This window comes from Camellia sinensis, chromosome 13 (genome assembly GCF_055761805.1).
Source record: "Camellia sinensis isolate YWXY chromosome 13, ASM5576180v1, whole genome shotgun sequence".
Classification (NCBI taxonomy): domain Eukaryota; kingdom Viridiplantae; phylum Streptophyta; class Magnoliopsida; order Ericales; family Theaceae; genus Camellia; species Camellia sinensis.
The window spans coordinates 35,401,989-35,546,167 of NC_138973.1; the positions used below are offsets into that span (position 1 = coordinate 35,401,989).

At 41.7% G+C, this 144,179-nt stretch overlaps 1 protein-coding gene across 1 annotated transcript; it reads left to right on the forward strand.

The window, feature by feature from the left end:
* The first annotated feature begins 43,504 nt into the window (after window positions 1-43,504).
* On the forward strand, window positions 43,505-44,380 carry LOC145805300 (disease resistance protein Pik-2-like). Its single transcript, XM_082900416.1, has 2 exons — window positions 43,505-43,760; window positions 43,914-44,380. The coding sequence occupies exons 1-2, from the start codon at window positions 43,505-43,507 to the stop codon at window positions 44,378-44,380; spliced, it is 723 nt and encodes a 240-aa protein (XP_082756542.1).
* The last annotated feature ends 99,799 nt before the right edge of the window (window positions 44,381-144,179 follow it).

The following is a 144,179-nucleotide window of genomic DNA, read 5'->3' on the forward strand; positions in this document are numbered from 1 at the left end:
GCCTAATAATCTCAGATTTTGTTACCTATAATATTAAAATAGGTGGGGGAATGTTAGCAGATATTTTAATATTATAATGTGTTATAGATTATATTATGTGATTGGGCTCCAAATAACTTGTTAATCCTTTCTTTTCCTCCAAGAAAACTTGCCCACCAAGTTTCCAAGACATGTCTTCCATGACAAGTCTTCTTCTCAAGTCTTCCAAGGAAATTGCTCACCAATTTCCTCTCCTATTCTTATCCACTTAGTGTCTTCTCCTCCTCCAAGCCACTTGCCTAACAAGTTTCATCTCCTATAAATTGATCTAACTTCTTATCTTGGAAGAGAGAAGTAGTTTTTATTGCTTTATTATGTTTTGTGTAAGATTATCAGGCAAATAAAAAAAGGTGTATGTGATAAAGCTTTGGGTTCAACCAATTGTGTAGTATTGGTGAACCATACAACTTAGTCGGGCTGTTGTATCCTAGGGGGGACAAGTCAAGGTTTTTTCTGCTGCACTGGTGTGAGGCTTTGCCTAACCGCAGAGGACTTGAATCTCCTTAAAAAGAGTGATTTTCCCGCGCCTCAGCCCTTACAATAGTTATTGTAATTTTTATTGTTTGTATTTTCCAGTGTTTTATTTGTAATTATCACCAACACATATCACTCAACCTCAGTTGAGTTTTGAGCATTACAAATTCCCAGTTTTGAAACTCAATTCAGATCACCATTTCCTAATTATCCCTTCAAACACAAACCTTACAACTGCTAACAAACACTCATAATAAGAAAATGGCTGAATCTGTGGTGCTCCGTCTACTAGCCAACCTTGCACCCTTCTTTCAGGGAGAGGTGAATTTTGTAAGTTGATCTTAACAATGGCAATGGATTGGAGTTCCTGTGAGGGTGTTTATCACACAGGAATATACAATCCAGAAGAGACAAATAATGCAAGAAATTCAAGTATAGGGAACCACTGTTCTGGGCATATATTTATAGTTCAGATGGTGACTTTTGATCAATGGTTACAACCATTTAAATTGCATTATCAAACCCAACGGTCACCATGCACTACAAAAAATTAAGGTTTTAGACACCAAAATTTAGGGACAAAATTATTTTTTAGGGACCAAATAATTTTGTTACGAAAGGTGTCGTTACGATATTTTTAGTAACAATAATTGGACATTAGTGATGAATTATTATCCTTTTGGGACCAAATTTTTTGTCTCAAAAACTAAATCATTTTGAGACCAAATTATTGTCCCTAAAAGTCTATTTATTAGTGACATTTTCAAAATTTTGTCTCTAAAAGCCTTATTTTTTACTTTTCGGGACAACCTTTTAGCGACTATCCTCATGACGATAAAAATTGGTCCCTAAATGTCTTTTGCAACAAATTTTTCACTTTTAGAGACCAAAACATTTAGTCTCACTACAACATTTTCTTAATTTAGTGACATTTGAAAGTGTCACAAAACTATTTATTTAATGACATTTTTTAGTCTTGTAACATTTTGAACAAGTGCCATTTGTATCCGTGCCACGGTAGATACTTGCAAGTGCCACTGCACCATCATGGCTAAAAACTTTCAATGACATTTTGATGTCATGGTAGATATTATTTGTGGCACTATCAAGCGCCATTAAAAAAAGAGTTAGTGACATTTATAAGTGTCATTACACCATCAAAACTAAAACCTTTCAGTGACACTTTAATGTCAAGGTAGGCACTATTCGTGACGATAATTCGTTGTAGAACAATTTGATCCGCTCTGGCGGAGACTCGAACCACCAACCTCCCGCACCATAAACCTTATACAACACACTCTTCCCACTACACCTCCATAGCACCACATGATTATATATGCAACATATATTATTTATATAGTACATACATCCATATTAATATAAAAGTATATGTATAAACATAATTATTTTATTAAACATAATTTATGTAAAATAAACTATTTACTAGCAAAATAAAAAAAGACCACTTTTGGTGACTGAAAATATTTTTTAGTCGCCAATTCTATACTTTTGGCTACTAATTGTTTTTTAGTTGCTAAAAAACTTAACTTTTGCCGACCAAAATCGGATTTGGTTGCCGAAGATGCACTTTTAGCTACCAAAATTTTGGTCGCCAAAAAATTTAATTCCCGCGTTAGGATTTTAGTTCTCACGCGCTAAAAATGACCACTTTTGGCGACTAAACTTATTTTTTAGTCGCCAATTGTAGACTTTTGGCTACTAAAATTTTTTTAGTCACCGAAAAGCTTTACTTTTGGCTACTAAAATTTTTTTAGTCTGTAAAACCCATATAATTAGCAACCAAACTTATTTTTAGTCGCCAATTGTAGACTTTTGGCTACTAAATTTTTTTAGTCGCCAAAAAGTTTTACTTTGGGCTACTAAAAATTTTGTAGTCATTAAAACCCATATAATCAGTGACCAAACTTAGTTTTAATCGCCAATTGTAGACTTTTGGCTACTAATGTTGTTTTGGTCGCTGAAAGCTATACTTTCAGCGACCAAATTTTTTTTGGTCAAGAAATTTAGTCGCCGAATGTACTTTTTCCTATAGTGTATATTGAGTTTAATTTATTTATTTTTAATCATTTACTGCATTTTAAAAATTTCAAAAATATATTGGCATTTTTTATTTTTTTCAAAAATGCCATTATAAGCTTGGAAAGTTTTTGACTTAGTGGCATTTCTCAAAATGCTATAAAATATTTGTTTATGACACTTTTCACCTAAGTGCCATAAAAAGTAATTTGCACCTATCTAGTGTCCTGACATTTTTAAAAAAATGCCATTGCTACTAAAGTTTAGTGGCATCTATTGGTAAATGTCACGAACATAATTTTGTATTATTATTTTATAAAATGTCATAAAATTGATGTGACATTTCTTTATTGAAATGTCACTAGAGCCTTATATGTTTGTGGTTTTGTGGCATTTTTTTAAAACATTTAATGCCAATTTTTATTTTTGTGGCATTTTCTAAAAACATGCCACTAGTGTAGTATCACTAAAGTGTAAATTTGTTGTAGTGAAATGACACTTTCTTTAATTGAAATGCCACTAGAGCCTTGTATGTTTGTGGCTCTATGACATTTTTCTAAAAAATGCCACCAAATATTCTTTTTGTGACATTTTTTAAGAACATGCCACTAGTATGGTGTCACTAAAATGTGTTTTTGTTGTAGTGTCTCTAAAACTCTTATATGTTGTAGTGATATTTCCAAACATTGTGACTGTTCATTTCAAATTCAAACTTCCAGTTTTGTTTCTTCATGTGGGAAGGTATGAATCACCATCTATAGAAAATGTTTGGATGAAATGAGTCACACCGAATTATGGTATGATCACATTTATTCCATCATATCACTACAACAAAATTGAATATTTATAGCTTGCAATGCATGTCATAAAAACTCTTCCACGGCATGCACACAAATACCGTTATATGACATGCCATGGAAAGTTGAGCGTCATTTACAGCATGCAGGTAAAGTTGTAAAAAGTAACAAATTAAGCATTAATGACATACTTCGTGTGTCGTACATAATTTTTTATGACATTTTTGTTATACAATAAATTATCATACTTTCCATGTCATAATTTTGAATGTCGTACAAGGTTATTTTTAATATATTTATTGCATACTTTGTATGCCGTATATAATATTTTACGGCATTTTCTTGCATGTCATAAATCATCACACTTTTCACGGCATAGTTTTGTATGTCGTAGAAGGTCATTTTAAATATATTTATGACATACTTTGTATGCCGTATATAATCTTTTACGACATTTTCTTGCATGTCATAAATTATTACATTTTTCATGACATAATTTTGTATGCCGTAGAAGATTATTTTTAATATAATATATATATACATGAATATAACCTTGCCTAACAGTATATAGACAGTAGCTTCTAAAATGCAACCTGTTAACAAACCAAGCAGAAACAACAACTATGAAGTAAGCAAAAAAATCTAATATCCACCAAACAACTTGTATACTAACTTTCATTATCAACTTCTATCATATCAAGCTGATAACAACCTCAAACATACAAACTAAGAAAAGTATCCAAATCATAAGATTCACTAATCTCTAAAATACAACTTTAAACATCCAAAAAGTATAACTACAAATCGTAAATCAATTAGTCTAATATTTAGTCCAAAAGAATGAATTGACTAGGCCATGCAACTGTACTTCCTATTGCTTCTTGAAGATCATGCATTTCATAAGTAGAATGAAAAAATGGTACGTTGACTGTTACGTGGTTCACCCATACTTTCCAACACGTAGGTCCAAGAGTCACATGATGCACCTTTGACTTGGGATCCCTTGATGCAATTTGGCCTTTTGCAACCACCAAATTTGTCCCCCTCCCAATGCAACAACTTGTATTTGACATTCTCTAAGCTCGACACACTGTTACTTTGATCCTACAAAAATTAAGAGTATATAAGTATACAGCATAACATTCATCCCATTTACCAAGTATTCGAGGAAACAAAGTTACCACGACATCTCCAAGAGGGGTCATATTTATGGTATACCTAACAAAGGAAATCTAAATAAGTAGCACCAGCGTTAATGGAAAACCGTAATAGCCTTCCGATTTATGTTTTTGAATGCTCGTTCTGAAACATAGTGCACTTTCATTCCAAAATAGTAAATTTAGCGATCCAAAAAGGCTATAATGCTTTTAGACATGGTTTTACATGATAATTTGAAGTATCTTAAAGTATCTTAAATTCATACAGAGCAATCTAACAAGTCTAACCCTATAGTATCACATTTTAAAGAATGTGGCACATCACATTCACATTTATGTTCCACATATTGGAATGATATGCATTCTAGTTAATATAGAGAAGCACAATGCAACCAATATAATCATCCTATGGAAATTATTTCCATAAGAATTCTTTTAAATCAATATCATCGTCATTTTCACAATTAGCCAAGCATGGAAACTAAACCATAGAATTTGTTAAAGGGATTACAATCCAATACCTCATTTGTATCTCTTAAGCTAAGGAGTTCCAATCTTTCTGCCGGCCTCCGGTTTGATAAAGTAGCTAGCTGCAATCAAGCATAGATCAACAATGAGACTATAAAAACCACATTCAGGTCCTAGACAGAATGAATTGTGAATATGGATACCCAAAAACTGTAGCTTTCAGGATCCCCTATTGTGGGCATCATCGATTCCACTTTATGGAGTTCCACAAGTCTACTTCTATATGCACGCATATTCATCATGAAACATAAGTGTTGCATTACGGAAAGGAGAGGTGAAAGTATCATTGTGCTTGTAAAATTGGAAATGAACATGTCCAAGAAAAGAGATTTCCATTCGTTATCTGTGCTCTTCGTAGTAGATTAAAATTTAGTCTGGGGAAGTAAGTGGCTTCAAACTACATGAACCATATTTGTGCTTTTCATAGTAGATTAAAAGGGACGAGAACTTCTCTGAATTTTTTTTTGAAGAAAAATGCACCCAAATTAACACCAATTATAAATAATAATAAAATCATGTTCTAGCTTCGAACATAAATAAAATAACATAAAAATGTAATTAACTAAAATAAACGGGTAGAGTGTGCTAATGTCTATCAATCTATATGGTGGCATGGCATGGCATGTGTCTATAGTGTTTCACTTACGGAATATATCCTTCCTCACATGAAAGTTTTAACCAAGGATGGTTCATGTGTCTCCAATCCAGGTTGGTTCATGTGTCTCCAGGTACTTGCTAAATTGATGACACTTAAACTGAAGTGTGCTGGATGGGGTTGTGTCGGAATCTAAAATGCTTCTCTAGAAAAGACAAATTTTTGATGTAGGTTTGGTGGAAAATGAGTATAGACTTGGAATTGAGAAGTGGGGTCCTTGAAGTGGTGTAAACTTGACGTGGAAAATGCTTACAAATTATGATTGTGTGAACCGTAATTTTTTGTTATATGTGACAAAGAGCATGAGATTTGGAGCTAAATAGAGAAGGTAGATTCAGTTTTCTCTCTACAATAAGGAGATCTTTAGCAAACCTATGTAATTTTTTGTTATATGTGACAGAGAGAATGAGATTTGGAGTTAAATGGAGAAGGAAGATTCAATTTTGTCTCTCTACAATAAGGAGTTCTTTAGCAAACCTATAGGGGATAAAGACAAGGAATCTTGTCCCCTCTTTTGTACATTTTGATTAAGGAGGCCTCGTGAACGGTTTAATTACATGACACGTGGGCTTCATCAACCAAGGGAAAGAAAAGCACAAAAGGCGCATCTAAAATCCCAGCTTGGCTTTTGATGTATACACTCTCCTTTGCTCGATTCTGTAAGCTTTACTCTAGTATGATTAAGGTATACTAGAGCAAGGCTCAAAGTCCAATATTTCTGAGGGACATAAAAGATACAATGATAAATATGGTATACTAGAGCCAGGCTTAATGACGTTAATGTCGGTAACAATTCATGGTATGATTATCATGGTGATGCATTTCTGCTAGAAGAAGCAAAGCTAGTGGGCATCAAAAAGCCCAAAAGACAACTGATTGGGTGGTTAGTCGAAGGAGGTCCTAGGCTGAAAGCAGTTTCCGTGGTGGGAATGGGAGGCTTAAGCAAAACAACACTGGTTAAAAAGGTCTACGATGATGCAACGGTGAAGAAACATTTTAACAGCATGCTTAGTTCACTGTTTTCGAGTCATTCAGGGTTGAGGATCTCCTGAAGGACATGATTCAACAACTCTTTAAAGAAATCATGCAACCAGTCCCTGTTGGAGTTGAAACTTTGAGCATCAACATGTTGAAATATCTGGTTAATAATTTTCTACAACAAAAAAGGTATGTGGTTGTTTTCGATGATGTTTGGAGTGTAAAAGATTGGGTGGCTATCAAACACATGTTGCCTAACAAAAATTGTGGTAGCTGTGTCATTCTCAAAACTCATTTCACCAATATAGCTTGTACCTGTTGCGAAGAAAATGATGGTAATGTTTATACCTTGATGCCGTTGTCCCTAGAGGAGTCTTGGACGCTGTTTTGCCACAAGACTTTTCGAGGGGACTTATGCCCTCCACACTTGAAGGAAATCTCTCTTTAAATCTTAAAAAGATGCAAGGGATTGCTACTGGCAATTGTAGCAATATGTGGTGTTTTGGCTACAAAAGACAGGAGCAGAACAAACAAATGGGAAATGCTTTATCGCAGCCTTGGTGCTGAATTAGAGGGCAATGGCAAACTAGAGATTATGAAAAAAGTGCTCTTTCTCTCTCAGTTACAATGATTTGCCTTTTTATCTAAAGATTTGTTTCTTGTACTTGAGCATTTTCCCGGAGGATCAACAGATATGGTGCAGATAAGTAATTTGACTTTGGACAGCAGAAGGATTTGTGAATGCTGTTGAGGGGAAGACAATAGAAGAAGTTCTAAATGGCTACCTCAATGAGCTATTCAATAGGAGCTTGATTCTAGTGGCATAGAGATATCCAAATGGAATGCCTCATAATTTCCACATCCATGATCTTATGTGTGAAATTATTGTTTCAAAGGCGAGAGAGCAAAACATTGTAACAATAATTTGCAGACAGGGCTCAAGGTGGCCAGAGAAGGTTCGTCGCCCAATGATTCGAAGCACCTCGGATAATGTAGAATATAGCGAGCGTTCTTCTCAACTTCATTCTCTGTTTGTCTGTGGGGGCGATGGATGCAGTGCTAATTATATCCTTGCATGAGTGGTTTAGACATGGTTCGAGGCTGCTAAATGTGTTAGATTTGGAAGGTACTCCATTAGAGACTATACCATATGAAGTTCTTAAACTAATCCATCTCAGGTACCTTGGCTTGAGGTATACAAAAGTGAAGATGGTCCCAAAGTTGATTGGGAAGCTTGAGAACTTGGAGACTTTAGATCTAAGAGGAACCTATGTCACTGAGTTGCCTGATGAAATCCGACATCTTTAGAAATTGTGCAATCTCATATCATATCATTTGAAGTCAAGAATCATTTATTCTGATATTGGAGATAGGAGTGGCTTTAAAGCTCTATCTCAGATAGGAAGCTTGCAATCCCTACAAATGTTGTGGATGATAGAAGCAGACCAAAGAAGTGAATGTGAGGTTAGTATAGTCAAAAAGCTGGGGAGGCTAACCCAACTAAGGGAGTTAGGCATTGGGGATTTAAGAAGAGAAGATAGGGTGACTTTGTGCTCTTTCGTTGAGAAGCTCAGCAATCTTTACATATTTGATGTAATTTCAACAAAAGAGGATGAGATCCTTGATTTGCAATCCCCATCTCCAATTCCTTGATTTCTTCGGGAGTTACACTTGATTGGACGTTTGGAGAAATTTCTGCTATGGATACCTTTTCTCCATGGCTTTGTCTGTTTACGTTTAGGGTGTAGCAAGTTAAGGGATGATCATTTGCGATCCTTACAAGAATTACCCAATTTGGGTGAGCTTATACTTGATTAGGCATATGAAGGCGGGGTATTGTATTTCAAGGCAGGAGGGTTTCAGAGGCTTAAATTGTTACGTCATTATAGATTAAAAGGATTGAGATGGGTAAGAGTGGAGGACGGAGCAATGCCCCACCTTGAAACTCTAATGATCAGAAATAGTGAATTGATAGAGGAAGTCCCCTCAGGCATCGAACATCTAACCCACCTCCAAACCTTTGAGCTTGGTGATATGTCTGAGAAATTGATTTCTAAGTTAAATCGAGAAGTACAAGATGGGGATTATTAGAAAATAACACACATTTCTCAAGTTAGAATTTGGTACTTAGAACCTGGTCAAAGTAAAGTTTCTATGAAGAGAAAGAAAGAGAAAGTAAAAGTGCTCTCTCTAGATTGGATCAGTATCATAGTAATTAACCACCTTTTTCTCTTTTTTTTTTTCATTTTTATTACATATTCTAACGATATTTTTTTTCTTTTTCTTGATGTAGATGATAGTTGGTAAGAGTAATTGATTGCACTTTATTTTTACTGATTTAGCTTCAATTTGTTTGTAGTGGCGATTCTATTTTTTTATTTTTTTTAAAGATAGACATTCAAAAATTTAAATTTTATAAATCTAATAATTTAGACTTTTCAAATCACAAAAAACAAAAAAAAAAAAAATCGAATTAATTGATATAATTGTTTCAAAAATTAAAATGTGGATACAAAAACTTTAATCTAAATATATATTTTGTGTTTATCACTAGTATGATAAAATGAGACATTTTTTTCTTGTAAAGTCTAATTTCTTCTCTCAAAAAAAAAAAAAAAAAAAAAAAGGAAGTCTAATTTCTTCCTAGTTAATTTGTGCAACATAAGTTATAAAATCAAAATTTTGATTGGTCAATAAATTGGGAACAAAAATAGGCATAAGATTTGACATAAGAAATAAAATCCATATAAAGAATAGGATTAATTACATTCTTCACCTCTCTATGTTGATCCAAATTTTACGTTAGTCTTTATAATTTTAATTTGAATAGTTTAGTCCTTATACTTTAAGTCTAGTTTCAGTTTGGTTCTTCTGTCAACATTTTTGTTAATTTTATCTACGTGTACACCTTAGAAAATTAACAAGTGTCTAAAAATTGTTATTTTTAATCTCCAATTTAGACGGAAGAGCTAAACTAAAACCTTGGAAAATTAACAAGTGTCCAAAATTGTTAATTTATTTTGTTTATGTGTACACTTTAGAAAATTAACAAGTATCTCAAAATTGTTATTTTAATCTCTAATTTAGATGGAAGAACCGAAGAAAAACCTTAAAATATTGACAAATGTCTCAAAATTATTAATTTTAACATCCAACTTAGACGGTTAAAGTGTATGGAACAAATTGTGCAAATTGAAATTATAGGTACTAAAGTGAAATTTAAATCAAACTATAGGGGTGAAAAGTGTAATTAACCTTATATTTTATATTGAATTATTGTTTAAAAATTTATATATACTAGAGAGAATAAACAAAAACAAAAGAAGAATCTGTATATATAAACTTAAACCATATATATATATTAGTATAAATTACACTTTTCGCTTTTTATATTTAGTTATTCTCACTTTGGTCCTTGGAGTTTGATTTTTCCCACTTTGGCCCTTCATATTTCAAGGTTTTCTCAATTTACTCCTAAAGCTAATTTCTGTTCAAAACTAGATATAAAATATCACGTTAATTGCCACATAACATAAAAATATGCTATTATATTAATATTTGAGTTTGTGTGAGAGGTGAGTTTTCTATAATAAAATATTTTTATATTCCGTGATATATCATTTTTTTTTGGACATAAGTTGGTTTTTAGAGTAAATTAGAAAAAAATTAAAACATAAGGAGTCAAAGTGAAAAAAAAAAAAAAATTTAAGGGTCAAAATGAAAAAATAATCAAACATAAAGGGGGCAAAGTGTAATTTACTTATATGTTAAGAGCATAAATGACCATATTTTCTTACTATATTTTATTTATATTCTCATCTGTCAACACTATATTAGTAAGAAAAATTATTCATCCCCCTAATTTTGCCCCTCCAATTCTACCTTCAATGATAAGGAATTAGGGGGTTAAAAATGAGAGAGGGGAGTGTGAGACCACTCCACATGAATTTTAGCCACATCATTAAAGGATGAAATTGGAAAACCTCAATTAAGAGATGTAAGGCCATCTTAACCAAATCCATCACCAAATTCAAATTTGCTAAAAAAGTACACTTTTTTGGTCTCCAATGGTTTCATCAAACTTGCATCAAATTGAGAACATCCCAAATATTTCACCAAACTGAGGATGTCTTGTACCTTTCAGCAATTTACTGTACATAGCCGTTGAGTGTGGACCCACCGAACGACCGGCCGAACGTCCGGCCGGATGGCCCATCGGATGACCACATCAACGCATAATTTGTGAAAAATTTACATTGATTGGTCGACCCCCGGATGACCACCTCTGCTGTAACGCCCTGAAATAATTCAACATAACCCAACCACACCTACGAATATTCATTCAATGTTGACAATAATTCCCCTATCATCACATGATTAAATAGCAAGATAAGACAAAGGTTTCACATGCGATTTATACGTTCATTAGTAAGTAAACCTATGAATCTATAGCATGTAAAACGTATAATCTCAAAATAAATAAAATGCCCTTATGGGCTACAACTTCCGAGGCTTAAGCCTGGTTACACAAAAGTGGTCTCTCAGACCCATACAAAAATAGCCCTTGGCTTTACAAAAATCACAACAAAACAAAGTATTACTCTTTACAACATTTCCATGCCTTCAATTCGGTGGGATCACTACATCTTTACCTGTACCAAAACCCATTGGGGTGAGCATAAAGCCCAGTAGGGAAACCTAAACAAAGTATATACATTTATGCAAGATTTCCAACATTTAATGTGAATGCAAATGTTATGCCATGCCCTTTCAAGATTATCTCATGTCATGCTTTTCTTGAAAATCACTAAGTTTTCAATAAACATTTTACAATCTCATCAATTTCCCAACTTCAATTATTTTAAAACCATATGGGGCGGTAAATATGACACTGGTAATCCCTGGGCTGGTGTCTGCAAGTAGACTCTACAAGTACTACCAAATTGTCATTTTTACCGGTATTAACCGGAAGGTTCGACACCTATTCGCGCGGGTTTCTGGTCTTTCACCATGGACACTCAGACCAACTTATCAAATCACACCCCCTATCCGGACTTACCACCGTATTTACCCCACAAACATTTCCATTAGTTCTCATTACAACATAAATCTTCTCAAAATGAACATTATGAAAATGTGCAATAATGATAATAAACCAAATGAGAATGCGGTGCAATAATTAATATCTCATAACATTTCTCCATTTCAAACATCTCTACAAAAATGCCAACATTCACATTTCCCATTTCTTCTCTTAAAAGTTCCTTCACAAGATAATCATGTGTCATCAACACATGGCTACAATTTCACATTTCACAAGTCTCAACAATCTAGTCTCTCCAAGACCACATAAGGTGTTTTCAAACATTAACCTTCAATGTTAAAATTCTCAAAGTTCATAGTGCATAAAAATTGCCATTTCACAACTATATGTCCTCATATCATTTACAATAGTTCTAACACACATTCCTCATTTCTAATATAAATCATTTTAGTAATCATTTTGTAAAAACAATATCATGAAATCTACACATAATCATTCTTATATCACAAGAGAATAAGATTCACTCTATAACTCAAACAATGTTCATCTCTTTTATAAAATCCCTTCATACACCTCAATCTCAACTTATTGTGCCCAAAACTTCAAAAAGAATCATTAAATGAACACAAGATAGAGTTTATTTTACAAAATCATCAATTTCTTGAGCCATCAAAACCTTTTTTTGAAATAGCTAGGGGGGCTCACAAAAATCAACTCAAAACTCACATAAATATATATATAACTCAAAGGAAACCCTACCTCAAGGATTGATGAAGAAAAGAGAGATGAAACCCTAGCTTTGATAGGACGCTCTTCAATCTTCCACCACACCAAGAGGAGCTCTAGTTTGATCTTCAAGAGTAGAGAGAGATGATGAGGATCTTCACTCAAGATTAGCAAGAATCAAAGTGTTTTAGGGCTTTGGTGAATGTTTCTAGAGAGAAGGAGGGGAGAAATGAGGTTTAGAGTGAGAGAAAATGCTCAAAATGTGATATGGGTTCGGCCAAAAGACATAAAAAAAACAGAGTTTCGGATGCCCAGGCTGCCACACGTGTGGCGCCCCTCCCCGCACATGCGGAGCGCCCCTTCCCGCACGTGCGGCCTTCATCCCTGCATGTGCGGGCCCTCTCCCGCACGTCCTTCCGCACATGCCTTTTAGGCAGTGTGCAAACCCCTGATGCTCCACTCTCACTGCACGTGTGGCCCCACCCCACACGTGTGGCCTAGAGCCCCCGCATGTGCGGCCCCTAGCCAGCAGCCCATAATTTTTTTCCGACTCGACTCTCGGACACTCCGGACTAGACCCTACACCCTCCGGAACTAGTGAAATCCAACACCAACAAAACAAGAATAATAGTTTTCAATAGAGAACGTCCTCCGAACGTTTCGAACCCAATGAGAACAAATGAGGATGAAACCAAAAAGAAGGAAAAGAAAGGGAGAAAGAGAGACCCGGTCATCACATCTGCATCTTTGTTTGACCTGCCTTTTTTGTTGGCTCAAAAATCATGATTTTGGGCAACCTCCAATGAGGCACTTTGATTTAAAGAGGACTTTCACGAACAATAGAAACTAGATTCTCCAATACAGAAAAGTAATTTGATCAATACGTATATGCAAATCAAATAATCTACTTAGCAAATCCAAAAGAAAGCCTTGTTTGATCAATACATATATGCAAGTTAGATAATCCAAGGGTTGCCTGGAGCTTGATACAGGAGCTATGCCTCCAGAACTTCTCAATGTCATTACAGAAGCCAAGGAAGTAGAAACAGTGGAGAAAGCTAAAAGGGCTACAAAAGAAGATAGGGTGGAGAGTTTTGGAAAAGCTAAGGAGACTTGCATTTGGAGAAGAGTGGCAAAAGCACTGACTAAGAAGGGATGATTGAAGGTTTGAAAAATGTCCACATAAAAGCAATGTCAAGCAATGCAAAGGAGTATGAGGAAGAAGAGATTTTGAAGGATACCAATGAAGGCTGAAGCCAAGGAATCAGCAAAGGGTAAGAGATGGTGAAAAAAAATAAAAAATAATGAAGCCAAGGAATAAGCAATGCTGGTTTGTGTTGAGTAATCACTAGTTCCAATTTTCTTTCAATCTCCAATGGTAGGGTAGAATAGAATTAGAAATCTGAGAATTCCACAGTTGCCGATCGACCGGCCGGACGTCCCCTAATTGACCTATATTTTGATGATAGCTACAAATTCACCGTTGGAGTGGCTGATACTAGATAGAGGAATTTGTGCCTTTTTTACTTTGATTTGATGAAATATTTGGTAAGTCGTTGGAGATGCCCTAACACTGCTCATATTAGTTAAACTAATATGATATTTACAAATAAAGTAATAAAAAAATTATTATAAGATAAAATGGTAACCATACCATTATTGTTTTAAGAATTCTTGGGTTATGGATTGAATGTTCAATGGAGTAGAGTGGAGTGGGTGTTCAACAAAGCCAACTTTGGTAGGAAAGTCGGCACTACCGTTGCTTTGGGACTCCAAAAAAAATGATTAGAACAAAGGGCCCCCAAAATTAATTCATTTAGTATATTCTTAAATTTGTTAGTTTTTCTAGTTTTTATAAGTGATTAAAGTTGATCTTTTTGACGAAAAATTACTGTATTCAATGTCACGCCCCCAAACCGCCCCTAGTAGTTTGGTGCCGTGATGGCCAGTAATCCGAGATTACCGAAGGCCGACTTACAAAATCACACACAATCAGAGTATAAAATATGGGGCTTACAAGTGCGGAAGCGATATGTATATATACAGAATCTAATAGTCCATGAGAGCCGTGCTTAAGTCTAATGAAATGACATACATCTTATTAAGGTCTTACAACTTACATACAAGAAGGAAATGAAATACAAAACACATCTTGACTAAAAGGCTTCTCAAGCCGACATATACAAGTACAAATGGAAAATAAGCCGAGAAGCATGATCTTCAAGATGGTACAAAAATGCTAATCCAAAACATGTCAGCAAAGCACCCAAAACACATCGGCAATCACGTCTAGGCCTCAATGCCTTCTGGTTCACCACCTACATATATATAGAGAGGGTGAGCTTGGATACTCAGTGAATGATATTAGAAATAAAGGTTTTGCATGATTGATATCCAAGATTTCTTTCAAAACAATACATAGCATACTTTACAATCAAGGGGAAATCAAGTTCATTGCCGGCCTTTCAAGTTCCTTGGATGTTATTACATCTACATATTACAAGTGCGATGACATATCAAGACAAGAGTGCAGTTGCATTATAGTCCCTTGCAGCTAAGGACTTTCAAGACAAGAGTGCAGTTGCATTATAGTCCCCTGCAGCTAAGGACTTTCAAGACAAGAGTGCAGTTGCATTATAGTCCCCTGCAGCTAAGGACTTTCAAGACAAGAGTGCAGTTGCATTATAGTCCCCTGCAGCTAAGGACTTTCAAGACATGTCATCAAAACAAGATAGCGTTTAATAAACAAGTAGGGATAGTCATTCATGCCAGATCAAGTACTTTTCAAAACAAGGCAAGGCGAGATTTTATGAAAGCAAGTGTAACATAGCTTTATTAAAAATACCACTCACATAGTTTCTTCACACGTCGGGGTCGAGACAAGCCCAAGTCCTACAAACACATGGCAAAGCCTATTGAATGCACTTTCAAACAAGTTTCGTATGTACACAAATGGTTTTCGGAAAACATGCTGGGCACCAACCAAATCTAGGCCGAGGTTCCACACCTCCTCGCCGAGGTGTGTTCCCGAGGGCCTCATGCAAGGAAAAGAGGTCGGGAAACTCTGGGTATCCCTCTGCTGATGAACGTGAAGAACATGAGTGTGAAAACATGAAAAATATGGATGTTCAATCATAATCTGCCATCACAAATCTGGGGTTTTCGTGCTATGAGTTTGAAAACATGGACCTGGGTACCCGTACTTGGAATTCTTGCGGAAACAAACACAAAAACATGATTCTTTATGCAAGCTTTCGGATCAAAACAAGACTTTTCTTGAAGAACACATGGATGTCATTTTCTCTTTCTAAAATCGAGCTTCAAAACGATGCATGGCTTACAAATCATATCCGATCATGTAATGCAACAACATGAACATAAAGAACATCATGAGCAGATCAAGAATCTAACCTTAGAACGCGGATCTAACGGTCGGATCTCTAGGGATCAAGCTTGAAGATCTACTTCCTCACTCTAAAACTCTTTCTTCCTCCTAGAGCTTCTCTCTCTACAAGACAAGGTTATGACACCAAATGATAGTTTTCTATACCCGGTTTTGGGGTTAACTCTCTGCTGGGACACGTGGCGGCGACTGGTTGGGTTCTTCCTGAAAAGGTGGCTGACAGGCCAGACAAAGCATGATGGAAGGGTGTCCAACAAGCAAAGCGGTATGGGCTCTCTGACGGGCTATGACATCGGCTAACAACAAGGCGTATCTAACAAGCTATACGGAGTGGCACTCCGGCAAGGGGTGACATCGGCTAACAAAGGACCTCGGCAACTAAGGTGGCAATGACCTCGGCTAGGAAGGACAACACTTGACTAAGCTGTGCCACATCTTGGCCTAGATGCGCCACACCTCGGCCTATGTCATACCTCTCCAGGACGAGATCACTTGGGTGCAAGGTAACATCTCGGCTAATGTGGTCAAGGCAAGGACGGAGGTCGACAAGGGGTTTCAAGATACTACTACTAGACTAAGGATGACCTCGGCTTGGAATAACATCGGCTCGCATAACTCAGGCAAGGCGTAACCTAAGTTTCACATCAAGGGAGGAACAAGACAAGCATACTACACTTAGACAAATCACAAGGCTTCAAAACAAGACATGGATCACCTAAGCTCAACGAAACGAATCACAATATACACATGCAAGCTAAACAAGTCATAATCACACAGATGCTCATGAACATGATGAGAACATAAAATGTGGGTTCCTACAGTCTACCCTCCTTAAAGAAGTTTGGTCCCCAAACTTAAGTTCCTTGTCCTACGAATAACTCCGGGTAACGAATTTTCATCTCCTCTTCCTTTTCCCAGGTGGCCTCCTCGCCATAATGCTTCTCCCATTCGATTTTCACCATTGGTATCGACTTGCTTCTCAATTGTCTCACTTGTCTGTCGATAATTCTCGTCGGCTTCTCTTCGTAGCCCAAGTCTTCATTAACTACAACTCCGGAGTAATCTATTACATGTAGTGGGTCTCGGATATATTTTCTCAGCATTGAAACATGGAACACACTGTGGACTTGGCTCAAATCTGGCGGCAAAGCGAGTCTGTAAGCAACGGTGTTAACTTTCTCAAGAATTTCAAACGGCCCAATATATCGGGGTGCAAGTTTACCCTTCTTCCCAAATCTCGAAACTCCTGTCATCGGCGAGACCTTCAAAAACACATGATCCCCAATTTCAAATTCTAACTCCCTCCTTCTTTGGTCGGCATAACACTTCTGTCGACTCTGTGCAGTTTTAATCCTCTGTTGAATGAGTTTGATCTTTTCAGTTGTCACCTGAATCAACTCGGGGCCAATTAGAGCTTTGTCTCCTACTTCAGTCCAACATATCGGTGATCTGCACTCCCTTCCATACAAAGCTTCATACGGCGCCATGCCTATGCTGGCTTGATAACTGTTGTTGTACGCGAACTCTACTAATGGCAAATGCGATTCCCAACTTCCCCGGAAATCCAACACGCACAGTCTGAGCATGTCTTCGAGTGTCTGAATCGTCCTTTCTGTTTGTCCGTCGGTCTGGGGGTGAAAGGCTGTGCTAAATCTCAACTCTGTTCCCAAGGCTCCTTGTAGGCTCTGCCAAAATCTAGAAACGAACTTCGGATCTCGGTCTGACACAATGGACATCGGCACACCATGAAGCCTAACGATCTCATTCATGTATAATTCGGCAAGTCGGTCGGCATTGAATGTAGTCTTGACAGGTAGAAAGTGAGCTGACTTAGTAAACCTGTCGACTATAACCCAGATGGAATCCATACCTCTCTGCGTCCTCGGCAAACCCACTACGAAATCCATGGAGATGTGCTCCCATTTCCACTCAAGAATTGACAAGGGTTGAAGAAGTCCTGCCGGTCTCTGGTGTTCTGCCTTCACTTGCTGGCAATACAGACACTGAAATACAAACTCGGCTATCTCTCTTTTCATGTTTGGCCACCAAAAGGTCCGCTTTACGTCCTGATACATCTTGGTGCTCCCTGGATGAATGGCAAACTTGGAACTATGGGCCTCTTGTAAAATTTTCCTTTTTAACTCCGGTACGTCGGCCACGCACAATCTTCCTTCAAACTTAAGCACTTGATTCTCCATAGTGTATCCCGGCCTCGGCTTGGTGACGAATTCATCAATTACCTTCTTGAGGAATTTATCCTCCCTCTGTCTGGTCTTCACTTCCCCAATAATGGTCGGTTCCACCGAAACCGCTGTCAAGCACGCCAAACTTCCAACTAACTTCCTGCTCAATGCGTCGGCTACGGAATTTGCCTTACCTGGGTGATACTGAATCTGTATGTCATAATCCTTCAGTAGTTCGAGCCATTTTCTCTGCCTCATATTTAACTCTTTCTGAGTGAACAGGTACTTCAGACTCTTGTGGTCGGTGAAAACTTGGCAAGATGTTCCATACAAGTAATGGCGCCATATCTTCAAAGCAAAAACCACGGCAGCTAGTTCCAGATCATGGGTGGGATAATTCTTTTCATTGGGCTTCAACTGACGAGACGCGTACGCTATGACTTTACCTTCTTGCATTAACACGCAACCCAAACCTTTATGTGAAGCATCACTGTAAATCTGAAATTCCTCATTAGCCGATGGTAGTACCAGAACTGGTGCTGTGACTAACCTCGTCTTCAGCTCCTGAAAAGCCGATTCTCTTTCATTGGTCCATTCATAAGCTGCTCCTTTCTTGGTTAGTTGTGTCAATGGCACTGCAATCCTCGAGAAATCCTTCACAAACTTTCTGTAATAACCTGCCAAACCCAGAAAACTACGAACCTCGGACACGTTGGTCGGCGTCGGCCAATTCACAATGGCTTCAATCTTACTGGGGTCAACTGATATACCGTCCTCATTAATCACATGCCCTAGAAATGAAATGCTGGAAAGCCAAAACTCGCATTTACTTAGCTTGGCGTACAACTTCTTATCTCTCAAGGTCTGCAGGGCAAGTCTCAGATGATTCTCGTGCTTGCTCGTACTCCCGGAATAGATCAATATGTCGTCGATAAAAATAATGACAAACTCATCTAGGTACGGCTTAAAGACTCTGTTCATCAAGTCCATGAATGCTGCCGGGGCATTGGTTACTCCGAAGGGCATTACCAAAAATTCGTAGTGGCCATATCTCGTCCGAAAAGCAGTTTTCTCGACGTCCTCGGCTTTAACCTTCAACTGGTGGTAGCCTGACCTAAGGTCAATCTTGGAAAAGACTCGTGCTCCTCGTAGTTGATCAAGCAAATCGTCAATTCTAGGCAATGGGTACTTGTTCTTGATGGTCACCTTATTAAGTTCTCTGTAGTCAATGCAAAGACGAAGCGTGCCATCCTTTTTCTTAACAAATAGCACGGGCGCTCCCCACGGTGAAGTGCTCGGCCTAACAAATCCTTTGTCCAACAATTCTTGTAACTGCGATTTCAGTTCTCTAAGTTCGGCTGGGGCCATTCTGTAGGGTGTTTTGGAGATGGGTTGTGTTCCTGACAAGATGTCCACAGTAAACTCTATTTCCCTATCGACAAGGTGGCCAGGCAACTCATTCGGAAAGACATTGGGGAATTCCTCAACAACGGGTATGTCGGCTAACTCAACATTTCCATTCAATTCACTTAGTATACTGCATAAATAACCCTTACATCCTTTTTGGATCAACTTGTAGGCATTCATGGATGAGATTAAGTAAGGTGGGGGTACTACTCCTTTACCTTGGAAAATGACCTCAGCTTGACTTGGGGTCTCCAACGTGACGCTCTTAGTAACACAATTAATGGATGCATGATTCGCTACTAACCAATCCATCCCCAATATGACATCGAAATGGGTCATGCTCAAAGGCATCAAATCGACTAACAACTCTACACCCTCAATCATAACAACACACGCCCTATAAATGGATGCAACAATCATATTCCTCCCAGATGGAGTAGACACAAATAATACATAATCAAGGGGTGCTAATTCTCTATTCAACTTCTCGGCGAATATAGTGGACACAAATGAATGCGTAGAACCCGAATCAATCAATACGTATGCATCTTGAGAACAAATTGAAAGGGTACCTGACACTACTGCCTCGGCATTCTGGGCGTCTCCGGGTACCAATGCAAAAACTCTGCCTTGTCTTGCCTGTGTTCTCCCGACGTTGTTGTTCTGTGCAGAGCCCGAGGTGCTTCCATCCCTCTTTCCATTGTCAGTCCCTACCTTCGGGCAGTCCTTCACACGATGACCTATCTCGCCGCACTCATAGCAAGCTCCTGTTGCCCAACGACAAACCCCGAAATGTAGCTTTCCACAACTCGCGCACATCGGTTTGGCGTTGCCTTCCTGATTTGAGTTGCTGGAACTGTCTGTGCTCATTCTCTTCTTGGCATTGAACGGAACTCGGCGATTATCATAATTCTGTCTCTTCCTCTGACCCTCACTTGAACTCTGGTATCGGTTTAAATTAGCTTCAGCCAGGATGGCCTTGTCCAGTACTCCAGCGTATGTCGGCATATTGAGCATATTGACCCTGTCTTGTATCGGTCCACGTAACCCACTTTCGAACTTTCTCGCTTTTCGGTATTCGTCGTCAACCATATGAGGCGCATATCTCGCTAGTTCAGTAAAGGCACGATCGTATTCTGCGACTGTCTGGTTCCCTTGCATCAGATTCTGAAACTCCGTGGTCTTTCGGTCTCGGACGCTGAGGGGGAAATGCTTGTTGTAGAACAACTCCAAAAATTTTGCCCAAGTCAAACCCGGATTGCTTTCTCGGACCATCATCCACCACCTGCGGGCGTCGTCGTCTAACGTGAACGCTGCCAGAGATACCTTCTGAGCGTCTGTACTGGGGAAAATTTCAAACAGCTTCTCCATTTCTAAAACCCACGCCTCGGCTTTCATTGGTTCTATGCCTCCTTGAAATCTCGGCGGTTTCATTTTCTTGAACTCTCTGATTAGGGTTATCGTGTCGTTCCCATACAAAGCCTGTTGTAGAGGCACTTGTGGCACTGGAGGGGGTGGAGCTGTATAACGGCCATTGGTCTGCTCGGCCTGTGTAGAGGTGGTACCAGTATCCTGTGGCCTCGGTTGTCTCAGTTCACGAACCAAGCCTTCGACTAACCTTTCCAGTCTCTCCAACCTATCCTCGGAATGATCTCGGCTAACTGGAGGTCTACCTCTCCTCATGGTGCTGGGGTGTGGAGGATGTGTCACTTAGAACAAAATGAACAAGTGAACGTGCATGCAAGAGAGTATGATCATGCTGATGTAACAAAATGTTCATGCCAAGACGATGCACACCTTGTCAAGTAGCAAGCAACATGATGCAATCCTAACATCATTCTAAGGAAAATCCTATGCTCTTTAGGACTCGAAGTGTGTGAATAACGTACTATAAGGATCTTGTGCTCTGATACCATTCTGTCACGCCCCCAAACCGCCCCTAGTAGTTTGGTGCCGTGATGGCCAGTAATCCGAGATTACCGAAGGCCGACTTACAAAATCACACACAATCAGAGTATAAAATATGGGGCTTACAAGTGCGGAAGCGATATGTATATATACAGAATCTAATAGTCCATGAGAGCCGTGCTTAAGTCCAATGAAATGACATACATCTTATTAAGGTCTTACAACTTACATACAAGAAGGAAATGAAATACAAAACACATCTTGACCAAAAGGCTTCTCAAGCCGACATATACAAGTACAAATGGAAAATAAGCCGAGAAGCATGATCTTCAAGATGGTACAAAAATGCTAATCCAAAACATGTCGGCAAAGCACCCAAAACACATCGGCAATCACGTCTAGGCCTCAATGCCTTCTGGTTCACCACCTACATATATATAGAGAGGGTGAGCTTGGATACTCAGTGAATGATATTAGAAATAAAGGTTTTGCATGATTGATATCCAAGATTTCTTTCAAAACAATACATAGCATACTTTACAATCAAGGGGAAATCAAGTTCATTGCCGGCCTTTCAAGTTCCTTGGATGTTATTACATCTACATATTACAAGTGCGATGACATATCAAGACAAGAGTGCAGTTGCATTATAGTCCCCTGCAGCTAAGGACTTTCAAGACAAGAGTGCAGTTGCATTATAGTCCCCTGCAGCTAAGGACTTTCAAGACAAGAGTGCAGTTGCATTATAGTCCCCTGCAGCTAAGGACTTTCAAGACATGTCATCAAAACAAGATAGCGTTTAATAAACAAGTAGGGATAGTCATTCATGCCAGATCAAGTACTTTTCAAAACAAGGCAAGGCGAGATTTTATGAAAGCAAGTGTAACATAGCTTTATTAAAAATACCACTCACATAGTTTCTTCACACGTCGGGGTCGAGACAAGCCCAAGTCCTACAAACACATGGCAAAGCCTATTGAATGCACTTTCAAACAAGTTTCGTATGTACACAAATGGTTTTCGGAAAACATGCTGGGCACCAACCAGATCTAGGCCGAGGTTCCACACCTCCTCGCCGAGGTGTGTTCCCGAGGGCCTCATGCAAGGAAAAGAGGTCGGGAAACTCTGGGTATCCCTCTGCTGATGAACGTGAAGAACATGAGTGTGAAAACATAAAAAATATGGATGTTCAATCATAATCTGTCATCACAAATCTGGGGTTTTCGTGCCATGAGTTTGAAAACATGGACCTGGGTACCCGTACTTGGAATTCTTGCGGAAACAAACACAAAAACATGATTCTTTATGCAAGCTTTCGGATCAAAACAAGACTTTTCTTGAAGAACACATGGATGTCATTTTCTCTTTCTAAAATCGAGCTTCAAAACGATGCATGGCTTACAAATCATATCCGATCATGTAATGCAACAACATGAACATAAAGAACATCATGAGCAGATCAAGAATCTAACCTTAGAACGCGGATCTAACGGTCGGATCTCTAGGGATCAAGCTTGAAGATCTACTTCCTCACTCTAAAACTCTTTCTTCCTCCTAGAGCTTCTCTCTCTACAAGACAAGGTTATGACACCAAATGATAGTTTTCTATACCCGGTTTTGGGGTTAACTCTCTGCTGGGACACGTGGCGGCGACTGGTTGGGTTCTTCCTGAAAAGGTGGCTGACAGGCCAAACAAAGCATGATGGAAGGGTGTCCAACAAGCAAAGCGGTATGGGCTCTCTGACGGGCTATGACATCGGCTAACAACAAGGCGTATCTAACAAGCTATACAGAGTGGCACTCCGGCAAGGGGTGACATCGGCTAACAAAGGACCTCGGCAACTAAGGTGGCAATGACCTCGGCTAGGAAGGACAACACTTGACTAAGCTGTGCCACATCTTGGCCTAGATGCGCCACACCTCGGCCTATGTCATACCTCTCCAGGACGAGATCACTTGGGTGCAAGGTAACATCTCGGCTAATGTGGTCAAGGCAAGGACGGAGGTCGACAAGGGGTTTCAAGATACTACTACTAGACTAAGGATGACCTCGGCTTGGAATAACATCGGCTAGCATAACTCAGGCAAGGCGTAACCTAAGTTTCACATCAAGGGAGGAACAAGACAAGCATACTACACTTAGACAAATCACAAGGCTTCAAAACAAGACATGGATCACCTAAGCTCAACGAAACGAATCACAATATACACATGCAAGCTAAACAAGTCATAATCACACAGATGCTCATGAACATGATGAGAACATAAAATGTGGGTTCCTACATTCAAATAATCTCTATTTTTTTTTTCTTTAAGAAAATAGCCTTATAAGCAAATTTATAGAGGTGCCAAAAAAACTTGAGTCAATTTTTCTTATGCTAAATAGCTATTAAAAAAAAGTTACAAAAATAAAAAATACCAAATAAAATAATTTTTTATTTTTAACCAGTAAACTGATATTTTTTTTTTTTTTTGCTAACTCTCAAAGATGTCTTATATCAAAACAAAATTGTTTTGGTCTTAAATTTTTTGTGATGGCATGAAGAATCAATTTTAGAAAGAACAAAAAAAAAAAATATATATATATATATATATTGAGGATAACAGTAATACCATCTTACATGAATAACAAATGGAATTATGACTATTATATCCAATATTTACCGAAGTTTTAAAACAACTTGGTCTTAAATTATTTCCAAGGTAAATTTGATTTCAGCATTTAGTTGTGTTAATTTGAAGAGACAAAAGAAAAAACCATTTTTCTCCTTTGTTTTCCTATATCTCCACAAATTTCTTTCAAATTCTTAGTTCAAACACAACCTTAAGCATCAACAATTAACGCATTACAGTTGTTTCAGTGGATGAAGACTTAGATGATCACAATCATGAGCTAAATTCGAACCCAACAACCTTCTCACTCATGCTATGAGATGTATATAATGTTCTTAGATGTATTTAAAAGGAAGTAGTTTTTCTCTAGTTTGACATTGCACTGGAAAGGTTCAATTCGGTTCACTGTGAATCTATCTCAAACCCATCCTAATGATTCAAATCGTTCATCTTATAGAGCCCGTCGAACACATTATTCATACTAAAAATCAAAGGTGGGCTTAAGATAGGCTCACAGTAGACTGGATTGGACCTCTCCAATCTGATGAATGATTGGAGAGAAGTTGATTTTAAAAAAAAAATTAGTAGTGTCAACAACGAATTTATTCTAGAGACAACTTAACTTTTAAGACTTACCAAAAAATCTAAAAATAAAAAAGGACAAAATTCAATTTACCCTCTTGTGGTTTTAGTTTGGAGCAGTTTACTCCTTCATGATTCAAATATAGACATATCGCCCCCTTATAGTTTTGGACTAAATTGCAGTCTAACGTCTGTTATCGTTAGTAGTCAAAAAACTATTTTACCCTTCCACAAAAATAGCCATTTTTCATTTTTATCTCTTCTATTATACACCTAATTTTAATTTAATTGTTGATTGGGTGGCTAGTCGAAGAAGATCCTTGGCTAAAAATAGTTTCCATGGTGGGAATGGAAGGCTTAGGCAAAACAACCCTTGTGAAACAAGTCTACGATGATGCAATGGGGAATAATCATTTTAACAGCCAGTGATGCTAGGTAGCCCTAATTTTTGTGGCTCAATTGATGTGGTTTGATGATATGGAAAATTATTATTATTATTATTATTTAAGGATACTAAACTTAGTCGTTCTTGATAATATATGATTTCTTGAGATATTTTATCAACTCTTTTTCTTAAAAATTCTATATCTTTAGCAGTACCAGTATTTAGTAGATTTTGTAAAAATTTATGACGTTGGTGATAGTTTGCTATTAATATTATTACTTGATTACGATCTAGCAGCATGTCTTGGATATAAAAATGGTGATAAAAACTCATAAAAAAAGGAAAAACTATAGATGTTTTGATTTTAGGACCACTATGCTTCCAAAATAAGAATAGTATCTAAAGATTTTGACTACTACCTGAATGTAGTCGGTGTAATGCCCCGAAAATAATCTATCAAGATGAAATACATTAACTAACACTCACTATATAAATATAACCAAAACCTTCAACCTTTACATCATTAATCACCGGTTTCATACGAAAAGTTCCACATGCGAATTATACATTCAAGGATGTTGAATACCTCAATCTATAGCATGTAGAGCGTCAAGTTTCAAAATAAATAAAATGCCCTCATGGGCTACAACTTCCAAGGTTTAAGCCCGATTACACAAAAGTGGCCTCTCGGAACCATACAAGAATAGCCCTTGGCTAGTAGTTAAATCACAACAAAATAGAGCTATGTACACTTCACAAATTATCCTCGCCCTCAACTTGGCGGGATCACCACATCTTTTCCTGCACCAAAATCCCATAGGGGTATAGGGGTGAGCATAAAGCCCAGTAGAGAATTCTTACAAAGTATATACAGTTATGCAAACTCTTAAATGTAAATGCAAATGCAAATGCAAATGTCATGCTATGCCAATTTAAAGAAAATTTCATTTCATGTTCTTCTTGAAAAGCACCATGTTTCATTAACAGTTTGCAATCTCAACAATTTTCAAAACTTCCAATTTTAATCAATAGGGGTGGTAAATACGACACAGGTAATCCGTAGGTCAGTGTCTGCAAGTAGGCTCAACAAGCACTACCAATAACCCTACTTTACCGGTTGCTAACCGGAAGGGAAGTGGTACCTCCTCTGCGCGTGTTTTCGGTCTTTCACCCCGGACACTTAGGCCAACTTATCAAATTCACCTACACCTCCTAACCGGACTTACCTACGTATTTAACCCATAACATTAAAATAGTTCTCATTCAAAATATTTGGTTCTCAGTGTAACGTTTTCCCAACTCAATTCAAGATGCACAATAATAGTGATAATAATAATAAATCGAATGAGCATATAATGTAATAACTAATGCATTATAACATTTCTCCATTTCCCTCCATTTAATCTTGTTTCACAAACAACCATGTACACAACCAAGCTATCAACACATAGCAATGTGTTCTCATTATGCAAAATTTATAACAATTTAGTCCCTTCAAGACTATATATAATGTTTCCAAACATCAATTTCCAAGATTTCCATTTCTCATGATCCATGGTACACAACAACTTGCCATCTCACAACCATACATGTTCATGCATTTAACAATAGTTTTTAAAACAAATTCTCCATTCTCATATATCAATAAGATTGCCATTTTACAAAACACATCATGATATCTACACTAACTCATTCTCTTAACACAAGAAAAGAAAGAGATCCATAGGCATCTCCATATTTTCCAAAATCCCCAATTTCTAGGGCTTTTCATCAAAGCCAAACATTTCCCATTTTCCTTGGTGAAGCCCTACTGAAATCATCTTTCTTAAGTTTAATAAAAAGGAAAATTCTCATGAATTAGCAAGGGTTGAGATTTAAACCCTCTTTTAAAACTCTCTACATTTTTTGATCTCAAAATAAAAATCAACATAAGAACTTCAAGAAAACTTTAAAATCAACATCAATATGGCAAAACATGTATATATAACTCAAGAAATCCCTACCTCAAGGTTTGATGAAGAAATGAAGATGAAACCCTAGATTCAAGATAGAAGATTCTTCAATTTCCACTACACCAAGAGGAGCCCTAGCTTTGATCTTCAAGATTAGAGAGAGAGGATGACTCTAGGCTCAAAGGATCACAAGAAATCAAAGATTTTGAGTGCTAGATGAGGGTTTTTAGAGAGAAGGAAGAGTAAAAATGTTTTTAGAGAGAGAGAGAGAAGTTGAAAACAATGAGATACATTCAGCCCTAAAAGATAAAAAAAAATAGAGTTTTCGGGCTGCCCAGCGTCCCACACGTTCGGCCCTCAGCCCTGCATGTGCGGCCTTCCCTTGCCACACCTCCTCTAGCACCTACATATATTGTAGTGTGCAGCCCCAGACCTCCTCTGAATTCCGCACGTGCGGCCTTACTTCCCACACATGCGACCCCTCTCCCGCACGTGCGGCCCTTGGTTTCCAGCCCAGAATATTCCCCGCTCCATTCAGGCAACTTGGACCGAACCTGGCACCCTCCGGAACAAGTGGAAATCAACACCAAAGAAGGAAGAACAAGAATTTCGATGAAAAAACTTTTGAGCGCAACAACCTAGACGATTAACAAGGCTTCAAGTGAGACCCGACACACTAACGTGACAAATCCGAGGTTAAACAAAGGAAAAGAGACGGATGGCACACTAGGTTGTCACAGTCGGCGTAGGGCTCTAGCATTGGCAATCTTCCAGTTTATAGAGGTAGCAACCCTCAACCATTCCTTCCTTAGATCAGGCTCAGTACAGATCTATTTCATTTCCTTTCTCAGATTATAACTTCAAAACCTGCTTTTTTGGTTATGCAGGAGATCTAAGATTAATAACTTAACATACAGTAATAACACACTCTCTTCCAGAAATGAAAAACTTTTTTATTTATTGAACAAAGATTTACAAGGAAAGGGGTGTCTGTAGACTGTTGGATTGCTCGAGTATTGTTTGCTCTAAAAAGGCCTGAGAACTAGACTTCTTTCTTAGTTTCAAGTATACTCTAAGTAATCTGTCCCCTTTTTCTCTCCCCCAAGGCCTTTATATAGGCACCTTATGGACTTCAAAGTTTAGATTTCAACTAGATTTATAAACATAAAATATTTTATATTTTATATTTTATTGTTACTAGAAGACAAACAAGAGACAAACAAGCAGCTGGTGTGGCCACATGCTGATTTATTTAAGAACAAGAGACACCTGGTGGTGTAGTCACATGGAAGTGTAGTCTTAGCCCATGGTTTTGTCAAACTGCCCATGGTTTTGTCAATCCATTGCATTGTCTAGATTCCACACCCCTTATCATCCATGATATTACTAAGATCATAGTTCTCATCATAGTCTTCAAACAACTCATCCTATCCTTCCAGATCTTGTTCCATCAGATATTTCTCCAAAATTTAACATCCTTTTTCAGATAAATATGTCTCTGATTCTACCTGTTCCAAATAATCATATACTAATTCATAAGGCAATCTTGGAACAATTAATTTTTCTGCCAAGGACGGTGTTACTGCAAATGTAGTCCTCTCATAATGAACTAGTTTGAATCCAACTCTTGCTGATTTTGTAGTTTCGTGAGATATTAGGAAAAATTCTCTTGCCCTTGCTATTGTTGGATCTAATAGAAAAGGTTCGTCTCAATCTTTGAACAAATCACATTTGTAGGGGATCACGTCTTTCTTGTCTTTGACTTTTATTAGATAATGAGCTGCACTTAGATGTTCATCCTTTACTTCTGTTTTGGCAGTTGCAAATATGATGGGTGCCATGCTTGGAAATTCTTCAAAGACTTTATAAATTCTTCTGAGCATGAATTGTTGGAATTTGGTGAGCTGAGTGAACATAGTACTCTATGGGTGAGGTGGAACGTCAAATGTATTGATTATCCCTAATTTCCACATTTGAACCAAAGGATCTTTTAGGCTGATAACCTTGTCTGGATCGAATGAAACTTTTAACATTCTATAACTATACAAGGCGGTCTATTCGTTGAAGTAGCACCGTTGAGTTCCCAGATAGGTGACACATTCTTCATACCATTTCAGAAATGTCACACCCCGAATTTTAATTACTCGAAAACATTACCAAGAGCCTGAAATTTAGGTCCATTTTTTTTTTATTAAAAATATCTATTACCCTTGAGTAATAGAAACATAATAGTAAATGTTCTCTCTCATGATGAGTACAACAATAATGATAATACATGCCAAGCTCCCGCTACGGGGTTACAAATAAATGATTACAAACATCATAACACAATGAGATTACACATAAGAGACACATGAACTTCCTAATCCTTCAACCAATTAATCCGAAATCTCTTCCTGTAAAAAAAATGAAATAACAAGGGGTGAGCACAATTGCCCAGTAGGAATCTCATAGTTCTAAAACAATAACCATCCTATAGATAGAAATGATCATGCATGCAGGGTGATACCATATAGTAGGTAATGTTTTGTAATTTCAAAATATCATACGTAGAGCACCTTTTTCTCAAAATTTATTTGAACATTTAAGGAAAACCTTTAACCATCAAAAACTATCCTTTTTATCTAAAAACCAAAAATCCTTTTTGGAAACAAACATGTTTCAGGAACCACATCATTTTATATTTATTAACACATTCCAAAATATTCCTCTTTTTATTCCCATTCTCTCATTTTCTAGTTACATTTATTATAACGTCATAACCTAAAGTTCAAGTTCCCTTAATACTTCAAAACATCCCACATACGTGCTATTCCCACCAATCTATTCATATTTGTTGTAACTCCTTAATACAAAAATCCAAATCTCTTTTATAGTCAATAATTGTTATCCTATACTCAACTCCTACTTATCTAACAACTACATCACATCCACACTTGCATTATCAACTATAATTCAACATATCACAACTACATCATATCCACATGTGCGTTATCAATCATAATTCAACATATCCCAAGGATAATAGATCCTTTTAATTCAATTTCTCAATTAATCATAAAACAAAACTTTTAATTTTTCCTTATAGATACAAACAACCCGGTGAGTTCTTTATCACCAATCCCTTATCCAATTACCATTTCATTATCCATTCTTTTTAAATAATTTCTATATATATTTCCATTCCATACCAATTTACACATCAAATAGTAATTTCACAACTTCATCACAAGTCACATATATCGTCACTGACCTCAACACACTTCACAACACATTCCACTTTTTGCCGGCTTGATACGGCGGGATAGCGGGCACCCAATTCATAGCACATTCCACCTTTTGCCGGCTATTATGCGGCGGGAAGTGAACTCCCAAAAATCATTTTCTCAAAAACCATATCTTTTTCTGAATACCATTTTCAACTTCTTAAAACCATCCCCCACATTTGCCGGTTATTATACGGCAGGACATGGGCACCCAAAACATTTTCGAAAACCATCCGTTTTTCCACTTTTGCCGGCTACAATACAGCAGGACTGTGTGGACCCAAAAATCATTTTTTCACTTTCGCCGACTACAATACGGCAGGACTGTGTGGACACCCAAAAATAATTTTTCCACTTTCGCCGACTACAATACGGCAGGACAGTGTGAACACCCAAAAACAATTTTCCCACATTCGTCCAGCGATAAGCCTAGATAGGGCAATTGGGCATCTTGAATTCAAACCACCCCCACATTTACCGACTATTATACGGACGATTGTGGGCACCGAAAAACTATTTTTTAAAATTTTTAAAACAATACCCCACATTTACCGGCTATGATACGGACGGTCGTGGGCACCGAAAAACCATTTTTCAACTCCCCGCACGGGTACCAACCACAACATAACCCAACACAACTCAATGCAACTCAACCGAACACAACTCAATTCCATACAACACAACTCAACCAACTTAACACCACATAACCCAATACAATTCACATAACACACTACAAGATTCAACACAACCATTTCAACACAAAGCTCATATCATCGATACCATTAGTAATTTCTTTTCCCCCAAGTTTGGTTCACATTATAACATAATTTAAAACATTAACATTAAGGGTTCAATTGCAACTTTTACATAAATTTGCAAATTCTTTAAAATTTCAATTGAACTTGTACATGTGTAATTTAACACTTCAATTTCATGATTCTACTATCAATTGAAGCAAAACCATTAACCATCTTCATGAGCCAAACTAGAGTTTTTAAGAGAAGTTAAAACTTTTTACAGAACACATTTTATTCCAACCCTTCTATTACTTTTACACCCAAACTCATGACCCAAGATCTTAACCCAACAAGTTAACCCAACTCCCTTCAAACCCTAACCCCCAATCTCATGATTCATCACAATATGCATAAAAATATAAACTTTTGTGTTTATATATAGAAAATACCATAATTCTATCCATAAACGAAGGTATTGAAACAGAACTAGAAACCCCTACCTCTTGAAGCCAAGAGATGACGACCCAAAAATCAATGGCGACGAAACCACGAACCAATCGGACCAAAAGGAAGCCCTCGACGAGATCTACACTCTTTCTCAAAGGACCTTGGTGAAAAGATCACTCCATATGAGTAGATCTAGAGATTTAAGTGAAAAAAGTTTGAGTTTTAGAGAGAGAGAAGAGAACTCACAGTTTGAGAGAGAGGAAAGAGGAGAAAAAGTGAAATGAAATATGTTTAGAGCCTATTTATAGTAGTAGAGAAGTAGCCCTAAGGTCAATAAAATAATAGGCCCAAAACCCCTCAAAAGTAGGGCCCAAACCAACCCAAAAAGCTGAAAATTACACACAGGGGTCGACCCTTCGGGCAGAGGTGTCGACCCTCCAGGAAGAAAAGCAATTTGTGCAACATGCAAGGTGTCGACCCTTAGACAGGAAGGGTTGACCCTATTTTCCAGCAACCAATGCACAGATTTTGCAATATACAAGGGTCGACCCTTCCCAGACTGGTGTCGACCCTTGTGGACAGCAACAAGAGGCAGGTGTCGACACCACGAAGGCTGGTGTTGACCTTATATTCCAGCAAGACTTCCAGAAACTTCACCAATAGATAAGGGTCGACCCTTAGGAAGGCTGGTGTCAACCCCATAATAGAATTTCTAAGTTCCCAAACAACTTTTTGACAAGAACAAGCGCAAACAAACAAACCCAAAGAGTTTAAATCGGATCATATTCCTCCAAAACCAACATTCAACAACTCCAAAGACTCCCAAAAATTAAAATAAGGGAATTAAATTCACTCTCCAATGGATTAAAGGATGCGGGTGTTACAAGAAACAACTTAATAAACATACATCTTTTTATTTTATCTTGGATGTCATCGGGGAGTTGAAGAAACGAATATAATACTTCTAATCTTAAAAAGGTTTTTGCTACTAAATGGGTTGTTCTAATAAGCTCGTTCATAGGATGGCTCTTTCCTGCAACCGACATTTTTCTAATAATTCGAGCACTGTCTTGTGTCACCAAGTCTAGTGTCACGCCCCAAATTTTAACTACTCGGAAACATTACCAAGGCCTTTAAATTAGGTCCATTTTTTTTTTCCAAACATCCATTACCCTTGAGTAATAGAAATACAATGATACATGTTCTCTTTCTCTCTCAATGAACTTGTGTCACCAAGTCTAGTGTCACGCCCCAAATTTTAGCTACTCGGAAACATTACCAAGGCCTTTAAATTAGGTCCATTTTTTTTCCCCAAACATCCATTACCCTTGAGTAATAGAAATACAATGATACATGTTCTCTTTCTCTCTCAATGAATACTACAATGATAACATTACATGTCAATCTCTTACTGAGAAGCTACGAATAAATAAAAATACAAATACAAGATCCATTATATCTACAATGAAATTACATACAAAAGAAAGATGGACTTCTTAATTCTTCAATCACAGAAGCCACACTTTCTTCATGTAAAAAGATGAAAAACAATAGGGGTGAGCACGAATGCCCAGTAGGAATCTCTTAGTTCCAAATCAATAACTAACACACAGATAGAGATGATCATGCATGCAGGGTGATATCATATAGTAGGGTGACATTTTTATAATTTCAAAATATCATAAGTAAGTGCCTTTTTCTCAAAAACTATTTAAACACTCTTTTTAAGAAAAACCCTCATCCATTAAAATCATCCCAAAACTTTAGAAATCCTTAGATCCTTATGAAACAAGCATATTTAAGAAACAACATCATTTAAAAATTATTAACCAATTCTCAAGACATTTATCATTTAATTTCCATTTTTAATGTTCCTCTTTTTCTTTCATTCTTCTTTTCTTCTCATTATATTTAATTAAACTCCATCACTTCAAGTTCAGTTTCCCTTTTTAATTTATTAACGATTCTCCTGTATTCAATTTACACCGTTAATTACACTCTAAAATTTCATTTCAAGAAGACACAAGATTGATAAACCCCTTTCAATTCAATCTCTTGTTTATTTACAGAACAACACTCACAATTTACCCTTATTGTCACAACTAATTCATTATATTCACCATCACCAATCCATAATCCCCTACTCATTTTTGGGTTCCATACATTACAAACAATGTCTATGTACATTTCCTCTTCATATCAATATACACATTAATTTACAATTTCACAGATTCATCACAAGTCACAAATAACATCATCAACTTAACACATATATCAACACAATCCATCTTTTGCCGACTTACTACGGCGGGATAGCGGGCACCCAATCCATAACACTTTTCACCTTTTGCCGGCTACTATATGGTGGGAAGTGAACTCCCAAAAACCTTTTTCTCAAAAGCCATTTTCTTCCAAAAACCATATTTTTCCAAAACCATTTTTTAACTTTTGAAAACCATCCCCACATTTGCCGGCTACTATACGGCGGGATGTGGGCACCCAAAACATTTTCGAAAATCATCCATTTTTCTACTTTTGCCGGCTACAATACGGTAGGACTGTGTGGACACCCAAAAATCATTTTCCACTTTTGCCGGCTACTATACGGCGGGATTATGTGGACACCCAAAAATCATTTTTCCACTTTCATCCAGCGATAAGCCTAGACAGGGCATTTGGGCACCTTTAATCCAAAATCACCCCCACATTTGCCGGCTACTATACGGCGGGATGTGGGCCCCCAAAAACCTTTTTCTCAATTTTTAAAACCATTTTTCCACTCCCTGCACGGGTACCAACACAACACCACCCAACACAACTCAACCCAAACTCCACACACCCAACACCACACAACTCAAAATCAACACAACCCAACACAACTCAATCCAAACTCGATACACCCAACACAACTCAACTCAAAACAATTCACATGATTCAAACACAATTCATCATAGTTCAATACCATTCAATTCAACACAACTTAATTCAACATAAGTCAACACAACTTAATTCAACAATACTATTTACAATTCAACATAATTCAAGATAAATTCTTGAATCCCATTTCAACATTTCATAACCAAGTTTATGTCATCCATATCATTAATAAATTATTTTTCCAATCGTCCTTTCACATTATAGCATGATTTACAATGTCCATAATAAGAATTCAATCGCTAATATTTAACATAATTTTGAAACATCTCCAAAATCCAATTAAACTTGTACATATATAATTCAACCTACCAATTTGATGATTCTACTTTCAATTTGGGCAAAATCATTATTTATCATCATGAATCAATTTCGGGTTTCAAGAAAATCAAGAATTTCAAGAAAATTCAAACTTCTTAAATCACTACTTTTTATCCCAATTTTCCCATTGATTACACACCTAAGGTTCATAATCCATCATCTTAACCCAACAATTGTACCCCCAACATTTCAAACCCTAAACCCCAAATCTCATGTTGGACACTATATGCTCAAAAATATAGATTTTGTATTTATATAGTCAGAATACCACAAATCCATCCATTAATGCAAGTATTGAAAGGGAACTAGGACCCCTACCTCAAGAATCAAGCAAAGGAGCAAAGCTTTGAGAAGAATCCTTCGTAATCCCGAATTCCAATCGGTTGAAAATGTTGAGCTACAAGCCTTTTTCACGTTTTTGCAAGGGATCTTGGCCAATCCTTAGGGAAATGAAAGGTTTTTGAGGTCTAAAACCTAGGGTTTTCGGACCTTGGGTGAGAGGAAGGAGGAAGGAAATGAAAAATGCAAAGAATGATCTAGAAATGAGATTTTAAACTTGCTGAATTTGTGCAGTTAGCTCGAGCGTATCTTTCCACGCTCGAGCGTACCTGCTTCCAGCACAGATATGAAAACTTCAAACGGATATAACTCTCTCATCGGGACTCCGTTTTAGGTTGTTCTTGTGTCCAAAGTGAAGCCCCGGAAACAAGCTTTTTAATGGTTCTAGCCTCACATTCAAATTCAAAGTGTGGAAGGAGAAAAGGGAAAAAGAGTGACGGCTGATCGTAGGCAAATTATTCAAATTAAAGTTTTTGGTCAAATCTTACTTTACCATTATGTTACCACCTCAATCAATACCCCAAAATAAAATAAGGAGGTTCCAAATACACTAATAAAATGTCAAGGGCAATCTCACTTTCCATGCTCGAGCGGCCCACCTGCAACACGCGAGATACTGGGGGCATCAATTCTACGTTCTAACGCCAACTCCCCCGCTCGAGTGGAGGGAGAAATTCTGAATTGTTACATCTAGCATTTCTTGAGTTTCTACCATGAGTGTTTCATTCTCTAGCAGTGTAAGTCTTGTGGATGTGGATGCCATCTGCAAGTTCTCGAGTTAGAGTATCTGCTAAACTATTTTTATTACCATTAATATGTTCTATATCAAAAGTAAATTGTTTTAAGCAGAGTTTCCATCGTAAAAGCCTCCATTGCGCTTGCATGTTAGATAAATTTTTATTTATGAACCTAGTAGGCCTTTGCAATCAGTTCTTATTAAAAACGATTTTGGTTCAAAAAATATTAAAAAAATTTCTATTTCTTTTACAATGGCTAATAATTCTCTTTCCATGGTGGAATAATTACACTCAGCATTATTAAAACTTTAACTACAATATCTACATAATTGATTTTTTATTTATTTATTTTTGAAACTGCGCTGTAGCGATTGTTAATTGTATTAGTTTCTAGTACTAGCTCATCATTTTCATTAGGAAGAGTTATGTTAGGTAAATATTTACAATTTCTTTTAAGAATTTTACTAAAGTGGAGTCGGCCAAGTTCCAAGTCCAACTCTCATCATTTTTTAGTTTCTTTTGTAAAGGTTTTTTTATTTTGGCTAAGTCTTTTATAAAATCTGAGGTATATGTTAAGCATCCTAAAAATCTTTCTAATTATTTTCTATCCATGATTTTATCAGAAAATTTATCAATTTTTTCGAGAACATGACTTTGCATTTTTATTGTTCCTTCTTTGATTTCAAGTCCTAAAAATTATATTTCTTTTTGTGCATACACGCATTTCTTTTCACCTAATACTATTCCATGTTTTTCACATTTTTCTGTTCTTATTTTGATATTTGTTCTATGTTGTTCTATGGATTTGGAAAAAAATTAAAATATCATCTATATATATAAGACAAATATTATTCAATTCTTTAAAGATGTTATCCATTCTTTGAAATATTTGAGGTGCATTTTTTAACCCGAATAGCATTACAAGCCATTCATAATGTCCTTGTGGTGCACTAAAGGCTATTAGTGAAATGCTACCATCATCCATTTTTATTTGTCAGTATCCATTTTTGCAGCCCATTTTGGAGAATTAGAAGGCGTCTTGTATTCTGTTAGAAAGAACTTGCTTTTTGGAATAAAATAACCATCTCTTTTAGTGTTATCATTTAATTTTTTGTAATTTATTACCATTCTAGCCTTTTCTCTTTTAATTTTAGCATGATTTCTGACCATAAATGCTGGACTACTATGTGGACTTTTACTATCTCTAATTAATCCTTTTAATTTGAGATATTATATTTCTTTTCTGAATTCCTCTCTATCATTATAAGTATATACCATTTGTTTTACTCTAATTATTTTATTAGGATTGATCAAGTCTATTTCAGCTATACTTTTATCTTTATGCCATAATTTTAACGGATTTTCACTATATAATTTTTTACATCTTTCTTGCTGCTCTTTTTGAATTTCTTCTTGAATACTAATTTCTTTAATAGAGATTACCTCCTCACTACGCTTGCTGAGTACGAAGTCAATATTGTGATGTGTAACAACCGCTTTTAGTTTTAAGACTTCAATTGGTTTATTGTTATTTGTAAATATAACAGTGTAATGTTTAAGTACAAGGGTTGTATAATCTTTGAAAATTATTGCCTATAATTACATCATGCGATGGTTGATCGGTTGCCCAAAGTTTAGAAATGATAAAGGTAACTGAATTAATTTTGATAACTAAATTTTCTATAGCATCAGTATGTATTATCGTACTATTGTTAGCTATTCGAACTATTAATAGTGGATTTTGCTTTTTCCACATATATTCAAGAAAGAGTTTCCTTTTTCCAAAACATACTGAGCATCCACTATCTAAGTAAGTACATAGTTTGTAGGTATTAAATACTTCTATGTGTATTTTTATTGATATATGTATGTATATACTATTAACATTAGTGTATGATAATGACATTTTATTTTCTTCATTCTTTTTGCTATACCGTTTGACAAATGTATCGTATTCTTTTTGTGCGTCTTCTTCATCGTCTTTTGTCCATGCCATAAGATTCTCCTTATCTTAATATACTGGCACACTGGTAGTTCTATATCCTATTATTCTTTTGCTAACTGAACTCCTTCCAGATTGTATACTAGAATTATCTATAGAGTGTCTTCCTGACGATATGCTTACGTTATCCATTTTATCATTATTTTCTATTGTGCTTGGAGTTTATATTTTAATATTTTCAGTATTATCGATTTTAATTATATATTTTTCTTTTTGTAATATTTTTAGAATTATTGAAACTTGCTATACATCAATTATCTAACTTGATCTCATTAGGATTTATTCTTTTAGGTGTAATTCTATCTATTGGTATTTCATTGGTAGGTTCAAATTTACCTGCTTCTATAATTTTATGCTACATTTTAGGATCTATGGTATTATCTAACTTGTATATTATTTTCCAAAATATCCTTAATGGATAGGTGGTTTCATGCATGTCGATTCGTACGATTTTTATTTTTAGAGTTAAAAATTTATTTATAAATCCATCTTTTAAGCTAATATAATATTTTGGTCTGCAATTAAAACCTAATGGTCCTCCACATAGATTATTTTTTATTCCATCGATTATAGATCTTCCAAAATTTCGTTGTCTAATATCACATAAAAATGCATATATATGTATATTTTGTCCTTTGTCAAGTAACGGTGTTATTTGTATTTGTACACTCTCTATATGCATATATTTATATTTATATTTATTATTCTTTAATATAGTTTCATAATTTATTAAATTTATTTCTCCTATCATATTCACAATCCTTAGTTTCAATATCTCCTTCCATCCTTTCACATATATATTTACTTTTTAATTTGCATATTGATTTGTGATATATTTCGTCTTTTCGTATTATTGGTAATATCCAATCTTTTTCTAGAGAATTTTCTATGACAAATTGTTCTCCTCTCAAATTTTCTATACTTATTTCTCCTGTCATCATAAAATTTAACTCTTCCTTGGTGTCTCTATAGTCTTCGTCTTCTATTTCTATTTCCTCTTCAATTAATTCTATTATTCCTTTATTATTTCCTAAAGCTAATTCTAAAGCTTCTTCTTTTTCTAATTCCACATAATCCAGACTTCCTAAGGCTTCTATTATTTTATTATTCTTTTTATTTCTGCATTAATTAGCCAAGTGGCCTATTTCTCCACATGCCCAACATTTATAGGTCTTTTTTCCTTCTAGACAATAATTATTTTTTCTAAAAAATCTTCTTCTTTTGTTGAAATTATAGGGTTTTTTTTATAATATTTTTTTTATATTTTTCTCCTCTTTGCTTATTAAAAATTTTTCTTTTATAAAATGTTTTCTTTTTTTTATTGTATGTTTTTCTTCTTGAAAGCTCACATCCCCATGAATTAGATGTTCGCCAACAATGTAAGTATTGTTTTTTTATTTTTCTTCTTTGCTTAATTTTCATGCATTTCTGCCCTACCCATTCTCTTAAATATTTAATTCTATGACCCAATGTGTCACTTGTAGCCTCTCCTAACTCTTTTAACCATTTTTCATATTTTTCTTCTATATTAACATTTATAGGATATGGCAATTTATGAAAAAACATGGTTAAATGAATTTTATTTCTACCTATTTGATAATAATAATAATAGGAGTATTCACATATATAATTTTCTATATATTCCATATTAGATATTTCTATGTTACCTAATTTCCTGATCCATTCTCTTTTTCTTTCATCTTCATCCCACTCTTTTCCTACAAATTCTTCTTCAATATTTTTTACAAATAAGTTTAACATACCTTCTGGGGTAATTTATGCTGTTAATTTTTCTTTGTCACTTTCTCTTAGGTTGTCATACCATTTTGCTACTATACCTGTAAAGCTATGTTCAATATAATTTAGAAAACTTTGCACACTCAAACTGCTGCTATGGATATTTAAGACATGATGCATGCCTCTCTTTTATTGTTTTATTACCTTACTTGTATTTGTAGCACAATCAATATCTAATAAATACCCTATATTACTTATTGGTTTTAATGGTACCTCCCTTAAGAATAATTTCTTCATAGGGGTGAAATCAGCACAATTGGATGTTCCTCTAGCAGAAGACCCTCTATTTAGATAATTATAATGTCTCATTCTTCTTCTATACTCATAATTTTTGGTATCATTTTCTAGTTGTTGTCGAGTAAAATTTCTAAAATCTAAATGATTTGGATTAGGTAGGGCAGATGAGCTGCTTCCTGCTTCTTTTACTATTGCCATATCAATATCATTAACATTGTTTGTTTCTTCTTCTAAGACATTATCTTTTTCTATGTCTTCAAACTTTTCGGGTACATTATTTTCTTTTTCTTTTTTTGCATCATTATTTCCCATCATTTGTCTTAATTCTTCAAGGGGAATGTGTTCCATTTCTCCCAAACTAATTAATCCTAATTGTTTATAGATATCTTCTTCTGATTCTATTCTTTCATTATTTATTTCCTCCATTATTTCTTCATCTACCATATCAATAGTTTAGTTATTTGTAATATTATCTTGTATTTTATTTCATTATCATTTTTTTTCAACCATTTCTTCTAACTGTTTTAAGCTATGGTTACTTAACTCCATTATCATTTTGTTTTGTAGATGAGATTAGTTCAAAAGGTTCCTTCGGATTATTTCCTTTATATGGATAGGGATATAGGTCCTTTTTTTTCTTCAAAAAATGCTACTTGTTTTTCCGAATTTTGTACAAAATGTCTAATTTTGTTTATTATTTCTAATTGATTAGTTCTAAATTTTTTGTTAATTTCTTTTGATAGTCTAATTAAGGTATTATTTTGTTCTATTATTATTTGTAAAGAAGTATTATTATCTAAACTATCAGATTCTACTTCTTCACTATATTTATGCAAGAGTTATTGGCAAGGCTAAGTGTAACGCCCTCAAAATAATAACATTAAACCCATCAATATAGACATGCATGGATATATAAAAGTTCCACATTCTGCTATTCATCAGAGTTCCATTATCCAAAGGATTACATGTTAACGACAAAAGCAAATGCCCTAAAGGCTTACAGCTTTCCAAGTTAACACTTGGTTACAACAAAAGAGTACTAACTCATTTACACATTAAGCCCTTGGCTTGAATATACATGTAATACATCAAAAAACTAAATAACAAAAGTCTGCCCGCCTCTAGCCTCCCAAGCTATGTCCTTGGAAGTGGCATGCTACCTGTACCTGAAAATGATATTCCCATATAGGGTGAGCCACAACCCAGTAGAGATATGCTAAATACAGTATGAGCAATGACTAAGACATTAGCAATTGATAAATGTTCAATTTTCATAAACCAATTCATAATCCATTTCCATTTCTTATCAATTTCACAGTTTCCATCAATGGCTCAGAACCTGGCCAACCACTTATATGAGACAAAGACTCATATTAAACATTTTCCATTTTACAATAGATAAACGCACATGTTATATCAATATTTCAACAGATAAGCATACAAGCTGTATCCACATTTCAACAGATATGCATATTAGCTATATCAACACTTCCCATGACAAGCATATGAGCTGTATCAACACTTCCAATGACAAGCATATGAGCTGTATCAACACAATATCTGACAAGCATATGAGCTGTATCAGTGGAGTCCATCCCCTATCTCCTCCCAAACAACATCCGGTTTAGAGGTCCATCCCCTATCTTCCCCTAAACCGTGGAGTACATCCCCTATCTCCTCCCACACACACAATGCATATATACACAAAGGTCATATACACAATCAATCAATGCATAACATTAATGTATTCTATCAACCGTCATACTCTATGACATATCAAATTGATTAGTTTTAGTTTGCCTAATCATCATGCATTGTCTACAACAATCAACACTACCCTCCACCGGTAGCCCAAGCAATTATTTCTAAACAGATAATAAAAGCTCCAACAGATAAAATATCAATGTTTTCAAAAGTGGGCGATTAACAAATCCAACTCCACTATTCTACCATATAATGAGTCAATTTCATTATTTCCAACTCAATTCCAAATATCAACATTTTTCCCAAATTATTTATACCAATTAATTTACACAACGAATTAGGGCTTTCTCCCCCATTTTCCAATATTGACCCAATGGTCCATATATCAACAATCAACATCAATACCGCTATTTTGAAACCCAAAATACTCATTTTAGAATCAAAATAATAAAACCCTCTTTGACATTTTGATACCCTAAGTCCCAAAATTTCCCAACTTCAACACTTAATCAAAATCACCAAAATTCTATGTTAAAGACCATAAAAGTGAGTAGGAATCCCTACCTCAATTTCGGAGCCCAAGAGGAGAAGATGTAGAAAACTAAAATGCTCCAAACTCCAAGATTCACGGATCAAAACAAAGCCCTCGACGATCAACACAACTTTTACAAAGGGCAAAGGGAAGGAAAGTACTCTAACTAAATCAAACCCTAGAGAGAATGGAGTTTCTAGAGAGAGAGGCTCTCAAAATATCTTTTTAGAAAGTAGGAGAGAGAGAGGAAGTGTAGAAAGTGATTCAAAAATGCCTAGCTGCCCTCTATTATACGACATTCTCGCTCGAGCAGAAAACACAACGCTCGAGCGTCAAGAACAAAAATCTGGACACGCTCGAGCGCAATAAGGCCCGCTCGAGCGCCAAGACACAAGAATAAAGCACTCCTGCTCGAGCGCGAAAACCAGTCCGCTCGAGCGTAGATTTCCCCCTCCCAGAACTTATACCCAGGAAGTACTACCCGCTCGAGCGCTAACAAACCCGCTCGAGCGCCACCGCTCGAGCTTAAACAAACCCGCTCGAGCGTAAAAATCACATCTGCAAAAGTTTTGCAGGAACACGAAATACTGGAGGTATGCAATCCCCGCTCGAGCGCAAGAAGACCCGCTCGAGCGGACCGTCTAAAAACTGAACAACAAGGAGTTGAAACCAAGGCCTAACCAACCTGTAACAACCCTCCTCAAAACATCCTAAAACTCAATCAAGTGGAATTAAAGGACGACAACAAGATAGATACCACTACCAACTTCACGGAACCGAATCCGGAATACAACAGAACAGTAAAGGGACAACCGGGATCGCTATACTAAGAAACCAAGCTCTGATACCAATTTCTTTTGCGAATTTGCGACGGATCTAATTTAATGTTAATTCATGTAACAGTTTTTGTTGATAATCTACACTTTTCTATTCTAATGATATTCTATTTTTAATACTATTAGTTCTTTAACCATAATTTATTATAGATTGTCCTGAGGCAATAGCCAAAAGAGAATTTAATCTGTTTAACTCACTTTCTAATTCAGAAATATAATCTAAACTATCTTTTATTTCAGCTCTAAGTGTTGTAATTAAACGCATATAAATACCAATTTTAAGTTTATGAAATTATAAGGCTTCATTTCGAAAGAAGGGTTGGGTTGAGTTTGGGGCTATTTTAGCCACAAAAAGATAAAATAAGTTTTTTAGCTTAATAAACACAACATCACATCCAACTCATAATCATTACATTCTTTCTCTCACAAAAAGTCAAAAAAGCCAAAAAGGCCTTCCCAAACGAGACTTTTTAGCCTTAGGCTAAAAAAGCCAAAAAGCCTAAAAAACTTCCCAAATGAATCTTATATATTTTGTAACTTTTTCAAAACTTGGGGGTCAATTTATAATAGTGAAAACTTCTAGTTGATGAAGATTGATGACGTGGATTGTCTGCTAAGGTGTGAGACTCCACCTGTGTACGGGCTTAATTCGGGTAAGAAGTTTCTAGCTACAAGGATTTTTCATTTAACTGCCATGCTTAGCTCATTGTTTCTGAGTCAATCAAGGTTGAGGACCTCCTGAAGGACATGATTCAACAACTCTACAGTGAAATCATGCAACCAGTCCCTTTTGGAGTTGAAACTATGAGCATCAACAAGCTGAAATGCCTGGTTAAAGATTTTCTGCAACAAAGGAGATACATGGTAGTTTCTGATGACGTATGGAATGTTAACGCTTGGGATTCTATCAAATATGTACTGGCTGACAACAATAGTGGCAGTCGTGTCATTCTCACAACTCGTTTTGCACATATTGCCTCTACTTATTGTGAAGAAACTGAAGGTAATGTCTATAACTTGATGCCCTTGTCCCCAAAGGAGTCTAGGACACTGTTTTACAACAAAACTTTTCGAGAGAACTTATGCCCTCCATACTTGAAGGAAATTTCTCTTTGAATCTTAAAAAGATGCGAGGGATTTCCACTTGCAATTGTAGCGATAAGTGGTGTTTTAGTTACAAAGGATTTGAGCAGAATAGATGAATGGGAAATGCTCTATCGCAACTTTGGTACTCAATTCAAGGGCAATGACAAACTAGAGAGAATGAAAAAAGCACTCTCTCTCAGTTACAATGCTCTGCCTTATCATCTGAAGATTTGTCCTTTGTACTTGAGCATTTTCCCTGAGGATCAACAGATACTATGCAATAGACTAATTCAACTTTGGACAGCAAAAGGATTTGTGAATGCTACTAACGGAAAGACAATAGAAGAAGTTGCAGAGGATTACCTCAATGAGTTATTCAATAGGAGCCTGGTTCAAGTGACACAGAGAGGTTTCAATGGAAAGCCTTATAGTTTCCATATTCACGACCTGATGCGTGAAATTATTCTTTCAAAGCTGATAAAGGAAAACATCATGACAAGGCCTCAAGGTGGCCGGAGAAAGTTCACTGCCTATTGATCGAAAGCACATCGGAAAATATAGGATATAACGATCGTTTTTCCCGACTTCGTTCTCTATTTGTGTTGGGGCCAGTGGATCCATTGCCTAATGCATCCTTGGGTGAGTTGTTTAGACGTGGTTCAAGACTAATAAAGGTGTTGGAGGCCACTTGATACCCTCAGCTATAGCGATCCCAGTTTTTCCTCTTTCTTTTTTTTTATTTCTAGACTCGGTTCCGTGGTTGATGGTTGTTGTCTGTGTTGCATTTCCATCCTTTAACTCTTAGTAAGTGAGTTTAGAAATGCTTTGGGCAGAGTTGTTATGGGTTGGTTGAGCTTTGGTCCCAGTCCTCATTGCCTAGATTTTTGGCTGTCCGCTCGAGTGGGTACTTTTGTGCTCGAGCGGAGTTTGCACACATCCAGTATATGTGCCTCTGCAAAAGTACTGCAGGGTTGTTTTTCACGCTCGAGCATATTTCTTCACGCTCGAACGGGTCGCGCTCGAGTGGGCCTCATTGCGCTCGAGCGGGTGTTCTGTGTCTGTGAAAGTACTGGAGGCGGTGAATCTACGCTCGAGTGGACCTTCTTTCACGCTTGAGCGGGTGTGTTTTGCAGTTGTGTCTTGATGCTCGAGCGGGTCCAGTTTTTGTGCTTGACGCTCGAGCGTCCTATTTTCTGCTTGAGCGGACCTGTTTGTATATCACTTCGGGACATCACCTTTTTGGATCACTTTTTGATTTCCCTTCTCTCTCTTACTTTTTCAAAACTCCATTGGAGAGTCTCTCTCTCTATAATACCAACTTCTCTCTAAGGTTTGATCTAGTAGGAGTGATCCCCTATCCTTGGGCCTTTGTACAAAGTGTTGATCTCGTTGTGGGCTACGTTTTGATCCAAAAATATTGAGGTTTGGAGCACATCGAAATCCTTCATCTTCTCCCTTTGAGCTCCGAGTTTGAGGTAGGGATTTCCTTGTTCTTTTACAATGCTTCATCTATAGATAGACATGTGGTAGTTTTGTATTACGTGGAAATTATATCCTTGTTGGGTTTGTTTGAAAATCATGGAGGTGAACCTAGGGTTGGTTGTTGAAAATGGGTTTGTTATCACGTATAGTGATTTGGACTAATTGGGGTGTAAATTAGTATATTAATGTTGATTGAAGAAAAAGCCCAAATTTTACTATTATGAATTAATTTGCATAATTGATTTGGAAAATTTTGAGAAGAACGGTATTGGTTTTATGAAATGAAAATGGGGTTTTGGAATTGGAAAATCCTAGAAGTCGATCTTGGAAATGGGAAGTGAAGTGTCAACTCTATGTGAGTTTTAGAAAATGAATATGAGAATTGAATTGCTGTATCTTGAGTGTTGAATACGCACTTTTGGGAAATTGTTGTTGGATTTAAGATCTCATGAGAGTTGAGTCTTTATAATAGATGTACTAAAATCATGCATCTAGAGGTTTTGTCCTTGGTCATCGGTGGAGGATGACATGGTTGTGTTGAATTATCGTGTATGCATTACACCTGTGTTGATTGATCGTTGTATGTAATGAAGTGCTTTTGTACATTATATATATATATATATATATAAATTGTCAGGGCGGAGAAAAGTGATTTCATATATTTTTAACACATTGATTATGGATCTTGATAGTTCTTGTGCATGTATTGCACTTATTGGTTAGACCTTAATATGTTGAGTTGGTTGATGTTATATACCGAGCTTATAATGAGGGGTACCATTACCTTCCAGCTAGCGCCTGGAGAATGTGGATGGGTTACCATTACCTTCTAGCTAGTGCCTGGAGAATGTGGACGGGGTACCATTACCTTCCAGCTTGTGTCTGGAGAATGTGGCTAGTCATTTGTCGGGAGACGTATCCTTGGCTTACTGTGCTTATATCTGGTAGAGCAGAGTTTTATTGTTAATACTTCATGTATCTGAGTAGTTTCGGTTGTGATGGTTATAGTTTTGAAAGGCCGAGTTGCCTCATTTGATAATTATATACATGTTGATGATTTGTTGTCTCCTTTTATTAAAGGCATGCATGAATAGATATGAATGTTTTGGGAGCAAACCAAAATGCCATTTTGAGATTTTGGAAAGTGTGAAGGAAACCGAGTATTTTGAAAATATGTTTTGAGAAAAAGCACATCTGCTGTAAGTATAGAAAATGGGAGGAAAGTAATGGGCTCAGTGAAATTGTTTTTCCTAAGAAGTTGTTATTGTTATGAAAATTTGGGAACCGGGGTTAATGAAAGGAAAAGAAAGATGTATTGTCACACCCTCAAAATTTAACCCATTACATATTAATGACATGCATTATTTAAAGAAGACAATTTATTAATTCACTCATCAGAGCATTACTAAATAAAGCATTACATGTAACATTGAATAAAATGCCATACAGGCTTACATCTTTCCAAGCCAACACTTGGATACAAAACAATATGAGTTCTAACTCAAAACAAGAAAAGCCCTAGGCTTGAATGTTTACATGTACTAATGATTAAAGACAATTAACTAAAGGTAGTCTTCTTCAATCCAACAGCCATACCCTCCCAAGCTAAGTCCTTGGAGGTAGTTTATCACCTGAACCTGAAAATGATGTTCCCATAAAGGGTGAGCCACAGCCCAGTAGAAATATACTAAACCACATATAAGCAATGAATAAAGCAATAGCATTCAACAGATGGTTAACCAAAATAATCAATTACTTCATTTTATAGTCCCATGACACTATTGCCAAAGATACGTTTTACTTTCCAATCTTATCAACATGGCTCAGAACCTGGCCAAACTTATAACAGTGAATCACATATATCATATTCACATCCTTCCAATATCAACAAACAAATGAGACTCAAGCTCAAATCAAACACTTCATACTTCCAGATTGATACACATTTTAGTGCTGTATCAATAAAACACTTCTATATAAATAAGCACACATAAAAGTGATGCTAATGGAGTCCATCCCCTATCTCCTCCCAAACAAAATCCGGTTTAGAGGTCCATCCCCTATCTTCCCCTAAACCGTGGAGTACATCCCCTATCTCCTCCCACACACAAAACAACATATGCAAATGCAATGCTCATTCAATACACATATTTTCTGTATCAATGCCATAGTCAAAATTAATGACTTAACCAATGTGATTAGTTTCAGTTATTCCTAATCCACATGCAATGTCTACAACAATCACGACTATCCTCCACCGATAGCCCAAAACAGTTATTTCTAAACGGAAAATAACTATGTCAACAATTCAATAGACAAATGATTCCAATTACCCAATTATGCTATTTAACCAATGAATTCCCCATTTCCATAAATTTAACTATCTTTTCCCAATTCCATGAATTACTTATACAAATTAATTCAATAAAACAACTAGGGTTTTTCCCAAAATTTACCAAAGTGTCCCCAACATATCAAATTACCAAGGCTTAGAACAAAACCTATAAAATGGAGTAGGAAATCCCTACCTTGAAGAAAACAACACAAATGGTGAAGACCAAGATGAGTGCCCAAATACCAAAGTGCTCCAAATTGCCAAATGTTCAGATTAAATGAAAGCCCTCGACTCCCTCTATCTTTTTAATGAAGGATCTAGGGTAGAAACACACCCTAAGTGGATCAAATCTAAGAAAGAAGGTGAGTAGGGAGAGAGAGAAGTCGGACCTAGGGTTTAGAACCAAAAAGAATAAGAAAAGACTGATCAAAACCCGCTGCTGCGTATATAAACTGGACAGGCTCGCTCGAGCGAAGACTTGGTCGCTCGAGCGACCAGACACAGAGAAACTACGCTCGAGCCAAGGAAGCCTTGCTCGAGCCAACAACTCAAACGCTCGCTCGAGCGAAAGAAAGCTCGATCGAGCGAAGAACTCAAACCCTCAGGTCTGCAACAAGACACACGCTCGAGCGAAGGAACCATTGCTCGAGCGAAGGACGAACTAACTCGCTCGAGCGAAGAAAAACTCGCTCGAGCCAAGAATGCACAGCTACAGGTCCAAATCAAACACAACCTCTCGCTCGAGCGAACAACTCCTCGCTCGAGCGAAGAACCAAAAACCTGGACAGCAACACTAGGTTTCTAAACCCAACCAACCTGAAACAAACCTGCCCAACACATCCTATAATTCCAAATGAGAAAATAAGGGACAACAACAACAATTATACAATGACAGAATCTACGGAACCTAAGTCCGGATACAATAATCAAGTGGGAAAAGACCGGGGTTGCTATAACCTCCCCCCCTTCAAAGAATTTCGTCCTCGAAATTAAGCATAAGTTTTTGAAAACAGATTTTTTTTTTTTCCATTCATTAGTAAACATCTTGACCCAAAATTGATCATTTCATCTCTTTATCAAGAGGCATCTCATATTAAATATATAACACAACATATATCTCAACCTGTATCATTATTATGCATTGTTCCTGTCAATGTTAACAATCCCCATATCATATTCAATTGCATGATATATATAACACACTCAGCAATGTAATCAACATATGCAATGCTATACTAAACTTCTATAATGAAGCAAGTTCCAAGATACACCCATTTACCAAAACATACTCAACGTTTTACAACTTAAGACATATGTAAAACTCTTAAGTTCAACAATATTACAAAATCTAAATACAAGATTACAAATGAATAAACATGTCCGGGTGTTTTTCGCGGACTTCCAATTCACGCTCCCAAGTGGCTTCCTCCACTCCATGATGTTTCCACAAAACTTTTACCAAATGGATGGTCTTGCCTCGCAAAACTTGATCCCGCCTATCCAATACTCGAACCGGTCTCTCCTCATATGAGACATCCTTATCAACCACTAAATCGGTCCAATCCAACACATGTGATGGATCCGGCTCATACTTCCGAAGCACGCTCACATGAAACACGTCATGTACTCCGGACAACTGCGGCGGCAAAGCTAAACGATAAACAGCCTCGCCAATCCTCTCAAGGATCTCAAACGGACCAATAAACCGAGGGGACAACTTCCCACTCTTCCCAAACCTCATCAAACCCCGTCTAGGTGATATCTTCAGAAAGACATGATCACCCTCAGCAAACACCAAGGGTCTCCTCCTACGGTCGGCATAAGATTTCTGACGACTCTGTGCTGTAACAAGCCTCTTACGGATAAGCTCAACTTTCTCCGTCGTTTCCCTCACCAACTCCGGACCCAACAGAGGTGCATCACCCACCTCAGCCCAACAAACAGGAGATCTACACGGTCGGCCATACAAGGCCTCAAATGGTGCCATACCGATACTAGACTGGAAACTATTATTGTAGGCAAACTCCACCAACGGCAAGTGCCTCTCCCATGACCCACTAAAGTCTAGAACACAACCCCGAAGCATATCCTCAAGGATCTGAATAGTACGCTCGGACTGTCCGTCAGTCTGAGGATGATAAGCCGTGCTAAAGGTCAACTTAGTGCCTAAGGCACTCTGCAAACTCTGCCACAACCTGGCAGTAAAACGAGGATCTCTATCTGAGACGATCATCACTGGGACCCCATGTAACCTCACTATGTCCCGAATGTACAAGTCGGCAAGATGATTTACCGAATCTCTCACGCGCATAGAAATGAAGTGCGCCGACTTAGTCAACCGGTCTACAATCACCCAAATAGCATCACTACCCCGCTGAGTCCTCGGAAGACCTACAACGAAGTCCATAGTGACATGCTCCCACTTCCACTCGGCAATAGGCAAGGGTTGCAACAAACCCGCTGGCCTCTGATGCTCGGCCTTCACTTGCTGACAAGTAAGGCACTTAGATACGAAAGCTGCCACATCTCTCTTCATACCCCGCCACCAAAACTGGCGACCCAAATCCCGATACATCTTAGTGCCTCCAGGATGCACCGCAAGGCGTGAATGGTGGAACTCTCAGAGTACTTCCTCTCGGCAAGACTCCGGCACAAACAGACGGTCTCGGTATCTCACACTGAGGTCGGGATACACCGTCAAACCTTTCTCAACCTTTCCACCGGAAATCTTCTCACGGAGAGATTCTACCTCAAGGTCACCTCTCTGAGCCTCTAACACTCGAGTCACAAGCGTAGGCTGAACAACAACAGAAAACAAGACCGCAGCCTCTACGGATTTGCCTAGAAATAAATCAAACTCCCCAAGTGCACCCAACATCTCCCACTCTCGGATGGCTATACTAGCTATGTCACCAACAGGTTTCCTGCTAAGGGCATCGGCCACCACATTGGCCTTTCCCGGATGATAATGCAACTCAAAGTCATAATCCTCTATGAACTCCATCCACCTCCTCTGCCTCAAGTTCAAGTCTTTCTGTGTAAACAAATACTTCAAACTCTTATGATCCGAGAACACCTCGAATTTCTCACCATAAAGATAATGCCTCCAAATCTTCAAGGCAAATATCACAGCTGCTAACTCTAGATCATGTGTAAGATAATTCTGCTCGTGAATTTTCAACTGACGTGAGCCATAGGCAACTACTTTCTCCTCTTGCATTAACACACAACCAGACCCTCTCGTGAGGCGTCACAATAGACTGTATAACCCAATCCTCTCTCTGGAATAATCAATACTGGAGCGGTAGTCAGTCTAACTTTCAACTCCTGAAACGACTTTTCACAAGTCTCACTCCATACAAATTTGACTCCCTTCCGAGTCAGTCTAGTCAACGGTGATGCTAATCTGGAGAAATCTTTCACAAACCGTCGGTAATACCCAGCTAATCCCAGAAAACTGTGGATCTCAAATACACTCTTAGGCTGTGCCCAATCCTGCACTGCCTCCACCTTAGATGTATCAACAGACACTCCTTCACCGAATACGACATGGCCTAAGAACTTGACCTCTTCTAGCCAAAACTCACACTTTCCAAACTTAGCATAAAGCTTATGGGCTCTAAGTAACTCAAGCACCACTCTCAAGTGTTCCTTGTGCTTCTCCTCAGAAGGTGAATAGATAAGGATGTCGTCCACAAAAACGACTACAAACCGATCCAAGAATTCCCGGAAGATCCGGTTCATCAAGTCCATAAAGACTGCCAGTGCATTGGTAAGTCCAAATGGCATCACCAGAAACTCATAATGGCCATACCGTGTTCGGAATGCCGTCTTCGGAATATCCTCCTCTCTGACCCTCAACTGGTGGTAACCTGATCTTAAGTCTATCTTAGAGAAACAACGGGAACCCTTCAACTGGTCAAACAGATCATCTATACGAGGCATAGGGTACTTATTCTTAACCGTAGCCCGGTTTAACTTCCGATAGTCTATACAAAGTCTCAAAGCGCCACCTTTCTTTTTAATAAAGAGGGCTGGTGCTCCCCATGGCGAAACACTAGGACGTATAAAACCCTTGTCTAGCAACTCCTGGAGCTGAATCTTCAACTCAACTAACTCGGCTGGGGCAAAACGGTAAGGTGCCATAGAAATCGGCGCCGTGCCGGGCACCAGGTCAATAGAGAACTCAATCTCTCGATGCGGTGGCAAACCAACAAGATCCTCGGGAAAAACGTCCGAGTACTCACAAACCACCCTTGGCAACACAATATGAGTCTCAGCATCCTCACTAATCGACAGGTTAGCAAGTAGACCACTAAGCTCACTCCGTCCTCGTGGAACATACCCCGGTGGCAACACATCACCAACCTGGTCCCCCAAAAAATGAAAAAACTCTCCGCTCACGGTACAACAAGTGACCCTCTGGCGGTAGCAATCAATAACTGCCCGGTATGACGATAACCAGTCCATACCCAAAATAACATCGAAACCCCTCATAGGCATAACTACAAAGGAAAATGGGATTCTATGATAATCAACCTCTATATCACAGCCCCTAACGCCTTGTTTCAAAATCAATTCACCCCCAAGAGGTGACACTACACAAATAGGAGATGCTAGCTGTGCTAACTCCAACTCCAAAACAGATGCAAATGCAGCAGACACAAAGGAATGAGATGCACCCGTATCAATCAAAACATTAGCAACCGAGTTGCAAAACAAGAAGGTACCTCTCACAACTGATGGTGCTGGCACAAGATCCTGCGCGGTAACAGCATACACGCGCCCAGACGACCTCTGATCAACTTGCTCAACCCTAGGAGCATAAGATTGCTGCACCGACTGAGACGATGAAGCCCCTCCCTGATTGGCCTTCGAGGCCTGACCCGACTGAGCTGGCTGCTGACCCTGAATCTGCCTCAAACCAGATGCACCAGGTGTGCCACCCAACTGCGGGCAATACCTCTTCATATGCCCTGGCTGACCACACTGATAACACGAGAGTGGCTGACCTCTACCCTGACTCTGGCTCTGAGATCGAGCCGAAGAAGATGCTGCTCTCTGAACTCCTCCCCTCTGAGGACAAACTGGAGACTTGTGACCCAGCTGGCCACACTTGAAACAGGTAATGTGTAACAGCGCCCGCGTGGGGCCTCGCGCTACAGTTCGGACTCTCGATTTGTGTCACGGTTCTAAATCTGAACCAAAGAGTCCAAATCTGGCAAATCGTTTTGAGAAACAGATTTTTTGAAAAAGTAGTGCCAAACATGGACTGCTTTGCCAGATACAGAGTCGCCACCTAAATATTTTTTATGGGAGAATTTAGGAAACCCTGACTCGGTGCCGAAGGCCACATGTCCGTCATCACCGGAGTTGTCTCGGCTCGGGAGCTTGGGTACGATCGGGGAAGGTCAGCTATGAGCACCCCCTTTCGCCCGGTCCGAAGACCGGCCTCTACTAACCATGATATCCGTTTTTGAAAACTTTACGTGTTCTTATTCCATTTATTAGCCTAGAATTACTATGTTATGCGCACAGCAAACAAGTATAGACTAGATTGCCTAATTTGGAAATAAACATTGCATATCCGTTTGGTTTGAAAATGCTTTGGAATTTGCTACTCGCAAGTAGGCTAAAATACGGATTTCAACGAGTTTTTCCAACTCAAACAACCCAACCTTCACCCACAGGCATTCAAAACAGTTTAACACATAAGCATCTAGCCACATGTTAAGCATGCTGTTATGGTAACATTCACACTCATGCGATATGCTAAAGCGGAAATACTTACATAGTACTCCGTGCCAAAACAAAGAACTTGTTAGCAAACATGCATGATCCAAGTCCATGTGAAGTGCCTAATGCATCGCATACAAAATGTTACTAGGATAGGCTCGGCTATCCTAAACATGTCATGTGAAAATGCACAGTTATCACATATTCAGTTTGGAATTGAAGCATTGATGCAATTAGTGTGATGTACCGAGCCTAATGCATGCAATACAAATGCATGGATGCACACATGCATAGCATAAGGTATGCTAAATTAGACGTGACCTAATACTAACCATCAAAGCAGGTAAGTAAAAGGGAAGAAAGACGTGAGGTTGGAAGACATACACACACTCACGCACACTTATTACAGATTTGCCCTCGCTCGGAGGGACCAAATAAATATTACAAATTAATTAACTACGCAAGCTAATTAATATTACAAATTAACTAATTTAATTAAAGCAAGAAAGCGTCTCGGGAAACGCGCCACCATGCGCAAGCTGCCTCTGTTTTCCTCCCTTTCCTCCTCTGGAGGTTGTCAAAACCTCAGGACTACATCCTTGGACAGAGGGGATCATCATCGGCTAGATGAAATTTCCACCGGCAGTGTTGTATGGCCATCGGCACAAAGTTGAAGCTGTCGGCAGAGAAAATAGTGCCGGTCGGCACATTACACTGCCGGTCGGCAGAGTATTCCTGCAGAACCTGCAACTCACAGCAACAGAGGGCAAAACAAGGCATGGCAGCATATTTCAAGGCATGTATGCACCAACCATGTCTCTTATCATTGTAATGACTCAAAGGGACATGTGCCTCGGTTCTCGGACCACCAATCACGCATTTCCATGCATGATGGCCCAAGGAACCAAGCATGCAACTTTGGTTTCAAATGCATGCAAACCAATCAAACGAATTAGGCCCAATTCCTATCACCAATTCAAGGAACAAGGCATGCATGCAAGATGCAATGCAACCTAGGCATACAAGCTAAGGATGCAACATGGCATGGCAAAACATTTATGCAAGCATACAAGCATGCATATGGCAATACAAATGAGTGCAAAGATGGACTTAAACATGAATTAGGCGACTCTAAAAAGGCCTAAAACAGTAGCCATAATGACCAAAACAAGAAGCCAAAAACACATGCACACATACACATGATGGAAGGCCTACACTTGGGCACAATTTAAACGACCCTCAAGCACACTTAAAAGGGATAAACGAGAGCAACTAGCATGCAACCTAAGCATTTAAATTATGTCATAAAATGATGCCAAATCATATTAAGCAAGACAAGCAAATGCATGTAAGCATGGTCTAAGCACTTGAAGCAAGTCATGAAGCTTTGAAGCATGTTTATCACAACAAACATGGCATGCATTGAACAACCTAAAACAGGTTTTTAGCTCATAACATGAGGCCCAAAAGACCACTTAGATGGTATCTAGATGGCTCAAAGACAAAGGCATGCAAAGGCACCAAAACATGGAGCATTGCAACATATGCTCTCAAAGCATTAAAGAGGCATGCAAGGCAATCAAACGAGCATGGAAATGGGACTGAAATAGCATGTAGGATGATTCCAAATCACCAAAACAATGCAAAGATGGCATGCTACACATGCACATACTTAAGGCCAACAAGCCCAAATACAAAGGAGCTCTATAATGCATGCAAAGATCAACCCAAACGATTATGGACAGAGCTAAAACATGGCAAAATAAGCACATAAACTTCACAAATGCAAGCCTAAAACATGCTACAACAAAGGCTAACAACCTAGACATGTTAAGGCACAAATATGGCATTACAAGGCAACTATGCTAAACATGCATAAGGTTCCAAAACCAACTTGAAATCATGTTATATCATGGATATATAAGCATGAAAAACAAACCAAACATGCTCAACACACACTCAAGCATAGGCTTCTTTAAGAGGCCAAGATGTGCCCTTTTCAAGGACAACAAGGAGAGGGGGTGGCCCTCCCCTTCTTGGGACTTCAAAGCATCATCTTTACCACTGAAATCCCTCAAGATTTCAGTGGTGAAGAGACCTCAAAACCAAAATCCCGGAGCTAGCACAAAATGGCTCAAAATGAGGCCTTTTGGGGCCTAAGGGTGGTCAACACCCCTCAAACAACAAAACACTCTTAATAAACAATAAAGAGGGCTTAAAAATAGAACTTTTTTATGTTATACAATAATCACAAAAACAGCTCTAAGATAGGTATAAGATTGATGCAAGAATGGGGAATAAAGGTGTAAGTTTCTTACCCTTGTAGTCCTCTTCAACAAGGATGCTCCAATGGCCTCCTTTGGCTCCAAATCAGTCAAGAAACTCAAGAACAACCCCTTAGAACTCTAATCTTAAGAGGAAGGTGAAACACTAGGTGTTTGTGTGCAATAGTAAGGCACAAAACACCTAGTGTGTAAAATGGGAGGAAAAGAGAGATAGATTGAGTGTATCTAACCCTAACCCTAGAAAACCAGAGCTCTTCTCTGTCTTTCTTCTCTCTAAAATGTCTAAGCCTCTCCTTTTTAAGCCTTAGAGAGAGCCCTCTCTATAAGCCTCTTGTAAAGCTTATTCAACAAGCTTTGCAAGAGGGAGATCCCTCCATACACGTGTATGGAGGGGAGAAAAAGTTATACAGCTGTCCTAAAATATCTGCAAAAGCAGATGAACAGCAATCGGCCGGCAAAAAATGCCATCTTGGCCAAACAAAGTGCCGACCGGCACAAAAAAGTGCTGACCGGCAACAAATAGTGCCGACCGGCAAACTATTTTGCCGGTGGCAGCAAAAACCAGCCGGTGGCATCTAGCCACTGCCGGTGATGGGTGGGGATGGTCTACAAGCCCTACCCTGCCCTTCCAAGGCAAAACACAAGTGTTTGGTGCAAAACCAGACACTAAACGGTCAAGTTCGGAGATCCTGAGACAAGGCGCGCGAGCCGAGGCCTCCGGGAACTCCAAACGAACACAAACAAGGATAATCACCGAGTGTTCAAACAGTGACGTCCAAGTCTTGAGGACGGTCAAAAATGGGGTGTCTACAGTTGCCCCTCTTTGACAGAACTCGAAAGTCATAACAATGACGGGAGTGAATGTCAAAGCCCAGAGACGACCCATTTTTGACAAGGCCGAAGACTTAGACAAACATGCAATACAAATAAGATATGCGCCCGAAGGCAGGGGCAAAATGCAAGACAATGCACGGAGCCGAGCATAACTTATGATCATGCAAAGAAAGCTGTAATGAAGCAAACATGCGACAATTTTAAGCTAGCATACCAAACTACACTACAATGCAGAAAGGATGTAAGAGAATTATGGAATTCTCAATGCGTCTCACTCGGGAGATACAATACCTGTGCGGCTCGTCTGGTTGCACCAGCTTCGAATGAACCGTACATACAATATCGTGCCTGCAAAGAAAACAAACTTAACAGGTACAATATGGTTAGCAACATGCATGACAATGCAAATGTGGATGCAAAACGATATGCGATATATACAAAACAATGTATAAACAATGCAAATGCAGATGCAATGTAATTGAAACAATGCAAGCTACATGCAAAGCAATTGAATCGTGATCCAATCACGAGCGGTTCGAAACCACACCTATGTCAAATAGATTGATGGAGGTAACAAGTCTGTCTACCATAGAACGGTCAACTGAACTATGAGTATTGTAGACAGACGCAAGAACAAGTATTGGGTGGAATGACACAAGTGGGGAAACAAACCGCTGGAGAAAGGACTACGATCCTAATGCCGGATGCAAAAATTACACTACAATGTAATGGGTGGATATGGCACGCAGGCCAAACCAAATCTTGCCTAGGAAAGGCATGCATACATACAAGCCATGTGTAACACAGAAAAGGTGCCGCAACCCTCAACCAACATATCAACGTGGAATCGGCGCGATACACATACAGAACTGTGTTCTAACATGAAAAGTAAGGGCACATACCAGACCAAGCTCAACCTGGAATGGCGCAAGCCATTAGGCGGAAGGTGATGCAATGAATGCATGCAATCTACAATGCAATATTTACAAATATGCAATGGAATGGATACAATGGATATGGCATACAAGCCAAACCAAATCTTGCCTAGGAAAGGCATGCACACATACGAGCCATGTGTAACACAGAAAAGGTGCCGCAACCCTCAACCGACATATCAACGTGGAATCGGCGCGATACACATACAGAACTGTGTTTTAACATGAAATGTAAGGACACATACCAGACCAAGCTCAACCTGGAAAGGCGCAAGCCATAGGCGGAAGGCGATGCGATGAATGCATGCAAACTACAATGCAAATGCATGACAATGCACTATGATGCAATGACTATGATTGCAACTTTCCCTATCTTACCAACAGGGTGATATACTAGGTTGGTTCAGTATCCAGAATTGAGGCGTAGACATGCCGCCTCAACCTATGGGGCTTCCATACAGATTTCAAGCCGAGGGTAAACCTCTGGGTATTTAAACCAGACTTTAGTCTCGGAACTCCCGAACCTTTGCGTTCTAGGCATAAGCCGTTCGAACTCTAGTTTCCACCGTCCCCGTTGGTCTTCTAGGAACTCATCGCAAGCACAGACAGGTGGCTTTACCAGACCACCGAAAAGTCGTTCGGGCACGACAAACACCGAAGGAATTGCACCTTCAAAGGATTTAAGGTCTCCTAGACCGGAATGCAAAATGTATGCATGACAATGCATGTTTTTTTTTGAAATGCAAATGATGCAAGTGAAATGCATGTTGCATGGAATGCGCGACAACACGCGGCTCTCGAAGTGTACGACAATGCGAACACTAAAGGTCTTACACCTTCCAAGGATTTAAGGTCTCCTAGACCGTACGTGTTTAAGGTCTCGCCAGACCGTGCGTGTTTAAGGTCTCGCCAGACCGGCGGTATTGCACGACGGTATGATGCGCAAAATAGCGCAATGCGTTAGGCAACGCGAGTGCACAGGACAGTGCGATGGAATGCATGCAAAATGCAATGAGATGCGCAAAACAGCGCGAACAATTTTGAAATGCACAAAACAGTGCGATGCGCAGAACAGCGCGAGGTTTGAAATGCACAAGACAGTGCAATGCGCAGAACAGCACGAACAATACAATGCACTAACAAGTGCAATGCGCAGAACAGCGCGAACAAAATACAATGCACTAACAAGTGCAAGTAAGGTGCGCAAGATAGCGCGAACAATTACAATGCACAAAATAGTGCGATGCGCAAAATAGCGCGAAGGAAATGTAATGCACAGAACAGTGCGATGCGCAAAATAGCGCGAACAAAATGTAATGCACTAACAAGTGCAATTAAGGTGCGCAAGATAGCGCGAACAAATGCAATGCACAAAACAGTGCGATGCGCAGAACAGCGCGAAGAAAATGTGATGCACAAAACAGTGCGATGCGCAAAATAGCGCGAACAAAATGTAATGCACTAACAAGTGCGATGCGCAAAATAGCGCGAACAAAATGTAATGCACTAACAAGTGCAATTAAGGTGCGCAAGATAGCGCGAACAATTTGCAATGCACAAAACAGTGCGATGCGCAGAACAGCGCGAAGAAAATGTGATGCACAAAACAGTGCAATGCCAAGTGTGACGTGCATGCCACACGGAGTGTAAATGGGCTTAAATGCGCGACAACGCACGTATTCCGGAATGCATGACAATGCATGGAATGGAAATGCAATGATGATGCATGAGAAATGTGCACGACAATGCAAAGGGGTGCGTGTTGCAACGCATGTAACACGTGCATAACAATGCAAATGTGTGGCGCACAACAGTGCGATGTAATGCACCGAAGTAGTGTGATGAATTTGTACAACACACATGGGGCAACCTTTGAATTCAAAAAGGATACAAAAAGGATACACCTTGCACGAATTCGAGTGCCACGCACTGGAGACACGGCCCGAAGTCAAAACGGAGGCCGGTTGAATGTCGGAGATGCGCTTCCTTGCACTTTCTTCAGCTATGAAGACCCAAAACAACTCAAAAGGCCTAAACAAGGCTGTGGGAACCCCACCGGCCGAAAGGGGAGGCCACCGGCTGGCCATCGGCACAAAAATAATTCTATCGGCACAAAAAAGTGCCGGCCGGCACAAAACATTGCCGACCGGCAAACAGTTGCTGAATTGGGGCAATTTTGTCTTTTCACTTCGGGCATTATAAAATAGGGCTTGAAAACCCTATTCTTCACTTTTCCACCGCCGAAAATTCTTGCCCTCTCTCTCTAGAGTGCTTCTGTCTCATTTTTCGCCCGTTTCTTCGCGTTCTACGCCCGTTTCGTCGTCGGATTCGCGTTTCTCTTCGCGTTTCGGACATTTTCCACCGATCACATTCTCGTTTCGGCGCCTCGTTCGGCGTTCTCGCCTTCTCGGGGTTTGTTCCCCTCACTTTCCTCTTCATTTCCGTGTCCTTTCACATTCCGGCCTTCCCGGCCATTTCCGACCCTCTCGGGAGTTGACTTTTCAGTTGACTGCTCGTATTCCGGCTCGGTTTTCCTTTTCCGGCCATTTTCACACCACTCTCTACATGGCGGACGACATTCCACATGTCGGGACTCCCCCGGACCACGAGATGGACCCCGGGGTCGAGCTCTTACCACTGAGCGAGCGCCCGTTCGACCCGGCGACCTACCGGCCGGCGATCCACGTTCTGCCCCCTAACGGCCTGCGTCAGTTCCGGAGCTTCGAGAGGTACGCGCCCCCTGAGTTACTGCTACGCGAGCCTACCTCCCACCTTTCATTCGGCACTCCCGAGGTAACTCTTCATCTTCTGCTTTACTTTCTGCAATGTAGGATACAAAACTGCCATAGTTAGCTGTATTCTTTAATTGCTGAAATCTGATATGCCGTAGACCGTAGTTGACTGTAAACATACATGCAACCGATATCTGCTTGAGACTGACACATGCACACACACTGCACTAGCCCTGAATTACTCAAACACACTGTACTTACTGTATTCTACTGCACACACACTGGTACCCAGTATTTGTCTGAATCTGTTCGATTTGCACACATGCCACATCTGTTCTGAAACGCTCAAACACGCTGACACAGCACACGTATTTTCTATAAGCACACCGGCACCCGGTATCTGCCTGAATCTGACAAACTTGCATACATGCCATATCTGTCTTTTCAAAATCGCATTTTGAATGTTGTCCTGCAATTGTTGTTTTCTGTTTACAGGAGGGTTCCCATACCATTCGCGGGTATGGGAATACTGGTGCGCGGGAGTGGTATGACGAGCTCCCTGATGCGGTCCAGCGCATCGTGGACCGAGCGGGCTTCGGCACCTTCTGCCGAGGGCTCTCTAGGCTCTCCACATGCAGACCTCTCCTTGCTGCTTTGGCGGAGAGGTGGTGGGACACCACCGATTCTTTCCATTTCTCTGCTACAGGGGATATGACGATGACCCCTCATGACTTCTCGATGCTCACAGGCATTGGGGTAGGGGGTGATCCGATCCCCTTCGACATAGCGATGGATGAGTGGACCGCCGCTCAGGTTCATTTACTGGGGGAGGCCCCTCCGCTAGCTCGCCCAGGCTTTGTCCGATATTCCTGGTTCGAGGCACAGTTCAGGGTCCAGCCCGCACTGGGGGAGGAGACTCAGATGACCGAGGAGGACGTGGAGAGGTGTGCGCGCGGCTTCCTCATGTTCCTGTTCGGGACTACTATCTTCGCCGACCGGGCGAACACCGTGCCTCTCTGCCTTCTCAGTGCACTGGTGGACGTCCGAGATATCTTGCATTACGACTGGGGCGGCGCTGCTCTGGCCACCCTGTACGGCTATATGAGCTCGGCTTCTCGCGGCAGCGGCCAGCTGCTCGGAGGTTACTGGCGGGCTTGGGAGGTACATTTCTTCTCCTCCTTTCCTTTCTGTCTCGTACTTTCCGTAGTCTGTAGACTGCACACACTGCGGTCTGCTTTACACTCACTGTATACTGTACACACGGCACACACATACATTCTGCTTTGCACTGACTGTACACTGCTCACACTGTACACTGCACACAATACACGGCTCAACACACGGCTCTGCCATTTCTGCTTTATTCTGTATACCCTGCTTTATCTGATGGTCATACTGACATCTGTTTTGCAGTTGTGGGTTTACGCCTATTTTCCTAGGCTTGCACCTGTGCCAGTTGCGGAGCCTCCTCCGGCTGTTCCTTTCTCGAGTCGCTTTGACGGGGGATGCACCCGGCGACCACGGGAGACGTTCGGCTTCTTCCGCCGATATTTCGACACCATCACCCCGGCCGAGGTATATTTTACTTTCAGTTCGTTTAGCTTCGCTTTCCCACTGCATGTTTCAATAACAGTAGATAACAAACTGTCTGTTACTTTCAGATCACATGGCGGCCATGGGCTTCCTTGCCGTCGGCGATGCGGGGTCGGTTCCCTGGTGCTGAGGAGACCTCGCGTTTCCGGATTCTGCTAGAGGGCCCGGTCTGTCGGGCTTGGTACCTGGGGGAGCGTTTTCTACGCCAGACCCGCGGGTTACCTGAGCAGATAGTCCCGGCTCACCCTCCTGCAGAGATGAGGGAGACCGAGGGGCTTACCGCTGAGCAGCTGGATGATTACTCCATCGGCTGGGAGGAGGCCGGCTTCCGAGGCACCGGCGACTATCAGGAGTACGTGCGGACGTACCTGATGCGACCTTTGAGCGGCCGTCGAGCAGAGGGGGCCAGGCCTGTGGCATCGGCGGCTGGGGCCGGAGCGGGAGCAGGGGCTGGATCTTCGAGGAGGGCCCGGGTCCGTGGCAGGGGCGGAGTGCGGGGTGGACGAGGAGCTGGCTGGCCTGCCCTGCCTGCTGTACTGACTTTCCAGGGGCAGGGTGGGTCGACCTATCAGATCCCCTTCGCCCCTCCACCGGCTGGTCACGAGTTCACTGACATCCCCGACCTTCCGCCGGTATGTATCACTGCACTTCGTACAGTCATTTCATTTTAGTTTACTTGATATTCCACAGAATACTGATGCATCTGACACTTTTGCAGGCTTCTTCTGAGTACACCCGTCAGTCGTTGGCGATGAATGCCTCGATGATGGGGATGCTCCAGCGGACATTTGACCTCCTGGCTGTCTACAGCATACCGGTATGTCCTTCTGACACTGGCCTCAAACCATTCATACACTGCTTCGCATAATCTGATTCACGGCACAACACCTGATACACTGGTCTCACAGCATCTGACACTGCATACGCTGCATTCTGTACTGTTAAACTGCCCACGGCATTCATACACTGTACTCACACACTGCATTCTGCACTGTTAAACTGCTCACGGCATTCATACACTGTACTCACACACTGCATTCTGCACTGTTAAACTGCTCACAGTGTACTGATGCATTTCCCTTTTTGTGTACTTTTTCAGCCTCCTTTCCAGATTCCCATGGCAGGAGGTGCTCCAGCTAGACCTTCTGTCCCTGCTCGGGGGAGAGATGAGGAGGGCAGGATATTTCCCCGTACCAGGGGAGGGCGGACTCACGTCGGGAGTAGCTCGCAAGCTCCAGTTCCGGACGACGACGACGACGATGAGTCAGAGGCGGAGGCAGGGTCATCGGAGGAGGAGACCGGAGACGGTTCTAGCTCGGGCTCTGATGACGACGCTGTTGATGCTCCTGGACCCTCGTCCAGGAAGAGGACCAGGACAGACTGACGGCCCTTCGGAGTGCTTGACATAGATGTAGATTTTTGCTATCTTTTCTTTCTTTCCTTGTACTTTTCTTTTTGGTTGGTAGATAGATTACCTTGTACTGCCACAGGCAGGTTTTGTTTCCAAAGCTTGTACATTTGAAAAGATAGTGAAATGAAACAGACTCTTTATCTGAAAAAGTGTTTACATTTACACATTTCATGCATTACATCGCATCTCATCATGTTACACTTTAATGTAAACGGAACTGATTGGTTGTCTGAAAATTGAACACTTGCACTGTAATAATCAGATAACTTAAACAGCTAACAACCGAAACAACCCAAGCAACCCACTGCCTGATTCTTGAACACACAGCCCTTACTCTGTTGGGGATTGATCTGCATACAGCCCAAAACACAGCATTCGATTCATTCTGCACACGGCAAATTCTCAAACAAGCAGCCCAATCTAACAGGACGGACCTCAAAGATGGAACCGGTTGGAGTCAAAACACATTCAAATGTAGAGAATGGCACAGCATTCTGAGCATAAGCGATTTTTGAAATCGAATAAGGGTTTTTCAAACCGGGATATCGAGCCTACCACTGAACAGAGCGGAAAGGACTCAAATATAGGTACACGACCTAAACACAACGAGACACGCTCGGGAAAGACTAAAAACAAAAGACGAGACCGTCAAATGAAAGAGACACGACACACAGACGCGTAACCAAAGATGGGGGACCTCGGACCACGAGGAGCCAGTTCAATCTGGGTATTGTTTCCCACCCCTTCTTATTTGTGATTCTCACATCACTCAACTCTCAAGCTCGGATTTTCTCTCGAAACCCTTTTCCTCGCTTTTCTCTCAACTTACACCTCTCTATTCTTCATTCTCTCATTTTTCATCCCTCCCCGGGGTGATTGATGGATAAATGGAAAGGTGCGGGTTTATGCTCAACACCGTTAGCTCACGGCTATTCTTCCGGCAGGCAGAGTGCTCTTCTGGCAAGTACGTCGATGACGGGGGAGAGACAGAACGCCTGGCTCAACTGTGCCCCTAGTTCATCATTTTAACCATTTTTTTCGTTTTTGCTTTCTACTAAAACGGTTTTGATCGAAATGAGAGTCGGATTAACGTACTTGTTCGACTTTTGTTTTGAAAAGCATGCAAGTCAGGCAGCAAGCACTGAAAATTTTCCTTTTAGGTCCAAGACAATGGTCCGGTTTTGGAAAATGAAATAGTTTTCGAGAAAATAGTCAACCTCAGTAAAAATTTTCAAAAACTATTTTTCAAATAGCTGATGCTCAACAAGCATGAAACTTACCCTTCGAGATGCGCAACCTCGGATCGGAGGCAATGGAAAATTGCCCCTGGTTTGAAGGAGGTTGGGAGGCAACGGAAAGTTGCCCCTAGTTTGAAAGGCGGCTCACAGCGACTCGTGGCAACGGAAAGTTGCCCCTTGTTTGGGATGGTGCCGCAGCAATTCACAGACAGTCTTCATTGGCGGTGGTCGAGCTCTTAGACACAGCGATGACGAAGACGGTCACAACACATATATGGACACAGTCACCTTGAAGGGTGTTGGCCACTGGACTTTGGAACGAAATTGAAACCATTGCATGGACTGAGACGCTTATGAAAGCGTTGGGGGCTGGACTTCATGATGAAGTTGCCTACGTATCCCAAACATGGGAATCAAGCCTTACGTAGTTCCGGTTAAGGTCCACTCGGGTATTTTAACCTTCACTTTGTTTGGCTCTTATTTTTGCCAAGGCGCCCAATGCAGGTTTTCGACCTTGCGAGCTTCTTTTCATTTTCTATTTCTTTTTCATTTCTTTTTCTTTTCTATTTTTTTCTTTTCTTCTTTTTCAATCTTTCTTTTTGTATTTTTCTCTTTTTTTGTTGTATTTTTCTCTTGCTCTAACTTTTGCCTGGGCCGCCCTTCCGGGTTTTCGGCCCAGCGAGCCTCTCAAAGGGTAAAAGTGTAGCAAGTCCATGCCAAATGGTTTTTTTGAAATTGAAGCCTCTCTGTATCTAGGAGAACGGCTGTTGCACTGATTCGCGGAGAATCCATCTCGGTTGCTCTACGAGTTTCTTCCGACGAGATCTACTCCTTCTGATTCGGCTTTGGTGCCTCCTGCTCGAGGGCTGTTTCGAAACTGGCCACACGGGCCTCCATGGCGTTTGTCCGTTGAACTTTCTGAACATTCTGAACGGGTTCAAACTCGGAAAACAAATAGGTTGAATCTTGAGACTGAGAGCGATCCTAGGCTGCGCAATCTGAAGAGTGATTCCACACAAGTCTTCGCAGGGCCGCGTAAAACATTTGCTTTTGAAAGTTTTTAAGAAGGCGACGAATCGCTCGTGCCGAAGATAGTGTGGAACCAATCTGGATCAGGCCAGGGTCCTTCTCAGTACTCACGCCGACAAGCATGATTTCATTCATAAAATGGCTTAGCACGCCTCTCTTTCTCTCAAAATGATCAAAATTTTGCAAAACCCGAGGAATTCCTTCCTCTTCGTTTTCATCACCGCAGTGTTCAAAAGTTTGTTTTTTTTGAAAAATTTAGGTTAATGCAATGAGTTTGGGCACACAGGAGAGCATGCGAGATGTACTGTCAGCCCATTCAAATTCTCTGGTCCTTATGCTGAAAGCAAGCATGAAGGTTGAGATAGCAACAGCTGTTTCAATCGGCTCTGTTGGTGCAACTGGCCCCTCGGCAGAAACAGACTCAAAACAAAAAAAAACAGATAATAATTACAAAACAAAATGGTGTTCGGGACAACAACCCCAGAATCACCTGGTATTATATACAACGGGGACTGACTCGATACAACCAGACAGACCCTTAAGCAAAAAAGACTGACTCAAGACAAAGAGACAGACTCAAAACAAAAGACTGACTCGGCATCCAAGCCGGGATTTACAAAACTCGGTTTCACCGATACTCAAAAATGCGTGCCAGACGCTTCATCAAAAATGTACCAAATGTTGCCCGCAGGCGGTTCACTTTACATACTCGCAGTATCTGAGCCCTCGAAATCCAACAACTGAGTGGTGACGGGCTTGCCTGAGGTGGGTGGTAGGATAACCTTGTTATCAATCAAATCCTGCTCTTCATGACGAAGGCGGGAACATCCATCGGTACTGTGACCGGACTGCTGATGGTACGCGCAATACAAGGTAGCATCATGGGTGGCGGGGAGATTCTTCGGGAGTGGCCGGGGCTCCAAAGGCTTAAGATGCCCATTCTTTGCCAATATTAACAATGCCCTAGACAAAGGCATGTGGAGGTCATGAAAAACCCTGCGCCCTCGGGGCAGGTACTTTGCAGTTTGAGGATTCTTGCCAGATGCGCTGGCGAAAGGATCAGCTGGCGCTGCCTTGGCTTTTTGAACCTTCCCCGGTGTAGGGTTGGGAACTACTGGAATTGTCTGGGCATGACGGGGCCCATCCTGGTTTTCTGTCTGGCTTGAGCTGCCTTTGATCGGAGCGGGGAAAGCATCATCTACAGCTTTGGTCACTATTGCAGATGTTTGTTGCTTGTTCATCCCTCTGGCCTTCAAAGCCTCGACTGCCCACAGCAGTTGCTCAATGGGGTCGGCGTCTATCTTTGCCTTGTCCTTTCCTTTGGCCTCAGCTTGATCGAGGGCCTGGGTTGGTTCTGGCATGTCGTGGCTATAGCCGGAAGCCACCTCTGGCTGGCTGAGCTCTATCACAATCCGCCCCAGTAGCGGGGGCTCCTGTGGTACAAAATTCCCGGCATACGATGCCGCTGGCGGTGAAGCGGACATTCCATAGGCGAGGTCTGCCACAGACCTTTGGAGGTCACCTATCATCCCCATCAGTTCAAAGGTGGTGGGCTCACGAGCCTGGTATAATTGGGGAGCCCAAACCGGGTGCACAACGGGCGACCTGGGTGGATATGACATACTGATGTTGGCCTCACTCTGTGGAGCGATCCCCTGCTCCAATGCAGCCGTCATAACCACAACTTCTTCTGAATTTTGTGCCGCCATAAATCCTGCCTCAGCAAAGGGGAGACACTGGCTGTTCTGTATCAACTCTGCAACTCTCTGAACTGAAAGAAAAACAGACAGCACTTCAGCCCAAACTGATCAAACACGGGTGTAGCCGAACGACTGTTCCCTACTGCTGATCACTGTTCCCAGATTTCTGTTCCCCAAAATACTGAATCTGATACCCGCGGATAACTGATTCTCAAATTCTGATACCAATGCCCTTAGGCCTGATGCCCCAAACTTGCAAACTGGTATGTACATTCCTGTAGAGATACACTCTAAAAGCACATAGCAAGTAAGAGAGAGCCAAAACACCCCTATGTTGGGGTAGGGTTTCCCTGTCCTATTTTGTCAGGAGCTAGGGTTTCACTATGCACACAGCAGTTCTCAAACAACTTAGCATCGGGTAAGCAACCTGTCCTAATTTGGAATGGTCACTATGGTTCCGAATATGCACTAGGTCGAATGGTCAAAAAGGGTGCCCCGGTAAAACCAGGGTTTGTGCTCCCATACTGTCAGAGCCCATAGCCGGTCAGCCTTATGGACATGTCTAGACAAGACAAGCCTCCGGCAAACCGTTCAGGAATGGCAGATGGCAAACACGGTGTTCCTAGGCGCACCAATGCACATGCAATGCAAAGAAACACATAAACGAAATCAGAACAGGATATCATGAGTTCGAGTCAAGCTCTCTAAAATCCCCAGCAGAGTCGCCAGAAACTGTAACAGCGCCCGCGTGGGGCCTCGCGCTACAGTTCGGACTCTCGATTTGTGTCACGGTTCTAAATCTGAACCAAAGAGTCCAAATCTGGCAAATCGTTTTGAGAAACAGATTTTTTGAAAAAGTAGTGCCAAACATGGACTGCTTTGCCAGATACAGAGTCGCCACCTAAATATTTTTTATGGGAGAATTTAGGAAACCCTGACTCGGTGCCGAAGGCCACATGTCCGTCATCACCGGAGTTGTCTCGGCTCGGGAGCTTGGGTACGATCGGGGAAGGTCAGCTATGAGCACCCCCTTTCGCCCGGTCCGAAGACCGGCCTCTACTAACCATGATATCCGTTTTTGAAAAACTTTACGTGTTCTTATTCCATTTATTAGCCTAGAATTACTATGTTATGCGCACAGCAAACAAGTATAGACTAGATTGCCTAATTTGGAAATAAACATTGCATATCCGTTTGGTTTGAAAATGCTTTGGAATTTGCTACTCGCAAGTAGGCTAAAATACGGATTTCAACGAGTTTTTCCAACTCAAACAACCCAACCTTCACCCACAGGCATTCAAAACAGTTTAACACATAAGCATCTAGCCACATGTTAAGCATGCTGTTATGGTAACATTCACACTCATGCGATATGCTAAAGCGGAAATACTTACATAGTACTCCGTGCCAAAACAAAGAACTTGTTAGCAAACATGCATGATCCAAGTCCATGTGAAGTGCCTAATGCATCGCATACAAAATGTTACTAGGATAGGCTCGGCTATCCTAAACATGTCATGTGAAAATGCACAGTTATCACATATTCAGTTTGGAATTGAAGCATTGATGCAATTAGTGTGATGTACCGAGCCTAATGCATGCAATACAAATGCATGGATGCACACATGCATAGCATAAGGTATGCTAAATTAGACGTGACCTAATACTAACCATCAAAGCAGGTAAGTAAAAGGGAAGAAAGACGTGAGGTTGGAAGACATACACACACTCACGCACACTTATTACAGATTTGCCCTCGCTCGGAGGGACCAAATAAATATTACAAATTAATTAACTACGCAAGCTAATTAATATTACAAATTAACTAATTTAATTAAAGCAAGAAAGCGTCTCGGGAAACGCGCCACCATGCGCAAGCTGCCTCTGTTTTCCTCCCTTTCCTCCTCTGGAGGTTGTCAAAACCTCAGGACTACATCCTTGGACAGAGGGGATCATCATCGGCTAGATGAAATTTCCACCGGCAGTGTTGTATGGCCATCGGCACAAAGTTGAAGCTGTCGGCAGAGAAAATAGTGCCGGTCGGCACATTACACTGCCGGTCGGCAGAGTATTCCTGCAGAACCTGCAACTCACAGCAACAGAGGGCAAAACAAGGCATGGCAGCATATTTCAAGGCATGTATGCACCAACCATGTCTCTTATCATTGTAATGACTCAAAGGGACATGTGCCTCGGTTCTCGGACCACCAATCACGCATTTCCATGCATGATGGCCCAAGGAACCAAGCATGCAACTTTGGTTTCAAATGCATGCAAACCAATCAAACGAATTAGGCCCAATTCCTATCACCAATTCAAGGAACAAGGCATGCATGCAAGATGCAATGCAACCTAGGCATACAAGCTAAGGATGCAACATGGCATGGCAAAACATTTATGCAAGCATACAAGCATGCATATGGCAATACAAATGAGTGCAAAGATGGACTTAAACATGAATTAGGCGACTCTAAAAAGGCCTAAAACAGTAGCCATAATGACCAAAACAAGAAGCCAAAAACACATGCACACATACACATGATGGAAGGCCTACACTTGGGCACAATTTAAACGACCCTCAAGCACACTTAAAAGGGATAAACGAGAGCAACTAGCATGCAACCTAAGCATTTAAATTATGTCATAAAATGATGCCAAATCATATTAAGCAAGACAAGCAAATGCATGTAAGCATGGTCTAAGCACTTGAAGCAAGTCATGAAGCTTTGAAGCATGTTTATCACAACAAACATGGCATGCATTGAACAACCTAAAACAGGTTTTTAGCTCATAACATGAGGCCCAAAAGACCACTTAGATGGTATCTAGATGGCTCAAAGACAAAGGCATGCAAAGGCACCAAAACATGGAGCATTGCAACATATGCTCTCAAAGCATTAAAGAGGCATGCAAGGCAATCAAACGAGCATGGAAATGGGACTGAAATAGCATGTAGGATGATTCCAAATCACCAAAACAATGCAAAGATGGCATGCTACACATGCACATACTTAAGGCCAACAAGCCCAAATACAAAGGAGCTCTATAATGCATGCAAAGATCAACCCAAACGATTATGGACAGAGCTAAAACATGGCAAAATAAGCACATAAACTTCACAAATGCAAGCCTAAAACATGCTACAACAAAGGCTAACAACCTAGACATGTTAAGGCACAAATATGGCATTACAAGGCAACTATGCTAAACATGCATAAGGTTCCAAAACCAACTTGAAATCATGTTATATCATGGATATATAAGCATGAAAAACAAACCAAACATGCTCAACACACACTCAAGCATAGGCTTCTTTAAGAGGCCAAGATGTGCCCTTTTCAAGGACAACAAGGAGAGGGGGTGGCCCTCCCCTTCTTGGGACTTCAAAGCATCATCTTTACCACTGAAATCCCTCAAGATTTCAGTGGTGAAGAGACCTCAAAACCAAAATCCCGGAGCTAGCACAAAATGGCTCAAAATGAGGCCTTTTGGGGCCTAAGGGTGGTCAACACCCCTCAAACAACAAAACACTCTTAATAAACAATAAAGAGGGCTTAAAAATAGAACTTTTTTATGTTATACAATAATCACAAAAACAGCTCTAAGATAGGTATAAGATTGATGCAAGAATGGGGAATAAAGGTGTAAGTTTCTTACCCTTGTAGTCCTCTTCAACAAGGATGCTCCAATGGCCTCCTTTGGCTCCAAATCAGTCAAGAAACTCAAGAACAACCCCTTAGAACTCTAATCTTAAGAGGAAGGTGAAACACTAGGTGTTTGTGTGCAATAGTAAGGCACAAAACACCTAGTGTGTAAAATGGGAGGAAAAGAGAGATAGATTGAGTGTATCTAACCCTAACCCTAGAAAACCAGAGCTCTTCTCTGTCTTTCTTCTCTCTAAAATGTCTAAGCCTCTCCTTTTTAAGCCTTAGAGAGAGCCCTCTCTATAAGCCTCTTGTAAAGCTTATTCAACAAGCTTTGCAAGAGGGAGATCCCTCCATACACGTGTATGGAGGGGAGAAAAAGTTATACAGCTGTCCTAAAATATCTGCAAAAGCAGATGAACAGCAATCGGCCGGCAAAAAATGCCATCTTGGCCAAACAAAGTGCCGACCGGCACAAAAAAGTGCTGACCGGCAACAAATAGTGCCGACCGGCAAACTATTTTGCCGGTGGCAGCAAAAACCAGCCGGTGGCATCTAGCCACTGCCGGTGATGGGTGGGGATGGTCTACAAGCCCTACCCTGCCCTTCCAAGGCAAAACACAAGTGTTTGGTGCAAAACCAGACACTAAACGGTCAAGTTCGGAGATCCTGAGACAAGGCGCGCGAGCCGAGGCCTCCGGGAACTCCAAACGAACACAAACAAGGATAATCACCGAGTGTTCAAACAGTGACGTCCAAGTCTTGAGGACGGTCAAAAATGGGGTGTCTACAGTTGCCCCTCTTTGACAGAACTCGAAAGTCATAACAATGACGGGAGTGAATGTCAAAGCCCAGAGACGACCCATTTTTGACAAGGCCGAAGACTTAGACAAACATGCAATACAAATAAGATATGCGCCCGAAGGCAGGGGCAAAATGCAAGACAATGCACGGAGCCGAGCATAACTTATGATCATGCAAAGAAAGCTGTAATGAAGCAAACATGCGACAATTTTAAGCTAGCATACCAAACTACACTACAATGCAGAAAGGATGTAAGAGAATTATGGAATTCTCAATGCGTCTCACTCGGGAGATACAATACCTGTGCGGCTCGTCTGGTTGCACCAGCTTCGAATGAACCGTACATACAATATCGTGCCTGCAAAGAAAACAAACTTAACAGGTACAATATGGTTAGCAACATGCATGACAATGCAAATGTGGATGCAAAACGATATGCGATATATACAAAACAATGTATAAACAATGCAAATGCAGATGCAATGTAATTGAAACAATGCAAGCTACATGCAAAGCAATTGAATCGTGATCCAATCACGAGCGGTTCGAAACCACACCTATGTCAAATAGATTGATGGAGGTAACAAGTCTGTCTACCATAGAACGGTCAACTGAACTATGAGTATTGTAGACAGACGCAAGAACAAGTATTGGGTGGAATGACACAAGTGGGGAAACAAACCGCTGGAGAAAGGACTACGATCCTAATGCCGGATGCAAAAATTACACTACAATGTAATGGGTGGATATGGCACGCAGGCCAAACCAAATCTTGCCTAGGAAAGGCATGCATACATACAAGCCATGTGTAACACAGAAAAGGTGACGCAACCCTCAACCAACATATCAACGTGGAATCGGCGCGATACACATACAGAACTGTGTTCTAACATGAAAAGTAAGGGCACATACCAGACCAAGCTCAACCTGGAATGGCGCAAGCCATTAGGCGGAAGGTGATGCAATGAATGCATGCAATCTACAATGCAATATTTACAAATATGCAATGGAATGGATACAATGGATATGGCATACAAGCCAAACCAAATCTTGCCTAGGAAAGGCATGCACACATACGAGCCATGTGTAACACAGAAAAGGTGCCGCAACCCTCAACCGACATATCAACGTGGAATCGGCGCGATACACATACAGAACTGTGTTTTAACATGAAATGTAAGGACACATACCAGACCAAGCTCAACCTGGAAAGGCGCAAGCCATAGGCGGAAGGCGATGCGATGAATGCATGTAAACTACAATGCAAATGCATGACAATGCACTATGATGCAATGACTATGATTGCAACTTTCCCTATCTTACCAACAGGGTGATATACTAGGTTGGTTCAGTATCCAGAATTGAGGCGTAGACATGCCGCCTCAACCTATGGGGCTTCCATACAGATTTCAAGCCGAGGGTAAACCTCTGGGTATTTAAACCAGACTTTAGTCTCGGAACTCCCGAACCTTTGCGTTCTAGGCATAAGCCGTTCGAACTCTAGTTTCCACCGTCCCCGTTGGTCTTCTAGGAACTCATCGCAAGCACAGACAGGTGGCTTTACCAGACCACCGAAAAGTCGTTCGGGCACGACAAACACCGAAGGAATTGCACCTTCAGAGGATTTAAGGTCTCCTAGACCGGAATGCAAAATGTATGCATGACAATGCATGTTTTTTTTTGAAATGCAAATGATGCAAGTGAAATGCATGTTGCATGGAATGCGCGACAACACGCGGCTCTCGAAGTGTACGACAATGCGAACACTAAAGGTCTTACACCTTCCAAGGATTTAAGGTCTCCTAGACCGTACGTGTTTAAGGTCTCGCCAGACCATGCGTGTTTAAGGTCTCGCCAGACCGTGCGTGTTTAAGGTCTCGCCAGACCGGCGGTATTGCACGACGGTATGATGCGCAAAATAGCGCAATGCATTAGGCAACGCGAGTGCACAGGACAGTGCGATGGAATGCATGCAAAATGCAATGAGATGCGCAAAACAGCGCGAACAATTTTGAAATGCACAAAACAGTGCGATGCGCAGAACAGCGCGAGGTTTGAAATGCACAAGACAGTGCAATGCGCAGAACAGCACGAACAATACAATGCACTAACAAGTGCAATGCGCAGAACAGCGCGAACAAAATACAATGCACTAACAAGTGCAAGTAAGGTGCGCAAGATAGCGCGAACAATTACAATGCACAAAATAGTGCGATGCGCAAAATAGCGCGAAGGAAATGTAATGCACAGAACAGTGCGATGCGCAAAATAGCGCGAACAAAATGTATTGCACTAACAAGTGCAATTAAGGTGCGCAAGATAGCGCGAACAAATGCAATGCACAAAACAGTGCGATGCGCAGAACAGCGCGAAGAAAATGTGATGCACAAAACAGTGCGATGCGCAAAATAGCGCGAACAAAATGTAATGCACTAACAAGTGCGATGCGCAAAATAGCGCGAACAAAATGTAATGCACTAACAAGTGCAATTAAGGTGCGCAAGATAGCGCGAACAATTTGCAATGCACAAAACAGTGCGATGCGCAGAACAGCGCGAAGAAAATGTGATGCACAAAACAGTGCAATGCCAAGTGTGACGTGCATGCCACACGGAGTGTAAATGGGCTTAAATGCGCGACAACGCACGTATTCCGGAATGCATGACAATGCATGGAATGGAAATGCAATGATGATGCATGAGAAATGTGCACGACAATGCAAAGGGGTGCGTGTTGCAACGCATGTAACACGTGCATAACAATGCAAATGTGTGGCGCACAACAGTGCGATGTAATGCACCGAAGTAGTGTGATGAATTTGTACAACACACATGGGGCAACCTTTGAATTCAAAAAGGATACAAAAAGGATACACCTTGCACGAATTCGAGTGCCACGCACTGGAGACACGGCCCGAAGTCAAAACGGAGGCCGGTTGAATGTCGGAGATGCGCTTCCTTGCACTTTCTTCAGCTATGAAGACCCAAAACAACTCAAAAGGCCTAAACAAGGCTGTGGGAACCCCACCGGCCGAAAGGGGAGGCCACCGGCTGGCCATCGGCACAAAAATAATTCTATCGGCACAAAAAAGTGCCGGCCGGCACAAAACATTGCCGACCGGCAAACAGTTGCTGAATCGGGGCAATTTTGTCTTTTCACTTCGGGCATTATAAAATAGGGCTTGAAAACCCTATTCTTCACTTTTCCACCGCCGAAAATTCTTGCCCTCTCTCTCTAGAGTGCTTCTGTCTCATTTTTCGCCCGTTTCTTCGCGTTCTACGCCCGTTTCGTCGTCGGATTCGCGTTTCTCTTCGCGTTTCGGACATTTTCCACCGATCACATTCTCGTTTCGGCGCCTCGTTCGGCGTTCTCGCCTTCTCGGGGTTTGTTCCCCTCACTTTCCTCTTCATTTCCGTGTCCTTTCACATTCCGGCCTTCCCGGCCATTTCCGACCCTCTCGGGAGTTGACTTTTCAGTTGACTGCTCGTATTCCGGCTCGGTTTTCCTTTTCCGGCCATTTTCACACCACTCTCTACATGGCGGACGACATTCCACATGTCGGGACTCCCCCGGACCACGAGATGGACCCCGGGGTCGAGCTCTTACCACTGAGCGAGCGCCCGTTCGACCCGGCGACCTACCGGCCGGCGATCCACGTTCTGCCCCCTAACGGCCTGCGTCAGTTCCGGAGCTTCGAGAGGTACGCGCCCCCTGAGTTACTGCTACGCGAGCCTACCTCCCACCTTTCATTCGGCACTCCCGAGGTAACTCTTCATCTTCTGCTTTACTTTCTGCAATGTAGGATACAAAACTGCCATAGTTAGCTGTATTCTTTAATTGCTGAAATCTGATATGCCGTAGACCGTAGTTGACTGTAAACATACATGCAACCGATATCTGCTTGAGACTGACACATGCACACACACTGCACTAGCCCTGAATTACTCAAACACACTGTACTTACTGTATTCTACTGCACACACACTGGTACCCAGTATTTGTCTGAATCTGTTCGATTTGCACACATGCCACATCTGTTCTGAAACGCTCAAACACGCTGACACAGCACACGTATTTTCTATAAGCACACCGGCACCCGGTATCTGCCTGAATCTGACAAACTTGCATACATGCCATATCTGTCTTTTCAAAATCGCATTTTGAATGTTGTCCTGCAATTGTTGTTTTCTGTTTACAGGAGGGTTCCCATACCATTCGCGGGTATGGGAATACTGGTGCGCGGGAGTGGTATGACGAGCTCCCTGATGCGGTCCAGCGCATCGTGGACCGAGCGGGCTTCGGCACCTTCTGCCGAGGGCTCTCTAGGCTCTCCACATGCAGACCTCTCCTTGCTGCTTTGGCGGAGAGGTGGTGGGACACCACCGATTCTTTCCATTTCTCTGCTACAGGGGATATGACGATGACCCCTCATGACTTCTCGATGCTCACAGGCATTGGGGTAGGGGGTGATCCGATCCCCTTCGACATAGCGATGGATGAGTGGACCGCCGCTCAGGTTCATTTACTGGGGGAGGCCCCTCCGCTAGCTCGCCCAGGCTTTGTCCGATATTCCTGGTTCGAGGCACAGTTCAGGGTCCAGCCCGCACTGGGGGAGGAGACTCAGATGACCGAGGAGGACGTGGAGAGGTGTGCGCGCGGCTTCCTCATGTTCCTGTTCGGGACTACTATCTTCGCCGACCGGGCGAACACCGTGCCTCTCTTCCTTCTCAGTGCACTGGTGGACGTCCGAGATATCTTGCATTACGACTGGGGCGGCGCTGCTCTGGCCACCCTGTACGGCTATATGAGCTCGGCTTCTCGCGGCAGCGGCCAGCTGCTCGGAGGTTACTGGCGGGCTTGGGAGGTACATTTCTTCTCCTCCTTTCCTTTCTGTCTCGTACTTTCCGTAGTCTGTAGACTGCACACACTGCGGTCTGCTTTACACTCACTGTATACTATACACACGGCACACACATACATTCTGCTTTGCACTGACTGTACACTGCTCACACTGTACACTGCACACAATACACGGCTCAACACACGGCTCTGCCATTTCTGCTTTATTCTGTATACCCTGCTTTATCTGATGGTCATACTGACATCTGTTTTGCAGTTGTGGGTTTACGCCTATTTTCCTAGGCTTGCACCTGTGCCAGTTGCGGAGCCTCCTCCGGCTGTTCCTTTCTCGAGTCGCTTTGACGGGGGATGCACCCGGCGACCACGGGAGACGTTCGGCTTCTTCCGCCGATATTTCGACACCATCACCCCGGCCGAGGTATATTTTACTTTCAGTTCGTTTAGCTTCGCTTTCCCACTGCATGTTTCAATAACAGTAGATAACAAACTGTCTGTTACTTTCAGATCACATGGCGGCCATGGGCTTCCTTGCCGTCGGCGATGCGGGGTCGGTTCCCTGGTGCTGAGGAGACCTCGCGTTTCCGGATTCTGCTAGAGGGCCCGGTCTGTCGGGCTTGGTACCTGGGGGAGCGTTTTCTACGCCAGACCCGCGGGTTACCTGAGCAGATAGTCCCGGCTCACCCTCCTGCAGAGATGAGGGAGACCGAGGGGCTTACCGCTGAGCAGCTGGATGATTACTCCATCGGCTGGGAGGAGGCCGGCTTCCGAGGCACCGGCGACTATCAGGAGTACGTGCGGACGTACCTGATGCGACCTTTGAGCGGCCGTCGAGCAGAGGGGGCCAGGCCTGTGGCATCGGCGGCTGGGGCCGGAGCGGGAGCAGGGGCTGGATCTTCGAGGAGGGCCCGGGTCCGTGGCAGGGGCGGAGTGCGGGGTGGACGAGGAGCTGGCTGGCCTGCCCTGCCTGCTGTACTGACTTTCCAGGGGCAGGGTGGGTCGACCTATCAGATCCCCTTCGCCCCTCCACCGGCTGGTCACGAGTTCACTGACATCCCCGACCTTCCGCCGGTATGTATCACTGCACTTCGTACAGTCATTTCATTTTAGTTTACTTGATATTCCACAGAATACTGATGCATCTGACACTTTTGCAGGCTTCTTCTGAGTACACCCGTCAGTCGTTGGCGATGAATGCCTCGATGATGGGGATGCTCCAGCGGACATTTGACCTCCTGGCTGTCTACAGCATACCGGTATGTCCTTCTGACACTGGCCTCAAACCATTCATACACTGCTTCGCATAATCTGATTCACGGCACAACACCTGATACACTGGTCTCACAGCATCTGACACTGCATACGCTGCATTCTGTACTGTTAAACTGCCCACGGCATTCATACACTGTACTCACACACTGCATTCTGCACTGTTAAACTGCTCACGGCATTCATACACTGTACTCACACACTGCATTCTGCACTGTTAAACTGCTCACAGTGTACTGATGCATTTCCCTTTTTGTGTACTTTTTCAGCCTCCTTTCCAGATTCCCATGGCAGGAGGTGCTCCAGCTAGACCTTCTGTCCCTGCTCGGGGGAGAGATGAGGAGGGCAGGATATTTCCCCGTACCAGGGGAGGGCGGACTCACGTCGGGAGTAGCTCGCAAGCTCCAGTTCCGGACGACGACGACGACGATGAGTCAGAGGCGGAGGCAGGGTCATCGGAGGAGGAGACCGGAGACGGTTCTAGCTCGGGCTCTGATGACGACGCTGTTGATGCTCCTGGACCCTCGTCCAGGAAGAGGACCAGGACAGACTGACGGCCCTTCGGAGTGCTTGACATAGATGTAGATTTTTGCTATCTTTTCTTTCTTTCCTTGTACTTTTCTTTTTGGTTGGTAGATAGATTACCTTGTACTGCCACAGGCAGGTTTTGTTTCCAAAGCTTGTACATTTGAAAAGATAGTGAAATGAAACAGACTCTTTATCTGAAAAAGTGTTTACATTTACACATTTCATGCATTACATCGCATCTCATCATGTTACACTTTAATGTAAACGGAACTGATTGGTTGTCTGAAAATTGAACACTTGCACTGTAATAATCAGATAACTTAAACAGCTAACAACCGAAACAACCCAAGCAACCCACTGCCTGATTCTTGAACACACAGCCCTTACTCTGTTGGGGATTGATCTGCATACAGCCCAAAACACAGCATTCGATTCATTCTGCACACGGCAAATTCTCAAACAAGCAGCCCAATCTAACAGCACGGACCTCAAAGATGGAACCGGTTGGAGTCAAAACACATTCAAATGTAGAGAATGGCACAGCATTCTGAGCATAAGCGATTTTTGAAATCGAATAAGGGTTTTTCAAACCGGGATATCGAGCCTACCACTGAACAGAGCGGAAAGGACTCAAATATAGGTACACGACCTAAACACAACGAGACACGCTCGGGAAAGACTAAAAACAAAAGACGAGACCGTCAAATGAAAGAGACACGACACACAGACGCGTAACCAAAGATGGGGGACCTCGGACCACGAGGAGCCAGTTCAATCTGGGTATTGTTTCCCACCCCTTCTTATTTGTGATTCTCACATCACTCAACTCTCAAGCTCGGATTTTCTCTCGAAACCCTTTTCCTCGCTTTTCTCTCAACTTACACCTCTCTATTCTTCATTCTCTCATTTTTCATCCCTCCCCGGGGTGATTGATGGATAAATGGAAAGGTGCGGGTTTATGCTCAACACCGTTAGCTCACGGCTATTCTTCCGGCAGGCAGAGTGCTCTTCTGGCAAGTACGTCGATGACGGGGGAGAGACAGAACGCCTGGCTCAACTGTGCCCCTAGTTCATCATTTTAACCATTTTTTTCGTTTTTGCTTTCTACTAAAACGGTTTTGATCGAAATGAGAGTCGGATTAACGTACTTGTTCGACTTTTGTTTTGAAAAGCATGCAAGTCAGGCAGCAAGCACTGAAAATTTTCCTTTTAGGTCCAAGACAATGGTCCGGTTTTGGAAAATGAAATAGTTTTCGAGAAAATAGTCAACCTCAGTAAAAATTTTCAAAAACTATTTTTCAAATAGCTGATGCTCAACAAGCATGAAACTTACCCTTCGAGATGCGCAACCTCGGATCGGAGGCAATGGAAAATTGCCCCTGGTTTGAAGGAGGTTGGGAGGCAACGGAAAGTTGCCCCTAGTTTGAAAGGCGGCTCACAGCGGCTCGTGGCAACGGAAAGTTGCCCCTTGTTTGGGATGGTGCCGCAGCAATTCACAGACAGTCTTCATTGGCGGTGGTCGAGCTCTTAGACACAGCGATGACGAAGACGGTCACAACACATATATGGACACAGTCACCTTGAAGGGTGTTGGCCACTGGACTTTGGAACGAAATTGAAACCATTGCATGGACTGAGACGCTTATGAAAGCGTTGGGGGCTGGACTTCATGATGAAGTTGCCTACGTATCCCAAACATGGGAATCAAGCCTTACGTAGTTCCGGTTAAGGTCCACTCGGGTATTTTAACCTTCACTTTGTTTGGCTCTTATTTTTGCCAAGGCGCCCAATGCAGGTTTTCGACCTTGCGAGCTTCTTTTCATTTTCTATTTCTTTTTCATTTCTTTTTCTTTTCTATTTTTTTCTTTTCTTCTTTTTCAATCTTTCTTTTTGTATTTTTCTCTTTTTTTGTTGTATTTTTCTCTTGCTCTAACTTTTGCCTGGGCCGCCCTTCCGGGTTTTCGGCCCAGCAAGCCTCTCAAAGGGTAAAAGTGTAGCAAGTCCATGCCAAATGGTTTTTTTGAAATTGAAGCCTCTCTGTATCTAGGAGAACGGCTGTTGCACTGATTCGCGGAGAATCCATCTCGGTTGCTCTACGAGTTTCTTCCGACGAGATCTACTCCTTCTGATTCGGCTTTGGTGCCTCCTGCTCGAGGGCTGTTTCGAAACTGGCCACACGGGCCTCCATGGCGTTTGTCCGTTGAACTTTCTGAACATTCTGAACGGGTTCAAACTCGGAAAACAAATAGGTTGAATCTTGAGACTGAGAGCGATCCTAGGCTGCGCAATCTGAAGAGTGATTCCACACAAGTCTTCGCAGGGCCGCGTAAAACATTTGCTTTTGAAAGTTTTTAAGAAGGCGACGAATCGCTCATGCCGAAGATAGTGTGGAACCAATCTGGATCAGGCCAGGGTCCTTCTCAGTACTCACGCCGACAAGCATGATTTCATTCATAAAATGGCTTAGCACGCCTCTCTTTCTCTCAAAATGATCAAAATTTTGCAAAACCCGAGGAATTCCTTCCTCTTCGTTTTCATCACCGCAGTGTTCAAAAGTTTGTTTTTTTTGAAAAATTTAGGTTAATGCAATGAGTTTGGGCACACAGGAGAGCAGGCGAGATGTACTGTCAGCCCATTCAAATTCTCTGGTCCTTATGCTGAAAGCAAGCATGAAGGTTGAGATAGCAACAGCTGTTTCAATCGGCTCTGTTGGTGCAACTGGCCCCTCGGCAGAAACAGACTCAAAACAAAAAAAAACAGATAATAATTACAAAACAAAATGGTGTTCGGGACAACAACCCCAGAATCACCTGGTATTATATACAACGGGGACTGACTCGATACAACCAGACAGACCCTTAAGCAAAAAAGACTGACTCAAGACAAAGAGACAGACTCAAAACAAAAGACTGACTCGGCATCCAAGCCGGGATTTACAAAACTCGGTTTCACCGATACTCAAAAATGCGTGCCAGACGCTTCATCAAAAATGTACCAAATGTTGCCCGCAGGCGGTTCACTTTACATACTCGCAGTATCTGAGCCCTCGAAATCCAACAACTGAGTGGTGACGGGTTTGCCTGAGGTGGGTGGTAGGATAACCTTGTTATCAATCAAATCCTGCACTTCATGACGAAGGCGGGAACATCCATCGGTACTGTGACCGGACTGCTGATGGTACGCGCAATACAAGGTAGCATCATGGGTGGCGGGGAGATTCTTCGGGAGTGGCCGGGGCTCCAAAGGCTTAAGATGCCCATTCTTTGCCAATATTAACAATGCCCTAGACAAAGGCATGTGGAGGTCATGAAAAACCCTGCGCCCTCGGGGCAGGTACTTTGCAGTTTGAGGATTCTTGCCAGATGCGCTGGCGAAAGGATCAGCTGGCGCTGCCTTGGCTTTTTGAACCTTCCCCGGTGTAGGGTTGGGAACTACTGGAATTGTCTGGGCATGACGGGGCCCATCCTGGTTTTCTGTCTGGCTTGAGCTGCCTTTGATCGGAGCGGGGAAAGCATCATCTACAGCTTTGGTCACTATTGCAGATGTTTGTTGCTTGTTCATCCCTCTGGCCTTCAAAGCCTCGACTGCCCACAGCAGTTGCTCAATGGGGTCGGCGTCTATCTTTGCCTTGTCCTTTCCTTTGGCCTCAGCTTGATCGAGGGCCTGGGTTGGTTCTGGCATGTCGTGGCTATAGCCGGAAGCCACCTCTGGCTGGCTGAGCTCTATCACAATCCGCCCCAGTAGCGGGGGCTCCTGTGGTACAAAATTCCCGGCATACGATGCCGCTGGCGGTGAAGCGGACATTCCATAGGCGAGGTCTGCCACAGACCTTTGGAGGTCACCTATCATCCCCATCAGTTCAAAGGTGGTGGGCTCACGAGCCTGGTATAACTGGGGAGCCCAAACCGGGTGCACAACGGGCGACCTGGGTGGATATGACATACTGATGTTGGCCTCACTCTGTGGAGCGATCCCCTGCTCCAATGCAGCCGTCATAACCACAACTTCTTCTGAATTTTGTGCCGCCATAAATCCTGCCTCAGCAAAGGGGAGACACTGGCTGTTCTGTATCAACTCTGCAACTCTCTGAACTGAAAGAAAAACAGACAGCACTTCAGCCCAAACTGATCAAACACGGGTGTAGCCGAACGACTGTTCCCTACTGCTGATCACTGTTCCCAGATTTCTGTTCCCCAAAATACTGAATCTGATACCCGCGGATAACTGATTCTCAAATTCTGATACCAATGCCCTTAGGCCTGATGCCCCAAACTTGCAAACTGGTATGTACATTCCTGTAGAGATACACTCTAAAAGCACATAGCAAGTAAGAGAGAGCCAAAACACCCCTATGTTGGGGTAGGGTTTCCCTGTCCTATTTTGTCAGGAGCTAGGGTTTCACTATGCACACAGCAGTTCTCAAACAACTTAGCATCGGGTAAGCAACCTGTCCTAATTTGGAATGGTCACTATGGTTCCGAATATGCACTAGGTCGAATGGTCAAAAAGGGTGCCCCGGTAAAACCAGGGTTTGTGCTCCCATACTGTCAGAGCCCAAAGCCGGTCAGCCTTATGGACATGTCTTGACAAGACAAGCCTCCGGCAAACCGTTCAGGAATGGCAGATGGCAAACACGGTGTTCCTAGGCGCACCAATGCACATGCAATGCAAAGAAACACATAAACGAAATAAGAACAGGATATCATGAGTTCGAGTCAAGCTCTCTAAAATCCCCAGCAGAGTCGCCAGAAACTGTAACAGCGCCCGCGTGGGGCCTCGCGCTACAGTTCGGACTCTCGATTTGTGTCACGGTTCTAAATCTGAACCAAAGAGTCCAAATCTGGCAAATCGTTTTGAGAAACAGATTTTTTGAAAAAGTAGTGCCAAACATGGACTGCTTTGCCAGATACAGAGTCGCCACCTAAATATTTTTTATGGGAGAATTTAGGAAACCCTGACTCGGTGCCGAAGGCCACATGTCCGTCATCACCGGAGTTGTCTCGGCTCGGGAGCTTGGGTACGATCGGGGAAGGTCAGCTATGAGCACCCCCTTTCGCCCGGTCCGAAGACCGGCCTCTACTAACCATGATATCCGTTTTTGAAAACTTTACGTGTTCTTATTCCATTTATTAGCCTAGAATTACTATGTTATGCGTACAGCAAACAAGTATAGACTAGATTGCCTAATTTGGAAATAAACATTGCATATCCGTTTGGTTTGAAAATGCTTTGGAATTTGCTACTCGCAAGTAGGCTAAAATACGGATTTCAACGAGTTTTTCCAACTCAAACAACCCAACCTTCACCCACAGGCATTCAAAACAGTTTAACACATAAGCATCTAGCCACATGTTAAGCATGCTGTTATGGTAACATTCACACTCATGCGATATGCTAAAGCGGAAATACTTACATAGTACTCCGTGCCAAAACAAAGAACTTGTTAGCAAACATGCATGATCCAAGTCCATGTGAAGTGCCTAATGCATCGCATACAAAATGTTACTAGGATAGGCTCGGCTATCCTAAACATGTCATGTGAAAATGCACAGTTATCACATATTCAGTTTGGAATTGAAGCATTGATGCAATTAGTGTGATGTACCGAGCCTAATGCATGCAATACAAATGCATGGATGCACACATGCATAGCATAAGGTATGCTAAATTAGACGTGACCTAATACTAACCATCAAAGCAGGTAAGTAAAAGGGAAGAAAGACGTGAGGTTGGAAGACATACACACACTCACGCACACTTATTACAGATTTGCCCTCGCTCGGAGGGACCAAATAAATATTACAAATTAATTAACTACGCAAGCTAATTAATATTACAAATTAACTAATTTAATTAAAGCAAGAAAGCGTCTCGGGAAACGCGCCACCATGCGCAAGCTGCCTCTGTTTTCCTCCCTTTCCTCCTCTGGAGGTTGTCAAAACCTCAGGACTACATCCTTGGACAGAGGGGATCATCATCGGCTAGATGAAATTTCCACCGGCAGTGTTGTATGGCCATCGGCACAAAGTTGAAGCTGTCGGCAGAGAAAATAGTGCCGGTCGGCACATTACACTGCCGGTCGGCAGAGTATTCCTGCAGAACCTGCAACTCACAGCAACAGAGGGCAAAACAAGGCATGGCAGCATATTTCAAGGCATGTATGCACCAACCATGTCTCTTATCATTGTAATGACTCAAAGGGACATGTGCCTCGGTTCTCGGACCACCAATCACGCATTTCCATGCATGATGGCCCAAGGAACCAAGCATGCAACTTTGGTTTCAAATGCATGCAAACCAATCAAACGAATTAGGCCCAATTCCTATCACCAATTCAAGGAACAAGGCATGCATGCAAGATGCAATGCAACCTAGGCATACAAGCTAAGGATGCAACATGGCATGGCAAAACATTTATGCAAGCATACAAGCATGCATATGGCAATACAAATGAGTGCAAAGATGGACTTAAACATGAATTAGGCGACTCTAAAAAGGCCTAAAACAGTAGCCATAATGACCAAAACAAGAAGCCAAAAACACATGCACACATACACATGATGGAAGGCCTACACTTGGGCACAATTTAAACGACCCTCAAGCACACTTAAAAGGGATAAACGAGAGCAACTAGCATGCAACCTAAGCATTTAAATTATGTCATAAAATGATGCCAAATCATATTAAGCAAGACAAGCAAATGCATGTAAGCATGGTCTAAGCACTTGAAGCAAGTCATGAAGCTTTGAAGCATGTTTATCACAACAAACATGGCATGCATTGAACAACCTAAAACAGGTTTTTAGCTCATAACATGAGGCCCAAAAGACCACTTAGATGGTATCTAGATGGCTCAAAGACAAAGGCATGCAAAGGCACCAAAACATGGAGCATTGCAACATATGCTCTCAAAGCATTAAAGAGGCATGCAAGGCAATCAAACGAGCATGGAAATGGGACTGAAATAGCATGTAGGATGATTCCAAATCACCAAAACAATGCAAAGATGGCATGCTACACATGCACATACTTAAGGCCAACAAGCCCAAATACAAAGGAGCTCTATAATGCATGCAAAGATCAACCCAAACGATTATGGACAGAGCTAAAACATGGCAAAATAAGCACATAAACTTCACAAATGCAAGCCTAAAACATGCTACAACAAAGGCTAACAACCTAGACATGTTAAGGCACAAATATGGCATTACAAGGCAACTATGCTAAACATGCATAAGGTTCCAAAACCAACTTGAAATCATGTTATATCATGGATATATAAGCATGAAAAACAAACCAAACATGCTCAACACACACTCAAGCATAGGCTTCTTTAAGAGGCCAAGATGTGCCCTTTTCAAGGACAACAAGGAGAGGGGGTGGCCCTCCCCTTCTTGGGACTTCAAAGCATCATCTTTACCACTGAAATCCCTCAAGATTTCAGTGGTGAAGAGACCTCAAAACCAAAATCCCGGAGCTAGCACAAAATGGCTCAAAATGAGGCCTTTTGGGGCCTAAGGGTGGTCAACACCCCTCAAACAACAAAACACTCTTAATAAACAATAAAGAGGGCTTAAAAATAGAACTTTTTTATGTTATACAATAATCACAAAAACAGCTCTAAGATAGGTATAAGATTGATGCAAGAATGGGGAATAAAGGTGTAAGTTTCTTACCCTTGTAGTCCTCTTCAACAAGGATGCTCCAACTTTGGCTCCAAATCAGTCAAGAAACTCAAGAACAACCCCTTAGAACTCTAATCTTAAGAGGAAGGTGAAACACTAGGTGTTTGTGTGCAATAGTAAGGCACAAAACACCTAGTGTGTAAAATGGGAGGAAAAGAGAGATAGATTGAGTGTATCTAACCCTAACCCTAGAAAACCAGAGCTCTTCTCTGTCTTTCTTCTCTCTAAAATGTCTAAGCCTCTCCTTTTTAAGCCTTAGAGAGAGCCCTCTCTATAAGCCTCTTGTAAAGCTTATTCAACAAGCTTTGCAAGAGGGAGATCCCTCCATACACGTGTATGGAGGGGAGAAAAAGTTATACAGCTGTCCTAAAATATCTGCAGAAGCAGATGAACAGCAATCGGCCGGCAAAAAATGCCATCTTGGCCAAACAAAGTGCCGACCGGCACAAAAAAGTGCTGACCGGCAACAAATAGTGCCGACCGGCAAACTATTTTGCCGGTGGCAGCAAAAACCAGCCGGTGGCATCTAGCCACTGCCGGTGATGGGTGGGGATGGTCTACAAGCCCTACCCTGCCCTTCCAAGGCAAAACACAAGTGTTTGGTGCAAAACCAGACACTAAACGGTCAAGTTCGGAGATCCTGAGACAAGGCGCGCGAGCCGAGGCCTCCGGGAACTCCAAACGAACACAAACAAGGATAATCACCGAGTGTTCAAACAGTGACGTCCAAGTCTTGAGGACGGTCAAAAATGGGGTGTCTACATAATGTCTCCTTGACTGCCTTTCCCCGAACTAGCACTCGGCACAGGAAAAGTCGATCTAGAAAAACTACCCTGAGACTGCGGAGGATTAAAACCCTTCTGTCTCCTACCATCATTCTGACCATCCTGACTCCTCTTGGAGCCCTTCTGCCCTTATTCCTCCTCCTGCATCATGATTTCCATGTGGGCTGCAGCATCAACCATACGCCCATAATCCCGAATCATAGTTCCCCCAACTCTCAGCTTGAGGCCACGCCTCAACTTCTTCTCAAACTCAATACAACGGCGTTCCTCAGATGCCACCAACTCAGGTGCAAACTTGGACAAACTAGTAAATGCAGCCTCAAACTCGGCCACTGAAGAACTCGACTGCTTAAGCTGACAAAACTGGTCTCGCAGCTTCTCCCTGACAGCTGGAGATAAGAACTTCTCCTGGAAAGCATTCACAAAAGCCTTCTACGTACCTCCTATACGCCCCTTAGTAAACTTCCACCACTGACCTGCATCCTCCTTCAACTGGAAAGATGCCAAGGTCACTCTCAACCCCTCGTCTTCGATGCCAAGCATCTCAAACGTCTTCGTTGTCTGTTCGAGCCATTCATCTGCCTTAAGCGGCTCTTTTGGATCACCCACAAATTCATCCGGATTAGACCGGAAGAACTCCCTCTTCAGAAAGGAAGGTCCTGCATCAGCAGCAACAACCTGAGCTTGATTCTCAGCTCTGAGAATGCCTACTGACTCCCTGAATGCTCCTGCTATCTCTCGAGCTAAAGCGCCCATAGCCTGCTGGCCTACTGGCTCGGCCACATTGGCCTGACCAATTCCCTCTTGAACTGCCGGAATCTCCTCTGGCACAGGCACCTCCTGCCTACCCGGCCTACCACGCCTACCACGTCCTCGTCCTCGTCCTCGTCCTGACATCCTAATAAAGGAAACAGAGACATTAGCACATTAATAAATGTGCCGAAGCTAAACACTCACGTCCTAATGCAATGGACAACAATAATACATTCCACGTAAGCACATAATCACATAAGCACCTACGAATTTCATTCCCGGATAATGATAGTCCCAATGCGTTACTATAGTTCCGGTTGGAAGCAGCAGTGATCAAGTGCCTTTCCAACAAGACTACAAGAAACTCAAGGGTCCAATCAACATCCCAGAAACTACATTCCATACCCACATAATCACATAAACATGTTATCACATAAGCATATAACATTATATTGAGTCTCTATCAAACGAGACGAACCCAATGTGATGCTAATCACGTCCCACGTACCCAAAGTATTCAAACCCGATACGCTCTGATACCAAGTTGTCACACCCTCAAAATTTAACCCATTACATATTAATGACATGCATTATTTAAAGAAGACAATTTATTAATTCACTCATCAGAGCATTACTAAATAAAGCATTACATGTAACATTGAATAAAATGCCATACAGGCTTACATCTTTCCAAGCCAACACTTGGATACAAAACAATATGAGTTCTAACTCAAAACAAGAAAAGCCCTAGGCTTGAATGTTTACATGTACTAATGATTAAAGACAATTAACTAAAGGTAGTCTTCTTCAATCCAACAGCCATACCCTCCCAAGCTAAGTCCTTGGAGGTAGTTTATCACCTGAACCTGAAAATGATGTTCCCATAAAGGGTGAGCCACAGCCCAGTAGAAATATACTAAACCACATATAAGCAATGAATAAAGCAATAGCATTCAACAGATGGTTAACCAAAATAATCAATTACTTCATTTTACAGTCCCATGACACTATTGCCAAAGATACGTTTTACTTTCCAATCTTATCAACATGGCTCAGAACCTGGCCAAACTTATAACAGTGAATCACATATATCATATTCACATCCTTCCAATATCAACAAACAAATGAGACTCAAGCTCAAATCAAACACTTCATACTTCCAGATTGATACACATTTTAGTGCTGTATCAATAAAACACTTCTATATAAATAAGCACACATAAAAGTGATGCTAATGGAGTCCATCCCCTATCTCCTCCCAAACAAAATCCGGTTTAGAGGTCCATCCCCTATCTTCCCCTAAACCGTGGAGTACATCCCCTATCTCCTCCCACACACAAAACAATATATGCAAATGCAATGCTCATTCAATGCACATATTTTCTGTATCAATGCCATAGTCAAAATTAATGACTTAACCAATGTGATTAGTTTCAGTTATTCCTAATCCACATGCAATGTCTACAACAATCACGACTATCCTCCACCGATAGCCCAAAACAGTTATTTCTAAACGGAAAATAACTATGTCAACAATTCAATAGACAAATGATTCCAATTACCCAATTATGCTATTTAACCAATGAATTCCCCATTTCCATAAATTTAACTATCTTTTCCCAATTCCATGAATTACTTATACAAATTAATTCAATAAAACAACTAGGGTTTTTCCCAAAATTTACCAAAGTGTCCCCAACATATCAAATTACCAAGGCTTAGAACAAAACCTATAAAATGGAGTAGGAAATCCCTACCTTGAAGAAAACAACACAAATGGTAAAGACCAAGATGAGTGCCCAAATACCAAAGTGCTCCAAATTGCCAAATGTTCAGATTAAATGAAAGCCCTCGACTCCCTCTATCTTTTTAATGAAGGATCTAGGGTAGAAACACACCCTAAGTGGATCAAATCTAAGAAAGAAGGTGAGTAGGGAGAGAGAGAAGTCGGACCTAGGGTTTAGAACCAAAAAGAATAAGAAAAGACTGATCAAAACCCGCTGCTGCGTATATAAACTGGACAGGCTCGCTCGAGCGAAGACTTGGTCGCTCGAGCGACCAGACACAGAGAAACTACGCTCGAGCCAAGGAAGCCTTGCTCGAGCCAACAACTCAAACGCTCGCTCGAGCGAAAGAAAGCTCGATCGAGCGAAGAACTCAAACCCTCAGGTCTGCAACAAGACACACGCTCGAGCGAAGGAACCATTGCTCGAGCGAAGGACGAACTAACTCGCTCGAGCGAAGAAAAACTCGCTCGAGCCAAGAATGCACAGCTACAGGTCCAAATCAAACACAACCTCTCGCTCGAGCGAACAACTCCTCGCTCGAGCGAAGAACCAAAAACCTGGACAGCAACACTAGGTTTCTAAACCCAACCAACCTGAAACAAACCTGCCCAACACATCCTATAATTCCAAATGAGAAAATAAGGGACAACAACAACAATTATACAATGACAGAATCTACGGAACCTAAGTCCGGATACAATAATCAAGTGGGAAAAGACCGGGGTTGCTATATGTATCGCTTACAGCGTCGAATGAAATGGCTGTTTTCGAGAAAAGCTCATACTTATGTATATTTTGTATAAACTGTCACATTACTATCAAATATCGAGCATTCATGATCATAGCTATCTGTAAGTTGTTATTGTTGAGGATCATGTAGAGATCCCTACTGGACTATATGTTCATCCCACATTGTTGAATCTTTTTCAGGTGTTAAGCAGGATGTGTTACAAGATGTGGATCTTCTTACTTGTAGGCCACGGGGCCTCTTTTGTGTTGGCGGAATGCCATATATGAAAATGGGTTACACCTTTTTTTTTTTATTCTTTAATGATGTAAGCCTTCGGGCATTTTATTCAGTATGCTCATGTTGTATTTAATTTGCATTCGGATGAGAGAATTGTCATTTACTTCTATTCATGGGACTGAAGAGTTTATTTCCGCATGTTGTCTCTGAACTTGAATTAACCTAATGAATTTGGTAATGACTTCGAGTAATAAAAAGTGGGGCGTGACATCAGCGGTCTTAATAGTATTCATGTCATGGTGTCTTACAAATTTGGTTTCTGATTTAACATTGAATTTATTAAAGGGGTAGTTACGTTTAGGTCATAATAAGTGAACTTATTGTCTAATAAGTCCTATGAGAAATATTTGTCATAAAAAAGTCACTAATTGTAAGTTTTAGCGACAATTTATAAAAATCATGACCAAAAAAGTCACTAATTGTCCATTTTTAGCGATGTATGTAAAAAATTATCACAAAAAAAAAAAAAATTTAGTGACAATTTTATCAAGACTTATTTTCAATAGGACTTGATGGGAATTAAGTCCAACTATGAGGACCTATTGGTAGTTTACCCTTTATTTTTAAAAAACCTAAATAGAATTATTTTAAAGATCTGTCTGATATGAAACACGGTTCAGGTCTACTAAAAACACAACCAATAATCCATACATATTAATTAACAATAACTAACATCATATCAACAATACCTGAAAACACAGCAAATACATGCGTCTTAATTAACAATAAGTAACATCATATCTACAATAGCTTAAAAACACACAACCAATACATACATATTAATCAAGAAGAAGTAAACATCAGAAAACCAATACTGAAAACACACAACCACTACACATACTAATACTAGAACTATAAAACTAGGTACTTTACAATGATTAACATAGTTATACACCAATGTTAGGAAAGTCCTTCTCTTTAGGTGCAAGAGGAACCTGTTCTGTCTATGTGTCCATTGCCTCATCCATGTCATAAGTTATGTGTCTGCCACGCTTGCTGGTTCAACATCCAATCTCTACAACGGTCTGACATGACCCCTTAAACTATCCTGACATTGATTCCAGTTAGCTTCTACAACGGTCCAGCATGACCTTAAACTGTCCCGGCATTAGTTTCAGCCAGTTCCTACAACGGTCTAACATGACCATAAATTGTCTCCCAGCATTAGCACTGGCCTCTGATATACGTCAAGCACCCTTGCACTCCCGTTTGGATTTTGCAATCTATTTGCCTTTTGTTTTATCTGGTTTTATTTCATGTTTTAGTTTCTCTCTCTAAACTCAAGATATTTATCCTCCTTGAGTTTGAGGGGGGATGTTAATGCATGTATGGTATATATTCCTACATATATTAGGTATTGATTTCCTAGATATATTAGGTATTACGTAGTTAGGTTTCTTATAGGATATTCTTTCTCATAGTTACATTTTTAGTAGGATACTCTTTTTCAACCTATATATACAGGCCTTCTATTGTATAGGATTAATTCGTTCAATACATTCATTATAGCGGTCCCGGTATTTCCTGTTGTTGTTTAACTGTAATCCGGACTCGGTTCCGTAGATTTGTTGTTGTCTTATCCTCTTTCTACCCTTTTCTCTTTGTGTTCGAGCTTTGGGTTATGTTGGGCAAGTAGGGAATAAGTTGGTTGTGTTTTAAAACGTAAAGTCTTTGCCCAGTTTTTGGTCCCTCCGCTCGAGCGGCTCTTTTGACGCTCGAGCAGGACTCTTGTTGTTGCTTGACCGCTCGAGCGGGGGTGTTGGCGCTCGAGCGGGGAAATCACCCATCCAGTATTTCGTCTGCAGTGGTATACGCTCGAGCAGGGGATTGGACGCTCGAGCGGGAGTATGTGTCTTACGCTCAAGCGGGGAGTTTGACGCTCGAGCGGGCATCATGTCTGTAAAAGTTCTGGGAGCGTGCATCCGCCGCTCGAGCGGGGGATTGGATACTCGAGCGGGGATGTTGCCGCTCGAGCGGGGCGACTTTTATATAAAGCTGAGATCCGACCCTTTTGTTCACTTTTCAACATCCTTTCTCTCTCCTACTTTTCCAAAAAGCTGTTTTGAGAGCTCCTCTCACTAAAACCCTAACTTCTCTCTTAGGATTGATCTAGTAGGAGTTGTTTTCTCACCTTGGGCCTTTACAAAAGTTGTGTTGATCGTCAAGGGCTATCTTCTAATCTGAAAATTTCGGGATTTGGAGCATTTCCGTTTCTTCATCTCCTTCGTTGAGTCCCATCATTCGAGGTAGGGATAACCTACTCCATCTTATGAGCTTTGTCTTTGAATTTTAGCATTCTGATATGTTGGGGGTTGTTGAGAAATTTTGAGAAAGTTTGGGCCTTTGTGTAATTTTACAAAAGTTGGAGTTTTAAATATATAAACCTATATGCATGTTAGGCATAGAGAAATGAGATTAATGTTGGAACATTGATGAAAATGGAACCTTAGGGTTGTTTTGTGAATTATGGTAATTTGCCCTAATTGGTTTAATTAATTAATGCATATAATTAATTGAAGAAAGCGAGGAATTGAATTGGGAATGTTGAAATTGGGAAGGTATGGGATTAAAGAGTGTAGACAAATCATTTGTTGCTCACCTAATTGGAATGTTGATATATTATCCATTTGTGCATTTATTTCCTGTTTAGAAATAATTGCTTTGGGCTACCGGTGGAGGGTAGTATTGATTGTTGTAGACAATGCATGATGATTAGGCAAACTAAAACTAATCAATCGGATGTGTCATAGAGTATGGCGGTTGATAGAATACATTAACTTTATGTATTGAGTGATTGTGTATATGACCAATGTGTTTATATGCATTATGTGTAGACAGTTGATAGAATACATTAACTTTATGTATTGATTGATTGCGTAAGTGATTCTGTGTTTACATGCGTTACATTGTGTATAGGACCTTTGTGTTTATATGCATTGTGTAGAGGAGGAGATGGGGGATGTACTCCGCGGTTTAGGGGAAGATGGGGGATGTACCTCTAAACCGGATAGGATTGGGAGAAGATGGGGGATGAACTCCGTAGATACAGCTTATATGCTTGTCTAGAGAAGTGAAGATACAGCTCATATGCTTATCTTTGTGAAGTGTAGATATAGCTCATATGCTTGTCTAGTGAAGTGTGGATACAGCTTATATGCTTATCTGTTGATGTGTAACATGCTTATTTGTTGTGGTATTGATATAGCTCATATGCTTATCTATTGAAATGTTGATATAGCTCATATGCTTATCTATTGAAATGTTGATATAGCTCATATGCTTATCTATTGTAGTAGTGATATAGCTCATAAGCTTATCTATTGAAAGGTTTGTTTGATTTGATATAGCACTAAAATGTATATCATAATCGTTTGTGAAGTATGGAAGTAGTTTATGTGTTATTGATATAACACCAAAATGTGTATCCACCGTGAATTTCGAAAGTGTTCTAGTGATGAACTATAACCTCATCAAATGTTTTGGCCAGAGTACTGAGCCTTGTTTTCAAACTCAAAGTCGAATAAGAAATGAAAGTGAATTGTAATATAAACTTGACTGTCATGGAATTTTAATAAGATATAAGTGGAAGTGTAAGTATTGACCATCTATCAGTTGTTAATCTTTTAGGCGTTGATCATAGTCGGTTTAGTATATTTCTACTGGCTGTGGCTCACCCTTTATGGGAACATCATTTTCAGGTACAGGTAGCACGCCACCGCTGAGGACATAGCTTGGGAGGCTAGGGGCAAACATACTTTTTTTGCCTTATTTTTCCTTTTGATATATTACATGTAAAATTCAAGCCAAGGGCTTAATGTGTAACCGAGTCAATACTCTCTTTTGTAACCAAGCGTTAACTTGGAAAGCTGTAAGCCCGTAGGGCATTTACTTTTGTTGTTAACGTGTAATACTTTTGTAATGAAGTACTCTGATGAATTGAGGAAATGTGGATCTTTTGTATATAAATGTATGTTTGTATTGATGGGTTTAATGTTATTATTTTGAGGGCGTTACATTCATTCAATTCAATACATATTATTTCTCTCTCTCTACTATTCTAACAACCATCATCGAGATAGGGCCGGTGTGATCTGATTCGAGTTCTAGCATATCATAATTGAATTCGAAATCGTCAACAAATTTAGCTGCGTCTTTCTTAATCTGATCTTGGTTGGCCAGGAAAACCATGTTACGATGGTCAGTATTACAATATTTACAACACAACTCAAATAAAATGGCCACAATCAGTATGTTTCTTTTAGATTGAAGTTTTAGGAAATAACCCAGATTTACTATCCGAGCATATCTCCAAAATCTTGATGGAATAGAGCCTTCTTTGTGGCTTGGCCAGTCAAAACTTAAGCATATTCTACCAATTTGTTAGGTTTTTATTCTTGGCAATCCCGTTTGACAAAATTCCTTTCAGTTGTAATTTTGTTCAACTTTTATTTCAGTGAGGCTATGAGTTTTTAGATGCGAATCCAACCCGAATTGTGCCTTGCAGAAATGTTTTAGAAGTTTATTCTTTCATGTTTGGTTCCAAAAATTTGACCTGTTTGCAAAAGTACAGGAAGTTGGGATTTTATGCTCGAGCGAACTTTCCTGTGCTCAAGCAGCCATTCCTGCGCTCGAGCGGAGAATGTGATTCAGTTTTTTATAAATATGTGTCAGTCAGATTTTAGGGTACGACTTCCAGATCTTCTTTGAGGGTGCTAGGGTTTTCCTCTGGGGCTATTTTGCTAGTTTTCTTTGATGTTTAATTGAGTATTTAACTCATGGTTTAAGAAATATACATAAAAGGATTGTTTGTTTATTTTATATAAAAGAGAGAGTTGTTCCTTAGTGGATTCCGTGGAATTTGGGCCTGAAGCTTTGCTGGATTTTGGAGTGGCTCATCGTCGTAGATTTGACATTGGAGTTGTGAATTCAACGTTGGGCAAGACGATTTCGAGATGAAGACCGTGGTGCAAGAGGCATATAGGGGTCGGTTCAATTCGGGTGTGGAGTCGCTAGGTAATTGAGAGTATACTTGTGTAATTCCTTTATGTCTTCTCAGTGATTGTTTTGTGGCTTTTGCCCATGATTTTTTTTATCACAATTGGAGGCGCTCCAATTGTGGTTTTTCCACGTTAAATCGTTGTGTTGATTTGTCTTTGATTGTTTGATTGGGATTGCTATTTACTCATTAAAATTGATACATAATCAAAAATCAATATCTAGGGGATTTCTACATTTTTCAAATCGCATCAACACAATCTTCAGTTTCAGGCATTCGCAACCGTGTCAAAATCTGTGGTGGTGTCATCAGGGTCAATTTATGAATCAATTCAAAAAACATCTAGTATGCACAGACTACAAAAAACATAATTTTTTTTTTTAAGGACATTACTTTTTTTGATTGCTTTTTTATTTGGGAAAATTATATATAAAAAAGTTGTAAAAAATATAATGATTATAAATATTAATAATTAAAATTATTAATTTTTAAAATTTGGCTTGAATGGTAATTTTCTCTTTTTATTTAAATTTTTATTTTTATTTTAGGAATTAAAAAAAGTTATTAACATGTGTTTGAGAGGTTGCTGTGATTAAATTTTTTTTAATGGATAGCAAATTAACTTAATGGGTTTATGATTTTTTTAGTTTTTTTAGAAAAACAAAAAAAAAAAGATTTTTTGGGAAGATGCCAAATGACCCCTATGTATTTAGATTGTTTGGTGCAATTTGATTGTTGTGGCCTCATTTATGTTGGTAATTTGAACTATTTATTTTTTAAGACATGTTGAGAGGAGTACAATTTGTGTCAATGTGGGCTTGTTTTGGTAATTTGAACAACTCATTTTATAAGGCCTATTTGACAGTTTATCAATACAAAAAATAAAATTAATCAAATATTAGTAATCATGTGATCAAATTAAACAACAATGCACAAAAAAAATAGATCACAAAACCTGATTTTAAGAAAAGAAAATTTTTTCCATTTTTTTAAAATATTATTTTGTAATCCAATCATGTGATTATCGATGTTTGATTAATATATTTTTGTTAGAAAAATATGGTTTTATAGACTTATTTTGGGCTAACTTTGAGACCAAATTTGGATGGGGCCCACACACCTTTTAAGGTGGGTCCAAAGAGGTAACGTATTCCTTGCCGCATCGTCGCACAACAAGTCACACAGTGAAGACGGTTCATCAAAACTATTTACGAGTGAATGGGAAGTTGACGTCGTTTTCAGGTTCGTGGAATGGACTATTAAAGAAGTAAAATGTGGGTTTCTTTGTAATGGTTATCCCACTTTGGAAACTTAAGAGAACTTATGTGTGTATATAAGTTCTAGGTGGCAACACTTGGGTTGGGCCCCAAGGGGCACCCCAAGTTTGTAGAAGGGAGGAGTTATGGACAAATTAAACCTTGGCTCAAACCACCACACATGCGTGCCGCTGCCGGGCGCGGGCGTGGGTTGTGGGTCGAGTCGGTTCTAACATTAATTGTTTGGACAAAATTTATTTGAATTTTTTCAAATTCTTGCAAGAAATTATTTGAATTTCAAAATGTATTTAATTCAAATTTGAATTCAAATTTTTTGTCCAAAAATTGTGCCTCTTCCAAGTCTGAATTCCACAACAGATTCAAATTTCCAATAGATTCAAACTACTTTTACAGAGTTAAAACTACCCAGCAGTTACAGGTTCAAAACTGCTGCAGATCTATTCAAATTTGAATTGTATCTGTTCATTCAATTTTCATACATGTTCGGTTCAAAACTGCACCTGTTTGGACAGATCTGAAGGGTCACCTTCTTGCCTATAAATAGAGATCATTTCTAGTAGATTTTCAAATCTACAAAAATTCTTCTCTTCCCGATTTTGCTCTTTGTGTGCATTATTCTTCATACTAGTTCTTAGGGAAATATTCAGAAAGTATAGAACACAGGTTTTGTTCACTGTATAGATTGTTTAGAGTGCTACTACAATCTGTGTAGATCATTGTATCTTGGTATAGATGTCATTCATCCGTAAGCACCGAAACAGGGTGAATTTTTCTTAAGGACATAGTGTCACACACTCGACTTGATCTAATTTTGTACTTGTACATTTCGGTAAATAAATTCTGTAAGTAATTTATTTTTATTTGATTGATTTGTTTTAAGTTATTTTATTTTGCGCAGAAGATTGTTCCAACAATTTTTTGTACGGATAAATTTTTTTTTTAAATATTACAAATTGAAAGGTTTAAATTACTGAAACTCGTTTTAAGTGATCCCACGGCAAGCAAATTGCATGTCTAATTCATAGATGGGTGTTTTTTTTTTTTTTCTAAAGATGTTGGTCTCCTATCTAATTTTGGTTTGTAAGCCCATCATGAACTCTAATTTGATAATTTAAATTGTTCATTTTTAAGTATTTACTTACATTTAGATTATTGTTTAAAAAATTATATTTATCCGATAAGTGTAGACATAATTTTGGCATATTTTTTTTTTATAAGAAACAAATAATAAGATGATTTTAAAAAATACCATTTATTTTTTAAAATATATATAGGAAATTAATCTTTTTCTTTTTATACTAATGACAATAGTAAGAATTCAATCAAAAAATGCTGCTACATTTGCATCAAGAAATCCGGGGATTTTCCTTTTCCTATTTCTGGTCTTTAGTTGATGGGTTAATCTGTGATAGTTGTGTTAGACAATCTTCACTGCATTTAAAAATAAATTCTGTTTGTGTACTTAACAACAAACGGAATACAGAAGAAATAAAGGAAATGAGAGAATTTGTTTGATTACAAAAATCAAACCAGAAAATAAAATAAAATAAATAAAACATATTTTTTATTTTGTTACAAAAACAAAATGAAAATCTGAAATAGGAAAATAATAAAACAGAAAATAAATTAATTACTTACCAAATTAATTTCTTGAACAATTCTTTTGATCAAGCCCAGTGTTTAACACTGTATCCTTAAGACAGATTCGTCCTCTCCACGGTGTTTTCAGAATGTGGACGTCTATCTCCCAAGATAAAATAATCAACAACAAACAATAGCAGCACTACAAATTGTTTGCACAACAAACACACTTTGTGTTTACACTCTTTCTCACAAGAAAATAATGCAGCAAAATGTAGAGAGAAATTGAATAATATTTTGGACGAAAATTGAATGAAAAAACCAAGTGAGGACTAGTCTTTTTATAGATGCAGTGGTACCCTTTCAGTTTGAACTAAACAGGTATCATACCTGTTTGAATAGGTACTGTACTTGTTGGGTTTGAATTGGAAGTGTTTGGGTTCAAATTTGAATTCGGATAGATAGAAACCTGTACAAAATTCCAACCAAATTTTAAAACCAAAAGCAGACAGTTTTTTGTTTTGAATTTAAATTCCAAAATTCAAATTCCAAAAAATTAGAATTTAATTTTAGAAGAATAAAATTCAAATATTTTTGGCCTAAAAAGATAAGTATTGGGCCGGACAAGCCTAACCCAACCTCACACCACGCACCCGCACCCAAGCTGAGCCCACCCGACCGGACGGACGGACGGCGGCGCGTGCATGTGGTTATTTTTGGGTCCAAAGGGTCTAGCCCATTTCGCCCATAACCTCCCTCTCTACAAAACTTGGGTGCCCATTGGGGCCTACCTCAAGTTCCAACTCCAAGCCTTATAAACCCACTCAAAGTTTCCCAGCAAATCAATGTGGGACAAGCCTTTATTCAAACCTTTAGGAAATTTATCCAACAACACCATTTCTATGGAGCTCTCTTTGGCTTCAATTTCCCATTCACCCGATAATGGTTTTGCGCAACCAAATATACCGCGTGAATCACAACGCGGCATAGAACACGTTACTACTTAGACCCGCCAAATTTGGCGCATGGGTCTCACCTAAAAAATAGACCAAAATTGCAGAAAAATCTAATTTCCAAAACCTTTTCTAACAATCCCCCACATGAATGGAATTTGATGACAACGGAAATGCAACAATATGCAGAATTTGTCGAAAGAGTATAAATCGAAATATCTTGCATTAGGATAGGTAGCTTTCGGCCTTGAACCTTCCCTAGTGATAACCTATCGGACTTACTAGCTAACCAATGGACGCGATGCCTTGGATTGTTCAGCCGTTTGTGTAAGCCAAGACAATAGATTTCACACAAAATATCTTCTGACACATCATGGTTCTCACGGTTCTCACGGTTGTGTTTATTTTCGCCTTGAATGCTCCTGGTTGTTTATGAGTGCTTCTAACCGGCCCCAGTTTGACACTCATATAGGTGATTCTTATTGTGAGTATCGCTTGTACATGTCTTAATTTTATGCCTAAATCAAGATATAAGTAATCATTAAAAGCTAAGCTTATCCTTAAACCCCTACATACAACATATGTTGCAAATATCACTCTCACCATAGGAATGGGTAAGGAATTTTAATCCCTTGGTGATTTCTGGCGAGCTACACATAACTTAGTTGTTCTTTTGAACTTAGTTCTTGGGATCTCCATTCATTTAATTAGGGTTACCCTTATGATGACTCTTATGTAACAGGCTTTAACCCCATCCCCTTTGATGAACTATACACTTGCTCTTTAGTCAAACCTTCTGTTAATGGATCCGCAATATTCTCTTCCGATTTTGCATAATCTATTGAGATTATTCCATTTGAGAGAAATTTCCTTATGGTATTATGTTGCCGACGAATATGTCGTGACTTACATTATACATATGATTCTATGCCCTGTCTATTGCAGATTGACTATCACAATGAATGCAGATAGCTGGCACAGGTTTTGGCCACATTGGAATGTCTTCTAAGAAGTGACGAAGCCATTCTGCTTCTTCTCCTGCTTTGTCTAAAGCAATGAACTCGGATTCCATTGTGGATCATGCAATGCATGTTTGTTTCGTGGATTTCTAAGAAACAGCAGCGCCTTCCAGAGTAAAGACATATCCACTAGTGGATTTTGAATCTTTAGTATCCGATATCCAATTGGCATTACAATAACCTTTGAGTACTGTTGGATATCGAGTAAAGTTCAAACCATGATCACGGGTAAATCTTAGATATCTAAGAACCCGAATGATCGCTTTCCAATGGTCTTCTCCAGGGTTACTAGTGTACCTACTCAATTTACATGATTCAATAAGCTATTTCAGGATTAGTACAAGTCATTAGGTACATTAGGCTTCCAATGATTTGGGAGTATTTTAATTGAGACACCGCATCACCTTTATTTTTCAATAAATAAAGACTGATGTCTACAGATGTTCTAGCTACATTCATATCATCCTTGATAAATTTACCAAGAATTTTCTCAATATAATGTGATTGAGATAATGCATATCCGTCAGATGTTTTAATAATTTTCATTCCTAATATTACATCTGTGACCCCTCTATCTTTCATATCAAATCTTTTGTTTAGCATTTGCTTAGTTGATTTGATCATGTTTTGACTGCTTCCAATGATAAGCATGTCATCCACATAAAGACAAATGATGACATAACCTTTGTCAATGTTTTTGACATAGACGCATTTGTCACATTCGTTTATCTTAAACCCATTAGTAAGTATAGTATGATCAAATTTTTCATGTCATTGCTTAGGTCCTTGTTTTAATCCATAAAGAGATTTTACAAGCTGACAAATTTCTTGTCTTGCCCTGGCACTACAACCCCTTCGGGTTGCTTCATATAGATCTCTTCATTTAGATCACTGTTTAAGAAAGCTGTCTTAACATGCATTTGATGTATCTCTAAATTATACAACGCAACTATGGCAATAAGCATGCGGATGGATGTTATTCTTCTCACAGGAGAATATGTGTCAAAATAGTCTAGACCTTCCTTTTGTCTGTAACCTTTTACTATAAGTCTTACTTTATACTTGTCTATTGAACCATCTGCTTTCATTTTTCTCTTGAATATCCACTTATATCCAAGAGGTTTAGAACCAGGTGGAAGATCCACCAATTTCCAAGTATGATTTTGCATAATGGATTCAATTTCGTTATTAACAGCCTCTTTCCACAAAGGTGCTTTAGGACCTGTCATTGCTTCCTTAAAGCTTTGAGGTTCATTTTCTAACAGGTATGTCAGAAAATCTGGACCAAAGGATTTTGATGTTCTTGCTCTCTTACTTCGTCTTGGTTCATCATCAGTTAAATCCTGTTGGTCAAGACCATTACTAGTCTCTTGTGTTTGATTGTCATTAGTCTCTTAACTTTGTGTACAATTATAAGTTCTTTTCTGTGAATTTAATTCCTGTCTTTTCTTGTAAAGAAAGACATGTTCAAAAAACACAGCATTCCTTGACTCTATAATAGTGTTCACATTTATATTAGATATTTCTAATTTATAGGTCAGAAACCGATATGCACTACTATTCTGAGCATAACCAATAAACACACAACCTGCTGTTTTTGGTCCTACCTTAGTCTTTTTCGGAATATGAACTTCAACTTTTGCCAAACACCCCCACACTTTTAAGTATTTGTAGGAAGCTGATCGACCTTTCCACAATTTATAAGGAGTGCTGTTAGTTTTCTTGTGGGGTATTCTGTTAAGAACATAATTAGCTGACAATATTGCTTCCCCCCACAAGTTTTGCGGTAAGCCCGAACTTAATAACATGGCATTCATCATTTCTTTAAGGATTCTATTTTTCCTTTCAGCAATTTTATTTTGCTGTGGAGAATAGGGTGATGTAGTTTGGTGAATAATGCCATGTTGTGCACAAAATTCATTTAATGGTGTATCATATTCACCACTCCTATCACTTCTAACCATTTTAATGGTTTTACCAAGTTGATTTTCAACTTCCGTTTTGTAAAGTTTTAAACATTTCAAGTAAGTATACATAACAATATCTTGTGTAATCATCGATAAATGTTATGAAATACTTTTTTCCTTCTCTAGTTTGAACAAATTTAAGATCGCATACATCAGCATGAATTAATGCTAGAGGTTCGATTTTTCTTTCAACCGATTTAAATGGAGCCTTAGTTAGTTTCGCTTCTACACAAATCTCACATTTGTGATTAGGATCAATTTCAAACTTTGGTATATAATCCAAACCAATTAATTTACATAAAGCATCAAAATTTACATGTCCTAATCTACCATGCCATAAATTTGACTCAAGAATACAAGTAAAAGATGTGTTATTCTCATTAATAGCAAGTTTTGGTACAACCATCATTACATTCAACTAGAAGAGACCATCAGTCATGTATCCCTTATCAACATACATACCACTCTTTGTTAATACAAATTTATCAGACTCAAATACAAGCCTAAAACCATTTTTACTTAACAAAGAACTAGAAACTAAATTGTTTCGGATGTCTGGTACATGTAGTACATTATTGAGGGTAAGTTCCTTCCGTGATATCATCTTCAAGATCACTTTTCCTTGTCCAGCCACAGTAGACGTAGAAGAATTTCCCATGAAAAGTTGTTCACCATTTGCAACCTCATTGTAGGTAGTGAACATCTTCTTGTCCGCATAAATGTGACAAGTTGCTCCAATGTCAACCCACCATTCCTTGGGATTTCCAACCAAATTAGCCTCAGACACCATAACAGAGAGATTGATGTCATTTACCCCGTCAGAGATGTAATCTAATTCTGTCACATTGGCCTGATTGGTGATCTTCTTGCTTATACTTCTGCGATCCTTCTTAGGGCGGCGGCAATCAAAAGCTCGATGTTCGGTCTTGCCACAATTATAGCATTTACCTTTGAACTTTTTATTGCCATTGTTGTCGCCTTGTTTAGGACCATCTCTAGTAAACTTCCTCTTTTTGTTATGTGGTTTATGTACTTGTTCAAGCACATTAGCCTTGGACTCAATGAGATTTTTACCATTCCACTTTTCAGCTTTCCGGTTATCTTCCTCAATTCTTAGTCTTACAATCAATTCATCTAGGGTCATCTCCTTGCATTTATGTTTTAAATAATTTTTGAAATCTTTCCAAGCCGGTGGTAACTTTTCCACTAAAGCATCGACTTGGAAAGACTCGCTAAGGGATATACCTTCAGAATGAATATCATGCAAAATTAATTGAAAATTTTGAACTTTAGAAATTACCGTTTGGGAGTCTACCATAACGAAGTCCATAAATTTACCGACAACAAATTTCTTTGTGCCAGCATCCTCTGTCTGGTATTTTTTCTCCAAAGATTCCCATAATTCTTTTACTATTTTCAGAGGGCTGTAAACATTATACAGCATGTTGTCAAGGCCATTGGGGATATAGTTTTTGCACAAGAAATCAGAATGTTTCCAAGCATCTACGGCGGCAACAACTTGCCGATCACTTTCATCCTCTCTAAGTATTGGAGCCTCTTCATGGAGAAACCAGGCCAAATTTAGAGTTGTAAAATGGAACAGCATTTTCTGCTGCCATCTCTTAAACTCAGTGCCATTAAATTTTTAAGATTTTTCTCCATGATTTATCGGAACTTGAACATGGTTCTGGATAGGGACCAGAGTCGTTGTAGCGATCAGATTTGGAGTACTACTTTCAGCAGCCATAATATCTTATTACAAAAATCAGAAAAAACCAAAACAAAATTATTTTTCTAGTTACTAAAACCAGAAAATAAATTATAACACAAAATAAGTTTATTTTTCTTGTTAATTTTTTGTAACACAAATTAATATTCTGCAATTGTTAATGACACCAGTATATTATTACTAGTTGTCAAAGAAAGTAAACAGTATATTACTACTATTTGTCAAACATTATATTACTGCTATTTGTATTTTTCAACCAGAATATCACTTTGTGAAATCACAGAAAATTAAATACAATGAAGACACCAAAAAATGATCTGTCTTAAGATTGTTGGGCAATCTACACTGTATTTAAAAATAAATTCTATTTGTGTACTTAATAACAAACGGAATACAGAAGAAATAAAGGAAATGAGAGAATTTGTTTGATTACAAAAATGAAACCATAAAATAAAATAAAATAAAATAAAACATATTTTTTATTTTGTTACAAAAACAAAATGAAAATCTGAAATAGGAAAATAATAAAACAGAAAATAAATTAATTACTTACCAAATTAATTTCTTGAACAATTCTTATGATCAAGTCCAGTGTTTAACACTGCATCCTTAAGACAGATTCGTCCTCTCCACGGTGCTTTCAGAATGTGGACGTCTATCTCCCAGGATAAAATAATCAACAACAAACAATAGCAGCACTACAAATTATTTGCACAACAAACACACTTTGTGTTTACACTCTTTCTCACAAGAAAATAATGCAGCAAAATGTAGAGAGAAATTGCATAACATTTTGGACGAAAATTGAATGAAAAAACCAAGTGAGGACTAGTCTATTTATAGATGCAGTGGTACCCTTTCAGTTTGAACTAAACAGGTATCATACCTGTTTGAATAGGTACTGTACCTGTTGGGTTTAAATTGGAACTATTTGGGTTCAAATTTGAATTCGGACAGATAGAAACCTATACAGAATTCCAACCGAATTTTGAAACCAAAACCGGACAGTGTTTTGTTTTGATTTAGAGGTCCATTCCCTATCTTCCCCTAAACCGTGGAGTACATCCCCTATCTCCTCCTACACACACAATGTATATAAACGTAGATCATATACATAGTCAATCAATACATAAAGTTAATGTATTATTCCAACCTCTATATTTGATAGCACACTCAATCGATTAGTTTTAGTTTGCCTAATTATCATGCATTGTCTACAACAATCAAGACTATCCTCCACCGATAGCCCAAAGCAGTTATTTCTAAATAGAAAATAAATGCATCAAATGGATAAAATATCAACATTTCAACTAGGTGAGTGATAAATGATCCAACTACACCCTTTAATCCCTTACATTCCCAATTTCAACATTCTCAATTCAATTTCTCATTTCTCAAAATTAATTTTACAAATTAATTTGTTAATGTAATTAGGGCATTTCCCATAATTAACAAAACAACCCTAAGGTTCTATTTCTATCAATAACCCAACATTTACCTCATTTCTCCATGCTAAACATGCATATAGGTTTATATAAGTAAAAGCCCTTCTTTCGTAAAATTACATAAAGGCCCAAACTTTCTCAAAATTACCCAACAACCCCTGTAGATGTCCCCGAACGCCCCGGGAGGATGAGTCCCCCCCCCCCGTTCTATTCATATTGGGCTCACTACAGTTCAGGACTCTCAAATTGTCACGGTTCTTAATCTGAACCAAAGAGTCCAAATCCGGCAAATCGTTTTGAGAAACAAATTTTTGAAAAGAAGTGTCAAACATGGACTGCTTTGCCAGATACAGAGTCGCCACCTAAATATTTTTTATGGGGTGTAACAAGTCCGCGGGGGACCTCGCTACAGTTCGGACTCGATTTCGTTTCACGGTTCTTAATCTTGAACCAAAGAGTCCAAATCTGGCAAATCGTTTTGAGAAACAGATTTCTTGAAAAGAAGTGCCAAACATGGACTGCTTTGCCAGATACAGAGTCGCCACCTAAATATTTTGAAATGGGAGAATTTAGGAAACCCCGACTCGGTGCCGAAGGCCACATGTCCGTTATCACCGGAGTTGTCTCGGCTCGGGAGCTAGGGTACGATTGGGGAAGGTCAACTATGAGCACCCCCTCTCGCCCGATCCGAAGATCGGCCTCTACTAACCGTGATATCCGTTTTTGAAAACGTTATGTGTTCTTATTCCAGTTATTAGCCTAGAATTACTATATTATGCGCACAGCAAATAAGTATAGACTAGATTGCCTAATTTGGAAATAAGCATTGCATATTCGTTTGTCCTTGAAAAACACTTTGGAATTTGCTACTCGCAAGTAGGCTAAAATACGGATTTCAACGAGTTTTTCCAACTCAAACAACCCAACCTTCACCCACAGGCATCCAAGCAGTTTATCACATAAGCATCTAGTCACATGGTAAGCATGCTGTCATGGCAACACTCACACGCATGCAACATGCTAAAGCGAAAATACTTACATAGTACTCCGTGCCAGAACAATAAACTAGTTAGCAAACATGCATGGTCCTAGTTCATGTTAAATTGACTGATGCAACACATACAAGATGTACTTAGAATAGGCTCGGCTAACCTAAGCATGGCATGTGAAATGCAGTCAATTGATGCACGTATTCAATTTGGAATTGAAGTACAAATGCAGTTAGCATGATGTACCGAGCCCAGTGCATGCAAGACTAATGTATGGATGCACGCATGCATAGCATAAGGTATGCTAAATTGAACATGTCCTATTACTAACCATCAAAGCAGGTAAGTAAAAGGGAAGAAAGAAGTGGGGATTGGAAGACATACATACCACTCACACACACTTATTACAGATTTGCCCTCGCCCGGAGAGACCAAATAAATAATACAAATTAATTAACTACGCAAGCTAATTAAATGTTACAAATTGCCTAATCAGCTAAGCAAATTAACTTAAACTAGGAAAAGCAGTAAACCGCCTCGGGAGAAGAGCTCGATGCAATGCATGCTCGGTCCCGCTCGGAAATGCACCGCCATGCATAGGTTGCCTCTGTTTTCCTTGATTTACTCCTCTGGAGGCTGCCAAAACCTCAGGATTGCTTCTTTGGACATTAAGGAGTGCCACCGGCTGAATAGGATTGCCACCGGCAGTGTGGTGTAGTCACCGGCACAAAATGAATCCATCGGCTGGTGATTCACTGGTGGTCGGCAATATATGATGTCGGTCGGCAAAGAATGCCTGCAGAACCTGCAACTCACAGCAACAGAGGACAGAACTTGCATGGCAATACAATTCAAGCAATGTATGCATCAATCATGTCCCCTATCATGTTTGTGACTCAAAAGGGCATGTGTCTCGATTCTCAGACCACCAATCACGCATTTCCATGCATGATGGCCCAAGTAATCAAGTGTGCAACTTTCATGTCAAATGAAGTGCAAACCAAACAAACAAACCAAGGCCCAATTCCTATCATCAAGTCAAGGAACAAGGCATGCATGCAAGATGCAATGCAACCTAGGCATGCAAACTAAGGATGCAACATGACATGGCAAGACACTTATGCAAGCATACAAGCAAACATGAGGCAATGCAAATGGATAAAAAGATGGACTTATACATGATTTAGGCAACTCTAAATAGGCCTAAAACAGTGGCCAAAATGACCAAAATAAGGGACTAAATACACATACACACATGCACATGTTAAAGGGCCAATGCTTAGGCACAAAAGAAGGACTCTCAAGCACACTTGAAAGGGGATATCATGGACAATTAGCATGCGACATAAGCTCTAAAAATCATGCTAAGATGGTGTCAAACCAAGCAAACAAAATAGACCAAGCATGCAATAATGGCCCAAGTGCTTGAAGCAAGTCAAAGGGACTTGAACCATGGCTAAGCCAACCAAGCCTCACGAGGCTAAGAAGGCTTAAGATAGGTTCAAGATAGACCTAGACTATGCAAAGGGGATTCTTAGATGGCATCTAAGTGGCTCAAATTCAAAGGCATGTGCAATGTCCAAAATATGGAGCATACTACACAAGCTTTTAAAGCATTAAAGATACATCCAAGGTAAACATATAGGCATGCAAATGGGACTGAAATGACATGGTGGATGGTTCCAAATCACCAAATCAATGCAAAAATGTCATGCTATACATTCACACGCTTAAGGCCAACAAGCCGGAATGCAAAGGGGCTATACTAATCATGCCAAATCCGACCCAAACAACCTAGGACAGACCTTAAACATGGAAAAATATGCACAAAAGATTCACAAGACTAAGCCTAAAACATGCTTGAACAAAGGCTAACAACCTAAGGCATATTAAGGCGATAACAAGGCATTACATGGTAGGTATGCTAAGCATGCATGGTGTACCAAAACCAACATACAACAAGGTTATATCATGGCATAATAAGCATGGAAAACAGCCAAGACATGATCAACATGAAGCTTAGCTAGATGCTCCCTTAAGAGGCCAAAAATGGTCCATTTCAAGGACAACAAGGAGAGGGGATGGCCCTCCCCTTTTGGAGACTTCAAGGCACCATCTTCACCACTGAAATCCCTCAAGATTTCAGTGGTGAAGAGGCCCAAACACCAAAGTCTCGAAACTCACTCAAAATGGCTCAAAATGGGGCCTTTCAAGGCCTAGGAGGGGTCAAACACCTCCAAACCACAAAACACTCTTAATAAACAATCAAGAGGGCTAAAAAATAGAACTTTTTTTGTATTATACACTAAGCACAAAAATAGTTCAAAGGTAGGTAAAAATACAATGCAAAAATGGGGAATAAAAAGGAAGTTTCTCACCCTTGTAGACCACCTTCACAAATGATGCTCCAATGGCCCTCCTTGGCTTGAATCCAACACCAAAACACCAAAATAAGCCCCTTAGAACCTTAGGAGCCAAAGGAAGGTGAAACACTAAGTGTTTGTGTGCAATAGTATGGACTAAAACACCTAGAACACAAAGAGAGAAAAAGAGAGATAGGAGATATGTATGAACCCTAACCCTACAACCAGAGCTTCTCTCTGTGTTTCTCTCCCTAAAAATGTCTAAAGTCTCTCACCCTAAACAAAGGAGACAAGGGCTCCTCTTATAGAGCTTCTTGTCTTGTAAAGCTTACAAGACAAGCTTCTAAAGAGGGAGATCCCTCCATACACGTGTATGGAGGGGAGCCAAATGCAAGACAGCTGTGACAAAATATCTGCAAAAGCAGATGCACAGTAGTCGGCTGGCCAAAGATGCCATTTTGGCAAAAGGGAGTGCCGACCGGCAATAAATAGTGCCGACCGGCAATATACATTGCCGGTGGCAGCAAAAACCAGCCGGTGGCCTCTGTCTATGACCGGTGGTGTGTGGGGATGCCTCACAAGGCATTCCCTGCCCTTCCAAGGCAAAATGCAAGTGTTTGGTGCAAAACCAGACACTAAACAGTCGAATTCGGAGATCCTGAGGCAAGGCACGTAGCCGAGACCTCCGGGAACTCCAAATGAACACAAACATGGATGATCACCGGGTGTTCAAACGGTGACGTCCAAGTCTTGAGGACGGTCAAAAATGGGGTGTCTACATGGGGGAATTTAGGAAACCCTGACTCGGTGCCAAAGGCCACGTGTCCGTCATCACCAAAGTTGCCTCGGCTCGGGAGCTTGGGTACGATTGGGGAAGGTCAGCTATGAGCACCCCCTCTTGCCCGATCCGAAGATTGGCCTCTACTAACCGTGATATCCGTTTTTGAAAACATTATGTGTTCTTATTCCGGTCATTAGCCTAGATTTACTATGTTATGCGCACAGCAAACACGTATAGACCAAATCGCCTAAATTGGAACAAAACATTGCATATCCGTTTGCTTGGAAAACGCCTTGGAATTTGCTACTCACAAGTAGGCTAAAATACGGATTTCAACGAGTTATCCCAACTCAAACAATCCAACCTCCACCCACAGGCATTCAAGCAGTTCATCAAATAAGCATCTAGCCTCATGGTAATCATGCTATCATGTTAACGTTCACACTCATGTGAGATGCTAAAGCATAAAGAGCTCACCTAGTACTCCGTGCCAAAACAAAAACATGTTAGCAATCATGCATGATCCAAGTCTATGTTTAAATGCCTAATGCAACATATACGGAATGTCACTAGAGTAGGCTTGGCTAGTCTATAAATGACATGTGAAAATGCACAAGTAGTATGTATTCAAGTTAGATTTGAAATACTTATGCAGTTAGTATGATGCGCCGAGCCTGGGGCATGCAAAACTAATGAATGATGCACACATGCATAGCATAAGGTATGCTAAAGTAAACATGTCTTAATACTAACCATCAAAGCAGGTAAGTAAAAGGGAGAAAGAAGTGGGGGTTGGAAAACATGCACACACGCACCCACACTTATTACAAATTCACCCTCGCTCGGAGGGACCAAAAGAATAATACAAATTAATTAACCTACAAGCTGATTAATTATTACAGACCACCTAATTAATTAAGCAAATTAACTAAGCTAAGAAAGCAGTAAAGGCCTCGGGAAGAGGATCCAATGCGCGCGTGCTCGGGTTTGCTCGGAAATCCAACGCCATGCACAAGTTTGCCTCTGCTTTGACTGTTCTGCTTCTCTAAAAATTGCACAACTCCCAAAGGTTGCTTCTCTGAGTGTTGTGGAACATCATCGGCTGAGTGGGATCATCACCGGCCATTTTGAAGTGGTCATCGACCATCCATTTAGCTCTCGGCCAAATATATTTGGTCGGTCGGCAGTACATATGGCCGGCCGGCCAAAACTTCCTGCAGAAACCTATTTGACAGCAGCAGAGGGCAAGCAAGGCATGGCAATGTATTTCAAGCAAATGTATGCACCAACATATCCCCTATCATGTTTATGACTCAAAGGGACACGGTTCTCGATTCTCGGACCATCAATCGCGTATTTCAATGCATGATGGCCCAAGAAACCAAGTATGCACTTTGATTTTAAATGAAATGCAATGCAAATAAGCAAACAAAGGGGCTTTCAACCTCTATCATGGCTTGATCAAGAGGTGAAAGATGCATGCAAATGCAATGCAACCTAAGTATGTTAACTAGGCATGCAACATGAGCATATGGGAAGCATGCAAGGCATATAACAAGCATGCAAGTTAAATGAGCATACAAGGCACAATGTCAACACACAAGCATGCAAAACATATGGCATGTTAAGCAACCAAAACAAGGAAGAGAATACGTGCCAAATGCAACATCATTTCAACATGCAACAACATGTCATAAGCTAAGCATGCAACAACATGCCAAAGGGTGGACTTAAACTAAATTAGGCAGCCCTTAAACAAGCCTAAAACAGTGGCCAATGCTATGGAAATGATAACCAATACACACACACACATGCATGCAAATGGGCTAACACTTGAACATCAAATAAGCAACCTTTATGCACACTTAAAGGAAGACAAACATGGGCATATGGCATGTATCATAAGCTCTGAAATTGCATGAAAGAGAGGTGCCAAACCAAGTAATCAAAACAAGCAAAGCATGCAATAATGGTCCAAGTACTTAAGGCAAGCTAAGGAGGTATTGAACTGCCCTTAGCAAAACCAAACATGGCATGAATTAAATGATCAAAACAGAGTTTTAACATATTAAAACAAAGCCTAAAGACCACTTAGATGGCATCTAAATGACTTAAATTCAAGGGCATGCACAATGACCAAACATGGAGCATAAGGCACAACCTCATAAGGCATTAAAGAGGCATCAAAGGAAAGCATACAAGCATGTCATGAGGACTGAAATGATGCTATAAGTAGTATCAAACCACTGAAACAAGGCAAGTAAAGCATGCCACATACTCACACACCTAAGGCTAACAAGCCAAAATGCAAGGTAGCTATACTAAGCATGTGATGGTCGACCAAAACAACCAAAAACAAAGCTTAAGCATGCTAAAATCAACACAAAAGCTTCACAAAGCTTGGCCAAAATCATGCTAAAATAAGGGTAAAAAAACCTAAAGCATGTTAAGGCCTAAACATGGCATTACAAGGCATGTATGCTAAGCAAGCATGGTGTACCTAAAACAACTGAAAACAGAGCTATATTATGACATAATAAGCACGAAAATCAGTTAAGGCATGGTCAGCACACACTTAAACTAGATGCTCCCTCAAGAGGCAAAAATAGCCCTTTTCAAGGACAACAAGGAGAGGGGGTCGCCCTCTCCTTCCTAGGACATCAAGGCACCATCCTCACCTCTGAAATCCCTCAAGATTTCAGTGGTGAGGAGGCCCAAACACCATGGTCCCGGAGCTCAACCAAAATGACACAAAACAAAGGCCAAACAAGCCTTAAGAGGGGTCAAACAACCCCAAAGCTTAAAGCACCCTTAACAAACTATTTAGAGCAGACAAAAATGAGACTTTTATATGTTATATGCTAAGCTCAAAAAAGGATGCAAGATAGGCTAAAAAGCTTTGCAAAAATGGGGTAAAAAGGGACAAAAGTCTTACCCTTGTAGGCCTTCTTCAAGAACAATGTTCCAGCAGCTCTTTTGGTTCCAAACCAGTCCAAAAGCTTCATGGAAACACCTCTGGTAGCTCAGCCACTAAGAAAAGGTGTGATGGTGGGTGTTTGTGCACAAAAGTAAGACTAAAACACACACTAAAAATAAGAGAGAGAGAGATATATAGAGATGGGGGATATATGTAAACCCTAACCCTAAAGCTCAAGCTCTAAAAAAAGTTGTCTCTAAGTTGTCTCTCTCCTTCTCCCTTTGTTCTTATTATTTTTCTTTCTTTTTTGTCTTTTTTTTCTTTTTTGAGAGAGAGCTTGATTGATATAGATATCTATCAATCTGCAGCTCCTCAGAACACCCACGTTCAGGTATGGGCTGGGGTATGGCCTAGAATGACAGCTGCCAGCTGTCTACAGAGATATCTGTTGAAAACCACACTTGGCCGGCCAGCCATCAAAGTGGCCGACCGGCAGTCAAACTGGTCGGCCGGCCATCACATTTGGCCGATGGCAACAAAACACAGCTGGTGGCCTCAAGCCATGGCCGGTGGAATGTGGGGATGTCCCAAAAGCCATTTCCTGCCCTCCAAAGCAAAAACACAAGTGTTTGGTGTAAAACCAGACACAAAACGATCGAGAGTAGCCGAGGCCTCCGAGAACTCAAGACGAACACAAACAAAGATGATCACCGAGTGTTCAAACGGTGACGTCCAAGTCTTGACGACGGTCAAAAATGGGGTGTCTACAGTTGCCCCTCTTTGACAGAACTCGAAAGTCATAAGAATGACGGGAGTGAATGTCAAAGCCTACGGACGACCCATTTTTGACAAGGCCGAAGACTTAGACAAGCATACAAGCTACAAACAAAGATATGCGCCCGAAGGCAGGGGCAAAATGCAACTGACAATGCAAGGAGCTGAGCATAACCTATGATCATGCAAAGAAAGTTGTAACGAAGCATAACATGCGACAGTTTTAAGCTGACATACACCAAACTACACGACAATGCAGAAAGGATGTAAGAGAATTATGTAATTCTCGATACGTCTCACTCGGAGAATACAATACTGTAGACACCCCATTTTTGACCGTCCTCAAGACTTGGACGTCACCGTTTGAACACTCGGTGATTATCCATGTTTGTGTTCGTTTGGAGTTCCCGGAGGTCTCGGCTCGCGCGCCCCGCCTCAGGATCCCCGAACTCGACCGTTTAGTGTCTGGTTTTGCACCAAACACTTGCATCTTGCCTTTGAGAGGCAGGTTGGGGCTTGTAGACCATCCCCACCCATCACCGGCAGTGGCTAGATGCCACCGGCTGGTTTTTGCTGCCACCGGCAATTTAGTTTGCCGGTCGGCACTATTTGTTGCCGGTCAGCACTTTTTTGTGCCGGTCGGCACTTTGTTTGGCCAAGATGGCATTTTTTGCCGGCCGATTGCTGTTCATCTGCTTTTGTAGATATTTTAGGACAGCTGTATTGATTTTGCTCCCCTCTATACACGTGTATGGAGGGATCTCCCTCTTGCAAAGCTTGTCTTGTAAGCTTTACAAGAGGCATATAGAGAGGAACTCTCTCTAAGGCAAGAGAGAGGCTTTAGACATTTTAGAGAGAGGAAAATACAGAGGAGAGCTCTGGTTTTCTAGGGTTAGGGTTAGATACACTCACCTATCTCTCTTTCCCTCTCATTTTGCACACTAGGTGTTTTGTGTCTCACTATTGCACACAAACACCTAGTGTTTCACCTTCCTCTTGGAGCTGAGGTTCTAAAGAGTGTGTTTTGAAGTTTTTGTCTTGGATTCAAGCTCAAGGAGGCCATTGGAGCATCTTTGTTGAAGAAGGCATCAAGGGTGAGATTCTAGTCCTTTTTTTCCCCATTCTTGCATCAATTTTCTACTAGTCTTAGAGCTGTTTTTGTGATTATTGTATAACATAAAAAAGTTCTATTTTTAAGCCCTCTTTATTGTTTATTAAGAGTGTTTTGTTGTTTGAGGGGTGTTGACCACCCTTAGGCCTCAAAAGGCCTCATTTTGAGCCATTTTGTGCTAGCTCCGGGATTTTGGTGTTGAGGTCTCTTCACCACTGAAATCTTGAGGGATTTCAGTGGTGAAGATGATGCTTTGAAGTCCTAAGAAGGAGAGGGCCACCCCCTCTCCTTGTTGTCCCTGAAAAGGGCATATTTTGGCCTCTCAAGGAAGCCTATGCTTGAGTGTGTGTTGAGCATGTTTGATTTGTTTTTCATGCTTATATATCCATAATATAACATGATTTCAAGTTGGTTTTGGAACTTCATGCATGTTTAGCATAGTTGCCATGTAATGCCTTATTTGTGCCTTAACATGTTCTAGGTTGTTAGCCTTGATTGGAGCATGTTTTAGGCTTGTATTTGTGAAGTTTATGTGCTTATTTTGCCATGTTTTAGCTCTGTCCATAATCGTTTGGGTTGATCTTTGCATGCATTATATAGCTCTTTTGTATTTGGGCTTGTTGGCCTTAAGTATGTGCATGTGTAGCATGCCATCTTTGCATTGTTTTGGTGATTTGGAATCATCCTACATGCTATTTCAGTCCCATTTCCATGCTTGTTTGATTGCCTCGCATGCCTCTTTAATGCTTTGAAAGCATGTGTTGCAATGCTCCATGTTTTGGCCATGATGTATGCCTTTGTATTTGGGCCACTTAGATGCCATCTAAGTAGTCCTTTAGCTTTGTTTTAACATGCTAAACCCCTGTTTTTGGTTGCTTAATGCATGCCTTGTTTGGTCTTGTTAAGTATGCTCAATGCCACTTTGGTTTACTTTGAACACTTAGGCCATTTGTCGCATGCTTGACTTGATTTATAACTTGATTTGGCATCATTTTATAGCATGATTTTAGGGCTCATGTTGCATGCTAATTGTCCATGTTCCCTCCTTTCAAGTGTGCTTGAATGTTGCTTATTTTGTGCTTAAGTGTTGGTCCTTATGTGCATGTGTGTGTGCATGCCATTTAGCTCTCACTCTTTAGCACTTATGGCCATTGTTTTAGGCCTATTTTAGAGTTGCCTAATTCATGTTTAAGTCCATCTTTGCACTCATTTGTATTGCCATATGCATGCTTGTATGCTTGCATAAGTGTTTTGCCATGCCATGTTGCATCCTTAGCTTGTATGCCTAGGTTGCATTGCATCTTGCATGCATGCCTTGTTCCTTGAATTGGTGATAGGAATTGGGCCTAATTTGTTTGATTGGTTTGCATGCATTTGAAATCAAAGTTGCATACTTGGTTCCTTGGGCCATCATGCATGGAAATGCGTGATTGGTGGCCCGAGAACCGAGGCACGTGTCCCTTTCAGTCATTACAATGATAAGAGACATGTTTGGTGCATACATGCCTTGAATTGTGCTGTCATGCCTTGTTTTGCCCTCTGTTGCTGTGAGTTGCAGGTTCTGCAGGAATACTCTGCCGACCGGCAGTGTAATGTGCCGACCGGCACAATTTTCTCTGCCGACAGACCCTATTTTGTGCCGATGGCCATACTACACTGCCGGTGGAAGTTTCATCTAGCCGGTGGTGATCTCCTCTGTCCAAGGATGTAGTCCTGAGGTTTTGACAACCTCCAGAGGAGGAAAGGGAGGAAAATAGAGGCAGCTTGCGCATGGTGGCACGCTTCCCGAGACGTTTTCCTGCTTTAATTAATTTATTTAATTTGTTAATTAAATTAGTTAATTTGTAATATTAATTAGCTAGTGCAGTTAATTAATTTGTATTATTTTGGTCCCTCCGAGCGAGGGCAAATCTGTAATAAGTGTGCGTGAGTGTGTGTATGTCTTCCAACCTCACGTCTTTCTTCCCTTTTATTTACCTGTTTACGATGGTAGATTAGGGCACGTTTAATTTAGCATACCTCATGCTATGCATGCGTGCATCCATGCATTCGTATTACATGCATTAGGCTCGGTACATCACGCTAACTGCATCAGTACTTCAATTCAAAAATTGACTATGTGATAGTTGATCGCATTTCATATGCCATTTTAGGGTTAGCCGAGCCTGTTTAGATTGCATCTTTGCATGTGTTGCATTAGCCATTTTTAACATGGACTTGGATCATGCATGTTTGCTAACAAGTTTTTTTGTTTTGGCACGGAGTACTATGTAAGTATTTCCGCTTTAGCATATCGCATGAGTGTGAATGTTACCATGACAGCATGCTTAACATGTGGCTAGATGTTTATGTGTTAAACTGTTTTGAATGCCTGTGGGTGAAGGTTGGATTGTTTGAGTTGGAAAGACTCGTTGAAATCCGCATTTTAGCCTACTTGCGAGTAGCAAATTCCAAAGCATTTTTGAAATGAACGGATATGCAATGTTTCTTTCCAAATTAGGCAATCTAGTCTATACTTGTTTGCTGCGCGCATAACATAGTAATTCTAGGCTAATAAATGGAATAAGAACACGTAAAGTTTTTAAAAACGGATATCACGGTTAGTAGAGGCCGGTCTTCGGACCGGGCGAAAGGGGGTGCTCATAGCTGACCTTCCCCGATCGTACCCAAGCTCCCGAGCCGAGACAACTCCGGTGATGACGGACATGTGGCCTTCGGCACCGAGTCAGGGTTTCCTAAATTTCCCCATTTTAAAAATATTTAGGTGGCGACTCTGTATCTGGCAAAGCAGTCCATGTTTGGCACTACTTTTTCAACAAAATCTGTTTTCTCAAACGATTTGCCAGATTTGGACTCTTTGGTTCAGATTAAGAACCGTGACACAAATCAAGTCCGAACTGTAGCACGAGGTCCCACGCGGGCGCTGTTACAGTTTCTGGCGACTCTGCTGGCGATTTTTAGAGAGTTTGACTCGAACTCATGATATCCTGTTTTGACTTCATTTATGTGTTTCTTTGCATTGCATGTGCATTGGTGCGCCTAGGAACACAGTGTTTGCCATCTGCCATTCCTGAACGGTTTGCCGGAGGCTTGTCTTGTCAAGGCATGTCCATAAGGCTGACCGGCTATGGGCTCTGACAGTATGGGAACACAAACCCCGGTTTTACCAGGGCACCCCTTTTTGACCATTCGACCTAGTGCATATTCGGATCCATAGTGACCATTCCAAACTAGGACAGGTTGCTTACCCGATGCTAAGTTTTTTGAAACCGCTGTGTGCGTAGTGAAATCCTAGCTCCTGACAAAATAGGACAGGGAAACCCTACCCCAACATAGGGGTGTTTTGCTCTCTTTATTTGCTATGTGCTTTTAGAGTGCTGCTCCACAGGAATGCACATGTCAGTTTGCAAGTCAGAGTATCTAACCTGGGGACACCAGTATCAGTATCAGTTGTGAGAATCAGTTATCCGCGGGTATCAGATTCAGTATTTTGGGAACAGTGATTTTTGGGAACAGTGATCAGCAGTAGGGTACAGTTGTTTGGCTACACCCGTGATTGATCAGTTTGGGCTGAAATACTGTCTGTTTTTCTTTCAAGGTTCAGAGAGTTGCAGAGTTGATACAGAACAGCCAGTGTCTCCCCTTTGCCGAGGCAAGATTTATGGCGACACAAAGTTCAGAAGAAATTGTGGTTATGACAGCCGCACCGGAGCAGGGAACCACTCCGCAGAGTGAGGCCAGCATCAATATGTCACACCCGCCCAGGATGCCCGTTGTGCACCCGGTTTGGGCTCCCCAGTTATACCAGGCTCGTGAGCCCACCACCTTCGAATTGATGGGGATGATAGGCGATCTCCAAAGGTCTGTGGCAGACCTCGCCTATGGAATGTCGGCTTCACCGCCAGCGGTGCCGTACGCCGGGAATTTTGTACCACAAGAGCCCCCGCTACTGGGGCGGATTGTGATAGAGCTCAGCCAGCCAGAGGTGGCTTCCGGCTATAGCTACGACATGTCAGCACCAACCCAGACCCTCGATCAGGCTGAGGCCAAAGGAAAGGACAAGGCAAAGGTAGACGCCGACCCTATTGAGCAACTGCTGTGGGCAGTCGAGGCTTTGAAGGCCAGAGGGATGAACAAGCAACAAACGTCTGCAATAGTGACCAAAGCTGTAGATGATGCTTTCCCCGCTCCAATCAAAGGCAGTTCAAGCCAGACAGAAAACCGGGATGGGCCCCGTCATGCCCAGACAATTCCAGTAGCTCCCAACCCTGTACTGGGGAAGGTTCAAAAAGCCAAGGCAGCGCCGGCTGATCCTTTCGCCAGCGCATCTGGCAAGAATCCTCAAAATACAAAGTACCTGCCCCGAGGGCGCAGGGTCTTTCACGACCTCCACATGCCTTTGTCTAGGGCATTGTTAATATTGGCAAAGAACGGGCATCTTAAGCCTTTGGAGCCCCGGCCACTCCCGAAGAATCTCCCCGCCACTCATGATGCTACCTTGTACTGCGCGTACCATCAACAGTCCGATCACAGTACCGATGGATGTTCCCGCCTTCGTCATGAAGTGCAGGATTTGATTGATAACAAGGTTATCCTACCACCCACCTCAGGCAAGCCCGTCACCACTCAGTTGTTGGATTTCGAGGGCTCAAATACTGCGAGTATGTAAAGTGAACCGCCTGCGGGCAACATTTGGTACATTTTTGGATGAAGCGTCTGGCACGCATTTTTGAGCATCGGTGAAACCGAGTTCTGTAAATCTTGGCTTAGATGTCGAGTCAGTCTCTTGTTTTGAGTCTGTCTCTTTGCCTTGAGTCAGTCTTTTTTTGCTTAAGGGGCTGTCTGGTTGTATCGAGTCAGTCCCCGTTGTATATAATACCTGGTGATTCTGGGGTTGTTGTCCCGAACACCGTTTTGTTTTGTAATTATCTGTTTTGTTTTGAGTCTGTTTCTGCCGAGGGGCCAGTTGCACCAACAAAGCCGATTGAAACAGCTGTTGCTATCTCAAACTTCATGCTTGCTTTCAGCATAAGTGCCGGAGAATTTGATTGGGCTGACAGTACATCTCGCCTGCTCTCCTGTGTGCCAAACTCGTTGCATTAACCTAAGTTTTCCAAAAAACAAACTTTTTGAACACTGCGGTGATGAAAACGAAGAGGAAGGAATTCCTCGGGTTTTGTAAAATTTTTGATCATTTTGAGAGAAAGAGAGGCGTGCTAAGTCTTTTTATGAATAAAGCCATGCTTGTCGGCATGAGTACTGAGAAGGACCCTGGCCTGATCCAGATTGGTTCCACACTATCTTCGGCGCGAGCGATTCGTCGCCTTCTTAAAAACTTTCAAAAACAAATGTTTTACGCGGCCCTGCGAAGGCCTGTGTGGAATCGCTCTTGGGATTGCGCAGCCTAGGATCGCTCTCAGCCTCAAGATTTAACCTTTTTTTTTTTCGACTTTGAACCCTTTCAGAATGTTCAGAAAGCTCAACGGACAAACGCCATGAAAGGCCCGTGTGGCCAGTTTTGAGGTAGCCTTCTATCAAGAAGCATCAAGGCCGAATCAGAAGGAGTAGATCTCGCCGAGAGAAGCTCGTAGAGTAACCCTGATGGATTCTCCGCAAATCAGTGCAACAGCCGCTCTCCTAGACACAGAGAGGCTTCAATTTCAAGAAACCATTTGGCATGGACTTGCTACACTTTTACCCTTTGAGAGGCTCGCTGGGCCGAAAACCCGGAAGGGCGGTCCAGGCAAAAGTTAGAGCAAGAGAAAAATACAAAAAGAAAGATTGAAAAGAAAAGAAAAAGAAAAAAAAAGAGAAAAAAGGAAAGAAGAAAAGGAAAAAAAAGAAAAAAGAAAGAAGAAATAGAAAATGAAAAGAAGCTCGCAAGGTCGAAAACCCGCATTGGGCGCCTTGGCAAAAATGAGAGCCAAAAAAGGTGAAGGTTAAAATACCCGAGTGGACCTTAACCGGAACTACGTAAGGCTTGATTCCCATGTTTGGGATACGTAGGCAACTTCATCATGAAGTCCAGCCCCCAACGCTTTCATAGCGTCTCAGTCCATGCAATGGTTTCGATTTCATCCCAAGGTCCAGTTGCCGACAGCTTCCAAGGTGACTGTGTCCATATATTTGTTGTGACCGTCTTCGTCATCGCTGTGTCCAAGAGATCAACCACCGCCAATGAAGACTGTCTACGGATTGCTGCGGCACCATCCCAAACAAGGGGCAACTTTCCGTTGCCACCACCCGCCGCGAGCCGCCATTCAAACTAGGGGCAACTTTCCGTTGCCTCCCACCCTCCTTCAAACCAGGGGCAATTTTCCATTGCCTCCGATCCGAGGTTGCGCATCTCGAAGGGTAAGTTTCATGCTTGTTGAGCATCAGCTGTTTGAAAAATAGTTTTTGAAAATTTTTACTGAGGTTGACTATTTTCTCGAAAACTATCTCATTTTCCAAAACTGGACCATTGTCTTGAACCCAAAAAGGAAAATTTTCAGTGCTTGCAGCCTGACTTGCATGCTTTTCAAATCAAAAATCGAACAAGTACGTTAATCCGACTCTCGTTTTGATCAAAACCGTTTTAGTAGAAAGCAAAAACGAAAAAATGGTTAAAATGATGAACTAGGGGCACAGTTGAGTCAGGCGCTCTCTTTCCCCCGTCATCAACGTACTTGCCAGAAGAGCACTCTGCCTGCCGGAAGAATAGCTGTGAGCTAACGGCATCGGGCGTGAACCCACACCTTGCTATTTATCCATCAATCACCCCGGGGAGGGATGAAAAATGAGAGAATGAAGAATAGAGAGGTGTGAGTTGAGAGAAAAGAGAGGAAAAGGGTTTTGAGAGAAAATCCGAGCTTGAGAGTTGAGTGATGTGAGGATCACAAATGAGAAAGGGTGGGAAACAATACCCAGATTGAACTGGCTCCTCGTGGTCCGAGGTCCCCCATCTTCGTTTACGCGTCTGTGTGTCGTGTCTCTTTCATTTGACGGTCTCGTCTTTTGTTTTGAGTCTCTCCCGAGCGTGTCTCGTTGTGTTTAGGTCGTGTACCTTTATATTTGAGTCCTCCCCGCTGTGTTCGGTGGTAGGCTCGATATCCCGGTTTGAAAAACCCTCATTTGATTTCAAAAATCATTTATGCTCAGGATGCTGTGCCATTCTCTACATTCGAGCGTATTTCGACTCCAACCGGTTCCGTCTTTGAGCTCCGCCTTGTCAGATTGGGCCGTTTGTTCAGAGTTTGCTGTGTGTAGAATGAACCGAATGCTGTGTTTTGGGCTGTATGCAGATCAATCCCCAACAGAGTAAGGGCTGTGTGTTCAAGAATCAGGCAGTGGGTTGCTTGGGTGTATTTTGTTGTTGGCTGTTCAAGTTATCTGATTATTACAGTGCAAGTGTTCAATTTTCAGACAACCAATCAGTTCCGTTTACATTGAGGTGTAACATGATGAGATGCGATGCAATGCATGAGATGTGTAAATGTAAACACTTTTTCAGATAAAAAGTCCGTTTCATTTCATTATCTTTTCAAGTGTACAAGTTTTGGAAACAAAAATCTGACTGCGGCAGTACAAGGTAATCTATCTACCAACAATAAGAAAAGTACAAAGAGGAAAAGATAGCAAAAATCTGCATCTGTGTCAAGCACTCCGAAGGGCCGTCAGTCTGTCCTGGTCCTCTTCCTGGACGAGGGTCCAGGGGCATCATCAGCGTCGTCGTCAGAGCCCGAGCTAGAATCGCCTCCGGTCTCCTCCTCCGATGACCCTGCCTCCGCCTCTGACTCCTCGTCGTCGTCATCATCGTCCGGAGCTGGAGCTCGCGAGCTGCTCCCGACGTGAGTACGCCCTCCCCTGGTACGGGGAAATATCCTGCCCTCCTCATCTCTGCCCCGAGCAGGGACAGAAGGTCTAGCTGGAGCACCTCCTGCCATGGGAATCTGGAAAGGAGGCTGAAAAGTTCACAAAAAGGAAATGCATCAGTATACCGTGAGCAGTTTAGCAATGCAGAATGCAGTGTGTGAGTACAATGTATGAATGCCGTGAGTAGTTTAACAGTGCAGAATGCAGAATGTGAGTACAGGGTAAGAATGCCGTGAGCAGTTTATCAGTACAGAGTTTAGTGCAGAGTGCAGTGTATGCAGTGTTCAGATACTGTGAGATCAGTGTATCGAGTGTTGTGCCGTGCATCAGATTATGTAAAGCAGTGAATGAATGGTTTGAGGCCAGTGTCAGAAGGACATACCGGTATGCTGTAGACAGCCAGGAGGTCAAATGTCCGCTGGAGCATCCCCATCATCGAAGCATTCATCGCCAACGACTGACGGGTGTACTCAGAAGAGGCCTGCAAAAGTATCAGATGCATTAGTATTCTGTGGAATATCAAGTAAACTGAATTGAATAACTGTACGAAGTGCAGTGATACATACCGGCGGTAAGTCGGGGATGTCAATGAACTCATGACCAGCCGGTGGAGGGGCGAAGGGAATCTGATAGGTCGACCCACCCTGCCCCTGGAAAGTCAGTACAGCAGGCAGGCCAGGCCAGCCAGCTCCTCGTCCTCCCCGCGCTCCACCCCTACCACGGACCCGGGCCCTCCTCGAAGATCCAGCCCCTGCTCCCGCTCCGGCCCCAGACGCCGATGCTACAGGCCTGGCCCCCTCTGCTCGACGACCGCTCAAGGGACGCATCAGGTACGTCCGCACGTACTCCTGATAGTCGCCGGTGCCTCGAAAGCCGGCCTCCTCCCAGCCGATGGAGTAATCATCCAGCTGCTCAGGGGTCAGCCCCTCGGTCTCCCTCATCTCTGCAGGAGGGTGAACCGGGACTATCTGCTCAGGTAACCCGCGGGTCTGGCGTAGAAAACGCTCCCCCAGGTACCAAGCCCGACAGACCGGGCCCTCTAGCAAGATCCGGAAACGCGAGGTCTCCTCAGCACCAGGGAACCGACCCCGCATAGCCGACGGCAGCGAAGCCCATGGCCGCCATGTGATCTGAAAGTGACACACAGTTTGTTATCTACTGTTATTGAAATATGCAGTGGGAAAGCGAAGCCTAAATGAACTGTAAGTAAAGCATACCTCAGCCGGGGTAATGGTATCGAAGTATCGGCGGAAGAAGCCGAATGTCTCCCGCGGTCGCCGGGTGCATCTCCCGTCAAAGCGAATCGAGAAGGGAACAGCCGGAGGAGGCTCCGCAACTGGTATAGGTGCAAGCCTAGGGAAGTAGGCATAAACCCACAACTACAAAACAGATGTCAGTATGACCATCAGATAAAGCAGAATATGCAGAATGAAGCAGAAATGGCAGAGCCGTGTGTTGTGCAGTGTATTGTGTACAGTGTACAGTGTGAGCAGTGTACAGTCAGTGTAAAGCAGAATGTATGTGTGTGCCGTGTGTACAGTATACAGTGAGTGTAAAGTAGACCGCAGTGTGTGCAGTGTACAGAGTACAGAGAATATCGGACAGAAATGAAAAAAGTGGAGAAGAAGTGTACCTCCCAAGCCCGCCAGTAACCTCCGAGCAGCTGGCCGCTGCCGCGAGAAGCCGAGCTCATATAGCCCTACAGGGTGGCCAGGGCGGCGCCGCCCCAATCGTAGTGCAGAATGTCCCGGACGTCCACCAGTGCGCTGAGAAGGCAGAGAGGCACGGTGTTCGCCCGGTCGGCGAAGATAGTAGTCCCGAACAGGAACATGAGGAAGCCGCGGGCATACCTCTCCACGTCCTCCTCGGTCATCTGCACCTCCTCCCCCAATGCGGGCTGGACCCTGAACTGTGCCTCGAACCAGGAATATCGGACGAAGCCTGGATGAGCTAGCGGTGGCGCCTCCTCCAGTAGATGGACCTGAGCGGCGGTCCACTCATCCATGTCAGTGTCGAAGGGGATCGGATCCCCCCCTACCCCGATGCCTGTGAGCATCGAGAAGTCATAAGGGGTCATCGTCATATCCCCCGCAGCAGAAAAGTGGAAAGAATCAGTGGTATCCCACCACCTCTCCGCCAGAGCGGCAAGAAGAGGTCTGCAGGTGGACAACCTGGAGAGCCCTCGGCAGAAGGTGCCGAAGCCCGCCCGATCCACGATGCGCTGGACCGCATCAGGGAGCTCGTCATACCACTCCCGCGCACCAGTATTCCCATACCCGCGAATGGTATGGGAACCCTCCTGCAAACAGAAAATGACAATGGCAAGACAACATTCAAAATGCAGTTTTGAAAAGACAGATATGGCATGTATGCAAGTTTGTCAGATTCAGGCAAATACCGGGTACCGGTGTGCTTACAGTGAAATACGTGTGCTGTGTCAGCGTGTTTGAGTGTTTCAGAGCAGATGTGGCATGTATGCAAGTTTGACAGATTCAGACAAATACTGGGTACCAGTGTGTGTGCAGTAGAATACAGTGTGTGCCGTGTGTTTGGGTGATTCAGGACTAGTGCAGTGTGTGTGCATGTGTCAGTCTCGAGCAGATATCAGTTGTATGTATGTTTACAGTCAACTATGGTCTACGGCATATCAGATTTCAGCAATTAAAGAATACAGCTAACTATGGCAGTTTTGTATCCTACATTGCAGAAAGTAAAGCAGAAGATGAAGAGTTACCTCGGGAGTGCCGAATGAAAGGTGGGAGGTAGGCTCGCGTAGTAGTAGCTCAGGGGCCGCGTACCTCTCAAAGCTCCGGAACTGACGCAGGCCGTCTGGGGGCAGAACGTGGATCGCCGGCCGGTAGGTCGCCGGGTCGAACGGGCGCTCGCTCAGTGGTAAGAGCTCGACCCCGGGATCCATCTCGTGGTCCGGGGGAGTCCCGACACGTGGAATGTCGTCCGCCATGTAGAGAATAGTGTGAAAATGGCCGGAAAAGGGAAAACCGAGCCGGAATACGAAGAGTCAACTGAAAAGTCAACTCCCGAGAGGGTCGGAAATGGCCGGGGAGGCCGGAATGTGAAGAGGCACGGAAATGAAGAGGAAAGTGAGGGGAACAAACCCCGAGAAGGCGAGAACGCCGAACGAGGCACCGAAACGAGAATGTGATCGGTGGAAAATGTCCGAAACACGAAGAGGATCGCGAATCCGACGACGAAACGAGCGTAGAACGCGAAGAAATGGACAAAAAATAAGAGAGAAGCACTCTAGAGAGAGAGGGCAAGAATTTTCGGCGGTGGAAAAGTGAAGAATAGGGTTTTCAAGCCCTATTTTATAATGCCCGAAGTGAAAAGACAGAACTGCCCCGATTCAGCAACTGTTTGCCGGTCGGCAATGTTTTGTGCCGGCCGGCACTTTTTTGTGCCGATAGAATTGTTTTTGTGCCGATGGCCAGCCGGTGGCCTCCCCTTTCTGCCAGTGGGGTTCCCACAGCCTTGTTTAGGCCATTTGAATTGTTTTGGGTCTTCATAGCTCAAGAAAGTGCAAGAAAGTGCATCTCCGACGCTCAACCGACCTCCGTTTTGACCGCAGGCCGTGTCTCCAGTGCGTGGCACTCGAATTCATGCAAGGTGTATCCTTTTTGTATCCTTTTGAATTCAAAAGTTACCCCATGTGTGTTGCACAAATTCATCACACTACTTCGGTGCATTACATCGCGCTGTCGTGCGTCACACATTTGCGTTGTTATGCGCGTGTTACATGCGTTGCAACGCGCACCCCTTTTGCATTGTCGTGCACATCTCCCATGCATCATCATTGCATTTCCATTCCATGCATTGTCATGCATTTCGGAATACTTGCGTTGTCGCGCATTTAAGCCCATTTACACTCCGTGTGGCATGCACGTCACACTTGGCATCGCACTGTTTTGTGCATCACATTTTCTTCGCGCTATTTTGCGCATCGCACTATTTTGTGCATTGCATTTGTTCGCGCTATCTTGCGCACCTCAATTGCACTTGTTAGTGCATTGCATTTGTTCGCGCTATCTTGCGCACCTTACTTGCACTTGTTAGTGCATTGTATTTTGTTCGCGCTGTTCTGCGCATCGCACTGTTTTGTGCATTGTATTTTTCGCGCTGTTCTGCGCATTGCACTGTTTTGTGCATTTCAAATTTTGCGCTGTTCTGCGCATCGCACTGTTTTGTGCATTGAATTGTTCGCGCTGTTCTGCGCATCGCACTGTTTTGTGCATTGTATTGTTCGCGCTGTTCTGCGCATCGCACTGTTTTGTGCATTGTATTGTTCGCGCTGTTCTGCACATTGCACTGTTTTGTGCATTTCAATTTCGCGCTGTTTTGCGCATCTCATTGCATTTTGCATGCATTCCATCGCACTGTCCAGTGCACTCGCATTGCCTAACGCATTGCGCTATTTTGCGCATCATGCCGTCGTGCAATACCCCAATGGTCTGGCGAGACCTTAAACACGCACGGTCTGGCGAGACCTTAAACACGCACGGTCTAGGAGACCTTAAATCCTTTGGAGGTGCGAAACCTTCAGCGCATTGTCACGCGTCGTGCAATACCCCGTGGTCTGGCGAGACCTTAAACACGCACGGTCTGGCGAGACCTTAAACACGCACGGTCTAAGAGACCTTAAATCCTTTGGAGGTGCGAAACCTTCAGCGCATTGTCACGCGTCGTGCAATACCCCCGTGGTCTGGCGAGACCTTAAACACGCACGGTCTGGCGAGACCTTAAACACGCACGGTCTAGGAGACCTTAAATCCTTTGGAGGTGCGAAACCTTCAGCGCATTGTCACGCGTCTTGTAAATACCACCGTGGTCTGGCGAGACCTTAAACACGCATGGTCTGGCGTGACCTTAAACACGTACGGTCTAGGAGACCTTAAATCCTTGGAAGGTGCAAGACCTTTATTGCATTGGTGTGCACACTATTGCTTTGTACATATCTTAAGCCGCGTGTTGTCGCGCATTCCATGCAACATGCATTTCACTTGCATCATTTGCATTTCAAAAAAAACAAACAAAAACATGCATTGTCATGCATACATTTTGCATTCCGGTCTGGCGAGACCTTAAACACGCATGGTCTGGCGAGACCTTAAACACGTCCGGTCTAGGAGACCTTAAATCCTCTGAAGGTGCAATTCCTTCGGTGTTTGTCATGCCCGAACGACTTTTCGGTGGTCTGGTAAAGACACCAGTCTGTGCTTGCGATGAGTTCCTAGAAGACCAACTGGGACGGTGGAAACTAGAGTTCGAACGGCTTATGCCTAGAACGCAAAGGTTCTGGAGTTCCGAGACTAAAGTCTGGTTTAAATACCCAGAGGTTTACCCTCGGCTTGAAATCTGTATGGAAGCCCCATAGGTTGAGACGGCATGTCTACGCCTCAGTTCTGGATACTGAACCAACCTAGTATATCACCCTGTTGGTAAGATAGGGAAAGTTGCAATCATAGTCATTGCATCATAGTGCATTGTCATGCACTTGCATTGTAGTTTGCATGCATTCATCGCATCACCTTCCGCCTATGGCTTGCGCCTTTCCAGGTTGAGCTTGGTCTGGTATGTGTCCTTACATTTCATGTTAAAACACAGTTCTGTATGTGTATCGCGCCGATTCCACGTTGATATGTTGGTTGAGGGTTGCGGCACCTTTTATGTGTTACACATGGCTCGTATGTATACATGCCTTTCCTAGGCAAGATTTGGTTTGGCTTGTATGCCATATCCATTGTGTCCATTCCATTGCATATTTGTAAATATTGCATTGTAGATTGCATGCATTCATCGCATCACCTTCCGCCTATGGCTTGCGCCTTTCCAGGTTGAGCTTGGTCCGGTATGTGCTCTTACTTTTCATGTTAAAACACAGTTCTGTATGTGTATCGCGCCAATCCCACGTTGATATGTTGGTTGAGGGTTGCGGCACCTTTTCTGTGTTACACATGGCTTGTATGTATGCATGCCTTTCCTAAGCAAGATTTGGTTTGGCCTGCGTGTCATATTCATCCATTACATTGTAGTGTAATTTTTGCATCCGGCATTAGGATCGTAGTCCTTTCTCCAGCGGGTTGTTTCCCCACTTATGTCAATTCCACCCAATACTTGTTCTTGCGTCTGTCTACAATACTCATAGTTCAGTTGACCGTTCTATGGTAGACAGACTTGTTACCTCCATCAATCTATTTGACATAGGTGTGGTTTCGAACCGTTCGTGATTGGATCACGATCCAAATGCTTTGCATGTAGCTTGCATTGTTTCAATACATTGCATCTTCATTTGCATTGTTTATACATTGTTTTGTATATATTGCATATCGTTTTGCATCCATTTTGCATTGTCATGCATGTTGCTAACCATATTGTACCTGTTAAGTTTGTTTTCTTTGCAGGCACGATATTGTATGTACGGTTCATTTGAAGCTGGTGCGACCAGACGAACCGGACAGGTATTGTATCTCCCGAGTGAGACATTTTGAGAATTCCATAATTCTCTTACATCCTTTCTGCATTATAGTGTAGTTTGGTATGCTAGCTTAAAACTGTTGCATGTTTGCTTCGTTACAGCTTTCTTTGCATGATCATAAGTTATGCTCGGCTCCGTGCATTGTCTTGCATTTTGCCCCTGCCTCCGGGCGCATATCTTATTTGTATTGCATGTTTGTCTAAGTCTTCGGCCTTGTCAAAAATGGGTCGTCTCTGGGCTTTGACATTCACTCCCGTCATTGTTATGACTTCCGAGTTCTGTCAAAGAGGGGCAACTGTAGACACCCCATTTTTGACCGTCCTCAAGACTTGGACGTCACCGTTTGAACACTCGGTGATTATCCATGTTTGTGTTCGTTTGGAGTTCCCAAAGGTCTCGGCTCGCGCGCCCCGCCTCAGGATCCCCGAACTCGACCGTTTAGTGTCTGGTTTTGCACCAAACACTTGCATCTTGCCTTTGAGAGGCAGGTTGGGGCTTGTAGACCATCCCCACCCATCACCGGCAGTGGCTAGATGCCACCGGCTGGTTTTTGCTGCCACCGGCAATTTAGTTTGCCGGTCGGCACTATTTGTTGCCGGTCAGCACTTTTTTGTGCCGGTCGGCACTTTGTTTGGCCAAGATGGCATTTTTTGCCGGCCGATTGCTGTTCATCTGCTTTTGTAGATATTTTAGGACAGCTGTATTGATTTTGCTCCCCTCCATACACGTGTATGGAGGGATCTCCCTCTTGCAAAGCTTGTCTTGTAAGCTTTACAAGAGGCATATAGAGAGGAACTCTCTCTAAGGCAAGAGAGAGGCTTTAGACATTTTAGAGAGAGGAAAATACAGAGGAGAGCTCTGGTTTTCTAGGGTTAGGGTTAGATACACTCACCTATCTCTCTTTCCCTCTCATTTTGCACACTAGGTGTTTTGTGTCTCACTATTGCACACAAACACCTAGTGTTTCACCTTCCTCTTGGAGCTGAGGTTCTAAAGAGTGTGTTTTGAAGTTTTTGTCTTGGATTCAAGCTCAAGGAGGCCATTGGAGCATCTTTGTTGAAGAAGGCATCAAGGGTGAGATTCTAGTCCTTTTTTTCCCCATTCTTGCATCAATTTTCTACTAGTCTTAGAGCTGTTTTTGTGATTATTGTATAACATAAAAAAGTTCTATTTTTAAGCCCTCTTTATTGTTTATTAAGAGTGTTTTGTTGTTTGAGGGGTGTTGACCACCCTTAGGCCTCAAAAGGCCTCATTTTGAGCCATTTTGTGCTAGCTCCGGGATTTTGGTGTTGAGGTCTCTTCACCACTGAAATCTTGAGGGATTTCAGTGGTGAAGATGATGTTTTGAAGTCCCAAGAAGGAGAGGGCCACCCCCTCTCCTTGTTGTCCTTGAAAAGGGCATATTTTGGCCTCTCAAGGAAGCCTATGCTTGAGTGTGTGTTGAGCATGTTTGATTTGTTTTTCATGCTTATATATCCATAATATAACATGATTTCAAGTTGGTTTTGGAACTTCATGCATGTTTAGCATAGTTGCCATGTAATGCCTTATTTGTGCCTTAACATGTTCTAGGTTGTTAGCCTTGATTGGAGCATGTTTTAGGCTTGTATTTGTGAAGTTTATGTGCTTATTTTGCCATGTTTTAGCTCTGTCCATAATCGTTTGGGTTGATCTTTGCATGCATTATATAGCTCTTTTGTATTTGGGCTTGTTGGCCTTAAGTATGTGCATGTGTAGCATGCCATCTTTGCATTGTTTTGGTGATTTGGAATCATCCTACATGCTATTTCAGTCCCATTTCCATGCTTGTTTGATTGCCTCGCATGCCTCTTTAATGCTTTGAAAGCATGTGTTGCAATGCTCCATGTTTTGGCCATGATGTATGCCTTTGTATTTGGGCCACTTAGATGCCATCTAAGTAGTCCTTTAGCTTTGTTTTAACATGCTAAACCCCTGTTTTTGGTTGCTTAATGCATGCCTTGTTTGGTCTTGTTAAGTATGCTCAATGCCACTTTGGTTTACTTTGAACACTTAGGCCATTTGTCGCATGCTTGACTTGATTTATAACTTGATTTGGCATCATTTTATAGCATGATTTTAGGGCTCATGTTGCATGCTAATTGTCCATGTTCCCTCCTTTCAAGTGTGCTTGAATGTTGCTTATTTTGTGCTTAAGTGTTGGTCCTTATGTGCATGTGTGTGTGCATGCCATTTAGCTCTCACTCTTTAGCACTTATGGCCATTGTTTTAGGCCTATTTTAGAGTTGCCTAATTCATGTTTAAGTCCATCTTTGCACTCATTTGTATTGCCATATGCATGCTTGTATGCTTGCATAAGTGTTTTGCCATGCCATGTTGCATCCTTAGCTTGTATGCCTAGGTTGCATTGCATCTTGCATGCATGCCTTGTTCCTTGAATTGGTGATAGGAATTGGGCCTAATTTGTTTGATTGGTTTGCATGCATTTGAAATCAAAGTTGCATACTTGGTTCCTTGGGCCATCATGCATGGAAATGCGTGATTGGTGGCCCGAGAACCGAGGCACATGTCCCTTTCAGTCATTACAATGATAAGAGACATGTTTGGTGCATACATGCCTTGAATTGTGCTGTCATGCCTTGTTTTGCCCTCTGTTGCTGTGAGTTGCAGGTTCTGCAGGAATACTCTGCCGACCGGCAGTGTAATGTGCCGACCGGCACAATTTTCTCTGCCGACAGACCCTATTTTGTGCCGATGGCCATACTACACTGCCGGTGGAAGTTTCATCTAGCCGGTGGTGATCTCCTCTGTCCAAGGATGTAGTCCTGAGGTTTTGACAACCTCCAGAGGAGGAAAGGGAGGAAAATAGAGGCAGCTTGCGCATGGTGGCACGCTTCCCGAGACGTTTTCCTGCTTTAATTAATTTATTTAATTTGTTAATTAAATTAGTTAATTTGTAATATTAATTAGCTAGTGCAGTTAATTAATTTGTATTATTTTGGTCCCTCCGAGCGAGGGCAAATCTGTAATAAGTGTGCGTGAGTGTGTGTATGTCTTCCAACCTCACGTCTTTCTTCCCTTTTATTTACCTGTTTACGATGGTAGATTAGGGCACGTTTAATTTAGCATACCTCATGCTATGCATGCGTGCATCCATGCATTCGTATTACATGCATTAGGCTCGGTACATCACGCTAACTGCATCAGTACTTCAATTCAAAAATTGACTATGTGATAGTTGATCGCATTTCATATGCCATTTTAGGGTTAGCCGAGCCTGTTTAGATTGCATCTTTGCATGTGTTGCATTAGCCATTTTTAACATGGACTTGGATCATGCATGTTTGCTAACAAGTTTTTTTGTTTTGGCACGGAGTACTATGTAAGTATTTCCGCTTTAGCATATCGCATGAGTGTGAATGTTACCATGACAGCATGCTTAACATGTGGCTAGATGTTTATGTGTTAAACTGTTTTGAATGCCTGTGGGTGAAGGTTGGATTGTTTGAGTTGGAAAGACTCGTTGAAATCCGCATTTTAGCCTACTTGCGAGTAGCAAATTCCAAAGCATTTTTGAAATGAACGGATATGCAATGTTTCTTTCCAAATTAGGCAATCTAGTCTATACTTGTTTGCTGCGCGCATAACATAGTAATTCTAGGCTAATAAATGGAATAAGAACACGTAAAGTTTTTAAAAACGGATATCACGGTTAGTAGAGGCCGGTCTTCGGACCGGGCGAAAGGGGGTGCTCATAGCTGACCTTCCCCGATCGTACCCAAGCTCCCGAGCCGAGACAACTCCGGTGATGACGGACATGTGGCCTTCGGCACCGAGTCAGGGTTTCCTAAATTTCCCCATTTTAAAAATATTTAGGTGGCGACTCTGTATCTGGCAAAGCAGTCCATGTTTGGCACTACTTTTTCAACAAAATCTGTTTTCTCAAACGATTTGCCAGATTTGGACTCTTTGGTTCAGATTAAGAACCGTGACACAAATCGAGTCCGAACTGTAGCACGAGGTCCCACGCGGGCGCTGTTACAAATACCTGCGCGGTTCGTCTGGTTGCACCAGCTTCAAATGAACCGTACATACAATATCGTGCGTGAAAGAGAAAGAAAACTTAACAGGTACAGATATCGTTAGCAATATGCATAACATGCAAAATGAATGCAAAATGATATGTGATATATACAAAACTATGTATAATAATGCAGATGAAAATGCAATGCAATTGAATCATAATCAAATCATGAGCGGTTCAAAACCACACAAATGTCAAATAGATTGATGGAGATGCAAAGTCCGTCTACCATAGAAAAGGTGCCGCAACCCTCAAACCAACATACCAACGTGGAATAGGCGCGTACACATGCAGAACTATGAGTGATGTAGACAGACACAAGAACAAGTAATTGGGTGGAATGACATAGGTGGGAAAATGACCCGCTGAAGAAAGACCAATGATCCTAATGCTGGATGGGAAAATTACACTATAATGTAATATATATACAATAGATATGGCAAGCAGCCAAACCAAATCTTGCCTAGGAAAGGCATGGACACACACAAACCACGTCTAACATAGAACGGTCATACAGAACTATGAGTGTATAGACATGAAAAGTATGGGCACATACCAGACCAAGCTCAACATGGAAAGGCGCAAGCCATAGATGGGGGGGGGATGCAGTCGATGCGTGCAAGCTACAATGCACTATTTACAAATATGCAATGGAATGGATGCAGTGGATTAAGGCCTACAGCCAAGCCGTGTCTTGCCTAGGAAAGGCATGGACACGAACAAGTCATGTCTAACATAGAACGGTCATACAGAACTATGAGTGTATAGACGTGAAAAGTATGAGCACATACCAGACCAAGCTCAACAAGGAAAGGCGCAAACCCTAGATGGAAGTGATGCAGTGAATGCACGCAAGCTACAATGCAACATATATAACATGTAATGGAATAGATACAGTGGAATAAGGCCTACGGCCAAACCATATCTTGCCTAGGAAAGGCATGGACACGAACAAGTCATGTCTAACATAGAACGGTCATACAGGACTATGAGTGTATAGACATGAAAAGTATGAGCACATACCAGATCAAGCTCAACAAGGAAAGGCGCAAACCCTAGATGGAAGTGATGCAGTGAATGCATGCAAGCTACAATGCAATATCTACAATATGCAATGGATGGGCGTAAATGTAATATTTGCAGTAAGATGCATGACATATGCATTATTTACAATGGTATGCATGACATATGCACTATTTACAATGAATGCATGACATATGCACTATTTAACAATGATGCATGACATATACACTATTTACAATGATGCATGACATATGCACTATTTACAATGATGCATGACATATGCACTATTTACAATGATGCATGACATATGCATTTTTTTTGTGTTTTGTTTTTGAAATGCAAATGCATGATGATGCATGATTTTGAAACGCGCGACAACGTGCGGCTTTTGAGATGCATGACAATGTAGATGATCTTGAAATGGGCGACAACGTGCAGCTTTTGGAATGCACGTGAACTTGAATATGCGACGACGCGAGTCGCTTGAAATACATGTATAATGCAACTTATCAAAAGTCGTTCGGGCACGACAAACACCGAAAGACTTACACCTTCAGAGGATTTAAGGTCTCCTAGACCGAGCGTATTTAAGGTCTCGCCAGACCGTTAATATGCATAACAATGCAAGCATAATGATATATAACTCAACACGCATTCATACCAAAGCGTTGTAAAGCAATGCATGCTGGGCAACTTTCGAATCTTAAAAGAGACAAAAGGATACAAAAAGGATACACCTTGCACATATTCAAGTGCCACGCACAGAAGACACGGTCCGAGGTCAAAACAGGGGTCGGTCGAGCTTCGAAAATGCACTTTTCTTGCACTTCCTCGGGCAATGAAGGCCCTAAACTACACAGATGACCCAAACAAGGTTGTAGGAGGCTCACCGGCCATCAGGGGATGTCACCGGCCATCCACCGGCCACAAAAAACATCACCGGCCAAACATTTGGCCGACCGCCCAAATATGTAGCCGACCTGCCAAAAATGCCTGATTCGGGGCAGTTTTGACTTTTCGCCTTGGGTCTTTCAAAATAGGGTTTCAAACCCTATTTCTTTCATTTTCTTTGGCCGAAAATAGTTGCTCTCTCTCTCTAGAGCATTTTCCCCTCTTCCATTCTCCGTTTTCCTTGATTCTCGTGCCCTTTTCGACGCTTGATTCGCGAAGTTCATCGCGTTTCGAACACTTTCATCCGATCGAAACTTCGTTTCGGTGTCTCCTTTTCAATTTCCGCCTCTTGGGGTTTGTTTCCCCCAAGTTTTTCTTGATTTTCGTGCCTTTTCCGCACCCCGACCTTTCCGACCATTTTTCACCCTCCTGGGGTTGACTTTTCGGTTGACTTTTCATATTCTTGCCCGATTTTCACTTTTTCGGCCATTTTCGCACCACTTTTGACATGACGAATGATATTCCATGGGGCGGGACTCCCCCGGATCAAGAGAAGGACCCAGAGGCCGAGCTCCTCCCCTTGAGCGTCCGCCCGTTCGACCCGGCGACCTACCGACCGGAGATTCATGTGCTTCCTCCTGACGGGCTTCGCCAGTTCCGGAGTTTTGACAGGAGAGTGCCACCAGAGCTGCTTCTGCGTGAGCCGGAGTCACATTTATCACATGGCGCTTCCGAGGTATATTCTCCCCCGTTTCATTTTCCGCAATGTAGAACACCTAACTACCATAGTCGATTGTATTCTTTAACTGCTTAGCTCAGATACACTGATGCACTGTATACTGTAGTTAACTGTGAACACTCTTGCAACTGACACGTGCACACACACTGCACTGGCCCTGAATCACTCAGACACACTGACACAGTACACACTGTATTCCACTGCGAGCACACCGGCACCCGACATCTGTTTGAATGTGGAAAATATGCACACATGCTGTATTGCCACCAATTCTGAATACTCTTCAAAACTGTACATTTTATATTCTTCGCAACTATTTGCTTTTGAACAGGGAGATTCCCATACTGTCCACGGGTATGGGAATGTTGCCGCCAGGGATTGGTACATGGAGTTACCGGACATAGTCCGTTGCATTGTTGACCAGGCCGGATTTGGCGCATTCTGCAGGGGACTCTCGCGCCTTACTGCGAGCAGACCTCTCCTTGCTGCTTTAGTGGAGAGGTGGTGGGACACCACCGACTCTTTTCACTTCTCCGTCGTGGGAGACATGACAATGACTCCCTATGATTTCTCGATGCTCACCGGCATCGGAGTGGGGGGTGATCCGATCCTCTTCGACACCGACATGGACGAATGGGAGGCTGCTCAGATCTACCTGCTCGGTGAGGTGCCGTCTCTCGCACATCCCGGCTTCGTTCGATATTCATGGTTCGAGGTCCAGTTTAGAGTCCAGCCAGCCTTAGTCGAGGAGGCTCCGATGACTCAGGAGGCGGTGGAGCGATTTGCGCGCGGCTTTCTCATGTTCCTATTGGGGACGACTATTTTCGCCGACCAGGCGAACACTATACCCCTCTACCTGCTCAGCGCTCTCGTGGACGTCACCCGAATTTTGCGCTATGACTGGGGTGGCGCTGCCTTGGCCACTCTGTACGGGTACATGAGCTCAGTCTCCCGTTGCAGCGGACAGCTTCTCGGGGACTACTGGCGAGCTTGGGAGGTACGTTTTCTCCTCTGCTTTTCATTTCTGCTTTACATTTTCTGTACTCTGTACACTGCACACACTGTGGTCTGCTTCATACTGATCGTATACTGCACACATGGCACACACATATACCCTGCTTTACACTGACTGTACACTGCACACACTGTACACTCTGCTCAATACACTGCACAATACACGGTCCTACAATTTCTGCTTTATTTTGTGTTCTGCTTTATCTGATAACCCTTCTGGTATTGGCTCTGCAGTTGTGGGTCTACGCTTACTTTCCGAGACTCGCCCCAGTGCCAGGCGTAAAGACCCCTCTCGTCGTCCCATTTTCGCGTCGCTTTGACGTGAGGTGCGTGAGGAGGCCCCGGGAGACATTCATCTTTTTCCGCCGCTACTTTGACACTATTACCCCCGCAGAGGTGTGTTTTACTTGTGGTTCATTTAAGCTTCACTTTACACTATATTGTCAATAATAGTAGATAACAATCTGTATTTCATTTTCAGATCACCTGGCAGCCTTGGGCTCTACTGCCAGCCGTGACTCGGGATCAGTTTGCCAGTGCAGAGGAGACTGCACGTTTTCGGATTTTACTGGAGGGCCCGGTCTGTCGGGCTTGGTACTTGGGTGAGCGTTTCCTACGCCAGACCCTGGGCTTGCCAGAGCAGATAGTTCCGGGTCCGCCTCCTACCCACATGAGGGACACCGAGAGGTTCACCGCCCAGCAGATGGCCGATTACACGATTGGCTGGGACGTGGAGGACTTCAGGGGCGAGGGCGACTACAGAGAGTATATCCAGACCTACATTATGCGGCCTTTGAGCGGTGGCCATCGAGCTGAGAGAGGGAGGCCAGTGGCGCCAGCAGCTGGAGCTAGAGCTGGGGCAGGGACGCCGAGGACAGCTTGTGTCCGTGGCAGGAGCGGAGCTCGGAGGGGTCGGGGGGTTAGCTGGCCAGCGCTACCCACGATGATCACATGCCGAGGGCAGGGTGGGGCAACCTACCAGATCCCCTTTGCTCCTCCTCCAGCTGACCATGAGTTGGTCGGTTTCCATGGCTTGCCTCCGGTATGTATTACTACATTTTATGCATCTTGTATTGGCATTTCATTTCAATTTATTTGATATTCCACAGAATACTGATGCATTTGATACTTTTGCAGGCTTCTTCCGAGTATACCCGGCAGTCCTTAGAGCTGAATGCCTCCATGATGGGGATATTGCAACGGACTTTCAACCTCCTGGCCCTCTACAGCATTCCGGTATGTTCTTCTGATCACGGTCTCAAACCATACACATAAGATGCTTCACATAATCTGGTGCACAACACAACACTTGATAAACTGCTCAACACATCCTATAACTCAAATACAAAGTACGAAAGGATGTAAACAAAATATAAACAACTACTAACATCCACGGAACCAAGTCTGGATCACTGTACAACAAAGGGTAAAACCCGGGATCGCTATAACCTCCCCCCTTAAAGAATTTCGTCCTCGAAATTAAGTATAAGTTTTCAAAAGAACAAGTTTTTCTCCATTTTAAACAATGTTACATTCAACATTCAGTAACTCGACCCATCCCGGTCATTCCATCTCTTGTCAAGAGGCATTTCACAACATATACATTTCAACATGCATTTCCTTTCCATTTCAACAGTTTATAATATACATGATTCCCATTTCCATATCATATTCATTTTTTTTTCATGATATAATTCCATTTCTACAATATAATCAACATATGCAATGTTACATCAAACTTCCATTTCGAGGCAAGTTTCAAAATACTTCCATTAAACTACCATGTTTTACAACCTTAGATATATTCAATACACTTAAGGTCTAATAATACAACAAAATACACAACATATACTCAAACATCCACAAATAGATCCGGATATTTCTCTCGGACCTCCAACTCACGTTCCCAAGTAGCTTCCTCCACTCCGTAATGTTTCCACAAGACTTTTACCAAGGGAATGGTCTTGCCTCGCAAGACTTGATCCCGCCTATCCAAGACCCGAACCGGTCTCTCCTCATACGAGGCATCCTCATCAACCTCTAAGTCAGTCCAATCCAATACATGTGATGGATCTGGCTCATACTTCCGAAGCATACTCACATGAAACACGTCATGAACTCTGGACAACTGTGGCGGTAAAGCTAAACGATAGGCAACCTCACCAATCCTCTCAAGGATCTCAAAAGGGCCAATAAACCGAGGGGACAACTTCCCACTCTTCCCAAACCTCATCAATCCCCACCTAGGTGATATCTTTAGAAAGACATGATCACCCACCCCAAATACCAAAGGTCGCCTCCTACGGTCGGCATAAGATTTCTGACGACTCTGGGCTGTAACAAGCCTCCTACGGATAAGCTTAACTTTCTTCGTCGTTTCCCTCACCAACTCCGGACCCAACAAAGGTGCATCACCCACCTCGGCCCAGCAAGCTGGAGACCTACACAGTCGGCCATACAAGGCCTCAAACGGTGCCATACCAATACTAGACTGGAAACTGTTGTTGTAGGCAAACTCCATCAAGGGCAAGTGCCTCTCCCACGTCCCACTAAAGTCAAGGACACAACCCCGAAGCATATCCTCAAGGATCTGAATAGTACGCTCGGATTGCCCATCAGTCTGAGGATGATAAGCCGTACTAAAGGTCAACTTAGTACCCAAGGCATTCTGCAAACTCTGCCACAACCTGGCAGTAAAACGAGGATTTCTATCTGAGACAATCGTCACTGGGACCCCATGCAACCTCACTATGTCCCAAATATACAAGTCGGCAAGATGATCTACCGAATCTCTCACGCACATAGGAATGAAGTGCGTCGACTTAGTCAACCGGTCTACAGCCACCCAAATAGCATCACTACCCCGCTGAGTCCTCGGAAGACCTATAACGAATTCTATAGTGACATGCTCCCACTTCCACTCGGCAATAGGCAAGGGTTGTAACAAACCCGCTGGCCTCTGATGTTCGGCCTTCGCTTGCTGACAAGTAAGGCACTTAGACACGAAAACTGCCACATCTCTCTTCATACCCTGCCACCAAAACTGGCGACCCAATTCCTGATACATCTTAGTGCCTCCTGGATGCACCGCAAGGCGTGAATGATGAAACTCTCGGAGTACCTCCTCTCGGCAAGACTCCAGCATAAACAAACGGGCTCGGTATCTCACACTCTGGTCAGGATACACCGTCAAACCCTTCTCAACCTTCCCACTAGAGATCTTCTCTCGGAGGGATTCTACCTCAAGGTCACCTCTCTGTGCCTCTAACACTCGAGTCACAAGTGTAGGCTGAACAACAACAGAAAACAAGGCCGCAGCCTCAACGGATTCGTCCAAAAGCAAATCAAACTCGTCAAGCGCACCTAACATCTCCCACTCCCAGATGGCTATACAAGCTACATCACTAATGGATTTCTTGCTAAGGGCATCGGCCACAACATTGGCCTTCCCTGGATGATAGTGCAACTCGAAGTCGTAATCCTCAATAAACTCCATCTACCTCCTCTGCCTCGAGTTCAAGTCATTTTGTGTAAACAGATATTTCAGACTCTTATGATCCGAGAACACCTCGAATCTCTCACCATAAAGGTAGTGCCTCCAGATTTTCAAGGCAAAGATCACTGCTGCTAGCTCTAGGTCATGTGTAGGGTAATTCTTCTTGTGTATTTTCAACTGACGTGAGCCATAGGCAACTACTTTCCCCTCTTGCATCAACACACAACCCAAACCCTCTCGTGAGGCATCACAACAGACTGCATAACCCAACCCTCTCTCCGGAATAATCAAGTCCGGAGCGGTGGTCAATCTAACTTTCAGCTCTTGGAACGACTTTTCACAAGTCTCACTCCATACAAATTTGACTCCCTTCCGAGTCAGCCTAGTCAACGGCGAAGCTAAACTGGAGAAATCCTTCACAAACCAGCGATAATACCCAGCTAATCCCAAAAAACTGCGGATCTCAAACACACTCTTAGGCTGTGCCCAATCTTGCACTGCCTCAATCTTGGATGTATCAACAGACACCCCTCCTCCGGAAACCACATGGCCTAAGAACTTGACTTATCCTAGCCAAAACTCACACTTCCCAAACTTGGCATACAACCTATGGGTTCTAAGTAACTCGAGCACCACTCTCAAGTGTTCCTCGTGCTCCTCCTTTGAAGGTGAATAGATGAGAATGTCGTCCACAAAAATGACCACAAAGCGATCTAAAAATTACCGAAATATCTGGTTCATCAAATCCATAAAGACTGCCGGTGCATTGGTGAGCCCAAATGGCATCACCAGAAACTCATAATGGCCATACCGCGTACGGAATGCCGTCTTCGGAATATCCTCCTCCCTGACCCTCAACTGGTGGTAACCCGATCTCAAGTCTATCTTAGAGAAGTAACGGGGCATAGGGTACTTATTCTTAACCGTAGCCCGATTCAACTTCCGGTAGTCGATACAAAGTCTCAAGGCGCCATCTTTCTTTTTAGCAAAGAGGGCCGGTGCTCCCCACGGCGAAACACTAGGGCGAATAAAGCCCTTATCCAGCAATTCTTGGAGCTGAACCTTCAACTCAACCAACTCGGCTGGGGCAAAACGGTAAGGTGCCATAGAAATCGGCGCCGTGCCAGGCACTAGATCAATAGAGAACTCAATCTCTCGATGAGGTGGCAAACTAACGAGATCCTCGGGAAAGACGTCCGAGTACTCACAAACCACTTTCGGAAACACAGTCTGGGTCTCACCGCACTCACTACTCAAAAGGCTATCAAGTAGACCACTAAGCTCACTCCGCCCTCGCGGATCATACACCGGTGGCAAAATACTACCAACCCGGTCCCCCAAGAAATGGAAACACTCCCCACTCAAGGTACATACTGTGACCCTCTGGCGGTAGCAATCAATAACTGCCCGGTATGATGATAGCCAGTCCATACCCAAAATAACATCAAATCCCGACATGGGCATAACTGCAAAAGGAAACGGAAGCCGGCGATCGGCGACTTCTATATCACAACCCCTACATCCTTGTTTCAAAATCAACTCACCCCCAATAGGTGACACTACACAAATAGGAGATGCTAACTGTGCCAACTCCAATCCCAAAATCGATGCAAATGCAGCAAATACAAAAGAATGAGATGCACCCGTATCAATCAATACACTAACAACCGAGTTGCAAAACAAGAAGGTACCTCTCACAACTGATGGAGCAAGTACAAGATCCTGCACGGTAACAGCATACACGCGCCCAGTAGGCCCCTGATCCACCTGCTCACCCCTCGGAGCATACGACTGCTGCACAGACTGGGATGACGAAGCTCCCAGATTGGCCCTCGAGGCCTGCACAGACTGAGCTGGTTAAAAACCCTGCGTCTGCCTAGAACCAGATGCGCCCAAAGTGGCACTCAACTGTGGGAAAAACCTCTTCAGGTGCCCAGGCTGACCACACTGATAACAAGACAAGGGCTGGCCCCTGCCCTGACTCTGGCCCTGCGGTCTAGCTGAAGATGAAGTAGCTCTCTGACCTCCTCCCCTCTGTGGGCAAACCGAAGCCTTGTGGCCCAGCTGACCACACATGTAATAGGTGAAATCTCCCTGATTGCCTCTCCCCGAGCCTGCACTCAGCACTGGAAAGGTCGATCTAGAAACACCATCCTGAGACTGCTAAGGGTTAGCACCCCTCTGTCTCCTACCATCACCCTGACCATCCTGGCTCCTCTTGGAGCCTCTCTATCCCTCCTCCTCCTGCATCATGATCTCCATATGGGCTGCAGCATCAACCAAGCACCCATAGTCTTGGATCATAGAACCCCCAACTCTCATCTTGAGGTCGCACCTCAACCTCTTCTCAAACTCGATACAGCGGCGTTCCTCGGACGCCACAAGTTCAGATGCGAACCTGGACAAGCTAGTAAAAGCAGCCTCATACTCGGCCACTGAAGAACTCAACTGCAAAAGCTGGCAGAACTGGTCTCTCAGCTTCTCCCTGACTGCTGGAGATAAGTACTTTTCCTGAAAAGCCTCTACAAAAGTCTCCCACGTGCCAGCAATACGGCCCCTCATGTATTTCCACCACTGACCCGCACCCCCTTTAAGTTGGAAGGATGCCAAAGTCACTTTCAACGCCCCGTCCTCAATGCCAGGCATCTCGAACGTCTTACTCATCTGCTCCAACCACTCGTCAGCCTTAAGTGGCTCCTTTGGATCCCCAACAAACTCGTCCGGGTTAGATCGGAAGAACACCCTCTTCAAGAAGGAAGGCCCTGCCTCAACAACCTGGGCCTGCACTGGAGCCTGAACTGGATTCTCAACTCTGAGAATACCCATAGACACCCTCAAAGCATCGACTATCCCTCGGGCTAAAGCGCCCATAGCCTCCTGACCTGCTGGCTCGGCCACATTGGCCTAGTCAACCCCCTCCTGCTGTGCCGGAATATCATCCGGTAAAGGCATCTCCTGCCTACCACGCCTGCCACGTCTACCACCTCTTTCTCATCCTGACATCCTGATAAAGGTAACAAGGAACATTAGCACATTCATAAATGTGCCAAAACTAAACACTCGCATCCTAATACATGGACAACTGTAAGTCACTCCACATAAGCACATAAACACATAAGCACTTACGAATTTCATTTCCGGATAATGATAGTCCCGAGGCATTACTAGAGTTCCGATTAGAAACAGCATTGATCAAGTGATTTTCCAACAAGACTCACAGAAACCCAAGGATCCAATCAACATCCTAGAAACTAAATCCCATACCCACATAGTCACATAAACATGTTATCAAATAAACACATAATGTCACACATAGGTCTCTAACAAGCGAGACAAACCCATTGTGATACTAATCACTTCCCACGTACCCAAAGTATTCCAACCAGGTACGCTTTGATACAAAGTTGTAACGCCCTCAAAAAAATACATAAAACCCATCATTCTTGACATGCAACAATATAAGAGAATTAAACATCTTTCTATTTATCAAAGTAGTTCTTACAACAGTATTACATGTTAACAACAAAAGCAAATGCCCTACGGGCTTACAGCTTTCCAAGTCAACACTTGGTTACAAAAAGAAGAGTACTAACTCAATACATATTAAGCCCTTGGCTTGAATTTACATGTAATACATCAAAAGAAAGCAAACAACAAAAAAAAAACGTCTGTCTGCCTCTAGCCTCCCAAGCTATGTCCTTGGAGGTGGCATGCTACCTGTACCTGAAAATGATGTCCCATATAGGGTGAGCCACAGCCTAGTAGAAATATACTAAACCAACTATAAACAATGACTAAAATAACAGCATTCGATAGATGGTCCACGCTTATATTCCCACTTATATCACATTACAGTTTCATGACATTCAAGTCCATGTTACATTTCATTTCCCACTTCTTTTTCAACTTTGAGTTTGAAAACAAGGCTCAGAACCTAGCCAAATAACTTAATGAGATTTTGACTCATCTTTAAAACACTTTTGAAATTCATGATCGATACACATTTTGGTGCTGTATCAATAACACATAAACCACTTCCATACTTCACGAAGGATACACATTTTGGTGCTGTATCAATATAACATAGAAATACTTCTATACTTCACAATTGATAACGATATACATTTTAGTGCTATATCAAATCAATTCAAACACTTCCGTAATCCACACTTGATACACATTGTAGTGCTGTATCAATGTCAAACAAAATTCGGTTTAGAGGTCCATCCCCTATCTTCCCCTAAACCGTGGAGTACATCCCCTATCTCCTCCTACACACACAATGTATATAAACGTAGTTCATATACATAGTCAATCAATACATAAAGTTAATGTATTATTCTAATCGCTATATTTGATACCACACTCAATCGATTAGTTTTAGTTTGCCTAATCATCATGCATTGTCTACAACA

Excerpts from the sequence above, each read along its gene's own strand:
- LOC145805300 (XM_082900416.1), top strand. The coding sequence starts at position 43,505 with ATGATTCAACAACTCTACAGTGAAATCATGCAACCAGTCCCTTTTGGA. Across the intron at positions 43,761-43,913 it reads TTATTGTGAAGAAACTGAAG|CGATAAGTGGTGTTTTAGTT; the intron begins GTAATGTCTATA and ends TTGCAATTGTAG.